Raw genomic sequence first — 144,179 nt, 5'->3', positions numbered from 1 at the left:
TGGAAAGTGTTGCCCCAAGGGATGGCTAACAGCCCTACACTGTGTCAAAAATTTGTGGCTCAAATTATAGACCCATTTAGACATAAATGGCCTTCTTTGTATATCATTCATTATATGGATGACATCCTCTTGGCTGGTCCGAAGGTAGTGAGTTATCTCAATTGATTGTTCACAGTCAATTACAGATTGAACTTCTAGTTCTACATCTCTCAACTCCTGGTAGTTGTTGACAATGTTTGGTGTCCTGGGTTTGAAGCTGGGTCACTCAGTCTTTATCCCTCTAGTCACTCTTCCTTGGGCCCTCTCAAGAATAGAAATCATATTGGATTTAGGACCTACCTATCTGTTTTGACCTCATCTCAATTATATCTGCAAATATCCTGTTTCTATTATAAGGTCACATTCTGAGTTGTAAGATGGACATGAATTCTGGGGGGACATTATTAACTGGTAATGGACCACTTTGTATTACCTTTTCTCCTTTTCCCTCCTTTCTCCTTAGCTTCTTTCTTTGTGCTACTTTATTTTTATGGAGAGAGAGAGAAAAAGAACGAACGAATGAATGAAAGAAAGAAAGAAACAAAGAAAGAAAGAAAGGAAAGAAGAAAGGAAGAAAGGAAGGAAGGGAGGGAGGAAGGAGAGAATTGGTGTGCCAGGGCCTCCAGCCACTTCAGTTGAACTCCAGATGCATGTCCTACCTACTGCACATGTGAGACCTTGCTGTTGCGTCACCTTGTGCATCTGGTTTACATGGGATCTGGAGTGTTGAACCTGGGTCCTTAGGCTTCACAGGCAAGCCTTAACTGCTAAGCCATCTCTCCAGCCCCCTTTGTGCAACTTTAATCCATTACAAGATAAGCAATGACCTGGTTGGGTTTTTACTTGCTCTCTGGAATCTTTTATAAATCATTCCATGTTACATTTGTCTCAAGATATATGAATTATAAGATATCAATAACACAAGAAAATGGATTTATTTTTAAGCATGCTTATTAGTAAAGCTTCATGTATTTTCTTGGCATTTTTGTCTTCTCTAATTAACCTGCACTTTTGGGGCTTGATTGATTTTCAAATGTCAGTAAATGCATCTCTCAAAACCTGAAATGTTTTTTCTTAAATTCAATTTTCAGCAATATTGAAGATGATAGTTTGAAAATATCACTGTCAAGTTATTCTTTTCTCATTTTAAAACAGATATTCTCTTTGCTTTATGTTTTGATGTAGACATTTGTGGTCACTGGACAGAGTTTTCACTCTGAACAATTATTAATATAGTCTTTAGCATCTGTATTCCTTCAGCATTTGGTTCTTGTTAGCGGTCACCAGATTCCCAAATCAAGCAGAGCTTATCCTAAGCATTCCCTAGCCTGTATTTCTAAATTCTTCCTTCAGACCAGTTCCAAGGGTTTAAGAACCACATGGTCAGGTTTAGGCTTATCAATGACATCATTTATTTTTTTCTTTGTTTGCTTTTTGTTGTTGTTTTTAGTTTTTTGAGGTAGGGCCTCACTCTAGCTCAGCCTGACCTGTGTAGTCTCAGGGTGGCCTTGAACTCAGTGCTCCTCTTATCTCTGCCTCCTGAGTGCTGAGATTAAAGGTGTGTGCCACCACACCTGGCTCTTTTCATTTCTTAATTGTTTATTGACAACTTCCATAATTATAGACAATAAACCATGGTAATTCCCTCCCTCTTCACTCTGTCCTTCATAACTCCACTTTCTGTCATATGCTCTCCCCCTCTCAATCAGTCTTTTATTTTGATGACATCTTTTACTCTTACCATGATAGTGTTGTGTAGGTAGTATCAGGCATTTTGAGTTCATGGATATCCAGGCTATTTTGTGTCTGGAAGAGTGCATTGTAATGAGTCTTATACTTCCTTTGGCTCTTACATTATTTCTGCCACCTCTTCCACAATGAACCCTCTTGGAAGGCGTGACAATGATGTTTCAGTGCTAAGCACTCCTTTGTCATGTCTTCTCACTACTATGGTACCAGTAGCCTGATTTCTGACACTCCTTTTCCTGTCAGATTTTGCATTGCTATGCCATCAAAATACATCATCTAGGGTCTGGAGGGATGGCACAGTGGTTTAAGGCACTTTCTTGAAACACCATCGAAAACAGAAGGGCAGAAGGACTTACTATCTTAGTGCAGGAGTGTTACAGTCTCTGCTGGACTAGGTGTTCCCAGGGTTTTGACATATTGTTCAAAGAACTGAACAAGTAAAGCAGCACAGTTTTCTTCTTCTTCTTCTTCTTTTTTTTTAAATAGGCTCTCATTCTAGCCCAGGCTGACCTGGAACTCATGCTGTAGTCCCAGGCTGGCCTCAAACACACAGTGATCTGTAAGGAAAATGTAAGAGAAAAGCAAAGCAAAAGAGAACACCAGACTTGATCTCTACAGACACACTGTTTATTGAGGCACAGCAAGGGGCAGCAGCCTTTTCATGGGATGGAGGCTGAAGCACTGAGCTAAGATGGGGTTCAAGCTTATAAGGAGGATCCTAAGAAAAACAAACTGTACCAGGTGAGTAGATAAGGAACATGTAGCTGTTTGTGTCCTTGTTCAGAATAGGCTTTTTCCGGCCAGGATTGTCTAAGGGAGGATACCCCAGGTGGTTTATGTACCTTCAAGGCCATCTGAGCTAAGGGGAGTATATCAGTCAGGGGAGGTCTGGGCTTGTCTGGGGCTGAATGCCTCTGCTGTTTCTTTATGGTCTTCCATTCTTAGGGATAGTTCTTAATTCTTTAGTTCCCTCTGATTCTCAGAGAAGGCTATTAACCCTTTATGATCCTCCTACCTCTGCTTCTCAAGTGCTGGGATTAAAGGTGTGTGCCACCATGCCCAGCACAGCACAAAGTTTCATTAGAAAATAAAGTGGAGAAAGTACAATTTAGATGTGTCACAAGAAGGGAGTCAACTCCAGGCTGGAGAGATGGTTCAGCAATTAAGAGTTCTACAAATATGCCTGGAGTTTGTTTGCATCTGCAAGAACAACCATTCTCTGTCTCTCATAAATACAAAAAAGAAAGAAAGAAAGAAAAAAAAAACAAAAAAAAACAGACAGTTCCCTGAATCCAAGTACCTTACAGCAGTGGGTTACTGATAAAGGCTTCCTTTTATGGGGTTCAGCAAGGAAGAGGGTTAGCAGAGGTGAGGTATGAGTGGTTCTTCTGTTTTAACAGGTTTAGGTTATGCAAGCCTTTGAGCACTGCTCATGATTTTTACCATGATGCATCTAATTTTAACCATATGCATTTCCAGTCATGAATAGGCACAAAATGGCAGATAGGGGATTTCCCCTAAAAGGTCACTCAGAGGACAGTTTGACTTATTGCGAATGACCTAAGACTAGTTCAGGGTGGATCAGCCCCACTGCCTCTAGGTTTCTATATGTCCCAGGACATGTTTGAATGGAAACTAACCATAAAAGAGGCACTACCAAGGGGTTGCTAAGGACGGGGGATCTATGGCATGACATTGTTTAAAACCAGGTGTATTTGCCACTCAATAGAGGTGGGAGACAGGGTGCTAGGTGCATTGTTAGGAAAGAGGTGTGTAGCTCAGGTGAAGTGGAGTCCTGGGTTGCCAGACTATCCATATGTTTGTCAGCCTTAGAGGCATGGGAGAAACACAAGCAGTTCACACCATGGTGGAAAGGAAGTGGAAGGAACCAGAGACAAGACATTCCTTCAGAACTGTGCCTCACCTGAGTTACTTCTACTCAGGCTCCATTTCCTAGACTCCATCACCTCTCAAATAGTGCCACCAGCTGGAGAGTAAACCTTTTACTACATGAGACTCTTGGTTCCACAGGCCACCCACAAGAAGGAGTTCCAAAGATTATCTACCCCCCAGCATCCACTCCATTTTCTCCTCCTCTCTTGGAGAGCAATAATGAAGGAGATGTAGAAAAATAGAAATGGCAGTGGAGAGATGGCAGAGTGGTTAAGGTGCTTGCCTGTGAAGCCTAAGGACCCAGGTTTGATTTCCCCAGGACCCACATAAGCCAGATGCACATGGTGGCACATATGTCTGGAGTTCGTCTGTAGTGCCTAGGGGGCCCTGGTGTACTTTTGTAAAACAATGCCATAAATAAATAAATTTAAAATTAAAAATGTTCCCAATATTTCTAACTGGAGACAGAGGAAGCACTTCTCACATTCACTCATCTGCATGGACTAAGATTTCTGTCTTCCAAATATCTATCTGTCTCTACCTGTTACTGAAGGAAAGACCAAAGCTTTCATCATTAGGACTGTTTACGTTCAGGCTTCAGTGGGTGAACACTCAGATCAGAGAATATATTAAGTCAATCATAGTCTCTGAGTCTGTTAACTTTTTATAGGACATAATGTTATTTTCATCTGGCACACTATCGTTTGGTGTATACGCCAATAGTTAGAACTTGGAGGAAAGAGGGTTAACTTTGAGCTCCATCCAGCAGATGTTTGAATCTGATCACAGTGAATGACTCCAGTGCGCCCTCTTCCTATCCTGTACAGTAATTCAGCATCATGTCAGATCTCAGATGTCATGGTCTTTGACAAACTTCCAATTCCCCTCTGCCCTATCAATAATGAACCAACTTGATAAATACATGTAGTTATCTACTGCTGTATAACAATCCTAAAAAGTAGACATTTTATTTCACTATTGTTTTCAAGGTAGGGTCTCACTCTAGCCCAGGTTGACCTGGAATCTACCATGTTGTCTTAGGCTGGTCTTGAACTCCTGGCAATCTTCCTCACTCTGCCTCCTGAGTGCTGAATTAAAGGCATACGCCACCATGCCCGGCTAATTTCACTGGTTTTGAGGGTCTAGATCCAGAAGCAGCTGAGCTGGCTGCTTTCATGAGGTTTCCATTAGGAAGGTAGGTTGGCTGTGTTCAGATCACCTGAAGGCTTGAGTCCATCTGGTATAATCATTTCCATGACGGGTGGTTTCAAGCTACGAGTACACCCTAAGTGTGCATGATGCAGTGTTTCCACCAAACACAGCGTTACCACTTTACAACTACAGACAACAGAAAACAACAGTAAGAGAACTAGGCAGACATGGGTTTTAGTATTAACTGTGTTTAATATAATTTAACTATAGGCATCTACTTTAAAACCGTGGCTATGTTTAACAATCATCTTGCCAAACTCCTTAAAATCTAACAATAAATTTATGCAGGCTGGTATGATTTTACCTCACATTCACCACTAATTCTGCCACATTTGTGTGTGTGTGAGTGTGTTCAGAGGACTGCCTCAGATGAGAGTCCTCACCTTTAACTTTGACACAGGGTCTCCTGATCATCCTGTTTCCCATCTCACAGCAGGGGCCCTGGTATTTCATCCATTAGTGTCCAGCTTTACACATGGGTTCTGAGAGTCTGCATTAAAGTACTCACACTTGAGCGGCAAGCACTTTTTTTTCCAGAGCTACCTCCCCAGCCCTGCCTCACTCTTTGACCTCAGGCTAGGCCATATGACTTACTTTGACTCATGAGGCATTGATAAGCATGACTTACGGGCTTGGAAAAATGCTCTAATACTATTCTTATTTATTTATTTATTGAGAATGGGTACACAAGGGCCTTTAGCCAGTGTGAATGAACTCTAGATATGTGTGCCCTCATGCCCATGTGTGACATCGCACACTTATGTCACTGTGCACCTGGCTTATGCGGGACTGGGAGATTTGAACATGAGTTCTTAGGCTTCACAGCCAAGCGCCTTAACTGCTAAGCCATCTCTCCAGCCCTCTAACAATATTCTTGATGTTTTTGCTCCTCTGCTTTGATAAATGAAACCATCTGTGGGTTGGCTCAATGAAGGGTGAAGCTGTGGAGGAGTGCTAAGTAGCCTGTTAGTGCATATCATTCTGGACAAGAGCAGCAGCTGACCCTAGACATGCCTGAGCCCAGCCAGGATCAGGGAACTGGAACCTGCAGCTGACTGTAACTTTTCTAAAGCAACTGTGCATAGCGAAGAAATGTGTCTGTGTGTATGTGGGGTGTCGAGAGCCCTTTTGGCTGGACTTATATCCATAGCTCTGGGCTTCTGGCAGCAAGACATTAGCAAAACTATAGCAGCCTTCCTGCAAGTAAGATTGTGTATCTTCAGTGTCAGGAAGCTGTCTGGCAGCAAGACATTAGCAAAACTATAGCAGCCTACCTGTAAGCAAGATTAGGTATCCTCAGCCATTTGGCTGGTCCTTTGTACTGAGAAATGATTGAAATACAAAAACTCTGTAACAGGAAGGTTTTTTGATAGAAACTTGTAAAGCTCATAAAATCTTTGTCCATAGAAAAACTGTAAAAAAGATATAAAAAGGAATGCTATGAAATAAACCATGTCTTCAGTCCTGGCTTAAGGCCTTGCTTCAGCCCTGGACTGGAGTCCATGCTTTCACTCTTTCTTCTGTCTTTCCTTAATCCTCACTCCCCATCAGGTTCGAACCCTTTCAGCTGGCAGGCTCCAGCAGTGGGGGTGGGGGGTGGGGGGGTGTGCTCTCTTTTTCTTCACCAGTTAGAATTAGTTCATTTTCTTATTCTAGCTTGTAGCTATCTTTAGTATCACTTGGGAACTTTAGAAGTGCCAATGCTAATTCCACCCAAAGTCCTCTCAACCTGAATGTCTGCAGACAGAGTGTAGCAACTTAGGGTTTTTAGTAGCCTCCTCTAGTGATAGGGATGCTGGCTAAAGCTCCAGAGTTGTTGGAGAGGATTCCTGACAGCAGGCCATTTGAACAGGATCTGGGGAAGGCAAAGGATTTAGTTTTACTTGAATTAATGCTTACCTGTAGAAGTGAAGTTCCCAGAAAAAAAAAAATCTGTTACAATTATATAAAACTGATTGATTAGAGTATCAGAGATTATGGGGAATTGGAATGGAGTACATCCACAGTCAAATTATCTTGGACTATCTTTAGCCTCCTTAATAGCCACTCATTACCTCCCTCCCAAGTCTGATTTAACATAAGAATATCACATGAAACCCCTTGGGAAATTTACACAACACCAGCTTCCACCAATGCAAAAGCTAAGACTGTCATCAGAAAGCATCTGAAACATGTTAACAGAGATTCCTCCACTCTGCTGTCATTCCTTACCTGATGTTTCCATCAATGTATTTGAAGGGTGTCTTGCATATGGACTTTCTTTCTTCTGTAACCATAAAAGCTGTTATAGTGGAATGTGGTATTTGGGGTGACTCGAATCTGTTCTGGGGTCATGGTCACTCATATTTTGTTCCAGAATAACTTTTTATTTTTTATTTAGAGAAAGAGGAAGAGAGAGAGAGAGAGACAGACAGACATAGAATGGTTGTGCCAGAGCCTCCAACCACAGTAAATGAACTCCAGATGCATGTGCCATTTTGTGCATCTAGCTTACACTGGGTACTGGGGACTCAAACCCGGGTCATTAGGCATTCAGGCAAGTACCTTAACAACTAAGCTATCTCTCCAGGCCCCAAATAACTTTCTTATTCCCTTTGAGGTGAGAGCTGTTTGTGTGCGTGCATGCGTGCGTGTGTGTGTCCCCACACAGCTTATGTGGCCATCTACTAATAGGCAAATTCAGATATTTAAAATAACATTTTATGAGCCTTAGTTTAGTCAACAGTTGAACCTCAACAACCAATAGTTAAAGAGCAAAATCATTATAAAAAATTTTTGCACTCATTTGGCTCTAGGGTTTATTCCCTAACTTATGAAAAGATGCCTAATTATATGAAGCAAAGCCAGTAAGGTCAGTCAAGTGAAACTTGGTGTGTGTTGCGCTCCCTGACCACTTAAATTCACCTCTGTACTGGGGAACTAAATGTTCTATTAGCATCTTTTGCATGTAAATTAGAACTAACTGACCTTGTTTCAAGACAAAAATTGTAGTGGAGCAGCAGGAAAAAAGGTGGTTTTTTGTTTTTTTTTTTTCCTCATGAGTTCCCAAAAGTAGTTGAGGAGTGAGGCCAGTTCTCCTTCCGTCTGTACTTGTTAAAACTCAAAGGTACAATCTGTAAGATGAATGTAAGTGAATATGCAAAACTAAGCGGTTTCATCGGAAAGGAAGATATATCAAAAATTTGGCCGTTAGGTACACTACCCTAGAAGCTACCTGTAAGCCTGTGATATTCTCACTGTCCAAGAGGGGTGATACAATGTGGCCCTTCCTAGGACGACTCCGACTTTTCAGAAACAAGAGAGGCGGGCAGGAGAGAGGTGGAGATGCCTGGGATAATTCTGGGGCTTTGCGGGTCCTCGGTCAGGTAGCTGGGTTGCGGGGTCTGGGCAAAGACCCTGAGGCTGTCTGAAACAGGAAGCACTAATGCTTCGGGCCGGTAGGCTGGAGCCATCGGAAATCCACGCCGCGGATCGCTGGGCGTGATTCCGCGTCCCGCCAAAGGCCGACTTCCGTGCGTCCCTAAAGCGAAGGGGCTGTCCCTCTCAGCGTAGGGGACCACCCACTGCTCCTCCGGCGACCAAGCCCCGAGCTGGGCCAGCACAGGGAATGATTCTGAGTCGCTACTCCCAGCATCTTCACGGGCGCATCAACGCAGCGTCTCCGGAAGTGCATCCCCCGGAAGTGCGTCACTCCGAAGAGGGTCCGCCGCGCGCAACAGACACCCCCGCAGGGCCAGGCCGGGCCTAAGCCCGAGCCCTCGAAAGTCAGGGGGTCGCTGGGCCTCGAGACGGGGCTAGCAAGCGCCCGGGGAGAGTGAACACTGAGGGGCTGAAGGCAGGGAGCCGGGGATGGAGGAAGGAACCTGCGGACGAATCCTTCGCGGCGGGATGTGACTGCAGATCAGCTGTGCCGTCACTTCCGCTCCCTCCGCGGGCAGGTGCTTAAAGGGAGCTCGGCCCAGCTGGCCGCTCGGTGTCTGTGGCTGGCTGGCTGCGTTTCCATGTTTATATTGCCAAGCTGTCTAGCATTTATTTATGAAGTGCGTTCTTTTTTTCTATTTTTTTCTATTTTTTTGAGGTAGGTTTTCTCACTCTAGCTCAGGCTGACCGAGAAGCCTATAGTCTCTGGCTGGCCTTGAACTCTTGGCGATCCTCCTATCTCAGCCTCCATAGTGCTGGGATTTAAAGGCGTGTATCGCCACGCCTGGCTGGAGTGCTCTAACTCTCCCCTCACCCCACACCATCTGTTTTGCCCTAGGCTCTTTTGTGCCTTCAGAAAGGCTGCCCCTGCTGTCACCCGGCCAGGAAGATGTCCCAGTGAATTGCCATCATTCACGGAGCGTCTCCTTTGTGGATTTTTATCACCCAATCTTCACGATTAGGTGAAATCATTGCTTCCCCCCCCCCTCTCTCATAGACAAAATGACAGCTCAGCAGGTACAAATGCTTTGAGGCTGCAAAGCTTGTGGGTCAAGGGAAGGATGCGTCTGAGTATCTTGTCATTCAAGATGAATTTACTCTTCTAGTGGTAGGCAGGGTCTTTAGGTAGGGAAAGACACGTTCAAATAGACGGTGTTTGCGTTTAGACTAGTGAAAGGAATGGTTCCCATTGAGTTCAAGGCAACAGCTGTGATTCAGTCACGAGACCTTCTCTGACCTCTTCCCCTTTCAACCAGTCTAGATTTTCTCTATTACTGTGATATTAGCTACATATAGAAATCTTTCTCTCCTTTCTTCTTCCTCTTTCTTCCATCCACCTCCTCCTTCATCTTTCCAGACCCCCTGATTTGCCATGCTGCTTTTCTCAGATGCCAGTATGAGTAAAGTTGATTCTCACTATCTATTCTGTACTGTGTGTCTATTTGCTTGTATTTCAGGGATGTCAAGTTAATTATAAGGCCTTATACAGTTCTTGTATTTTGTAGAACAGCTCCTCTTCTGTCTTGTGTGTTGCCTTCAGGATTATCTTGTCTATTCTTGGATCTCTGGTATTTTATAAAAAGTAATTATTTTTATTTATATACAAGCAGAGAGAGAGAGAACAAGCAGAGAGAGAGAGAGAGAAGAGAGAAAGATGGAATGGGCATGGCAGGACCTCCAGCCGCTGCAAATCAACTCCAGATGCATGTGCCACTTTGTGCATCTGGCTTTATATGGGTACTAGGGAATCAAACCTGGATCTTGTGACTTTGGAGGCCTGTGTCTTAACCACTAAGCCAGTTCTTCAGCCCCAATGTATTTTTTTTTTTTAAAATATATATACAGGGTCTTTCTGTGTAGCCATGACTGGCTTTGAACTCATGGTCCTCTTTCTTTTTTTATTTTTGTACTCAGTGTATACAGTCAACTTGGTACCATTGTTAGCCTACTCCCTGTCCTCCCTCCACACTGACCCTCCTTGTTGGGGTATATGCGTCATGCATTGTGGGGTTAGCCTTCAGTTTGGGGTAGGAGGAAATATCTCTGTGTATTATGACCCAATGTGTGGTTCTGACATTCTTTCTGCAAATTCTGCAAATTTCCCTGAGCCATGTTGGGGTCATTTTAGGATCTGTGTCTGTCTGAAAAAGGGAAGCAGATGCTCTGACGGAGAGTAAAGTTAGCACCAAATATATTGATCACCATTATTTTTTTTAGAGAGAGTTTAATAGATATAGGCCCACTTGTAGCCCATGATTGGTGGGTGCTTGATAATGGAGAGTGGGATCAATTTTGGATATGGTTATGACTTGTTTCCCAGCTCCAGCTATAGGTTGCATTCTGCTAAGCAGATCAGTTAGGTAAATCGAGAGCAGCTAGTTTCCTACCATGTCTGTGCCCCAGTATTGCACTTGTGTGAGCATCACTCCAAATTGTTTGCTGCTAAGTAGGTTAGACCATGTGTTGCTTGGAGAGATATTGGTCATTTTCTGCCAGTCGCTCATGTAGCACCTTCCAGCATTAGATGTGCTAACTGTCTGGGGACTGACTCTCATCTAGCTTCAAGCCATGTCACTCCATGTTACATGCCAACAGTATATGGTGTCTCTAGCAGTAGGATCTTACCACTAACCTCTGGTGGGTCATCGAGCACTCTGACAGAAATCTGTCTTCTTTTGGGAAACCTTGTAGGTCTTTCTCATCAAAAGCTCATTGTGGCCGGGCATGGTGGCACACACCTTTAATCCCAGCACCTGGGAGGCAGAGGTAGGAGGATCACCATGAGTTTGAGGCCACCCTGAGACGACAGAGTTAATTCCCGGTCAGCCTGGACCAGAGTGAGACCCTACCTCGAAAAACCAAAAAAAAAAAAAAAAAAAAAAGCTCATTGTGGATGATATCCACCTGCTGGTACCAGGAATTACAGGTTAGCACCCAGGAAGAGAAGGAAGAAAAAGATAAGTGATATAAAACAGACAGAGAGCGAAGGAAAGGCGGGGGGGGAGGGAGGGAGGGAGAAAGAGGAGCAGAAACAGGAGGAGATAAAGGTCAGTTTTCATCTCCAGGGCCTTGTGAATCAGGTGTTCCTTCTAAGGTCCTGGTGAAGGTTTAATCATTTTGATCTGTCTTAGGATATAGTTTTTGGTACCATTGCCATCTGGTTCAGTTTTGTGTGTCTCACCCCTCCCTTCCCTCCCCTCCTCTCCACCTTCCTTATTGTCCAGTCCTCGAGATGCTTGCTAGGTATGTCAGCAACTTGGGTAGATTCAGATTGGGAGCTGTAGATGAGCGAGACTATGCTGTGGTTATCTTTCTGTGATTGGGTGAGTTCACTGAGAATAACATGTTCCAGGTTCGACCATTTTTTTTTTCAAATTTCATTGTGTCATTTTTCCTTATTGCTATGTAGAATTCCATTGTGTCGATATACTACGTCTTAGTTATACATTTGTCTAATGATGGACATCTGGGTTGATTCCAGCTCTTAGCTATTATGAATTCATGGTCCTCTTTCATGTGCACTTTGAATCAGTATGTTGAACTGCTGTTAGCTCAATCATCTTACTATCCTGTCTTCTTGTCCTCTAAGATATTTTTGTTGACTTTGGGAGTTGAGATTTCACTGGGTAGTGTCTGGAGGAGTTTTTGTTCTGTTTCCGTTGTTTGATGCATTTGTGCTTTCTGAATCTGTTGAACCATGACTTTTGTTCTGAAAACTTCTAGCCATTATATCTTCAAATAGTCATTCTTTTTCTTTCTCTCAGTTTCTGTGTTGGCCCTCATATTAGCAGTACACCAGGACTTATTTTACAGCTTTGTATTTATTTTTTAATCTCTCCCATAATTACCAGGTCCTTTTTTTTTGGGGGGGGGGGAGTCACACTCTAGCTCAGGCTGACCTGGAATTTACTATGTAGTCTCTGGGTAGCCTTGAACTCACAGCGATCCTCCTACCTCTGCCTCCCAAGTGCTAGGATTAAAGGCGTGTGCTACCACATCTAATATCCTTGTCTCCTTCTACAGCATTTTTTTTTTTAGAGTGTGAGAGAGAATTGGCACGCTAAGGGCCTCAGCCATTGAAATTGAACCCCAGATGTTTGCGCCACTTAGTGCACATGTGTCACATTCCTCACCTTTGTGCATCTGGCTTATGTGGGATCTGGAAAGAGATCGAACATGGGTCTTTAGGCTTCACAGGCAAGTGCTTTAACCTCTAAGCCGTCACTCCAGTCCTCTTTCTGCTGCTTTTGAATAAATTTTTCTTTGAACCTTTTTCTATTTATTTTTCTGATTTTCTTTCCATTTTCTAAATTTTCTGTTTAAATTGCCCATTGGATACTTTATTTCAGGAGTTAGAGTATTTATAAAATATATTTAGTTATTTTAAAATAAGTAGCCATTTCAATAATCTTTTCTCTTTTTATCATTCGATTACATATGACTACTATACATACTAGGATGGGCTTTTCACGTCTGGTTATTTTATATTCTCTATTTGGACATTCTAAGTCCTTTGACGTCTGAGTCTATTGCTGACTGTTTCTGGTATCTCTCACAATGGCCTTGTTTCTTTGTGTATGACATGAGTTGATATATGAACAGCCTTCTATCCTAAGCATTCCACTGACATGGGGAGACACATGTGATAAGAGTCAACAGCCGTCACTAGTCTCCTGACTCTCATCACAGTTACTAAGTGTTAGGGCCAAGAATATTAAATTCAGCTTTGACTTCACAAGCTTTTTCTTTTGATTATACTACTTTAGCCATATGAATAGTACCTTCATAATTTTTTTTTTTTTTTTTTTTTTTGGTTTTTTGAGGTAGGGTCTCACTGATCCAGACTGACCTGGAATTAACTCTGTCGTCTCAGGGTGGCCTTGAACTTATGGTGATCCTCCTACCTCTGCCTCCCGAGTGCTGGGATTAAAGGCGTGAGCCACCACGCCCGGCTCCTTCATAATTTTTGATATACAAGAGCTTCATTAAAAATTAGCTAAATAAGGGGGCTGGGCAGATGTCTTAGCTGGCAAAGTACTTTCCACATGATCATCTGGACTTCAGTTTGGGTTCCCAGCATCTACATAAAGATTGGGTGCAGTAGTTTGTACCTGCACTTCCAGCACTGGGAAGGTGGAGACAGGGAATCCCTGGGACTTACTGATCAGCCTAGTCACTTTCGGTGAGAGGCTGTGTCTCAAAATAATAGGGAGTGATGGGCAAAGATACCATGTTGACCTCTTGCTTCCAGATTTGTGCACATGAACATACATGAACACAGACACACTGGCACACCCCCACATGCATACACACAAAAAGAGTAAAGGAGTATATTCTCTAATATAGTTAAAGCTTTAAAGCGTTGCTTAGGAAGTGCTAAATATTCAATAAATGTTATTAATTTTTTTCTTCAACTAAACTATCATTTTAAAACATATTCACACATTGTGTCTGTGCATGGGTGCACCAGGTCCTCTTGCCACTGTGTGTCTGGATTTACTTGGGTTGCTGGGGAATTGAACCTGGGCGAGCAGGCTTTGTAGTCAAGTGCATTTACCCACTGAGCCATCTTCCCCACCCAACTTTATCTTTTAAACTTATTTACCTACCGTACACTTACCTGAAGGAATACTGTTACACCACAGTCAGCTTGATATCTTTATTTTTTATTTTTATTTTTATTTTTTGCTTTTATCATCCATAATGGCATGTCAGTGGGACCAGTATGATTCAGGCCAAGTCAGGCACTGTGAGGTCATGAATGCAAGAGCTACCACATGTCCAGAATGTGTTACAAAACAATCCTCCCCATCCTTTGGTTTACATTCTTTCTGCCTCCTCTTTCCTGACCCTTGGTATTTAACTGTCACTTCTCAGCATTTTAATGAGCCTGAATCTCCCCAGTAGGCATTGCTGTCTATGAAGAGCAGCTTCTCTGATCACAAGTGAGAGCAGCTGGGCATGATGGCACACACCTTTAATCCCAGCACTCAGGAGGCAGAGATAGGAGAATTGCTGTGAGTTCGAGGCCATCCTGAGACTACATAGTGAATTCCAGGTCAGCCTGGGCCAGAGTGAGACCCTACCTCAAAGAAACAAAACAAAGCAAAAGTGATAGCAGCCCCACTTTATGAACATAAATGTGAGTATTTAAAAGGCAGTCTAGGTGGGTGTGGTGGCACACACCTTTAATCCCAGCACTCAGGAGGCAGAGGTAGGAGGATTGCTGTGAGTTCAAGGCCACCCTGAGACTACATGGTGAATTCCAGGTCAGCCTGCGCTAGAGAAGTCACTCTAAACATACTTATTTAGCCAAACAAGCTCCTACTGGAGCTACTCCTCCTCCCCATACCCTACGCTTAGAGCCTATGATCCTCTAAGCCATAGTCCTTTGACTAGGTTTTTGGTATCATTCCCTCCCACAGAGTGGACCTTAAATACAATCAAAGAGCAGTTGATTCATCTGATGGCTCATGGTAAAAACAAATAATTTAGGATGTTCTGCTACAACCTTGTCCCTATCAAAGGCAGTTATGTAAAAGATCACAAGAAAACAGCATTATACTAACAAAGTAATGATTCTGACACAAGTTATAATTTTTAGAAGGAAATAATTGAAAGATAATGTTCCATAGAGCATATCTATGAAATGTATTCTAGAATGCAGGTTTAATGAGTAAAAGTGAAGTCAGCCTCCCTTAGAGAATCAAGCTCTGGGATAGGGGCAAGGAGGAGAAGGATGCTTTTACAATCATGGGGACCAGCTAATTTGAAATTGTAGGGGAATCTGGTAGAATCAAAATACAGGCAGAATCTGATGGTGCACACCCGAGTCCAAAGACTGATATTTTTTATGTTGCAATTAGTGTTTTGTTTCCGCCTTTGAGACAGGGCCTTATGTGGCTTAGAGATGGCCTTGAACTGCTGATCCTATGTCTTCCTCCCAAGTGCTGTGATTAAAGGCATGCACCACCACACTTAGCAATACTGCTCTTTGAAGGTAGAATTCTTTCTTTGTGAAGCCTCAGTCTTTGTCCTGAAGTTTCTAGCTGACTGAATGAAACCTTGTTTAAGGAATGTAGTGTACTTATCTTGAAGTCACCTGACTGTAAAGGTTAAATCACATTTTAAAAATACAGATAAAACAACTTGTCACCATAATCTTGTCAGGTTGACTCAACCATGTAGAAATTTTGTCATATTAGAATAATATTTGAGCTGGGCGTGGTGGCGCATGCCTTTAATCCCAGCACTCGGGAGGCAGAGGTAGGAGGATCGCCATGAGTTCAAGGCCACCCTGAGACTACAGAGTTAATTCCAGGTCAGCCTGGACCAGAGTGAGACCCTACCTCGAAAACCAAAAAAAAAAAAAAAAAAAAGAATAATATTTGAAATTATTAGAAAAGGAGATGGCCTACAAAAAAAGTGAGGATTTATAAAAACTCACTTGAATGTCAGTTTTTATTTTACTCATTTTTAATCTGTATTTTAAAATTTATATTTACAAGGGGAAGGAGAGAATGAGAATCAGTGTACTGAGGCCTCTTTCCACTGCCAACAAACTCCATATGCATATGCCACTTGGCTTTACATGGGTACTGGGGGAATTTAACTTGGGACATCAAGCTTTGGAAGCAAGCTCCTTTAACTGCTGAGTCATCTCCCTAGTTCCTGACTCATTTTCTTTTAGAAAACTATGTCAGGAATATTTCAAGCTGGGACTTTCTTCAGAAATATATAACTAAACATTTCTCTGAAGAGTTAGCTATTATGAAGATATTGGAACATGGTAGAGCAATTATGATACAGGATGGTGTAACTATGAAATAAATGTTATCACTTGCTCATAGTTTTAAGAATCATTTCTCAGTGTTTGAGTCACTACAAATGATTCAAATTGTGAGTCAGGAAGCACAGTGTCCCTTGATGTTGAATTAAAAGACTTGTATCTGGTAACAGAAGTGGATAAAGAAAGTGTGTTACATATGTACACAGTGGAATTTTTTCAGCCATGCAGATCAAAGTTCTGTCATTTTTAGGAAAATGTGTGGAATTGGAGGTAATCATATCAAACAAATTACTCCAGTCTCAGAAAGACAAATATTGTATGTTTTCTCCCATTTGTGGTTCCTAGGTTTTATAGACATACATAAACTCATGTATGCATATATGACATGCATGTAGAAATGAAACTAGGGGAGCAAATGGGATTAATGACAGGAGTGAGAAAGGTGTGAGGAATATGTTCAACGTACAGTATTGACTTGTATGATATGATGGTTAATCTCCACTATCAATGCAATTGGATCAGGAATCCAAGACACATCCCTTAGGCAAGTCTGTGAGGATGCTTCCAGGATGGAGTAAATATGGGGGAAGACCATCCTCCAGAGTATGTAGACTTTTTAGCAGCAGCCTATATATAGAAGTCCCAGGAAAAAGCAGTACTTTTTGCCCAGCTGTCCTTTCTCATGAGTTCATCTACCCTGTTACTATCGTCTGCTGACATTGGAACCAAGCTGCTTCAGCCTTCCTATATGGACCAGAGGCCAGCAGCTCCTAGTAATCTTCCAGACCTTCAGTACTAGACTGAGACTGTTGAGGCATCCAGCCTTGTAGACTGGGCAGCTAATGTGTTCTCAGTCTCTTCTGTGTGCAGACAAAACTCTTACTGGACTACCTAGCCTGCAGTGTCTAAGCCACTCTGATAAATCTCCTTTGTAATGTATATTCATCCTATTGGTTCTGTTCCTCTTGAATCCTAATACATATTAATGTACCCTATGTAACAAAGTGCCATGTATAATGAATGCATATAATGAAACTTAAGAGTAATACAATCAGAGGCTGGAGAGATGGCTCAGTGGTTAAAGGCACTTGATTGCAAAGTCTGAAGGCCTAGCTTCAGTTCCCCACCATCCACATAAAGCCAGATGTACAAAGTGGCACATGCAGATGGTGTGTTCATTTGCAGTGGTAGGAGTCCCTGTTGTTCCCTTTTTCTCTTTCTCTCCTTCTTTCACTCTTCTTCCAAATAAATAAATAAATAAATAAAATAAAATAAAGCAATAAAACCAGTGAGAAAGGAAAAAAAATATGTGAGACTTACAAAGTATAGACACTTGGATCAAATAGCCCTGATGTAGTATTTTTTTGTGAGTATTTTTCTCACAGATATCCTTGGGAGAGAGTGGTCCTGCCTTATGGACTACTTGGTTGGCTATGGGCCCTGTTACTAAAGTAATGACCCCTTTTGATACTTTATCAGCAGGTTTGGGGCCCTGACTATATTCATTAATCTTATGGATTTCTTAGGACATCACTGTATTACAAGTGTGAGAAGAATTTCACAAGGGCCCAAAGAGCACAAGAATGATGCAGGTAAGACAGGGTCTTTAGCAAAGAAATCATAGCATCAAAGAATTCATCAATAGCCATGTACAGGTTTTCAAACACCATCCAGTGGGCATGGATGTTCACATCTGCCGTCCTAATGCCAAGGAGACCATTATAATTTGTGGTTTAAAATACTAATCATTAGCATATTTGAAAGGGCTCTTTCCCTTTCTTTTTTAAAAAATCATACTTATTTTCAAAGAAAGAGAAAGAGGGAGTGCCTCTTGCCACTGCAAATGAATTCCAGATGCATGCATGACTTTGTGCATCTGGGTTTATGTGGGTGCTGGGGAATTGAACCTGGGCCTTTAGGCTTTGCAAACAAGCACATAAAAAAAAAAATGTGGGAGTGGAAAGATGGATTAGCAGTTAAGGTGCTTGCCTGTAAAGCCTGTAGATCCATGTTCTACTCTCCAAATCCCATGTAAGTCAGACACAAAGGTGAGGCAAGCACAAGGTTGCACATGCCCACTAAGTGGCACAAGTGTCTGGAGTTCTATTGCAGTGGCTGTGGCCCTGGTGTGCCAGTTCTCTCTCTTATTTCTCTGTCTGCCTTTAAAATTTAAAAAAATTCTTTTTATTTTAATTTTAATATATTTGAGAGTGACAAGCAGACAGAGAGAGAGAGAGTACTCACAGTGTCCTACCTCTGCTTCCCAAGTGCTGGGATTAAAGGCATGCACCACTGTGGTGGTTTGATTCAAGTGTCCCCCATAAACTTAGGTGTGGTGTGCTGGATGCTAGGGTCCCCAGCTGATGGCAATTGGAAATTAACCCCTCCTGGAGGTGGTGTATTGTTGGAATGTTAAAGCTTGCTCCCCCTTGCTAATGTTTGGCACATTCTCCTGTTCCTGTTGTCCACCTTATGTGGACCAGGGGGTGATGTCCATCCTCTGCTCATGTCATTTTCACTGTCGTCATGGAGCTTACCTTTGAGTCTGTAAGCCAAAATAAACCATTTTTTTCCCCAAAGCTGCTCTTGGTTGGGTGATTTCTGCCAGCAATGTGAACCTGACTGCAACAGTAAAGTGGTACCAAGGAGTGGGATTGCTGCTAGACACCTGACTATGTGGTCTTTTGGAACTGATTTTCAAGAGGAATGTGGAAGGATTTGAAACTTTGGCCTAAGATGCCTTGGATTGCTGTAAGTACAGCTTGATGGACTATTCTAGTAATTGTTGAAAAGTCTGAATACAGTAAGAACTATGAACTGTGAAGTTTGGCTTATGAGGGTGAGAAAAAGCTTTGCTTGGACTGGGCTGGAAGCAGTTTCTGTGAGAGGCTTGCTATTATGGCTGTGTCCTAAGAAGTTGTGCAGGATTGCATTGCCTAGAAAAGGACTGGTGTGAGCAGAGAGATATGGCACAGAAAAAAATGAAACCTTTGGGCCTAAGCTGCTACCCACTCTCCTGCAAAGTGTTTGAGAGATTACAACCATTGAGATTGGGCCAGCTGACCTGCACTGTGGCAACAGGAAGAATTTAGACTGTTTTGAAGTGGCCTGAATGCTCAAGGAATGTCCTGTTCTTCAAAGTCTGCTTTATTTTCCCCCTGGATTAACAAATTGGCACCCTACCTGGTATTGTGGAGTATAATAAATGCAGGAAAGAGAGGGTCATTTAGTTTGCAACACAGTCTTGTGTTTTGGAAATGGCCATGGGCAGTGTGAAGCAGGTTTGCTGGATGCCTGCATGGAGACCCCATGGGGCTATGAGGATGAACCATGGATTGCAGTGGAGACCCAGTGGAAATGCTGGAACCATGAGATGGCTGTTAAGGAAAGCTGCTGGCCTTGATGAAGTTTTCTAGGACTGTGAGTAGCCTAACTGGAGGGGTGGAGTTGGAACTCCAGAGACTTGTTGCTGGTTAGAATTATCGGACTTGGAGATTTGTCACTGGCTAGAGTTGCTGGACTTGGAGCTACAGAGTTTGATGTTTGCCTTGTTTAAATCTTGTATATAGTAAATGTTTCTTTCCTATGCCCAGTGCCATCTTTTGCAGTATGAGTGTTTATTCTGTGCTATTATGGTTTTCTGGGGGATTTTTTGGTATTATGGCTCAGTTAAAGACCTTGGACTATGGAGGTGTGTGAACATCATTGGAATTGATAAAAATATGGGGACTTTTAAAGTTGGATGAATGCATTGCATTTTACATCATGTATGGTTATCAGTTTATGGGGCCAGGGTAGAATGTGGTGGTTTGATTCAGGTGTCCCCCTAAATTTAGGTTCTGAATGCTAAGTTCTGCAGCTAATGCCAAATGGAAATTAAAGCCTCCTGGAGGTGGTGTATTTTGGGGGGCAGGTTTATGGTTGTTAAAGCCAGCTCCCCCTTGCTAGTTTTGGGCACATTCTCCTGTTCCTGTTGCTCACCTTATGTTGGCCAGGGGGTGATGTCAACCCTCTGCTCATGTTGTCGTTTTCCCTGTCATCCTGGAGCTTACCCTTGAGTCTTCCCAAAAGCCGTGTTTGGTCGGGTGATTTCTGGCAGCAATGTGTTCCTGACTACAACAGGCAGCGTGCCTGTCCGTACCTAGTTCAAACCACTCAGTCATCGCTCCAGCTTGAGTTCTTTCACTTTCAAACCCTTATTTTATTCTGTCTTCCTTCAAATGTTGATGTTCTTATTCCATGCCTTGTCGTGCTCCTTCTCTGAACCCACTCCCTCAGGACTAGGGACTTAACATTCTCAAACCTTTTAGATCTTTCTTCCTGGATCTCTACTACTTGGCTATATCAAAATGAAAGGCTCTTAATATTTTTTTTAAAAAAAGTGGCTTAGGCTGAGGGATTTTTTGAGATAGGGTCTATCCCAGACTGACCTAGAAGTCATTCAGCCCCCCAAGCACAAATGCGTGCTTACTGATATGTGCCACCACATCTAGCTTCACTGAGCCTTTTCTCTTTACCTTAGCATCACTCTCTACTTTGAATCTCTCTTGGCTAATGCCGTTGCCCTTGTAGTGAAGTTAAACACAGCTGCTCAGCAAATCCCCAGATTTTCCTGGCTCAACACAGTGCACACTTCCTTCTTATTAATGTAATGTCCTCTCAGCGAGAAGGGGATGGAATCAGACTTCAGGTATCTAGGTTGACCGAGGCTGTCCTTCCCTCAGCTTGTGCACTGACATCTGGCAGACAGGGAAGAGTGCGGATGTCATATTGGGGGAAATTCTTATGGACCCAAGCTGGAAAGGGTGCTCCTGATTCTCAATGACTTTTCAGTCACATCATTTCTGTAACTCTTTCACATACATGCTTGACTCCCTTGACTTCTTGCTTCACTCCTTCTTCCTGAAAGAAATATATACCTACTTAACTTTTGACTCTATGCTTACTGCTTAACTGCCATTATACTGGAGGTAAACACACAGCCTTGACGAGAAAGCTCAATGCCTATGAACCTGCATCAGCCCTCTGCCTAGGGCTTCCTGGGTTTCACTGGTATACAGTCTCTAGCAGAAAACACTTCAAAAATTTCTCCTCACCCCTTACTCTGACATAATGTGCTTATATTCCAGTGCATTTTATAGAAAATTCAAATATTTTTGTTTCTGTTAGAAACAGTGAACTTCTGAATCATAATTTAGCTGAGGGGTAGGTGCTTAAGAAACTAGCAAAACAGGGTGTTCAAAACTCCAATGATGGAAATCAATCAGTGCTTGATGACTCCCAAGCTAGAGTTCATTGTTCAATGGCACATGTGTATGCTGTTTTTTTTTTTTTTCTCAAGGTAGGGTTTCACTGTAGCTTGGGCTGACCTGAAATTCACTATGTAGTCTCAGGCTGGCCTCGAACTCTTGGCAGTTCTCATACCTCTGCCTCCTAAATACTGGGATTAAAGGTGTGCACCACCATGCCCATTTTTTTTTTTTTTGGTCAGTCATTTGAATGTTTATCTTCCGTGTAGGAAAGAATATCCCAATATTCACATTCTCTGAAGGAAGAGACCGAATTTGTCATTTGAATGGATCCATATAAAAGGGGTAAGATGAATACACTGAGGAGAAAATAGATAATTGATGATGACATTTTTATCTGTGAAGGTGGGAGGGATTGGAGTTGAGGAACCATGGAAGTGATGGCTCTGGGTAAGCAGAGGAATACTTCCACTGAATCTAGAAGAATTAAGGGAAAGCTGCTGGAAGCAGTGGCTAAGTTTGTAATGGTAGCAATAAGAGAAGACTTGACAGGTGAGGCCTTCAGTGGCCCTTGAGAAGGTGTAAAGGATGAGAGTGAAGGTATCTGGGGTTTAAAGCACTACTAAGAATGAGAGTGTCACTGACTAAGGAACATGGTTAGGGGCTTCTTTGAGGTTGGTCATCATGAATTATCAGTAGACATTTCTCAAGTTATCTAGGTAATAGGAAATTAAAGTCTCTTTCCTTAAGCCAATAAGAATTACTGAGGGGAAAGTATTTAAGGGTGGAATTCTTCTTAGGTGGGAAAATATCCATGCCCCCACTATGAGTCAAGGTGTACGTGTGAAAAAAATGGTGGCTGGGGGAGATTAAAAATTTTTATTTATTTATTTATTTATTTATTTGAGAGCCACAGACAGATAGAGAATGGGCACACCAGGGCCTCTAGCCACTGCAAAGGACCTCCAGATGTGTGCACCCCTTGTGCATCTGGCTAATGTGGGTCCTGGGGAATTGAGCCTCGAACTGGGGTCCTTAGGCTTGACAGGCAAGTGCTTAACTGCTAAGCCATCTCTCCAGCCCTGGGGGAGTTTTTTGAGTGAAAACACTGGACGATTGCCTAATGCTGTGTTTTGTTTCTCCTTTGGGAATGAATGAGATTTCAGATGAGTCTTAAGGTTTTACTGAGAGACAAGGTCCTCTGGATGAGTGGGAGTCACCAGACCCAGCCATAGTTCCTTCTTTGTCATGACTAGGTTTCACTGTCTGGGTTTTGGTTTTCTCATCAAAAAGTTATGAACACATGCTTATTTTCCTTCTACTTCTAAAATCTCTGAATTTATGATGTGTCTCCATCTTGGCTTTTTATGTCATAGGCAGGGCTGTAAATCATGATGTACCCAACCTCTCTTTGGAATGGAATGTCTTCTTACAAATGTTATGTGACTGTGCTCTAGTTTCAGATTTGAGAGAGCTTGATGAATTTGACACATTTTGTTAGCCACAGCTTTGAAACCATTAGGAGACAACGCAAAGGAGTCAGGCAGATTCAAATGAAAACATTGTCTTTGTTACTGGTAGACCTGACAGTGGGAAAAGTAGCTTAGAACTGCAGATAAATGGGCTGCACAGTACTGAATTCCAGAATGAGACAGACTTACCAGTCACAGGCAATTGCAAGCTTCCTCACACGTTCCCCAGGAGCATTTTGTATAGGGAGGCAGAACAGAATACAAGCTTTGTATAGGCAGTCAGCTCCCCATAGGCAGGGGAAGAAGGAAGAATGCAAATGTCTATAATCATGTTCTCTTCCACAATTACCAGTCAGGGAGGTTACTCCTCCAACAGGGGAAACAGAAGAAAGGAATATAGAGAGAGGCCAGGGTATAAATGGCTTCAGTAACTGATTTTTCAGAGCCTTCCATGCTGGAGTCTCATCATCCTGATTTCTCAATATTGGAATGTTTCAAGGTTCCAGCCTGAGAATTCTTATCTGTCGTATTTTCTTCTTTGCTTTTCCTTGGCTACATGGTTCTACACACTGATGATCTCCATGTTCACATCTCCAGAAGGAAATGATTCTTTTACCTCTAAAACTTTACTTCCTTAGATCTTTGCTCACATGCCTTTTTCTCAGTAGCACTTTTTATGACTATCCTCCCGAAAATAGCAGAGCCCTCTGCCTCACCCTGTCTACTTCTCCACTGTATTTTTCTCCACAGTAAATCATCACCTTATATGAAAATAAATGTTTACTATTTTTGTTTTGTTTATTGTCCATAGATAGTGTTGGTATAACAAGGGTTCCATGAAGACAGGCCTAGGATTGCATGACATATGATAGCCACTCAATAATTACTGGTTGATTGAATAAAATATGCAATAAATGATTATTACAGTGCTTCTATTAGGAAGGAAACATCAAGAGTAGAGAAATATGTCATGTCATTAGTTCATGACAATGTGGGTAGAATTTCAGTTTCTTTTCCTGTATTGGACTGCAGTTCATTCAAAATTTCAAATCTTCGGACTATTTTCAGATGTGTGCTTTTTCAAGGACACACATATTTATGGACATTTGCCTGTTAAAGTTACCCTCCACATTTTACTTTTTTTTTTTTTTTTATTAAGGCAAGTCCAGTAGGCTGGCCTTTTTTATGAGAGAAGGAGAGAGAGAATTGGTGCGCAAGGTCCTCTAGCCTCTGAAGTTGAACTCCATGTTTGTGGGCCCGTGTGTGCATGTGCCTTATGTGCTTGGTTCACTGTCCATCTGCCTTATGCAGGGCCTGGAGAGTTGAACACGAGTCCTTAGACTTTGCAGGCAAGCACCTTAGCTGCTAAACCATGTCTCCAGCCACACATTTTACTTTTTGTCTTTGATTCACCAGTATCATACCCATAGGAGCCCATAGTTCAAGACAGTGACTTGGATCTAGTTTGAAGTGGATATTGGGCTGGAAACAGACTAGTCCTAAGGGGAAGAGATCTGGATGTCAAGTGTCCAAGATGAAATTGAAGCTGAGGATTAGATAATCCAAAAGGTGGTATTGCAGCAGGGACAGGGTACCAGGTAACAAAGCACTGGAGTTCCCTCAACTCATTCAAAGGGCTTTTGATGAGATACCATGTTTAGGCCTTCAATTTAATATTGATTAAGCTATCCCTTCCAACTGTGTCCCCTCTGTCTTTGGATGCACTTGGTTATTTCTATTTTATTATACTTATCATGCTAATATCATTATTTATTTAAATTTAAATTTTTATTTATTTATTTGAGAGTGACAGAGAGAGAAGGAGGGAGGGAGATAGATAGATAGATACATAGATAGGGAGAGAATGGGTGCACCAGGGCCTCCAGCCACTGCAAACAAACTCCAGATGCATATTCCACCTTGTGCATCTGGCTTATGTGGGTCCTGGGGAATCGAGCCTTGAACCAGGGTCCTTAGGCTTCATAGGCAAGGACTTAACCACTAACCCATCTCTTCAGCCCTCATTATTTATTTAATGTTGCTATGCACTGTTGTAGGGTAATTTTGAAGGTAGATACTAGCCTACTCACCTTAGTATTTCTAGGACCTGGTACAGAGAGTTCAGCAGTTCTTATTTAGATAATTAAATATGAGACTTGAATAATAAGAGGGGAAAGGAACTTAGTGATCAGGAGTTACTCAATTCCAGGGCTAAAGCCTCTGTGGGGAAATTACTAAGAGCATATTTGTTAGTTACTTTCCTTGTTGCTGTGACAAAATACCTGACAAAACAATGTAAGAGAGGAAAGGTTTATTCTGGCTTACAGTTTGAGGGCATATAAGCCATCATGGTGGGAAGGCATGGCAGCAGGGGCATGAAGCAGTGGGTCACATTCAACCTACCATCAAGAAGCAAAGAGAGAAGAAGGCATTCAGTTTCCTTTTACTTTTTATTCAGTACAGGACCCCAGTTGTAGTGGCTTGATTATAAATGTCCCCCATGGTTTAAGGTAGTTTTGATTAAAATTAAGCAAGCAGAACCCTGCTGGGGGAGGTGTGTCACTGGGAGTGGGTCTTGAGTCCAGCCCTAAGATGTTCAGAGTTAGCTTTTACTTGCTGGTGCTGGCTGGTTTCTCTTGCTGTGGATGTATGCTGAAATAAGCTAGTTTCTTCTGCCATGATGAAGCTTTCCCTGGAATCAGTATGCCTGAAATAAACCCTTTCCTCCCGTAAGCTGCTTCTGGTTGGGTGTTTGTCCCAGCAACAAGAATATAAATATAACAACAACCTATGAAATTATATGAAATGGCTACTATATGTAGTTAGAGTGAATCTTCTTATCTCAGTTAATCTGATCTAGAAACTCACATATGCCCCAAGATTTGTCTTCCTAGGTGATTCTAGAGTCTATCAAGTTTACAATAAATACTAACCATCTTAACTTAATAACTTAATAGACTTTCTTTCAGTGACAATTCTTGCTTTAGGAATTAGTTAACTTGAGGAATGGGAATATTTAGGTGGATAGAACAGAGAAGTAAATCCCTATTTTAATCATGAAATTTTAAGTATTATTATTTTATCTCAATAGTAATTTTGTCAGTGAAACTTATTGATTGGGGTCCAGAATACTAAGCCACCATATATGATAGGAATTGGTTATCTAAAAAGTTCTGAGGGAAAAGAAGGAACTGATTTTATATATATATATATATATATATCATACATGTATATTATATATATGTATATCACATGTATATCATATCATATATACCATCATATCAAATTTATATATACATATGTACACATACATGGTTCAGTGCCCTGGAATTTGGAAGGGTAGAATGTATGCAGAGGTTCTAATTGTTAAGATACAGCCTCAACATAAATCTAAGTTTAATTTATTGGACTGGAAATCAGCACTTCCGATATTTGTTGAAGATAAAGATTTTAGTGGCATAAGCAAGATCAATAAATTGCTGTTTTTTTCGGTGACATCATAGGCCATTCTTGATAATTTAACTGTATATATGTATGTTACACTTCAATTTGGTGGACAATAAAATTAATTTAAAAATTAAATGTAAGATAGTATGGGTGATATTTCCATTTGCTTCTATTGGGCTGCTGTTCATTCAAACTCTCAAATCTTAGGACCAGTGTCAGATGTGTGCTTTTCCAAGGATAATTGCACATTCATTGGATGTTTTAATAATTGCTGTGACCAAACACCTAACAAGAATCAGCTTAAGGGGAGTTGGAGAGATTGCTTAGTGCTTAAGGCACTTGCCTAAGAAGCCTAAGGACTCAGGTTCAATTCCCTAGTACTTATATACGACAGATGCTCAAGGTGGTGCATGTGTCTGGAGTTCATTTGCAGTTGGCTGGAGGCCCTGGTGCATCCATATTCTATATCTGCCTCTTTTTCTCTCTTTTATAAATAATTAAATAAAATATTTAAAAATAATCAGCTTAAAGAAAGAAAGGATTTCTTCAGCTGATAGTTCTAGGGTTTATGGTCTGTCATGGTAGATGCACAAGGTGGTGCATGCACCTGGAGTTTGTCTGCAGTGGCTAGAAGCCCTGGCATGCCCATTTTCTTTCTCTCTAATAAATAAATTAATTAAAAATAAAAACACTGGGCTGGAGAGATGGGTTAGTGATTAAGGTGCTTGTCTGTGAATCCTAAGGACCTAGGGTTCAGCTCCCCAGAACCCATGTAAGCCAGATGCACAATGTGGCATGTATCTGGAGTTCATTTGCAGTAGCTGGAGGCCTTGACCTGCCCATTCTCTCTCTATATATATTAGCCCCTTCTCTCAAATAAATAAAATATTAAAAAAATAACAGTTAAAAAATAAGGTTGTGGAATCTTCAGGAGGTGGAGTTTTACTGGAGTAGTGGGTCATTGGAGGAGAGGCTTCAGGTTTATAGCCTGTCTCCTTTTCCTGTTTGCCCTCTGCTTCCTGATTGTGGCTGTAATATGACCTGCTGGCTTACATAGGTACTGGGGAATTGAACCTGGGTCCTTAGGCTTTGCAGGCAAGCACCTTAACTGCTAAGCCATCTCTCCAGTCCTCTACAACTTTCTTTTTAAAAAGCATTTTTATTTATTTATGGGGGGGTGGTGAAGAGGGACAGAGAGAGAGAGACAGATAGAGAGAGAGAGAGAGAGAGAGAGAGAGAGAGAGAGAGAGAGAGCAAGAGTGAGCAAATAGAATGGGCACGCCAATGCTTCCAGCCACTGCAAATGAACTCCAGATGTTTACCTGGGTCCTGGGTAATCAAACCAAGGCCCTTTGACTTTGTAGGCAAGCACCTTAAGCACTAAGCCATCTCTCCAGCACATCCAGAACTTTCTTAAACCTGTATTCTATCTGGGAACCATGTATTTAAACACATGGGGGATGTGTACATGTATCTACAGATGTGTGTCTATTTGAGTTAACTTCTTGTATTAGTTAGGATTCTCTAGAAGAGCATAACTAACGGGAACTATATATATTATAACAGGGGATTCACTAGAGTAGCTTACACAATAGACTGGGTAGGTACCCTGTAGGTAGCTGCTTGGGCCACAAAGTCAGATGCCTCAGCATTCCTGATACGGCAATGAAGTTCTGAATGATTTTTAGAGAGTTGCTGGTTTTCAGTCCTCATTGGAATCAGGTAAAGCTGGAGTCTGATGTCAGTGAAGGATAGCAGCAGAGACAGACACACTAACTAGCAAGATGTTAATGCAGGCAGGCACGCAGAACTGCTTTTTCCTCAGTTGACTTTATATCTGAGCCAACCTTGGAAACACTGTGCTGGAAGGTCTCCGTTTCAGCTAACCCTTCCTGGAGGTGCCCTCACAGACCCAGCCAGAGCCAGTTGATCTCAGATCCAATAAAGTTGACAATCCAGAATAACTATCACATCTGTACACATTTTTTTTTGGCCTGTATTTCTTTAGTTTTAAGCCTATATAAACCTAAAACTCATTCCTATAAAGTTAGAAGCAATCCATGCATTGTTTTATTCTGTTATGTGACATTTAATCCTGTTCTGTCTTGTAATTATCTATATGTGTACTCTCTTCTTTATTAATATGTAACCTTTTTGAGGAGAGGGATCCTATCATATTTTTATATCTCACAAAGCAATTAACCTTCAGCCTGGCATACTAAAGTTATTCATCAAAGATGTTTCAAATGAATATTTAATGAATAATATTAATTATTATTTATACATAGTATTGAAAGTGATTTCACATTTATCTTCAGTTCATTTCTGCAACTATGTACAGAGGAAAACATTGAAGAGATTTTCAGATTTCAACCTAGTCAAAAAACTTGATATGTAATAACAAAAGCTAATTATTATTTATGGAAAAACACTGCATTTGTCATTTGTTATATGACTTTTTGCCAGAGTTCCATGTGCTAGTATTTCTCCATTTCTAACATTTCAAAAACAGAGGCTGGGCTGGAGATATGGCTTAGTGCTTAAGGTGCTTACCTACAAACAACTTGGATTCAGTTCCTCAATGCCCATGCAAAGCCAGATGCACAAAGTGGTACATGTATCTGGAGTTCATTTGCAGCAGCTAGAAGTCCTGGTATGCCCATTCTTTCCCTCCCTTCCTCTCTCTCTCTCTCCCTGTGTATATGTTTGTGTGTTTCTGTGTGCATCTGCTCTCTATCTCTCTCTGCATGTAAATAAATAATTTTTTTAAAAGGCTAAGTAAGTAATATGCTGTGTTCTTATAGCTAAAAATTCAAAAACAGATCTCTTTTACTTCTATCCTATGTGACCTTCTTCTACTTGGTCATTTGAATTCAAACTTTATTTTATTAAAAAAAATTGTGTGTGTGTTTTCTATGCATGCCATGGCATATGTGTATAATCAAAGGACAACTTCCAGGTTGGTCCTCACCCTTGACCTTGTTTCAGGCAGTGTCTCTCTTTGTTATTCACCACTTGATTTGCATATGGGAGCTCCTGGGAAATTCTCCTGCCTCTGCTATCTCCTCTCTCACCCCAATGGCAATGAGATTTTGAAAGCCTCTCACATCTTCTGTTTTGGCTTGGGGCTGAGGATCCAAACTCAAGTACTCAGAGTTGTGAACCAAGTACTTTTTCCACTGAGTCATCTCTCCAACCGCCAACTTTTGTTACATATATCTACAATGTAATAAAATGGAAATAAGAATATTAGAATGATGGTCAAATGTATCTGTAAAGGTCACCTCATTGCTGGGACAAAACACCTGACCAGAAGCTGCTTGTAAAAGGAAAGAGTTTTATTTCATCTGACAGTCTTGAGAGGAAGTTTTATCATGGAGGGAAAAGCATGGTATGACTGGGCAGGAAGCCTGGGTCACATCTCCACATCAGCAGCAAGGAAGTAGTCTGAGCACTGGGCTTGGATCTGGCCTATATTACTCAAAGCCTGCCCCTGGTGACATACCTCTTCCAACAATGGTCCACTTCCCAAATGCCCCACAACTTTCTGAATTTGGCATCAGCTGGGAATTAAGTATTCAAAACACATTTACATTCAAACCATTGCAATATCTAAAAGTAGGGTGTAGTTCAGATTACAGATATTGCTTTTATGAAGTATAAAATCTCATGGTGAAAGTGATGAAATAATACATTTCTTTAGCAAAATAATTTAGAAAGATAATATGAATCTCTTCTTTAGTATGACATGTAAATGTTTATATGAACACCTTATCTTTGGATCATATTATAACTACTTAAGAGTAAACAAGTATTTCCACAATGTCTAGAGTGTTCTCAGAACCATGGTTTATGAAGAAGCAGGAGGAGGAGGAGGGAAAGGAAGGAAAAAGGAAGGAAGAAGAGGAGGGGATGAAGAAGAAGGAGGAAGAGAAATACCAAGGAAAGAGAAAATGGAGATGCGAGGAATGGCAAGTTCAGTTTTGAAAGCAGTAAGTAAGTCCATGATCCTATTCCACACCCCACCTAAAATGTACTTGGGTTTGGAATTGGGACTAATGTGGTTGTTTCACTATGCTGATAAAACAAGCATTCAAGTCTTGATTCCCAAATGCTTTGAAAATCTTAAGACTTTTGGGCACTGACATGGTGTTACAAGGGGAAAATTCCATTCCTGGTCTCACATGATTGATAACAGTCATTACGAAGGGGCACTAGAAACACATAAGATTATCTCGGGCTCTGTGTAGATGGATGATGTGAAACAATGAATTTTATGTTTTGGGTGAGATTACGTCCCTACAATAGCTAGCTAGTTTTATGAAAATATTCCCAAAACATGAAAACAAACCCTTGAAATCTAAAATGTTTATGGTCACAAGCATTTATGATGAGGGATATTCAAGATGTGTGTGTGTGTGTGTGTGTGTGTGTATGCAAAATAAAAATTGTATGTGGTACAGTTGATGCAATGTATTGACCAAGCCTCATTTCTTCTATACCCACTCAAAATTTTGGTGGATTCATTCAAATATTCATTTATTCAGTAAGCATTTAGATATTTTAACATGTGCTAAGAAAAGTAAGGATTGAAAAACTGAGTGACATCACAGTACTGAGAAGTCACCATTGAGTGCTTGGCACTAAATGAGACATGTCTGTCACACCCTCCAAGTGGCTCAGGAGCTGTAGTAGAAGAGGTGGTAGAAAGAACACAGGAGCCGAAGGATGGAGAGGAGTGCTTTGGAGTGAAACACAAAGTGTTCATTGTATTCATGGTCTCACAGTGGTTGTTGTTACCCACATTATATTGAGCCCATTAATAAAGTTATTGTAGGTGATGGCTAAAAAAGACATTAAAAGAGAAGAGGGAATAGTAGGAAAGAAGAGGGATTTCAGTAGAGGGTGATGAAGACAGAGGAGGGTGGTGGAAAGGGGCAATGCAAATTTTATATATTATATGTTTATTTTATGAAAGAAACAGGGAAGGAGTGAGAGAGGAGGGAGGGAGGGGGAGAGAGAGAGAGAATGAGTGTACCAGGTCCTCTAGCCACTGCAAATGAACTTCAGACACATGCACCATCTTGTGTATCTGGGTACTGGGGAATCAAACTGGGGTTCTTGGGGTTTGCAGGCAAGTGCCTTAGCCACTGAGCAATATCTCCAGCACATCATGTAAATTAAAAAATTATTTATTTGCAAACATAGATAGAAAGATACACACACACACACACAAACACACACACACAGAGTGTTGGCATGCTACGGTCTCAAGCCATTGCAAATGAATGCCAGATGCATGTGCCACTTTGTGCATCTGGCTTTATGTAGGGACTGGCAAGTGGAATCCAGCCTTTCTGGCATTGCTAGCAAGCTCCTTAACCACTGAGCAATCTCTTCAGACCCCTGTCATGTAAATTTTTAGTAAAGGTTATTCTAATCAAAAAGATCACAAAAAGTAAAGAAATAGAAAATGTGAGTAAGACATAGGAATTAAATTCTTGGTTCAGTGACAGAGGGCAGACTGAACAATCCAGTGCAGTTCTAACAATGATAGAGACAAGAATAGGGATTCCTGTGAGATAAGGGAGTGATTCCTAATGGCTGCATAATTCACAAAACCTTCTTGAAGCACACTTTGTTCTTGTCTGCAAGTGTCAGTGGGAATTAGCTGAGTGGAAAGGACGTGTGCATGAGGCCCTGTGGGTTCAAGGAAGATCATGTACATGAATGCCAGACTCAGAAGAACAGGTTGTTTGTGGGGAAGTTAGAAACAATTCAGTGTTGCAGGCATCTGGAGTACAAGGCAGGGAGTGGCAAGATATAAAGTTAGATAGTAGATAGGGACTAGATCATACTTGTAGAACAAAGTTCAAAAATTTGAACTTTTAAAAATAGACAGTGTGGAGCCGGGCGTGGTGGTGCACGCCTTTAATCTCAGCACTCGGGAGGCAGAGGTAGGAGGATCGCCAAGAGTTCGAGGCCACCCTGACACTACATAGAGAATTCCAGGTCAGCCTGAGCTAGAGTGAGACCCTACCACATAAAACAACAACAACAACAACAACAAAATAGACAGTGTGGTTTTATCTCACAATTACCTTTAACCCCTAAGGTATCCCTTAAGCCCAGTGTGGTATCATCAAAAGTTTACTATTTCTTTAAGGAGGATGACATTGATATCTAATTAGTGTTTCATTATCTAAGACAACTCTGGAAATTTTATGCTCTAATCAGATCTGCCACCTGTTGCCAATAAAATTTTATTGAAACACAGCCATGTTCATTCAGTCCTATATTGTCTATGACTGCTTTTGCATTTTGAAAGCACTTAAGTGTGAAAGAGACTATAACAGATGGATATGAATATTAACAAGCAAATGAGTATGAAAATATGACCCCTGGAAGTTGGTCACAATGAATTGTAACAGCCAAGGTAAGAGAATGAGGGTTTGGGGAAAGGTAGAGAGGAATGGCGAATAGTTGGCAGATTTAAGAAATGCTTAGAAAATAAAGAGCACTTGGCACAGACTAAAGAGACTGCCAGTTTGGGGAGTGCAGAATGCAAGAGAGCTTGGAAACAAGGGAACAACAGTAAATTGGCTCTGATTGTGGGGTGTTTTATTCTGATCCTAAGCCCACTATTAGGTGAGTCCCTTCCCTCCCACTGATGCTAGAGTTGCAGTCAGCCTCCCATTGCTGTCAGAAAGCACCTGACCAAGAGCAGCTTGTGGGAGGACAGGGTTTATTTTGGCTTACAGACTTGAGGGAAAGCTCCATGATGGCAGGAGGAAACGATGGCATGAACAGAGGGTGGATATCACTTCTTGGCTAATATGAGGTGGAGGACAGCAGCAGGAGAGTGTGCCAAACACTGACAAAGGGAAGCTGGCTATAACACCTATAAGCCTGCTCAACAATTGCTTGAGGAAGCTCCAGTTTCTACATTGCCACCAGCTGGCTGGGAATCTAGCATCTGGAGCATTTAAGTTTATGGGGGACACCTGAATCAAACCACCACAGCTAGTATTCTTCTTTAGCTCTGCTCTGGAGTTGGGGAGGTCCAGGAAGGTGACCCTCAAGGTTATATTCACATGTTATAGAAAACTAAGTCACACAGAGATGGCTCCAGAGATAGAGTGGAGAATCAGAAAATTTGTTCATGTCAGCATAGACTCGGGCATAACTTCCAAAGCCAGAGTACTGAGCTCTGATGGCTCAGAGTTGTTATAGACAGTATGGCAGGCAGTCTGACATCATCTTGAATTCTTTACACTATCTGTGGGTTACACATTTCTAAGGTTACATAATTCTGGGGTACAAGCAGAAAATTCCTTAGCAATTAGTCAGTGATAAGAACGTATAAATGTAGAACAGAAAGCTGTTCAGGTGTGTTTCTATCCTTGGTTTGGTCTTGTACAATATCTAATTGACCCAAAATGGGACTCAGTGAAGCAGTTGTGCCAGGTTATGATAAGAATAGGATAAGGTCGGGCTGGAGAGATGGCTTAGTGGTTAAGCACTTGCCTGTGAAGCCTAAGGGCCCCAGTTCGAGGCTCAATTCCCCAGGTCCCACGTTAGCCAGATGCACAAGGGGGCACACGCATCTGGAGTTCGTTTGCAGTGGCTGGAAGCCCTGGCGCGCCCATTCTCTCTCTCTCCCTCTATCTGTCTTTCTCTCTATGTCTGTCGCTCTCAAATAAATAAAAAATGAACAACAACAACAAAAAGAATAGAATAAGTTTGTTTACATTCTCTTTAGCTTGGAATCTGTCTGAAGTGTTTGCAAAACATTACTCAGCATAGAAAAGGGGAACTTCAGTTTGATTGAAATCTCTACCAGGCACACACAATTATGCCTGTAATAACAGCCAGGGGATTTTTCAGGAAGCAAGTCTTCCTAACTACATATAATCCTTGATTTCTCCAGTTTCTTTGGACTTGTAGTCATTTCTCCTCACAGGCTCCACTTCCCATTAGCTTGGCTCTAGAGGTGGGAAGGAGGCTCCCTCTTCAGAGGGCCACACTTCCTTCCAAGTCTTTAGTTTCACATCCACCTTCATTGCAAAAACATCTCATCAACCTAGAATAACTTTAAAAAAATTATCTGAGAGAGAAGGAAAGAGGAGGGGATAGAGGTAGGGAGAAAGGGAGAGAGTGAGAAAAAGACGGTGAGAGAGAGAATGAGCGTGGCAGGGCCTACTTCCACTGCAAATGAACTGAACTTTGTAGGTGAAGCTTTATGTGGGTACTGGGAAATTGAATCTAGGCTGGCAAGCTTTGTTAGCAAGTGCCTTTAACTGCTGAGCCATCTTTCCAGCTGCAACCCTTCATGATTCTTGAATAAATGAAGTTAAGGCTTACTCTCACAGTAAATTGCAACATTTTACTTTTATTTATTTACTCTTAAACCATTCATACTTACTAAACATAATAGTTTGGAAGCAATGGATAGGAAATGTAAAATTATTTAAAGATTCAGAGCATATTTTTAAAAAATATTTTATTTTCATTTATTTGACAGAAATGGAGAGAGCAAGCGAGAGAGAGAGAGCGAGAACAAGTGTGCCAGGGCTTCCAGCCACTGAAAACAAACTCCAGAGGTGTGCACCCCCTTGTGCATTGGCTAACATGGGTCCTGGGGAATACAATGTATGTCCTTTGGCTTTGCCGGCAAACACCTTAACCTCTAAGCCATCCCTCCAGCCCCTTAAGAACATATTTTTAAGTCTGAGGATATACTTCAAAGTGACAGAATATTTATCTAATATGCGCAAGGTATTTATTTAATCCTCAGCACCACAAAACAAAGAACACACATTATTTTATTTATTTATTTTTGGTTTTTCAAGGTAGAGTCTTGTTCTAGACCAGGCTGACTTGGAATTCACTATGTATTCTCAAGCTGGTCTTAAACTCACAGCAATCCTACTACCTCAGCCTTCTGAGTCTTGGGATTAAAGGCCTGTGCCACCAGACTGTTGCAAGTAAGTTCCAGATGCATGTGCATCTGGCTTTACATGAGTAGTGGGGAATCAAACTCAGGTCATTAGGTTTTGCAGGCAAGCACCTTACCCACTGAGCAATCTCTTCAATCCCCCAAATATATTTTTATATATTGGGAATAATTGAGAATTCTATATATTAAAATATACCAATTCTAGGAGAGTTTCATATTTCTATTTTTTAGAACTATTACTTGTTGTAGAATGATTTTTTTTTTTTTTTTGGTTTTTTGAGGTAGGGTCTCACTCTGGCCCAGGCTGACCTGGAATTCACTATGTAGTCTCAGGGTGACCTCAAACTCATGGCGATCCTCCTACCTCTGCCTCCTGAGTGCTGGGATTGAAGGCATGCACCACCATGCCCGGCTTTGTAGACTGATTTTTAAAATAAGTTTATAGCAGTGTATATTACATAAAGTAAAGTACATCCATTATGTGCATCTATGAATTTAACATATGTATACACACATATACCCACTACTACAGAGCTTTCCTATCATCCCTGAAAGTCTCCTTGTGCCTCTTTTCAATCAATCCTAATACACCTCCCCAAACCCCCAAGTCTTTATGCATTCTGTCGTCTAGAGCTTAGTTTAGCCTTTTCTAAGAAAAAGTTGAATCCTGTGATGTGTACTCTATTGTGCTTGTCTTCTTTTGTTCTGCATGCTTTTGAACAGGGCTGTGTTTCTGCATGTGCACACTGCAGTATGTAGAGCTATACACAAGTAGATCTTTATGTCATTTCCCTTTTGGACTGTGATGAATAAAGCAAAAGGCATTGTGTTTTCTGGAATATTCTTTACATATATTCCATCACAGGGAGGGCTGCCCACCCTTGGGGGAAGGTCTTCCTCCCTCCATCAAGCCTTCCTGGAAATGCCCTCATAAACCTGCACAAGAGGTTTTTCTGCTTCTTGGCTGAGAGAGTTGAGAACATCATGGAACCATCACATTCTCAAACTGTCAAACCTCCTGCCTCAGCCTTCCTAGTGGGTTTTGAGACTATAGGCCTGTACCTCCACCCCCAGGTTGAAAACTTAATTATTTTTTTTCAAAGTAGAGTTTCACTTTATCCCCGGCTGACCTAGAACTTACTCTGAAATTCCATACTGGCTTTGAACTCACAGCAATCCTCCCACCTGTCACTCCTAAGTACCGGGATTAAAGGCATTTGCCACCCTGCGTGGCTTAATTTCAATTTTGATGAAGTTCAACTGGTCAATTATTTTCTCTTGTGACTTGTGCTGTATGTCTCTTTTCTAAGAAACCCTTGCTTACTCTAAGGTTGCAGTGAGTTCCTGAGGTCACAAGCTATATTAGTTACATTTCTTGTTGCTATGATGACAAATATATAACAAGAAGTAACTTGAAGGGGCTGGAGAGATGGTTTAGCGGTTAAGCGCTTGCCTGTGAAGCCTGCGGACCCCGGTTCAAGGCTTGATTCCCCAGGACCCACGTTAGCCAGGTGCACAAAGGGGTGCGTGCTTCTGGAGTTCGTTTGCAGTGGCTGGAGGCCCTGGAGCACCCATTCTCTCTCTCCCTCTGCCTCTCTCTCTCTCTGTCACTCCCAAATAAATAAATAAAACTGAACAAAAAATTTTTAAAAAAAGAAGTAACTTGAAGGAGAAGGGAGGTAGAGGCTGCAGCAGCACAATCTGGGGACCAAGTGTTCAACACAGGGGTCTGTGGGGGATATTTCATATTCAAACCACAGCACAAGCTGATGGGTTTTTTGGACACATTATTTATTTGCAAGCAGAGAAAAATAGAGGGAAAGAATGAGAATGGGTATGCCAGGGCCTCGAGCCACTGAAAATGAACTCCAGATGTATGTGCCACTTCGTGCATCTGACTTTACATGGGTACTGAGCAATTGAACCTGGGCGGTCAGGCAAACTTTGCAGGCAAATACCTTAACTGCTGGGCCCTCTCTCCACCCCCAAGCTGATTTTTAAAAAAACAGTTAAAGAGCAATCAATGAGTTGCTACCTTTTCTAATTTTAAAATTCCTATGGAGTAACTATCTTTTTTTTGTTGTTTGTTTTTGCAAAACACCTCCAATTTTACTCATGTTACCAAAGTAGTTAAGTGACACATTACTACAGAAAAACACACACTTTAGCTTATAACTCACCCTTGAAAATCAGAGGTCACATGAAAGTCAGCACAGACTCTTATATTTACTACAGGGGTTGAAATCAGAGGTATACATGAGGAACTGAACCGTTGTTTTGCTTCTTTATTGAGATGTGACACACACATTTTTCTGTTGCTAACTGTCTGCCAAAGCTGACAGGTGACTGCAAAGCTGTGCACGGCGTGCCGGAGCTGAGTCTGTCGGAGGAGCCCTGTCTGGGCAGGGGAGAGTCTGGCAGGACGAAGAACGTGCAGAGCCCCGCCAAATCCCACAGAAAACCTAGCACACTGGTTTAATCAGGAAGGATTTTTAGCAGACATGCCGAGACACACTTAACATGCTATAACAAGATTTTGGTCTATTCCTAGCAATAAAGTCAGTTTTCACTGGTTCCTGGGAAGTGGGGAACACCAATGTAGAAAGCATTTTTTGCACTCACAGCACTAGCAAGTAATAAGCACACAGCATATAATCCTTTGATCTTTGAGTGGGTAATCACATCCACTAGGTTAGCCTGAGTTTCCACCTATAAAGATAGTGTTTTTTTTTTTTTTTTTTGAAAATAAAGCTTAGAAGAGACTTCTAGAAACAGTAGGGTCCACGAGGACCAGCAGAACACAGGGTTGGAAGGACTGCAAGTAGAACGCTGGGACGTTGCTTCCACAAGCAACTTTCAGGTGGCAGACGTCTCTCAGTTCATTCCTACAGGCAAGCCAAGCTGTGATCACAGGAGGTTCCCAAATCAGGACAGGAGGCTGGTTCTAGTAACATCCTAGATAAATACTTCCAAACAAAAACCGGATTGAGGCTGAGGCCTGAAACCAACCGACCCACGTGCAAAAGATCTGTGGTGCACAAAAAGCATTATACAAAAACTGCTGTGATAAAGGGCTCATGATGGTGAGTTGTCTGTGTTGACTTATCAGCATGTTCACTGGGGAAGGGCCCTTGGCTGAAATGGCCACCATGGGCCTGCTCCAAAGGAGTCTTACTCAAAAGCCCTGGGAGAGGAGCCTGCACTGGGAGTTAAGGTGACTGAATACAAGGTGTTTCAGGAGAAAAGGACTAGGAGGGTAGTCCTGGTGTTGGTGACCCATCCATACTTCAAGTGAGTAAAGGGCTGTGACACAGTTGTTCTTTCCAAAAAGATATCTTAAGCTGTCATGAACTCATGTCTCTCAGCCTGCTGGCTGGTGACACCAGAATGATCTTCTCTGTTGTCTGGAGGTGAAACCTAGTTCTGCGGGTTGTTTTGGGAAGCTGCTATTGAAGACTTGCACAGGGAAGTCACTACCAGGCCTCTGCTGAAATCTAGCCCACAGCTTTCCTTTTCTACTCTGTAGTCCAGAAACGTTTCCTTAAAAGCCAGAAAGTCCATGAATGTGAGTGTTAGGTTGGGATGGGCTCCCAAGATGGAGACACCAAGGACAGCAGAATGGTGGCAGAGACATAAGGAAGTGGATTATCCATGTTCCTCAAGAAACCACTCAGTCCTTACCCCCTCCATGCCTAACAATGCCCCAGGTCATGGATTTTCTGCCCCCTTATCTCGTTAGTCACTCTGGTTTTCAGCCTACCTATTATAATGTAATGATTTCCCCTAAAGGAACTTTTCTTTCCCTAACCCTAACCCTTCCCCTAACTGGAAAACCCTATAAAGTGCACTACCTGAAAACTCAAGTTGGCTGTGCTCCTCTCTTGTGAGTCAACCCTGGCAGTTCCAGCTTTTCCTGAATAAAAGCTTTCATCTTTGCCTCAGAGTGGTTGGCGTGGTCTTGGTCACTCCCAAACCTTACAGTGAGCAGCATGTCAAATGTGTCACCAGCCACTTCATCTTTATGGTGCTGCTGTGATGTGGTGAAGGCTGCCATGTTGAATCCAGTCATTGGCACCAGTAGCTGCTCCTCCATACACTTCTCTACCAGGGAAGTGTACTCACTAAAGATGGGTGTGTAGGTGAGTTTACTTTCTTCTGTGTCTTCAAACTGCTGCTATACTTGTCCATGAAGTTTCTCTACAGTAACTGGAAATCATCATCCATGGTGTCCTCTAAACATTCAACCACAGCATCAGATTCTGCATCAGAGGCAGAGGAGAAGGACAGAGAAGCTCTCTTCCTCTAGGGCATCCATGGCCTAGGCACTGCATGCACCTGCATCTGCAAGCCTCATACCTGCTGCCCCCCCCCGCCCCCCCTGACACCTGGTCCAAGCTTCTGCTCTGCTCCTTTGAGCCCCCAAATGAATTGAAGGCATAGGGAGGGAAGGAGGCCTCATCCATTCACAGCCCAGCTTGGTCAGCGCCAATGGCTCCCAGCTGGGGTCCAGTGCAGGCAGGGCCTCCTCCTGGAGTCAGGCCACCCTGCAAGCACCCACTGCCACCTGGAGTAACTTTTATTTCTGAACTGAGCCCTTGAATAAACACAAAGAGCTTTAAGCAGTTGCTTAAAAATTAGCATTTCCAAATTTTGTGTTGGACTGATTCTCAAACATGGACCCTAAGTGAGTAGGATGTGAGAAGGACATTCAGTTTCTCAGTCTGGAGATCTTGGTAACACTTGGAAAACACAGTTTGTGGCCAGGCTTGTAAGCAGACAATCATATTTGAAGCCCGCCTGGGATACATAGGAAGACCTTGTCTCTATAAAACCCAAGACAAATTAAAATCTCAAAAATGGGGACTAGGAAGATGGCTCAGCAGTTAAAGGTGCTTTCTTGCAAATCCTGCCAGCCCTGGTTCACGTAATTCAGACACAGAAAGTGGCACAGGTACCTGGTGTTTATTTGTGGCAGCAAGAGGCTCTTGTGTGTGCATGCACATGTACACATGTGTGAGTGTACAAACACACATGCACAGATACAAAATAAAATCTCAAAAAAGTTCCAAGAAAGTCAACGTTCCTCATTCTACCTTTTCCTCTTCACCTTTCATTTAAAAATATTTTTAGAGCTGGAGAGATGGCTTAGTGGTTAAGCGCTTGCCTGTGAAGCCTAAGGACCCCAGTTCGAGGCTCGGTTCCCCAGGTCCCACGTTAGCCAGATGCACAAGGGGGCGCATGCATCTGGAGTTCATTTGCAGAGGCTGGAAGCCCTGGCGCGCCCATTCTCTCTCTCTCCCTCTATCTGTCTTTCTCTCTGTGTCTGTCGTTCTCAAATAAATAAATAATTAATTAAAAAATATTTTTAGTTATCTCAATGTGTCATTTTTTTCCTTTTTCTGTTTTTGCCTTTTTCTTACTGCTTTTTTTATATTTTTTCAATCTTTTTCTCTGAGTGACCCCTCCTTTATCCCTTTTGAAATTGATATCTGTGGATCCAATATGTATGTTTTTGTTTTTGTTTTTTTTTTGAGGTAGGGTCTCACTCTAGCTCAGGCTGACCTGGAATTCACTATGTAGTTTTAGGTAGACCCTATATATATACACAGATTTATGCACTCAGAAGTTGATACATAAGGTTTGTGCTAAAGTTCAGTTGTGAAGACAGGCTGAGTGTTATGTGAGCAGTATTTCATGCTGCTCTTTGATTTGAATATTGTCCTTAACTGAAATCCCATCCCCAATATTCAGGAGACTTGACAATTTTATTTGGCAATTTGGATGTAGAGCTTTTGGCAGAGGGGGGAAAAAGAGATTTCAAATAAAGTTAATGGTTTTTGGAAAATTATTAATTTTCTGTCAATGTAATGTAAAACTTGAACTGGTCTGATGTGCTATTTCCAACATGGAAGTTGTGTAGTTGTTTTGTACTCAGAAAATATAGCTGTTTCATGTTCCTGACAGCATCCTGCAGGACTCATAAACTGCTTCATAAATGCAAACCCATAGAGACGCTGCTCTCTGTTCTTCAAGCCTGCAAGACTCTTTCTTATTTCTCATTTTAACAATGTATAGTCATTGTTTTCCTTTTTCCTTTATTCCACTTGCTCATCCCAATTTCTTCTTTGCATGTATTTTTTAACCTCATTTTATATCTTTACAAATTGAGATAGTATGATAATAGTTTTCAATGCCTTCTTCAACTAGTTTTGATTATTTTTTTATTGAGGCGGGGTTTTATTCTAGCCCAGGCTGACCTGGAATTCACTATGTACTCTCAGGGTGGTTTCGAACTCATAGCACTCCTCCTACCCTTGCCTCCTGAGTGCTAGGATTAAAGAAGTGCACCACTGTAGCAGACAGATTCAGGTTCGCTGAGATGAACTTCCAGACCAGGCACAGTTATGGAGGAAGGGATATTTATTGAAGCTTACAGATCCAGGGGAAGTTCCATAATGGCAGAAGAAGCTGGCCTGCCTTCACAGGCCCAAGCAGAGAGAGAGAGAGAAGCACAAGCCTAAATGTCAAAAGCCACAGCACACTTCAGGAACTCCAGCTAGGCACATTTTGCATATCTTTAGGTTGAAATTGGAAACCCACCCACCACACCTTAAGATCACCCAGTAACATTGCCTCAAGCCAGGTAGCCAGCAGATGCAAACTACAAACAATAAAGAACTGAATATACTGGGGGCCATCTGTTCAAACCACCACAACTACTATCTCCAGCTATCGACTTTTTACTTATTTATTTATTTTGAGGCAAGCCCAACAGACTGCCCTTTCATTAATGAGAGAGAGAGAGAGAGAGAGAGAGAGAGAGAATTGGCATGCCAGGGCCTCCAGTCACTGTATTGAACGCCAGACATGTAGGCCACCTTGTGCGCATGTGTGATCTTGCATGCTTTCATCATCTTTTGTGTCTGGCTTATGTGGTACCTGAAGAGTTGAACATGGTCCTTAGGCTGCACAGGTAAGTCCCTTAATCGCTAAGCCATCTCTCCAGCCCCTCCTTTTTTTTAATAACCAGAAATTTGAATATTTCTTTTTTTTTTTCAAGGTAGGGTCTCACTCTAGCTCAGGCCAACCTGGAATTCACTATCTAGTCTCAGAGTGGTCTTGAACTCACAGTGATCCTCCTACCTCTGCTTCCTGAGTGATTAAAGGTGTGCACCACCACGCTTGGTGAGAATTTTGAATATTTTCTTTTTTTTAATAAGTTTTTTCCTTTTTTTCTTGTCTCAGTTTTTGAATATTTTCATTTTATTTATATACAAGGTGAGAGAGGAGAAAGAGAAAGAGAAAGAGAGAGAGAGAGAGAGAGAGAGAGAGAGAGAGAGAGAGAGAGAGAAAATTTGAATATGAATGGGCATACCATAGCAGGACCTAGCACTACTGCAAAGGAACTCCAGAAACGTGGGTCATTGGGTGTATGTGGGTACTGGGGAAATGAACCTGGGACATCAGAGTTTGTAAGCAAGCACTTTTAGTTGCTGAGCCATCTCTACAGTGCCTTAGTTTTCTTTTAAATTTATTTATTTATTTATTTATTTTTGTTTATTAGAGAGAGAGAGAATGGACATGCCAGGACTTCTAGCCACTGCAGATGAACTCCAGACACATGCATTACCTTCTGCATCTGGCTTACATGGGTACTGGAGAATCAAACCTGTGTCCTTAGGCTTTGCAGGCAATTGCCTTAACAGATAAGCCATCTCTCCAGCCCTCCAAATAGCTTTCAAAATAACCACACATATTTTATTTATTTTCGGGGGGGGGGGGTAAGGAATGGGTATGGTATGCGAGGCCCTCTAGCTACTGCAAACAAACTACAGATGCATGCATCACTTTGTGCATCTATCTGGCTTTACGTGGGCACTGGAGAATCAAATCCTGGTCATTAGGCATTGCAGGCAAGCAACTTAATGACTGAACCATCTCTCCGTCCCTTAAGCAGTTTTTAAAAGTGGAAGAATTTGGGCTGGAGAAATGGCTCAGCAGTTAAAGGTGCTTAAGAAGCCCGATGGTCCCAGTTCATTGATACTCACATAAAGCCAGTTGCACAAAGTGGCACATACGTCTGGAGTTCTTTTACAGCAACTGTAGGTCCTGGAGTAGCCCCGACTCCCCCTCCCCCTTTTCTGGTAAAGAAATAAAAAATATAAGTTTTTGAAAAAGTGGAAGTATTGATTTTTCAGTATTTTATCTCTGTAATCATTCAAACCTATATGACCAGACATTTTGGATAGAATTTTAGTTTAATTCTTCATAATAAAGTGCTACTTTTAAATTCATTTCAGCTTCCCAGTGTGCTAAGATTATTTTAAAGTGGCGTTGATTAGATAATGTTCCAACAATGAGTGTGGAATGGGAAGAACTAGAGTATGTCTGGACCATGATACTCTGAAAATTATTGGGTCGGTGGAGATGTTTCAGAATCAACTTACAATTGGTTTCATTGCTAAAACTCTTAGAGACTAAACTCAAACCAAATGATTGGTACCAGGCATGATATAAATCTGAGATAATCTTGTTGAATGTGAAAATTACAGGTAAAATAACTAAAAGCTGAAGCATGTCATTAAAGTATATTTGTTTTACGAGGAAGAAATTTAAGTTTTTAAAAAGTATTTATTTATTTATTTATTAGAGAGAGAGACTGTCAGGATTGACCCAAGTCTTCCAGGTCAGCTTACAGCAAGGTCCCCAAGGGGTTTATGTGTACATTCATATCTGGGAAGTACTGATCTAATTTTCCATTTTCTTTCTGTGGTGGTTTGAATGTAAACTGTCCCCCAGAACCCTCGTGTGTTCTGAATACTTGGTCCCCAGCCAGTGACAATTTGTAAAGTTGTGGAACTTCTGGGAGGAAGAATCTTGATGGAGGAGGTGTGTTATTGGGGGCAGATCATAAGGTTTATGAGTCTGGCCCACTGGATTTTTAGAGCTAGCCCACTTAAAAAAAATGATTTGTTTATCTGCAAGCAGAGAGAGATAGAAGAGAGACATACAGGAAGAATGGGTGCACCAGAGCCTCCAACTGATGTAAATGACTACAGATGCATGTGCCACTTTGTGAATCTGTCTTTACATGGGCATTGGGGAATTGAACCCATGTCCTTAGGCTTTGCATGCATGCACCTTAACTGCTGAGTCATCTCTCCAGCCCCTGAGCTAGCCCACTGTTGCTGCTCCATCACACCTGCTGTGACAAGGTGTGTTATCCAAGTTGCTCTGCCATGTTTTCCCTGCTGCGATGAAGCTTCCCTTGGAATCTGTAAGCCAAAACAAACCCTTTCATCCCATAAAATGCTTCTTGTTGGATATTTTGTTTCAGCAATGAGAGAGTGATGGTGAAACTTTCCCATAGGGTGTCACTCCCAGTATATCATTGATTTCTGAGAATGAACTTACTCAAGGCCATGATTTTCCTTAAATACTCTGAAGTGCATATTTCAGCTGGTCCTCATAATAGATGTTCCAGACAGGTAGGTCCAGATGAGACAATAGGTCAAGCACGTTATGCAAGGTTATGCAGTGACTATATGGCAAAGATCTCAGATTTAGTTTTGGGTCTGTTTGACCCTTATCTTCTTACCTACACTATGTTGCTTTATTTTTAAATGTAACTGTGGGTCATTGTTTAGGCATGAAGAGAGTAAAGCCCATTTAATAAATGAAGTGTGGTAAAAGACTTAAAGTGGGGTGCTGGACAGATAGCTTAGTAGTTAAGATACTTGCTTGCTAAGCCTAAGGACCCAGCTTCTAGTCTCCAGTACCTACGTAAGCTAGACCTACAAGGTGGCACATGCATCTGGAGTTCATTTGCAGTGGCTGGAGGCCCTGGCACACCCATTCTATCCCTGTCCATCTGCTTCTTCCTCTCTCCCCCTCTCAAATAAATAAATAAATAGATAAATAAAATTAAAAAGAAGACTTAAAGTGTTCCTTCATTCAAAAATTATTTCAAGTAATGCTTCACCCCTCTCATGGTGGGGAAACAAAGAAGGGCTCTGTGGAGCAGGCTTGGTCCCTCGGTTTTGGTGTAACTGGGGGATGTGAGAGGACTCCGTCTTTCATACACACCCTTCCTGCTGCCGGTCAGCTGACTTCGTGCTTGTTGCCCAGCCGGTCCCATCTGCTCCTGCCTGGCTTGTCCCAGGTGCTGAGAGCAGTTCTAATTGTGTAATGTTGAGGCTTCCCATATGCCTCCACACAAACTGTACTTCATGAGCTATCAAACGATTTGCATTTCCAATCTATCAGATGGCTTTAAAGAAGCCCAGTGCCAAACAGGCTCTTTGAATGCTCATATTTGCCAAATCAATGTAGCATTTATGGCTTCCAACCAAATTAATACTGTATTTTCACGAGCCTTCCCCCCCCCCCCCCCGCCCCAGGGAAAGGTAAAAGTGAAGGAACCCCAGACGCTGGTGGTGACTGATCACTTTTGTTCCTGGAAAAGCCTATTTGATTAAAAAAAAAAAAAAAAGGATAAAATCCAAAGCCAGTAACATCTTGGACGGGAGGATTCTCTGTGTCCAACTTTGGGGTTGTATCTTACATGGATTTGTTGTAAGCTGGGTGACATTTAATGTAGGCTGCACACACTGCCCCAGCATTAATTGGAGAGTGGACATCTTCAAGTGACCAATGATTAGAGCGTTAAATGAGCATCTGGCTGTTCTACCCTAGAGAAACTACTCAGTTTCAACCAGGTGCGAGACAGGGCTGCAAAAACTGTTTTTGATGGGTCTCAGATATGTGATCATACTTGTAGTGGACTCTGATGGTTTATCCTATAGAGGTGAGACCTGTTTCACCTGGGATTCTTTCTTTTGCCCCTGCCTCTAAAGGGGGTGACCTTGAGGCCCGTCAAGCTTAGGAGTCAGCAGAGTTGTCGCCAGAGAACAGAGCCTGTTAGCACTCCGCACTCACCACGCACTCCGTGGTCATTATCTTGTCGTTCTCACTTCCTCTTCCTGGACCTTAGCGAAAGACTGCGACTCAGCAAGCGAAGTCAAGGACCCAAGGACCATTCGTTTGGCGTCTCCTTCCCTCCGTGCAGAGCTAGCTTAACTCTTTTCAAAACTCAGAGTTAGCCTTAGGGCGGCGGGTGGGGGGGAGGACAGTACCAACTCATCTTGAATGTCAGTCCAGCCTCCACCGGCGCGAGTGACAGAGGGTCATTAGAAGCGATTTAGCCGTCCCTCCCGCTGCAGTGACCATCCTCTGGCTTCCCTCTGCATCCTTCCTGCTACGGTTGGGAGCGCTCTGATCCGCTGGCGGAGCGGCGGAGCGCTGAGCTGGGCTGGGCTGGCGTGGGGATGAGGGATGAGGGCTGAGCTGAGCGGGACTCGGTCTCCTCCTCCCGCAGGCGGGCGGGCGGGCCCGGTGGCCAGAAGCGCAGCGGTGCATTGTGGAGGCAGCGCGCGCCGCGGAGGCTGAACCCCGGCCCGGACCGCGCGCGCGCGACGGAGCTGTCCGAGGTGCTGACCGTCCCGCCCGCGCCCCGCGCACCCACCTGCGCCCCGGCCCGCCCAGCCCTGGCCTTCCTCCCGCCCACCGTCTGCCAGTCGCTCTTAAACCAGGGGCTGAAGGGAACCATGGTGTTTGCTCCAGGTACTCTCTCACCTTGCTTTTTCTTTCTTTTCCAACCGCCCCCTTCCCCCCCCCCCCCCGCAGATGTCTAGGTGGGGAGCGAGGCAGGCAGGAGAGAGGATGAGGATGGAGAGGCCTTGACCCCGAACCCATCAGCGGGGCTTGGGCGCGAGGGTAGGCTGGAGAGCGCATCGCTGGGTGCCCCTCTCCCAGTCCCGCCCCATCTGTTCACGGGCTCCTCCAGCCGGTCCCTCGTCATCCTCCTGCTGGGTCCTCGCACACCCCCGTGAGGCAGCAGCACGCGACCCACCTGGGCAGGAGGGAGCAGAGGTAGGGGCGAAGGGCACTGGGTTTCCAGGCTCCTTTGGTGGGAATCTCTGTCGGGACTTCTTCCCCTGCGCAGAAATAGCAAAGTGATCCGCTTCTTCCTCCCGAGGAGGAGGAGGAGAAGCGGGGGGGAAAACAGGGGAGCGCGACTCATTCAGGAATTAAACCTGAAACTCCTGCGGGCTGGCCGGACTGCAGCAGGGAGAGAGGCCGCTACTGCGGCGGCGCCAGCGCCGCGGGCCTTGGCAGTGTCTTGGGGCAGATAGAAGGATCTTGTCCCTTTTGCAGCTGCCGGTGGCTACAAGTTGGCAAAGAGTCAGATTGGTCTGAGCTTGACGTGTGTGTGTGTGTGTGTGTGTGTGTGTGTGTGTGTGTGTGTGTGTGTGTGTTTGGGGTCAGGATCTGGGAGTGTGTGTATAGGTGGAGTGACCCACTGAGAAATCATGGTTCAGGGCAAGGTAAACACAGGATACTGGGTCCCTAGATTTAAAGTTCTTTCTCTCTTTTCCTCTCTCTCTCTTTCTCCCTCTCCTCTCTCCTTTTCTTTGTCTCTCCTCTCTTTTCTTTCTTTCCTCCTTCTTTCTCTGTCTCTTTCTGTTTCCTCTTCTCTCTTCTCTTCATTTCTCTTCTCTCTCTCTCCCCTCTCATTTTGTATCTGTTTTCACTAACAGCCCTGGTAACAATAGGCAGTGGGAAGACTATAGGGGCTAGTACTCACTGGCTTTGTTACAAACTTGAAAGGTTGTTTGAATTTGCCCTGGTCATGGGCCACAGACACTGGGGAGAAAAAAGTATGATACATGATTTAAAAGGAAAATTTTGAGTCTGGATTTAAAAAAAAGTCACTTAGCAAAACTTAAGATGTCAGCTCTCCCTCTCCCCACTCCAACAAGTAGGCTAGCTGAGGAGGCAGGATGGAGGTCTATCAACTCAGATTTATCACAGGTAGTGACTTTTAAGAGGAATGCCTTAGAGGAATGCCCCTGGAGCCCTCCCCCTGCCCAAAGCAGACATGCTATTGTCTCATTTGAACTTCACATTACTGAGGAGGGAATCTCATCTCTATTAACTCCCAGGGAGGCTGATTCCAGATAGTCTTGCCATGCTGAGCTGGAGTTGTCTGTCTTTCCAATTCCTCAGAACCTTTCATCCTGCCAAGTGTTGCCCAGCTTCTTTGGCCCTTCTGTTTAACACGAGCTGTTGCAAGACACAAATGACACCCTTCTTCTCCAAGGTGGGAGGTGGTACCATATCCTTTGTGAGAGTCATTGGGTGACATTATCTAGGTACTTTCTGTATGCTTGACCAGCACTGAAGCACAGTATAACCATTGGTGGACATTTCTAGAGGGGATGACTAGGTTTAAGCAGCTCACGTTGGACTGGGATTTACTTTCTCATTTATTTTATTTCTGGGGAGGGAAGTAGAAATAATTTATAACTGGCAAAACTGCTAGAAATTCACCTGGATGGGACAGGTACAGAAACATGTGAAACATTTTTTTTTTTTAAGTCAATTCTACATCTTTCTTCTCTCTTCCATCATTAATAGGCATTATAGCTTAGGGAGATATGAATTTTGGGAACACTGATTTTTAAAGTGTTTAAGAAAGCCATGACTTCTAAATTTTTTTTTAAGGATTTAGATGCTGTCTATAGTAGCTGTACAAAATTAACAGTTAAATGAACAACAATGCATGTTTATTTCTCCACCAAGGCCATGTACCCAGAGGTTAGGATAAGTTAGGGTACACAGTTAGAGCAAAGACTCTTGCTCTCATTTCCTCAGTCTCTTCTTCATCTTCTTGCCATCTCCACAAGTGGAAGGTGAAACAATGTCTAAAGCCATGCGAAAAGATTTACAGGTGTAAAACTCCAGCACCAAAGGAAGACGGCTGGTAAAGATGGGGAAATACTTTAGTCCCCATTTGTATTACTAAACTGATGCAGGTTGTTTAATCTGTGACAAAAGCTTCCAATTAGGAGAAGAGTATGTGCTGTGAGGAGATGCTGGATTTCCTATGTGGTGCTGGTGGTGTTGGGGGCAGGGACATGAAGGCAATCTCATGTATTTGTAGACAAAGGAAAAGTGGAAGAAGAGGGCTGGAGAGATGGCTTAGCAGTTTAAGGTGTTTGTCTGTGAAACCTAATGATCCAGGGTTGGATTCCCCAGTACCCATGTAAAGCCAGATTCACAAGGTGGCACATGCATCTGGAATTCATTTGCAGGGGTTAGAGAAACTGGTACATCCATTCTTTCTATCTCTATATGCCTTTCCCTCTCTGAAATAAATAAACAATTAATTTTAAAAAGTGGGAGAAGATCACTGTTCATCATTATTAAAGTTGGCAAGATACAGAAGAGAATGTCAATGTATTTCTTGACCTAATTCCAGGAGAGAAAAGAAGACAGACTCACAAACTCAAAAGTCTTTTCACTGTCATTACTTCAAGTAAATACATTCACAAATATGAGCCCTCAAATTAACTCCCTCTTCTTTGGAAAAGGACCAATAAGGAACAGAGAATAAGATGGAAAGTGGGGGTAGAAGTTACCTTGTCCCTGGGCCAAATGTGCTCTCCATGCTTAGCATGCAATTCAGAGATTAATTCACCTCTCTTGTGCATGGGATTGACTTGTTTACATTTGCTTCAGCCAAATCCTGTGTCAACAAAAAGTTCTGCTCTTCTCTTGAACAGAAATTAAACAAGGTTTATGGTAAGAACTTTACAAGGACAGAAAAATGGAATACTTATGAGCAATCAGATAGGAAGAGCCTGATGTGTAAGCTTACTCTAGCGCCTTTTCTAGATAAAGCTATCAAAGATATTTGGGAAAGCACTGATTGTAGACTGTCTTCAGCTTCTATTCATTTATATAGACCTCCTCCCAGTTCCAGAAAGGTCAATGAATAAATTATATAGCAGACTGTCTTTATCAGGTTTATAATCTGCCACCTCAACAATTCGCATATAGCCTTTTAAAAACTTGTGTTCCTTTCAACATTTAAAGCCACTAAATGCTTGGTGTATAGTTCTACAAGATTTTAAAAACTGAATAGGTTTATGTAATGACCACAAAACAGCTTCTTTACACATTTTTTTGCCTGCATATGTGTGTGGTGTGTGCACATCTGTACATAAGCATTTTTGTATGCATATGGGATCCTATACATGTGCAGGTGTGTGTGTGTGTGCCCATGTGTCTGTGTGAATGTGGAGGACAAACATAGACATCAGGTGTCTTCCTCACTTGTTCTCCACCTTGTTTCCTAAGACAGAGCTTCTCACTGAATCTAGAGTTCTCACTGACTTGCCTGATTAGCCAGCAAGACCCAGTCACCTTCTGTCTCTTCCTCCTCAGTAATGGAATTACAGGCATGTACCACCACACTTAGCATTTACTTGGGTACTTGGGATCAGAACTCAGGTCTTCAGGCTTGTGTTAGAAACACTTTATAGACTGAGCCATCTCCCCAAAGGCACTTGCTTGTGAAGCCTGATGAACTGGGTTTGAATCCCTGGTATCCATGTAAAGCCACATGCGCAAAGTGGCGCATTTGTCTGGAGTTTGTTTGCAGTGGCAGGTGGCCTTGGCGTGCCCATGCTCATTTACTCTCCCTCTCTCTCTCTCCGTCCATCTTTCTCTTTCTCTCTCTGTTAAATAAATAAGTAACATATTAAAAGGGAATGACATTGATATTTTTATAGAAATTGCATAGAATCTGCTTATCACTTTGGGTTGTGTGGACATACTAACAATATGAATCTATGAAAATTGAAAGTCTTCCATATTATATATCATCTTCAATTTCTCTTACCAGTATTTTATTATATTGTTCAATTTTTTGGTTAAATTTACTTATCGGTCTTTTTGTAGATGTTAGGAATGAGAAAGCTTCCTTGATTTCATGCTCAACACCATGAATTATTGAGGAGTGTGTGGTTTAATTTCCAGTTGTTGGGAAGTTCTCACTGTTTGCCTGCTATTCCTAGTTTACGCCCATTGTCACCAGAGAATAAATTTTTTATAATTTAAACTTTGATAAACTTGATAAAATATGTTTGCAGTCTACAATGTGGTCTATCTTGGTGAACATTTCATACGCACAATGGCTTCTCTACTCTTTGTGGGTGACTTGCTATACAAATGTCATTTTGATGCAGTGGGTATTCATTTCTTCTAGATCTACCTAGTCAGGCTACTTAGTTTACTGATTCCTGAGATGCGTAATGGGTTAGCCTTTAGCCAAAAACGTGAGTTTTTCCATTTCTCTTTTCTCGATCATGTTTTACTTCATACATCTAATACCTCTTATTAGGCACCTATACATTTAAAGTTGTATCTTTCTGGTAACTGGGCTCTTTTATCATCAGATGGCACCTCTCTTTAGTCCTAGTGAACTTATTCTAAGATCTGTTTTGACCCAGGTTTCTTTGGATTAGTGGTTGGGTGATATAGCAGACTTTTTGTACTCGTGGGCTCCATATCTGTGAATTTTCTCATACTGGCATTTCTTTTCAGTCCCCAGAGTAAGGCTTGTCACTCAAGCACATGCAGACGGGTGCTAAACATTTGAGTCAGGGTAACGTGTATTCTCAGCTCCCTTCACGTTTCAGCCCGTTCTTCACACAAGAGTGTTTCTCATGCTCTATCTGTGCCATGGTTTTCACCTTTTATGTATTTTGTAAGTGATCTCAGTCTTTTACAATGATTTTCCAGCACGGTTACCTGCTGTCTAGTGTTTCTAAGTGCTAGATGATTATGTTGTGTTTGATAGAGAAAATAGACGTCTTACAGAAGCTCAATTTAGGCATAATGCTATTGGCTGTGAGCACAATGTGAATGAGTAAGTCAAGGATATACGTTGATCAGTTGACAAGAATAGGGTTTCAGAGCATCAGAAGATGTAACTGTGTTTCCCTGAAGAGCAGTGGTCCAATACTTGCTAATATTTGTAACAATTCTTTAGAATATAACTGCTGTGAGTAATGAAAATCAACTATATGTAATTTTTCCATCCGTGTACATTTTTGTTTTGTTTTCTGAGATAGGGTCTAGATGTGTAATCCAGACTGGCTTCAAGCTAATGGATGTTCTTGCCCCAGTCTCCTTTCTGAGTGCTGAGATTATAGGTGAGCACTGCCATGCCTGAGTTTCTTTCACTGTTAAATTACTTTTATCATTATAATTCATTATGAGTTTCTTATAGACAAGTAATTTATGGGGATTGCCTTTTAATCAAATGTGGAATTTTAAGGGTGGCTTAATTTAGTTACTAACTGACCAGATGTTTTACTTCTATAATTTTTACATTTTCTACATATGTATCATCTCTTCTCTAATTATTACCTTTCTACATTCTCATTATTTCTTTTTTATTTTATTATTTGTTTATTTATTTTGAGAAAAGGAAAGAAGCAGAGTGAGAGCAAGAGAGAGAGAGAGAATGGGCGCACCAGGGCTTCCAGTCACTGCAAACAAACTCCAGGTGCATGTGCCCCCTGTGCATCTGGCTTATGTGGGTACTGGAGAATCGAACCAAGGTCCTTTGGCTTTGCAGGCAAGCACCTTAACCACTAAGCAACCTCTCCAGCCCTCATTATTGCTTAAAGTATGTTTTATTTAAAAATTTATGTTCCCATTATTTTAGAAAGTTTAAAAGTTAGAGCTAATCAAAAAGAAGAAAATGAAAAACCACACCATAATCAAGTAGTGTCAATATTTAATATGTAACTTCCCAGCCTTTATCTTTATGAATATATTTCTTCCCCTTTAAAGCAGAGCATCAAAGTGACACACATATTATTTTGGCATGATTATTTATGCAGTGTACGGCTGTCTCCTTTTCATGCCATTCAGTTGTTTTCTACATATTATTAATTTAAAAGCCAGCAAAAAGTGTCATTATTTTCAAAATGATAAAAGCAAGGCTCAGAAGCATGTGCAATTTTAGGTAATAGAACCAAGACTTGAAGCTGGGTCAACTTTCTAATGTAACATAATTGTGAACTAAACAAGACACGGTAGCCAGACTGTACAAAGCAATTTAGGTGCAGATAAAAATATGCAAGCTTGGTCTAGAGAGATGGCTCCGAGGTGAAAGGTGCTTGCTTGCAAACAAAGCCTGGTGGTCTTGGTTTGATTCCCCAGTGCCCACATAAATCCATATGCACAAAGTGATGCATGCATTTAGAATTTGTTAGCAGTGACAAAAGGCCCTGACATACCAATTCTCATTCTCTCTTTCTCTCTCTCTCTCTCTCTCTCTCTCTCACACACACACACACACACATGCACATACACTTCTTTTTACTGTTTTTGTTTTCATTTATTTGACAGCAGCAGACAGATAAAGAGGCAGATAGAGAGAGAAATAGAGAGAATGGGCATGCCAGGGCCTACAGCCACTGCAAATGAACTCCAGATGTGTGCGCCCCCTTGTGCATCTGGCTAACATGGGTCCTGAGGAAATGAGCCTCGAACCTGGGTCCTTAGGCTTCACAGGCAAGCACGTAACTGCTAAGCCATCTCTCCAGCCCACACACATACACTTCTTGCAAACAAATAAAAATATTAAAAAATGTACATGCTTGATAAAACCGATTTTCTTTAGGGAGATTCTTCTGTATATCAAACACTACTTCCACATTAAACTAGACAGGTACTCACTCTTCTTATAGAGATGTAGACTCTTTTTGTGTTTTTTTTTTCCTAAACTTTCTGGATCCTTCCTATCCAAGCTGCTGCTGCCAGTGATAGAACAAGAATGGGTAGCCAAGACTGCTAGAAGTTGTTTGGGAGAGTAAAGAAGACTCAGTCCTCATACACAGTGTATTCACACTAAATGCCATACAGTGTATTCACACTAAATGTCACACAAAGTTTCACACAACCTTGATATGTGGCTAACACCTCAGTTTGGGCTGAGGGTGAATGTCAGAGGCCTAAAAGTGGTCATTCTTCCTTATTACATGGTATGAAGATATTTTAGTGATGCTATGGCAGTCCCAGCATGAAGCAACCATGCTTGATGCAGAAGTTTCAGTTTGAGAAGAGATAGGACTGGCTTTCAGTAGTACACTTCTGTCCTCTCTCTTATATAGTGCCACTGAGTCAATCATTCAGCTTAGTTTTGTTGATTTGTAAAATATGTTTATTTTTCTAGAGTAGTAATGAAGATCAAATTGTGCACTTACTATTTATATTAAAGAAGATATAGAATCAACCTCAGTGCTTATCAATGGATGAATGAAGAAAATGCAGCCCATACACACAGTGGAAGACTATTCAGCCATACGTAGTGGAATTTTGTCATTTCCAGAAACATGGTGGACATTACAGATACTTTGTATCCGTGCCATATACAGAAGCTGAACAATGCCATTCTGAGTGTGGATCCATGATGACTAGCCAGAGACTGATGGTGGGAAGAGAGATGGATAAAAGGAGAGGAGAAAACACAAGGAATGCATCCTGATGCTCCACAGCACTGAGGAATGACTACAATTCACAGTCATCAAATTTGTATTTTATGAGGATCTAGAGGAAAGAATTCAAAAGTTCCAAACACAAAGAATTAGTAAGGAGAGGGAAAGGCTAGCTGCCCTGGCTTGATCACTGTATGAGGTATCAGTGGGCCAAAATATCGCCCCAAACCTTATTAAATATATACAATAGATACATATTAATGAAACTGAAATTATTTCATTTGAGGCTGGAGTGATGGCTCAGAGGTTAAAGGAATTTGCTTGCAAAATCTGCCAGTCCTGGTTCAGATCCCCGGCCAGCCATGTAAAGTCAAGCAGCCATTTGTTTGCAGTGGGAAGACACCTTGTGGTGCCTACATTATTTATTTTTACATTGCAAATGAACAAATATTTTTGTCGTTATTTATTTGTGAGAGGGAGGGGCATGGGCATGCCAGAGCCTCCTGTTTCTACAAATGAACTTCATACTCATGCCCCACTTTGTGGATCTGGCTTTCTGTGGGTACTAGAGAGTTGAACCTAGAGGCTAACAGGATTTGCAAACAAGAGCCTTTAACCACTGAGCCAGTTCCTCAACCCCAAATGCATAAATTTGTTAAAAAAAAAAAGTTAACTAAAGATAAAATTGAGGGACTAAAAGATGAAATGCCTGTCCTAAAGTATACTAAATAGTAGCTATGACTGATGACTTTGTTGTGTTCATGAGGGAATGTCTAATAATGTGTATTTTACATATAACACAAACAAAGCAAACTGGCTTCCTGGATCACTGCATTACCTGGGCTGAGGTTATGAAACTTTAGAGCAAAGTGCTGTGGCAAGCTGAATTGATGATTAGGCAGATGTCTGAGTGCACACTGGGATGAATAAGTTATGAATCACGAGAAGATGCTGTTTAAAGGCTAGCAGCTGCATGCTTGAAAGCAGATGGCCGTCTTGCTGATCTGAATAATTCCCATCGTGTCCAGATTTAAAAGCTGAATATGTCTAGGCACAAGCATGAGCGCGTAAGAACACGCAGCCTTACTGGGTGTCTCGTACTTTTTTCAATATCAAGTGAAGGTAATTTATAGTTTGAGGTATCATTTCACGTTCCTTATCTGTTTGTTTGAGGACTGACGTTCCAGTCTGTGACCTCGTGTCTGAGCCACTCTCACGTTATTAGATACGATTTGATTCCTTGAATATCACCTTGGGCTCATTGGGAAGGCTCTTAGGAATAAAGCCATGCTATTTACTTGTGAACTACTGTCACTAGTTTGGGATTAGAAGAGGGTGTGAAGGATCCCTCCCCCCCCCCCCCCCCCCCGCCAAACACCAAATTGCCATGTGCCTGTGAGTTTCCCTCTTACTGGGTCATGTTTGAGACAATCATTTGTGGCATTCTTAGAGATTTTGCATCTTTGTAATTAATAGAGCTTTGTCATGGAAACAAATGCAAGAGGAAAATGCATATAAGGCCAGGAACCTTGCATTTACTCACTACTGGGCTTGGTGAAATTGCTCAGTGATTAAGGTGCTTGCCTGCAAAGCCTATTGACATGGGTTTGATTCCTCAGTCCCCACGTAAAGCCGGGTGACACATGTATCTGGAGTTTGCTGGCAGTAGCTAGAGGCCCTGGCACACCTATTCTACCTCTCTCTTCTTGCAAATAAATAAATAAAAAAATTTTGTTTTAAAAAAAGACTCACTGTGTACCAAATGTGTCACATGGATGGTTTTCCATTAAGAACAACTTTATCAAAATAAATAAATAAATAAATAAATAAATAAATAAATAAAATAAATTGTAGCCAAGCTACAATTTTCAATAATTGTGGCTAGGATACAATCCTTTATTCCTAGTAGTCACATCTAATCTGTTTGCAGAAATAAGAAGACAAGAGTCAATTATTCCTTTTATTCATATATTTTCATTTCAAATTTAGAGCAGCAGTCCTTATGATATTCAGGCAATGCACTCAAATTATCAGCATCATATCTCTTCCTGGGGAGGCATGATGTCTCTGTTTGGTACTTGGGTAGGCTGCTTCTATGCAATCCACATCTTGTGTTGGATGAGAAAAATGTTAATTTTTATCTCTGTGGAATTTATTTCTAACATTCTTGTACACTTATTTCTGCCTTTCTGTTTGGACTGCACATATTTGTTGGAAAAAGAAATAAAAATATGTGCTCATTGCTGTGCCATTGATGAGATTTTAATCACTCTATACCCAGGGAGTTTAGGCTGAAATTCCCTATAGCCTTAATTGTGATCTGACTCATGCCTCAGAATATATTATTTCACCACATGATCAGGTCATGCTATGCAAGTCAATAAATAACAGTTATTTTACTCCAAAAATAACTTATGTCAAGAAGAATAATAATCGTTAAAGCTTCACTTGCCACATTTTTTTGTGCCTACAGCCCGATGTTAGTTGTATGGGAATCACTGGGATAGAATCCCATTAGAATGGAAATGAGGGGAAAGACTATGCACTGTGACCACTAGTCTATCCACCGTAGACGGCAGCAGGGCTTTCAACCATGGTCATGTACATCTAGCCTGGGAAACGATCATTGGGTTGATGGCCGGATACCAAGAGAGGCCAAAACAGGTGGACAGCATGGGAGATGCATCCTTTAGAGACTTTCATTATTTATTCAGCAAACACATGTTTACATGTTCTCTGCATCTTGTGCTCTGATAGAGTATATTAGGATTTTAATATAAAATACGTTCAGGGTTAGAGTTCTGCAACTGAAGGTCCAAGGGTAAGATGAAAAGGAGGTATGGGTTAATTCTAGTGGGGAATCAAATGGCCCTGGGTTTGGTTTCTTTAGGAAAGCTAGTGATGGAGGAATAGATAAAGATTTGTTCCTACAGATAAATCATCACCTCCGGGCCCTTAGTGGGAGAGAACACCATGAGTGCTAGAGTGTGGGATGAGGAGACATGCACTGTTGTGGAAAAACTTGTTCTTCTAGTTGTTTTTTTTTTAATTTAAAATATTTTATTTATCTATTTGGGAGAATACACACACACACACACACACACACACACACATATATATATATACATACATATATATATAATATATTATGTACATATATTGAGAGGGAAAGAGAGAGAGAGAGAGAGAGAAGGAGGGAGAGAGAGAGAGAGAATGGACATGGACATGTCAGGGTCTCCTAGACTGCAAACGAACTCCAGAAGTATGTGCCACCTTGTGCATCTGGCTTACGTGGGTCTTGGGGAACCGAACCGAGGTCTTTTTGCTTTGCTGGCAAAACGCCTTAACCATTAAACTCTCTCTCCAACCCCTAGTTTTTTTTTTATGTGTATGTATGTATGTATGTATATATATATATATGTATATATATGTGTATATATATATATATATATATATACACATATATATATATGGGCTATAATTATAGGCTTCACAGGCAAGCGCTTAACCACGAAGCCATCTCTCCAGCCCGAGGTCATCTTTTTAATGACATTTTCCACCACTAGCAGAGGACAAGGATGTACTAGGCTCTCCTTTATGAATTGCTTCACACATGGCTAGACAGAGCTTTTCCTTAGCTTCCCTAAGTGCAGCTGCGGAAGACTTTCATTACAAACTAGGAGAAAGCTCAAGAAAATTAGCATACAAATACCTTCAAATATCAGGAGTGTGGGGCTGGAGAGATGGGTTAGCTGTTAAGGCGTTTGCCTGCAAAACCAAAGGATCCTGGTTTGATTCTCCAGGACCCACATAAGCCAGATACACAAAGGGGTGCATGCATCTGGAGTTCATTTGTAGTGGCTGGATGCCCTGGTGGACCCATTCTCTCTCTCTTTCTCTCTCTCTACCCCCTCAAATAAATAAAATATATTTTAAAAAAGAGCAGGAGTTTGATCTTATCATGGCTATTTTACCCATGAGTCTCTATTCCAGATCACCCCAGTACTGACAGTGCATTAAAATTACCTACGGTGGGGGGAGGGGAAGCTGGAGAAATGCCTCAGTGGTTAAAGACACTTGCTTGCAAAGCCTGCAATCCTGGTTCAGTTCCCCAGCACCAATGTGTAAAAGCCAGATACATAATGTGGCACATGCATCTGAAGTTTGTTTGCAAGGTAAGAGATCCTGACATGCCCAAACTTTGCCTCTCTCTCTCTTTCAAATAAATTAAAAAAATATTGTCTGGCTCCCACATGGGCTAGGAAAACAGAAATACTTAAGGTTTGCCCTAACTATGTTTGTTAAAAGGTATTCAGGAAATTGTTGTGTGCAGTTGAGAAATACTAGCCTGACTTTAAAGGGCCAGTGAAGTGGGCAGGCATCTTGAGGCTCTCATAATTCCACCCTGTATGTCTCCTTTTGATCTTTACACACACTTGGCACCTGATGTATGGATGAATGAACAGATTGACGAATGCTCAGGTTTCTTTTATCTCTTAGTAGTCCCATTCAAGTAATAGCTGAGAAATGACGCTTGCCCTGTTAGCTACATGTCTTCACACTAACCCCTGAACTGGTTAGAGAAAAACACAGCTCTGAAGGAAGGTCACATGTTACATACCAGAAGTGGTCTTGTCCGTCTAATTTGTGATGAGATGCCTATCCTTTAGTGACTGTGCCAGTCATACAATCAGAATCACACACATAAATTAACAGAAGAGAGGGCATACCCTTTTGTAGATGTGTCCTTCTTGGGTAAGGCTATCAGAAAAAACTTGAGTTAGGATGGTCTCCTGAGCTGGAGAAATGGCTCAGTGATTAAAGGTAGCTTGCTTATAAAGCCTGATGTCCTGGGTTTGATTATCCAGCACCTGCATAAAGCCAGATGCACAAAGTGGTGCGTGCAGCTGGAGTTTGTTTGCAGTTGTGAGTGGCCCTGGAGTGCCCATTCTTTCTCTCTCTGCTTGCAGATAAATCAATAAATAAACAAACAAATAAATAAAATATTTAAATACAAAACAGAAGGCAGGAAATAGGAGCAGAGAGCCACATGGAGGGAAAACAGTTATGGATTTTTATTGAGGGTTTTAGGACAGTCTCCTGCTTAACTGTTTGTTTGTAGACTTGACTCTACATGGACAGAATAGCTTATAAAGGGGGGAGGTAGAGAGATTGCAGCAAATGATTAAGTTGCTTGCTTGCAATTGCTGGTGGCCTGGGTTCAACTCCTTATTAGACACATAAAGCCAGATGCACAAAGTGGCATATGCTTCTGGAGTTCTTTTGTGGTGGCAAGAGGCCCTGGCACACCCATTCTCTCTCCCATACATACATACATACATACACCCTCTCTCTTTCCTCACAAATCAATAAACATAAATGTTTAAAAAAGCTGCCAAAAGAATAGGCAGAACTCATGCCTTATGTGCTTGGGGTTTGTGGTAGTTTGAGTGTAACGTGTCCTTCATAGCGTGCTGTGCTTGTGATTGTCTCATACTCCACCCCAGCTAGTAGGGACTTTTGGAGGTGGAGCCTTGCTGGAAGAGGCGTGTCACTGGGGGTGGGCCTTGAGGTTCATTAGCTCAGTTCCAAGCCACAGTACTTAGACTACATCCACCCAGGTGTGTGACAAGATGTGAGACAGCTTCCTGCTCATGCCATACTTTCCCTGCCATGATGAAGCTTCCCCTTGAAACTATAAACCTGAAATGAGCTGCTTCCAGTGGGGCGTTTTGTCCCAGCAATGGGAAGGCGACTGTAGCAGTGTTCCCAGGAGCATTCTAAGTGTGTCTGGTATTCCTTTAGACAATAATCTGGATCAACTGGAGAAAGAGGAACAGTAGCTTTGGTTCTACATATCAAAAGTGCATATTATTGCAGATTTTGAATAAGGTCTAAACAGTTGAGATAAGTATATTATTGAATCATTTTTTGTTCCTACCCTCCAGGCTTCTATTGTTATATATGACTTAACTTAGAAGCAATTTATATATGGTGAGATAAAAGGGGTGTGTTTATTATTTATAGAGTAAATAATGCATCAGTCCTGAAATAAATATTTAATGTTATTTAATACGCTAAGTGGCTCATTTTGTTTTGAGTGGCACAGAGGTTTTCATACTGCTGTAAAAGATGGTGTGGGGGTTTGATTCAGGTGTCCCCCATAAAGTTAGGTATGCTGAATGCTAGTCTCCTTAGCTGATGGCAATTGGAAACTAAAGCCTCTGGTACAGGTTGTATTGTTGGGGGCAGGCTTGTGGGTGTTATAGCCAGTTTCCCCTTGCCAGTGTTTGGCACACTGTCCTGTTGCTTTTGTCCACCTTAAGTTGGCCAGGGGATGATATTCATCCTCTGCTCATGCCATCATTTTCCCTTTCATCATGGAGGTTCCCCTCAAGTCTATAAACCCAAATTAACCTATTTTTCCCCACAAGCTGCTCTTGATTGGGTGATTTCTGCCAGCAATGTGAACCTGACTGCAAAAGTAAGTTAGTATTGAGGGGTGGTGTCATCTGCTGCTTGACAGCTGACTGTGTGGCTTTGGCCTTTTAGAGCTTATTTTCAAGAGGAATGTGGAAGGATTTAAAACCTTGGCCTGAGAGATGCCTTAAAGTGTTGTAAGTACAACATGATGGACTATTCTGGTCAGAGTTGAAAGATCTGAATGCAGTAAGAACTAAGGACTGTGAAGTCTGGTTTATGAGGGTGAGAAAGAGCTTTGCCTGGACTGGGCTAGAAGAAGCAGTTGATGTGAGAGACTTGCTTTTATGCCCATGTTCTGAGAACTTGTGCAGGGTTGCAGTGTGTAGAAATGGACTGGTGTATGCAGAGGGATATGGCACAGAAAGAAATCTTTGGGTCCAAAGTGCTGCCCACTCAGCTGCAATTATATTAGAGACAGATTACAACCATTGAGATTGGGCCAGCTGACCTGCATTGGGGCAACAGGAAGAATGTAGACTCTTTTGAAGCACTTTGAGTGCTCAAAGAGTGTCCTGTTCTCCAAAGTCTGCTTTAATCCCCCCCAGGATTAACAAAGTGGCATGGTACCTGGTATTGTGGAGTATAAGAAATGCAGGAAAGAGAGGGTCATTGAATTTGCAACATGGTCTTGTGTTTTGGAAACGACCATGGGCAGTTGCTGGATGCCTGCATAGAGACCCAATGGAGCTGTGAGGATGGACCGTGGGTTGCAGTGGAGACCCAGTAGAGATGCCAGGACCATGAAGTAGCTACTAAGGAAAGCTACCAGCCCTGATGAAGTTTTCCAGGACTCTTAGTAGCCTGGCTGGAGGGGTGGAATTGGAACTCCAGAACCTTGTTGCTGGATAGAATTATCAGACCTGGATATTTGTCACTGATTAGAGTTGTGGGACTTGGAACTATAGAGTTTGATGTTTGCACTATTTAAATCTTGTATTGGTTGAATATTCCTTTGCTATGCCCAATGCCAGGGATGGAATGTCATGGTTTGATTCAAGTGTCTTCCATAAACTTAAGTGTTCTGAATGTTACTCTCTCTAGCTGATGGAAATTGGAAATTAAAGCCTCCTGGAGGGGTTGTATTGTTGGGGGTGGGCTTATGGGTGTTATAGCCAGTTTCCCCTTGCCAGTCTTTGGCACACTCTTCTGTTGCAGTTCCACACCTTATGTTGGCCAGGGGGTGATGTTCACCCTCTGCTCATGCCATCATTTCCCCCTGCCACCATGGAGCTTTCCCTCGAGTCTATAAGCCAAAATAATATTTTTTTTTTCCCACAAGCTGCTCTTGGTTGGGTAATTTCTGCCAGCAATGTGAACCTGACTGCAACAGATGGTTTATATGTGAAGAGAGAGAGAATGAAAGTTATACAAGAATATAAGCTATATAATGTTTTCATATCTTATAAAAATATGTTTCAAAACTATGGCTTTGAATCAGAAACTTGAATTCAGTATATGTTTTTTTCTACTTGCTCCTTGTTTGAGTTGAGGACAGTTATTTAGCCTTTCTAAACTTCAATTTGCCTAACTATAGAAGAGTAATAATCTCTCCTTCTTATGATACAGACTTGCAATCTTGATTCAAGAGGGTGACATAAAATGTGCTCAATGAACTACATATCATACAAATATGAGTTATAATTTGTATTTAAGTTATTTTTTTACTCTTATTTTTAAAATATTTTTTATTCATTTTTATTTATTTGAGAGTGACAGAGAGAAAGAGGGAGGGGGAGAGAGAGAGAGAGAATGGGTGCACCAGGGCCTCCAGCCACTGAAAACGAACTCCAGACGTGTGTGCCCCCCTTGTGCATCTGGCTAACGTGGGTCCTGGGGAATTGAGCCTTGAACTGGGGTCCTTAGGCTTCACAGGCAAGTGCTTAACTGCTAAGCCATCTCTCCAGCCCTCAATGTTACTCTTCTTAAAAGGAGTTTCCCCCATGAATCAGAATGTGGTCTTGGTCTTATCTCAAGGGCTACTCCCCTCATCACTTTTTTAAAAAATTTAATTTATTAGTTTTCTTTTCAGCAAATGCAGGCCGTTTGGTACCATTGTTTAGGCTCATCCATGACCTACCCCCTCCCAATGGCCCCTTCTTGTTGATGTAAATGGGTCATGCACTATGGAGTTAGTCCACAGTTATTGGTACGATAAATGTCTCTGCCTATCATGACCCAACATGTGACTCTGACATTCTTTCCTCCCCCTCTTCCGCAAAATTTCCCTGAGCCATGTTGGGCTCATTTTTGGTCTGCTTCAGTGCTGAGGTCCTGGGGGCCTCTGAGGCTCTGGCTCTCTGATTTGGTAGTAGTTGATTTTTCTCTGTGTTGAGTCTCCTTCCCCTTTGTGCTGGTATCCGGTTCATCAGGAAAATAGCACCCTTGCTTGTTTCGCCAATTTTCCTTAGTTTCAGTCAGGCCCCTTTTGAGGTATGATCGGGCAGCTCTCTCCTTAGAATCTGCATTTATCTGAAAAAGAGAAGCAGATTCTCCAACGGAGAGTAAGTTAGCACCTGGAAAATTGAGATAGCACTTACTTTTTTGATAGAGAGTTTAATAGGTGCAGGCCCTCTTGTACCCCATGATTGATGGTATTGGATGATATTGGAGAGTGGGCTTATGTTTGGATATGGTTCTGACTTGTTTCCCAGCTCCAGCTATGGGTCCCGTACCACTGAGGGGATCAGTTAGCCAAATCTAGAGCAGTTGGTTCCACACCATGGTTGTGTGCCACTATTGCACTTGTATGGGCATCACACCAGGTTATTTGTTGCTAAGTAGGTTAGACCATGAGTTGCTTGGACATATATTGGTCATTTCCCCCAGTTGCCCATGTAGCACCTTCTGGCACTAGACATGCTGACTGTCTGGGGACTGACTCTCTCCTGGCTTCCAGCCATGCCGTTCCATTTTACGTGTCAGCTGTGTATGGAGCCTTCAGCAATAGGGTCTTACCACTGACCTTTGGTGGGTCATCAAGTACTCTGACAGAAGTCTGTCATTGTTTTAGGAAACCTTGTAGGTTTCTCTGATCCAAAGCTCATTGTGGATGATAGCCCCATGCTGGTAGTGGGGGTTACAGGTCAGTGCCCGCTAAGAAAATGAGGAAAAAGATAACTAATATACAAGAGTTAGAGAGGAGGGGGGGAGGGGGTAGGGAGGGAGGGAAGATGTAGAAGATTTAGGTTAGACTTGATCCTACCCTCTCCAGTGTCTTGTGGTTCAGGTGTTTCCTGTAAGGTTCTAGTGAAGGTTCAGCCATTTGATCTGTCTTTTAGGAAGGAGAATTTATGGTACCATTGCCATTTGGGTCCAGATTAGTGTTTCCCACCCCTTTGATGCTCTCCCCTCCCTCCCCATCCATCCTAGTGTCTAATCCATGAGGTGCTTGCTGGGTATGTAAGGTATCTTGGGTGGATTCAGGTTAGGTGTTGTAGATGAGTGAGACTATGTGTCGATTTTTTTTCTGTGATTGGGTAAGTTCACTGAGAATGATCTGTTCCAGGTTCAACCATTTTTCCTCAAATTTCTTGAATCAGGGGCTCCACCTGCATAAGCCCATCAGAAAAAACACACAATATTCATAGGCATTTAAAAATATTTTATTATTTATTTATTTAAGAGAGAGTGTGTGCACTAGGGCCTCTAGTCATAGAAAACAAACTCCAGAAAAATGCACCACCATGTGCATCTGGCTTATGTGGGTACTGGGGAATTGAATCTGGGTCCTTAGGCTTCACAGACAAGCACCTTAACCACTAAGCAATCTCTCCAGTCCTTCATAGGCATTTTAATTTTATTTATTTATTTATTAGAAAGAGAGGTGAGAGAGAGAGAGAGAGAGAGAGAGAGAGAGAGAGAGAGAGAGAGAGAGAGGGAGAATGGGTGTGCCAGTGCCTCTGGCCACTGCAAACAAACTCCAGATCCATACACCACCATGTGCATCTGGATTATGTGGGTACTGGGGAATTGCACCTGGGTCTGTATGCTTTTCAGGCAAGTGCCTTAACTACTAAGCCATCTCTCCAGTCCTTTATAGGCATTTTTCTCAAGGCAAGGGAAGCATGGCATGGATAGCATTAGTCTATGTATTGGGCTTGGAAGTGGCCTATATTGCGCCATAGCGTAACCTTAACAACACACGTTTCCAGCAACGCTCTACCTCCCAAAAGCTCCACAACTTTCCCAAAACGCCAATTGAGGACTAGGTATTCAAAACACATCAGCCTATGGGAGGGGGCATTTCATTCAGACCACCACAGTGAGCAGTACTCGTTTCAAAGGTAAATGTAAACTCATGGTGAATGAACAAAATTACGCAGGTCGAGTTTGACAGCTTGCACGTGAATGCCCACGCCCCGCTGAAATGGCGGGAAGCAGCACAAGCTCGCTGAACGGTGTTCGTCTGCTTCACTTCTTGACTTGCATATGTTCTGCCAACAGTCTGAGGCTTCAACTTTCTCCTGAGTCAGGAAGGACTGACAGGTAAAGGGGCTGCCTGTGACCCTCTTTCTTCACCATTTCTTCTACGTTTGCTGCCAGTATAAGCAGTTGGCAAATACAGAGAGGCAACATGACCAGGAATGATTATTGAAGAGTCTGTTGGTCTTACGTGTTTCTCAGAATGTTATTCTCTCTTTCTCCCTCCCTCCCTCCTGCTTGTGCATAGTGTGTGTAGGGTGATGCATACCTCTGTGTACACTGATGGACACCTTTCCTCTTTGTAAGCACAGGCTCAACTGACAATACATGAGTTCAAAGAGAAGGTAACTATGACTCTCAGGTGGCAATAGAAAAGTATTCAGCCAACTATAGAGCTCTTCTGAGCTTGGGGCACATTGGGACTATGCCTGTTACCTGCTTGTGGAACTGGCCCTTGTTACTGTCTCCTGGTGGATAGGCTGCATACCCTCCTGTGGTACACGGGACAGCACCTTCCTGAACACCAAAGATACAGCTGCGAAGGTTAGTGTTCAGACAGCGCAGGGCATCTGAGCCCGAACACAGGCCTGTGCTTCCTCTGCAGAGCTGTTCTTGTGGCAGAGTCAGTTATATTCCTGAAGGTCACTGACACTCCATCTGAAGCAGTTGATTCTAGGTCTTGGAAGAAGTGTTTACTCTGCCGTAGCCAGACTTCCCTTCCCCCAGCGCTTCTCCCTGAGGTGGCACATTTGCTTACTGCCCTTTGCTGTCTGTTTGCTAAGGTGTGAGAAGATGGTCCAGCTCTCTAAGGTGGACCATGACTATTCTTGGCTCTGGGTCCCCATAGGCAATATCTCTTCAAAGACCCTCCTTATGAGCACTGTCTCTCCATAGGACGGGCATTGTGAGAGGAAGCCTCAGGAGCTTCCCCTTCTCTGGAGTTCTTCAGTCCAGGTGGGATCATCTTCAACATCAGACAGCCTGGCATGGCTGTGACTCCCCTACAAGTTTAAAAGATGCTTACGGGGAAAATTGGCTTAGGGATGGAAAACGTAGGGCAGGGAGCAAAGAGCTTTGTGGAATAGACAGAGAGGGCCACAGGGTCAAGCTCTTGAAGCCTTTTCTCTGCCTGTCATTGTCCAGTGCCAGAAAAAAGTATTGGGGACATGTGAGCAATGATGTCAAATGGCCCAGAGTAAGTTCCCTGCTCCTATTTTTGTCTATAATTCCATCTTTGGGTCAGTAACCACACACAGCAGATGGTTGAGGGGAGATTCTGCCAAATAGGGCCCACGTCAGACAAGCACACAATACCGCTGCTGACCACAAGCAGTGCAGACAAGTGGTCAGTGAGCTCCCACCCTTTGCGAGAGTTAGAGATTTTACTTTGAGCCTTGTCTCTCAATTCCCAGCATCTGAAACACAGGTTGGTTCACATGAGTTGATGAGTTACTAGGCCAGCATTTTCGTGCCAGACCTGGGCTACTCAACAGACAGGATCACTGCCCTGAAGGGCTTCGTGTGCACAGGCAAAAAGCCAAGCCAAACAGTCCCTCAACCAGCTGCCTTGACAACGTACTCTCCTCCAAAGGAAAAGGCATCATTCTGTCCCAACTAGAATCTCACAAAGTGCAACCTCTTCCTTCTGCTTTGGCTCCTGATAGAGTTGTCAGCTGCCCCCTTTGTTAGGGTTTCAAGTCATTGCTGGATGGACGTGGGGAAAGTGTCAATGACCCAAACCAGTGATTTGGGGAAATAAAAAAACCAGAAAAAGTATACACATATACTTGAAAAGCTACAAAATGTAACTAGACATAAAAAAATAAAACCAATAATGTAAAACCAACAATGGTCCAGGATTTGGTATTTTAAAAGTTTTAATTCTAGCCGGGCGTGGTGGCGCACGCCTTTAATCCCAGCACTTGGGAGGCAGAGGTAGGAGGATCGCCGTGAGTTCGAGGCCATCCTGAGACTCCATAGTGAATTCCAGGTCAGCCTGGGCTAGAGTGAAACCTTATCTCAAAAAACAAAACAAAACAAAAAAAAAAGTTTTAATTCTAACAAAACCCTTTTCAGCTTTATGTACATATAGACCCAAGGAAATGCACATGTGTTGTGCTCACTCATTAGGATCAATGGAAGCAAGTTCTCTCCTGAGATGCAGTCAGAGCAGTGTTGTGGGTAAACTAGTAACCAGAGTGGCTTATTAAACCCTTCATTTTGCAGATTATATCAACAGATAGGGCTTCAATGATTAAATAACTTTAACCAGTTGTGAACTCTTTCTCACATTTTATAACTCAATGTTTAAAAAGACTTTTTTTAAACCAAACTATTTTTTCTTTCTTCAAGTATCTAATTATGCTGTAAACTTTAAACTTTTAAAAAAGTGTAGTTTAGCTAATGTCCCCATTTTCTTTCATTTTTCAGTCTTCATATGTTCCTCAAAGAGGGTTTTATAAATGTATTACAAAAGAATTGAGTCAGGTTTCTTAGAAATTGCTATTCCCAGCAGTAAAAGTTCAATTTTTGATATTCTTGGTATGTATAAGTGGAAAAAACAACCCAGTAAATTCTTTTCTGATGCTGGAGTTCATTTTTTTCTTTCTCTGAAAATGTTATTAACCATTTAGTCTTTAGTAGAATAAATTATTTTGGAGAAAATACATGATTATACAAAATTCTATGTAAAATATATGCTAATTAACATGGTTAGGTAAGATGTGCTATAAAACATCACAGCCTTTCATTGAGGACTAATAATTTTTCAGCAATTAGTTGTTGAATGAAAGTGTAACATAGGCTGCAGAAATGTCTCAGCAGTTAAGGTGCTTTCCAGCAAAGCCTAACCACCTGAGTTCAATTCCCCAGTACCCAAGTAAAGCCAGATGCACAAGGTGGCACATGCATCTGGAGTTCCTTTGCAGTGGCTGGAGGCCCTGCAACACCCATTCTCTGTCTGTCTCTTGTCTATCTCTCTCGCTCTTGCTCTCTCTAATTGCAAACAAATAAACAAAAATATTTAAGTAAAGGAAATGTAACACCGTGCTTAAGGGTCAAGTCGGTAGACTCCCTTTGCCTCTGTTTCCTCATGGATTAAATGAGGATGAAATGCTACCAGTCTTGTTCTAGTCATTTGTTATGTATAACAAACGACCATGAAACTTCGTGGCTTCACAATCTTGGTCATGTATCTTTGATTTGGATGGTGAGCTTTTCGGGACAACCCAGCTTAGCCAGGATGACTTCAGGGTTGGGGCTTGGATCAGATATTCATTTGCTTCCATGACTGTAGCTGTTGTTGTCTGTCAGCTAAGATCCTGAACAGCTGGTGTGACCTTTGCATGTGGCTTGGATCTCATTATAGCACAGTGGCTGCATCCCAAGGGGGAAACGACTGGGTATCACCTTTATAGAGCTCATCCTTAGAAATCCCTTCATGTTCCTTCTTTTTGCTTCATGGAACTTTTATCGTGGGGAGATGTGAACACACATCTATTCAACCCAGATAGGGCACAAAAAAACACACCAAAGCATGATTACACCAAAACAAGTTCACGTTCACATTTCTGGCAGAAATCACCTGGCCAAGAGGGGCTTGTGGCTTACAGACTTGAGGGAAAGCTTCATTATGGCAGCAAAATAGGGTGGCATGAACAGAGAGTGGACATCAACCTCCTGGCAAACAACACATGGAACAAACAGTGGCAAGGGGACACTGGCTACAATAAGCCCGCCCCCAGCAATGCACTGCCTACAGGAGGCGTTAATTCCCAATCTCCATCACCTGGGAACCTAGAATTCAGAACACCTGTGTTTATGGGGAACACCTCAACCAAACCACCAAGCACTCTTATAACCTTGGAGAGCAGTCCGTGATCTTTTAAGTTTCTGCTCTCCCAAACTCAACTTGAGTCTTCTGAACCTACTCCCCTCTTTTAGGGGGGAACATTTCAATTTGGAAGAATTTGCCATATAACAATATTCTATGAATTTAGGTAAGTTCAAGGAGGCAGCACAGAGATTCTGTCTCTCATTAAATAGCTGAAGGGTTCTTAAAAACATGGGGCAGATAAAGATATTGCCATGATCATTGTTTACAAAATGTGATCTTCCACTTACTTAATGTAGTTTTCATGAGAATTAGATGAGCCAGTATGTACATAGAATGAGCAGAGTAAATATAAATGTGCTGGTGCTGAGCATGCAAGATGTGCTCAAGTACTACGCAAAGTTCTTGGATTAGCAGAGACTCAGAATTTCAGGTTGTCAATCCAGACCTCATCATTTAAACATGATGAAATTGAAGTCTGGGGCTTAACTTGCTCAGCCATCCAGTCAAAAAAAAAAAAAAAGAGAAAGAGAAAGAAAGAAAAGTAGAGCCAAGAGACCAAAGTTTATCACAGGTCAGTCTCTGGAACATTAGGCTGAGCAGAGTTGGCAATCACAGAAATAGACTTCTAAATATTGAATGAAGGCCAGTAATAAATGCCCTGTCTCCAGAGAGCCTGGAAACTGTCTTGGAGTAGTCCAGAGTATACAAGAATTTTTTTTTTCATTTGTAATATATTTGTGTTCAATTGCAAAGCTTTTGATTTATTTATTATGGGAGTGAGGAGAGATAGAGAATGGGCACACTGGGGCCTGTAGCCACTGCAAACAAGCCCCAGATGCATGCATCACTTTATGTATCTGGTTTATGTGGCTACTGGGGAATCAAATCTGGGTCCTTAGACTTCACAGGCAAGAACTTTATCCACTAAGCCATCTCTCCAGCCTGCAAAGTTTTTAAAAAGAACTTCTTATTGACAACTACAAAGCATTTTTTTTTTTTTGGCCTTTACTTGGTAAACTTATCTGATGAATGAATTTTTGTAAATATTGACAGTAACATATAATGCATAATAGGTAATATTATGTTAAAAATATGAATGTATTAGAATATTCCAAATATGTGACTTAGTAATATAAAAACATTTAAATCTTACAGACAAGTAAAATTACAACCAATATGCAATTTCAAGTGGTTATAGATGTTAGAGCTTGAGGCCAGCACATGTCTGAAAGACTGCAAGTAAAGAATGATAGTAATCTGGCATGGGGGTTTGAATATGAGATGTTCTTCATAGCCTCAGTGGTTATAATGATAGGTTGTTGGTATAAACAGGTTTTCATGAGACAGGGCTCATTTCTTTCCTAGAGAATGACAAATGTAATTTATTATAAAGCTCCATAATTTTATTCAGAAATATGTTAATTGGAAAAAAAGAGCTTTTCTTGCCTTTGGTTTATCAGGCTTTTCTAAAATAATCCAGATTAACTCAGAGAGGCCTCAGAGGGGATTGAGGTGTCTAATTGAATTGGCAGTGACAGCATGCATGATGGTGGTTAGTAGTAATGCCATAGATCTGCTCTGCCCCACAGGCCTTGGGTAGACCAGGAGGTTACCACACTGGAGCCTTGATTCCTAGGAATGAGCTGTGTGGAACTCCTTGGGGGAAAAGGCATTGTATGACAAGTAACGTCTGTCATCATCTCAGACAGAGGGGATGGTTCCACATATGTGCTGGGTATTTCTGTCCTTGGGAATGTTTTGCACCCTTCTTGTCATAGTTGTATATGTCAACTTGGCTAGGCATGACACTATTAGTTTGATAAACATCATACTAGATGTTGTTGGGGGTGAGGTGGTTTATAGATGTGATTAACATTAGAATCATTATGTTTGAGTAAAGTAGATCACTCTCGTGAATGTGGCTGTATCTCATAAAGGCCTTGAAAGCAAAGGCTGAGGTTTCATGAAGGTGAAAGAACTCTTCTCAAGACTGCACATAGAAATGATGTCAATTTTCCAACATGCTGCCCTAACGAACTTGAACATTAGGTGGTAACTTCAACTCCGACCTGAGTCACCAACTCTATGCTAACATGCAGACTTCAGACCCTCATCCTCTACCATTCATTCCTTAAAACAAATGTCTCTGTCCATGGACACACTGTTAGTTCTGTGGTGAAACCTGACAAATCTACCTCCTTTAGACTTCTGATGTCGTTCCCTCCTCCCCTTCCTCATGTGAGGAGACAAGTGCCTATGTGTAATCCATGTCATTCAAGTGCAAACTTCCAGGTGGCGTAGGTCTGGTGACAGGATCCATAGGGAAGGGTTCACACAAATGAACTGGTCAGAGGCTTAGCTATGGTTTGTCTTTTGAATGTCTCCTAGAGGCTCATGTGTTAAAGGCTTTGTACCCAGAATGGAAGTATGTAGAAGTGGTGGAATCTTTCAGAGGTGGGGCTCATAGGAGTTCTTTGTTCACCAAAGGTGTTCCTGTAGAGGGAATTTCAGGGCTCTGTCTCCTTTCTTCTTGCTCTGTTACTGGCATAAGTGGTCCTACTTTGCCACACACTCTCACCATGATATGATACTTTGTAATAATAGGTCCACAAGCAATGGGGCCGAATGATCATGAACTGAAATCTCCAAAACCAGGAGCCAAAGTATAACCTTTTCTCTTTAGTCTATGAGTCAAAATAGAAACCTTCTCTCTTTGTAAGTTGAATACTTCAGGAATTTTGTTGTAGTGGTGGAAAGCTAACATGTTTCAAGATAAAGTAGCATCTTGAACAGTATAAAATCTGGCAACTTCAGCCAATGCAGGGCTGAGGAAGTATCGGAATGAGTTTTTCCCACTTGCGTGGCTTTGATGAGTTGTGGCTTTCTTTGTCTGTAAAGCAGATCTGTAATACTCATCTTTGGACAGGTGGTATCAGTTCTGAATCATTGATGACCCCCTTGGCTGTTTTGGAAATTAAGAAAGGCAGAATTAATGCAACAGCAAAATGATGAAGTGACTATGTGCTTCTTCCTTCTGTGCTTCCCTTCCTCTTTCCCTCCTTCCTTCCTTCTTTCCTTCCTTCCTTCCTTCCTTCCTTCCTTCCTTCCTTCCTTCCTTCCTTCCTTCCTTCCTTCCTTCTTTCTCTCCTTCCTTCCTTCCTTCCTTCCTTCCTTCCTTCCTTCCTTCCTTCCTTCCTTCCTTCCTTCCTTCCTTCCCCTTTCCTTCTTTCCTCCCTCCATCTTTCTCCCTCCCTGTCTCTGGTGGTTTGAATGTAAAATCCCCCATAACCTCCTGTGTTTTGAACACTTGGTCTCCCAAGTAGTGGCAATTCAGGAAAGGTGTGGAGACTTTGGGAGATGAAGCCTTGCTGGAGGAGGTGTGTTACTGGGAGGTAGATCTCTAGGTTTATTAGTCCAATCTTACTGGTTGTTCACTAGTTCACTATTGCTGCTGCTTCCCAGCTGATATACGACAAGATGTGATGCCCAGCCTCTGCTCATGTCACACTTTCCCTGCCATCATAAAACGTCCCCTCAGAACTGTGATCCAAGAGCTGGAAAGATGGCCAAGTGGTGCAGCCCTTGCCTGAAAAGTTTATCAACCCAAGTTCAACTTCTCAGTACCCACATAAAGCCAGATGCACAAGGTGGTGCATGCACCTAGAGTTCCTTGGCAGTGACTCGAGGCCCTGATATGCCCATTAACTCTCTCCCTGTCTATCTCTCTGCTTGCAAATACATAAATAAAGTATTGAAAAAAAATCCGTGTTAAGAGCTGGGCGTGGTGGTGCACGCCTTTAATCCCAGCACTCGGGAGGCAGAGGTACGAGGATCGCCATGAGTTCAAGGCCACCCTGAGATGACAGAGTTAATTCCAGGTCGGCCTGGACCAGAGTGAGACCCTACCTCACAAAACAAAAAAAAAAAAGAAATAAATAAAAAGAAAGAAAAACAAACAAACATAAAAACCCCTGTAAGCTGAAATAAACCCTTTCTTCCCATATGCTGCTTTTGGTCAGGTGTTTTGTCCCAGTAACAAGAAGGTAACTGCAATACTTCCTATGTAGGCCATGCTAGCTCAAACTCACTATGTAGCCTAGGGATGGCTTTGAACACCCCACCCTCTTGCCTCAGTCTTTCCTGTGCTGACATTAGACATTACTCTGGCAGGCTTTTCTACGGTTCTTTATTGCTTCCCTTTGCTCTGCTCATGAGGTCTCTCAAGTTATCCTCCTCTCTTTACATTGCCCTTTCCTATTCACATAGAAATCTGTGATATATAAAAGCAAACCCTCTTCCCTCTTTTTGCTAATGAGGCTTAAATAAAATCCTGCTAGTATCCAGTACACAGGGAAAGGTACATTCTGATTTGGGGACAAGGAAGAGAAAAGATGGCTTTCTTTGCGGTCAGCCTCTGCGTGTAGTTCTCCCTTGGCTAGAATGTCAGGAAAACAGCTTTCATCCATAATATATTTCAAAGGAATAAACAAGACCATTCCTGAGCAGCTTACCTGTGCTGAGTACATAACAACTGTTCAGTACAGGTCACTAAGAAGCAGTAGCCGTATCAGCAGCCTTAGCTGCAGGAGTCTTTCTGCAAGGACTCAATCCAAAGCATGAAAAAAAAAAAAAATGGATGGGAAAATAGTCATGATGTATATGCTAGTATCAACTACACTGTGGAATGCCTGAACTGGTTACAACATTTAAGGCATCACTAGGATGCTATGATAGGATTTGTTATTAGCATTACTATTTGGTAACAGTTGAGGATCTGCCCCATATTACATGGCCTTTGCCAGGTTTTCTGAGATCTGGAGGGATGAGAGTGCCTGGTATTTGTGCACAGTTGGCAACAGGGCAGATGCTGGTGTTGGCTCATGCTGCAGAGTGGAGGTTTTGATTCTGATATTGTTCTGCTATCTAGCCTTTACCTGTGTGACTCTGATGTCCTGCGGCCCCAGCTTGGGGTGTCTTCAGCAATAGGGCCTTACCTCTTAGATCTAGTGGGTAACTAAGTGCTTTGGCAATGATACTTCTGCCAAATCTATCCCCTGCACTTTATAAAGAGAGTTTTTAATTTTCATTTAGCCAACCAAGAAGAAGCTTTCTATGTTACTGATGCATACCATCATTAGTTTGTTGTATCTCCCTTGCCCTCCCTCCATTATCCCAGTCTCCTTAGACCCTTCCACCCTCTGTATTCTCTTCCCTCACTTTGCCTGTCAAGTATCCCTGCTCTGATCCCTCCCTTCTTCCCCTCTCTCCAAGCTTCATTCTAGCAGCCTTACCAATGCTACTGACACTTACTGCAACTTATAAGCACATCAAACTATTCCATGTTGGGATCCACATATGAGAAAGGACATGTGGCACTGGTCATTCTGAGCCTGTATGACCTTGTTTAGTATGACTTTTTATAGGTACATCCCTTTTCCTGCAAATTTTATGATTTCATGTTTTTCTCACTGCTGAATAGTATTTCATTGTGTATATGTTCCATATCTTTATTATCTGTTCATCAGTTGATAGACATCTAGGCTGATAACTTTTTAAATGTTTTAATGTTTGCAGTTCTTTATGTATTCTAGATGTTACTATCATGTCTAATGTATAATTGACAAATTTTTCTCCAATTACATAGACTATCTCTTTATTCTTTTGATTATTTTCTCTACTGAGCAGAAGTTAAATTTTAAATTCTTATTATCTCATTTGTCAGTTTTGGGGATTATTTCCTGTGCTATAGGAGTCCTTTCCTATGTTTGTACCTTGAAGTATGTTACCTATCCTTTCTTCTAGAAGTTTCAGAGTATAGAGTCTTCTATTAAGCTCTTTGATTAACTAAAACTAAGGGCATATGAAAAAGCCGTATGGAAACCTACTACTTTGTAAGCTAATGAAAAATAAATATTTTTAGAATGAGTTTGAATGAAGGTACCCTGCATGGGTAGATTAAGTTGCTCCCAGAAGTCATTTTAAACTGATTTTTTTGTGCAGGGTGAGAAATTGATATAGTTTCGTTGTTCTACACATGGATATTGTTTCCACAGCATAACTCATTGAAATAGATGTCTTTTCCTTCAACTTATGTTCTTGGCACATTTTCCAAAATTAGGTGTCTCTGACTATATGGGTTTATTTCTGGGCCCTCTATCCCATTCTATTTGTTTTGTTGTATTATATGTGTCTGGTTTGGGCACATACTGTACAGTTTTGGTTAATATGCTATCATCAGATATTGTGATACTCCTGCCATTCCTATTACTGCTAAGAATGGTTTTGGCTATTCAAGGATGATTGTGGTTGCATATACATTTTAAGATTGTTTCCTCTAGTTCTGTGAAGAATGCCATTGGACTTTTGATGAGGATCATGTCAAATCTGTAGATAGCTTTTGGTCAGTATTATAACAGTATCTTTATGAAGAGATTTCTGGATACTTTCTTGAAGCTATTGTGAGATTCCTTCTCCCACTATTTTTTTTTTTTAGCAAGTTAATTATTTGGATATAGAAAATATAGTGTTTTATGTGTTGATTTTGTAACGTGCTATTTTGGTGCAAATGTTTTTCAGGTCTAAGAGTTTTCTGGAGGAGTCTTCAGGGTCCTTTAATCTTTGGGTCATGTCACTGATGAGTAAGAATAATTTAACTTCTTCCTTTTCTTTTGATGCCCGCTTTTTTTCTTCCTCTTGTCATTTCACCTCATTTAGTATAGCATTGACTATGGGTTTGTCATATATAGCCTTTGTTATATTGAGGTATGCTCCCACTCCTAGTTTTTTTTTTTGTTTTTTTTTTTTAGGGCTTTTATCATGAAGGGACATGTAAGTTTCTCCAAGGCATTTTCTGAATCAGTTAAGATTTTCATGTGATTTCTTATATCTATTTATGTGTTGAATTATACTTGTTAATTTGCATATGTTGAACCAACTTTGAATCTCTAAAATGAAACAAATTTGGCCATGGCAAGTGGCTTTTTTTGTTGCATTTTTGTTTTTATGTGGGTACTGGGGAATTTAACTTGGGTTGATAGGCATTGCAGGCAAGCACCTTAACTGCTGAGCCATCACTCCAGCCCAAAAATGGTGTTTTTAAGATGTTTATTTATTTATTTTTCAAGCAGAGAGGGACAGAGAAGAGAGACAGAGAGAGAATGAGCGAGCCAGAGCCTCCAGCCACTGCAAATGAACTCCAGATACATGTGCCACATTGTGCATTTGGCTTTATGTGGGTACTGGGGAATAGAACCAGGGTTGTTAACCTTTGCAGGAAAGTGCCTTAACCACTGAGTCATCTCTCTGGTCTGCAAATGATCTTTTAAATGTGTTCTTGAATTTGGTTTGCAAGGATTTTATTGGGAATATTTTGCATTTATATTTATCAGGGAAACTGGTCTATAATTTTCTTTTCAATTGGCTTATGATTTTAAAAAACTGTGGTTGGAGAGATGGCTCATTGGTTAAAGGCCTTTGCCAAACCTGATGGTTTGAGGTTGATTCCCCAGTACCCATGAAAAGCCAGATGCACAAAGTGGCACATACATCTGGCGTGCGTTTGTAGCAGCAGGAGGCCCTGTGTGGCTGTACTCACGTTCTCTCTCTCAAATAAATAAATATTTTAACAAATTTTTGTTGTTGGTGCACTTTTTCTCTTCTTCTCTTTCTCTCTCTGTCTCTATTCTCTCTCTGCTTGCAAATAAATAAATAAATAAATATTAAAACTTTGCAGTTGCTTGATATTAAAAAATGCTGTTGTGTCCTTATTCAGTGCTGGTATCGAGAGGTATTGCTGGCTTCATAGGATGAATTCATTAAGGTTTCTTTGCTTCCAGGTTTTTTTTTGTTTGTTTGTTTTTGTTTTTTGAGGTAGGGTCTCACTCTGGTCCAGGCTGACCTGGAATTCACTATGTAGTCTCAGGGTGGCCTTGAACTCATGGTGATCCTCCTACCTATGCCTCCCGAGTGCTGGGATTAAAGGTGTGCACCACCACACCTGGCTTAAGGTTTCTTTTCTTTCTACCTTATGAAATACTTGAGGAGCATTGGGATTATTTCTTATTGAAAGGTTTGGTAGACTTCTGTTTGAACCGGGCCCTGTGCTGCCTATATTCTTTGGTTGGTCAGTGTCTGGCCTTTATGTTTTCCACACTTGTCATCCAGGGCTATCTCTTACCCCAGAGCTGTGGCAGGTTGAAAAAAAGAAATCAAACCTTATGACTTTTTTTCCCCATAGTCTCAGTAAGACCCCTCTAAGGATCACACCCAAAGATTGCGCTCTGAGTCACACAGAATAACAACATGGGACACTGGATAGGAAGCTTGTGAACCATGTAGAACTATCCAGCGGGCACAACTGCCAGTCTCTTCTCCCCAGGGCCACTTCTCTTAGGCACTGAGTGTGGCTTCTGCTTGTTTTCTACTCCATTTGGCTTGACTTCTCCTTAGTGAGCTACCATCTTTCTGTCTGTACTGTGTAGCTGTTCTCATTCATGTTCTCGTTCATACATGTCCAATGCTCTTCCCGCTTTTCTCGTTGGAGCAGAGCCTACTTGTTCTTATTGGTCTTCTTCTCCTTAACTGTGTCACCTGGAGGCGGCTTCTAGTAAGCATCTTACCTGGAAGGCTTTCCCTGCATTATTTGCTGCCCCAATTTATTTTTATGTTAATATGTGGATGTTGTGAATGTTACACACACACAAAGGTCCCTTTGTAGAGAGAATGGTATAAATGTACCACACATTACTTGTAAGGCAGGTGTCATAAATCTTTTCAACTGTTGTGCTAAAATTTGATAAGTTGTATCCATTCAACCACGATGATTGGGAAACACACTGAGGACAGCTTAAGTAAATGAGAGACACTGTTTTCAGACTTCTGGCTTGTTCTGGTATAGTCATGCCCTTGTCCTCCCCCCCCCCCACCCCGAGGTAATGTCCTGCTACTAGCTCAGACTGACCTGGAATTCATGTTGTAGTCTCAGGGTGGCCTCAAACTCACAGTGATCCTCCTACCTCTGCCTCTGAGTGCTGGGATTATAGGCGTGCGCCACCACACCTGGCTGCCCTTGTCCTTCTTAGCTATGTGGAACACAGCTGAGTTAATTGGGTTAGACATAATGAAGTAGAAATTTAAATAACACATTTACATTTGCTTTTCCAGAACCTTTTTTTTTAATGAAAGAAAAAGTCTACTCTACAATGCAAAATTACTATCTATTTGCAATCTAACTGTGGCTCTAAATTGTGTTAGCCTTACCTAAAATTATAGGATGCTAAATGCTTAATCCTCTACTTAATTGAATTCTGGCCTATTAATACAAAAGGGCTTTTTAATAACTACAGACACTATTAAGCCTATTTATCATCCTATATCATTTTGCTATGAAATGATTTATTTAAACTCTTGGCATTGCATGATTTTACATAAATTCATGTCTAAGGGCATTTTATATTCTAATTTGAGGGTTTTTTTCTCACCACACTTTTTTAAAAATCCTGTTCCAGAATTTTTGGACATGGCTTAAAATTATGTTCCCAAAGAAACTGCATCACTTCCCTGTCACGTGTATCAAATACGCATGTTTTTCTTGCTCATCTGATAGAAAGACACCTTCCTCACAATTTTCTACAATGGCATATTTTGTTATATTGATGACTTTTAAAAGTAAGCTGTCCAGTACATTGTGTGATTCCCACCAGCCTACCAGATGGACTCAAGAGACATTGAGTCATTGTTCAGCCTTTTGAACACACACATTAATAACATGATCTGTCTGGCATTTCCTTTCTATCGTTTGCAAATGTTCTGTGTTGATTCACCTGTCAATGCTGCATAATTTGGAAGAGTGTCTTCTCATTTTCTTACTTCTTAAAAGCTATTTCAATCCATTGCTATTATCCCTAATCAAGTATAAAAAAGGAATTGCTTGAAGGCTGCCCATAAGACAGCATGTCTTTGACATACAAAGAATTCAAAGCACATATATGGGAACTATATTTATATTTCTATATTTAAGAACTTCAATTTGAGGGCATTTCTGATCATTTGGTTTCACAACAAAGTATAATTTGAATATTTTCCATTTGATTTATTTCTATTTGCCAGTGATTGACAAATTATTATGGTAGTGATATTTCTTCTCATAAAAGTCGCTTCTTATGTTATCCATGTACCTGGGTGCTTTGACAAATATAACTGAATAAAAGGAGAAACTCTGGGGCTAGAGAGATGGCCCAGTGGTTAAGGTACTTGCGTGCAAAGCCTAAGGATCCTAGTTCAATTCCCCAGAACTCACATAAAGCCAGATTCACAAGGTGGCACATGCATCTGGAGTTCATTTGCAGTTGCTGGAGGCCCTGGCCTCTCTCTCTCTTTCTTTCTCTCTCATAAATAGATAAGTAAAAAATTTAAAAAAGGGCAAACCTGGAAATGTTGCAATTTTTTATACTTTTGGTTTGAGACTCTGGAAAGTTTGCAGATGAAGTCATCAGAATTTTTTTTTAAATCTTTCTTTATTTATTTGAGAGCGACAGACACAGAGAGAAAGACAGATAGAGGGAGAGAGAGAGAATGGGCGTGCCAGGGCTTCCAGCCTCTGCAAATGAACTCCAGATGCGTGTGCCCCCTTGGGCATCTGGCTAACGTGGGACCTGGGGAATTGAGCCTTGAACCGGGGTCCTTAGGCTTCACAGGCAAGCGCTTAACTGCTAAGCCATCTCTCCAGCCCAAGTCATCAGAATTTTGAAGTTAATGGTTTTATACCTTGGCAGAGGTTAATTTTTGATTACTGTTTCCCAAGAACAGTATAGCTCTGGCAATTCTCTGCTTAAGTAAGTCAAAAGGCAAACCTTGCACTTTGGGGCTTGAATTATCTGCTTGGTTTGTTACCACTAATTAAATAAACTATAAAGTGGTCATGTAGCTACTGCATTTTCTCCTACTTCATGACTATAGACTAAAATTGAGCACTAAATAACAAGGAATCTCCTCTGAACTTGAACTACAGAGTTTCCATGCAGTCAGGGCAAAGAATGTAAATCCTCAGTCTCTGTCTCAGGATATTGAATCAGAACCTGTATGTGGCCCCTGAGAGCCACCATTATAGCTAGCTCCAAGGGGTCCTTATTGACACCCCACACTCCACACACAGCCTGCCCGAGGCTGCCCTTAGCCTTGACTCCTCCTTCCCCTGGTCATCTCCTCAGCACTTAACCTTCTTGTTGCTGACACAAAATACCTGACCAGAAGCAGTACCTGGAAAGAAAGCGTTTATTTTGGCTTCCAGTTTTGAAGAGAGGTTTCATCATGGTGGAAAAATCATGGCAAGTACAGACTGTAGGGCATCACATCTTGTCACATTAGCACAGAAAATTGAGATCAAATCGTCAAATAAACAGTTTTCCAAATGGACATTTGCCTCAATGACAAAAAAAAAAAAAAAACAAACAAAAAAACAAAGCAAAACAAAAAAAAAACTAACTCAAAACAAAAGAAAGCAGACTCCGTGCCATAGGAGTCACCAGTCAGTTCTTCTCAGTATTCACAAGACAAGTAAGGTCAAGTTCTTGCTTCTACAGAGAAACAATAGAGATGTCCATGACCACATCACACTGCACATACCCAACCTCGTCTGATCTTGGAAGTTAAGTGGGGTAGGGCCTGGTTAGTACTTGGATGGGAGAAAAGTAATAGAGAACATTAAGAAGTCCACTTAAGAGCCGGGCGTGGTGGCACATGCCTTTAACCCCAGCACTCGGGAGGCAGAGGTAGGAGGATCACTGAGAGTTCGAGGCCACCCTGAGACTACATAGTAAAATTCCAGGTCAGCCTGAGCCAGAGTGAGACCCTACCTTGAAAAACCAAAAAAAAAAAAAAAGAAAAGAAAAAAGAAGTCCACTTAAAAACTTAAAAACTGGCAAAGATCAAATAAGAAAGGCAATTACAGGCCAAACTCAGTCAGATATACAGGTGAACATTTCCCACCTAAATATTAGCAGACAAATCCAGCAATGCATTAGAATGTAAGAAATTTCTAGCGACTAGGTTTATACAAAGAATGAAAGATTGGTTTCCATTTGAAAACTAGCCATTACTTTGTAATGCTAATAAATTCAGTAATGTTGAATAACATTTATGCCAATGGATGTGGGAACAGATTTGACAGACTTTGATAGATAATTCTTATAAAATGTCTTAGTCAGTGAGAAATAAAAGGGGAATTCTTTACCCGGATCAACAGATATCGTCATTAGTGGTGGGATAGCAATCATCTTTCCTTTTAGACTGAGAGCAGTGCCAGAGTCATTGTTTTCATTGAACTTACCAGAGCTTCTAACCAGTGCAGATAAATGAAGGAGTAAATAAGTAAAGTTAAAAGGATTTGAAAGAGCACAGGATAAACTGCTGAGTTTTATGAATTTAAAATCAATAATTAACATTAAGAAATACGTTCCATTTCTACACACCAATAACAGACACTTAGAAAATAAATTTAAGGTTAAAATTCTATTTGTCATGATGTGAAATATCTTGGAATAAATTTAATCAAATTGGTACAATACTTTTCAAAACTCTTAATAATGTAAAATAAATGGAGGTACAGTGATGGGTGGATGAAAAACAAAAGGAAAATCATGCATGCAGGGAGTGAAGAAGGAAGAGCAAGAATTGTGTATTGGGTGTACACATGAGCATGTGCAGTTTCGTGGGGAAAGCTTAAAGATCAGATTGTAAGAAAAGTAAATAGAAGCTATGCTTTGAAGACTTCTGTAACAAGTAATTCATCAGCTTGTAAGACACAAACCTGAATTGTGCAGTTACTTGAACAAGTGGGTCAGGACCCTGTCATGAGCCAGGTGGAAAGAAAAAAAGAATCAAGTCATAATATTTTCTTGAGTAACAAGCTAATGTGTTGACCAGGGGACAGTGAAGTAGATCAAATGGGTGATATCAATCAAAGACACCATGGCACAGAACATCAGTGTCCTAGCCAGGCCTCAGAGCATATATGAGAGCATATATGTGAGAAAGAGCAAAGTAGACTATGGTGCAAATGTGAATAAAAATAATATGAGGAGAAAAATTAATGTGAGAAGGGGCTAAGGAGATGCCTTAGTGGTTCAAGGTGCTTGCTGGCAAAGGTTGCTGGCCAGTGTTCAATTCCTCAGCCAGCCATGTCAAGGTATCTGTTGACTGGTGTTCATTTGTAGTAGCAAGAGACACTGGCACATTTGCATACAAACACTTACAAATAAATAAATACATAAGATTTTGTGATTCAACCATAATCACAGCTGATAACATTGCATTGCTGAGCAATCATACAAAAGAAAATGCATAGAGCAGTTGACTCCTGATATGTTTGGTACAGTCTCTTTCCCAAATCATGTATAGTTTATACCTTCTAAAGATAATTATTAAAAAGCTCCTTCATGTAAAAGATATATAAAGACTAAATTTCCTCAAGTGAGTCAGTTTCAACTAAAATCTCAATAGGCGTTTTTTTTCTTTTTAAAATGTGATAGGTAGATTGTCACATTGACATAGAACTTGAAAGGGTCAAAACTAGGTATCACTTATAAAAATAGTAAGAAGGGTAGATGAGACATGGTGTTTCATACCTGTAATCCTAGTGCTAAGGAGATTGAGGTAGAAGGATCACAAGATTGAGTCCAGCCTGACTACTTAGCAAGAACTTGTCTTAAAAAAAAGTAAAACCAGAGGCTAGGGAGATGGCTCAGAGGTTAAAGGGGCTTGCTTGCAAAGCTTGCTGGCCTGGGTTCAATTTCCCAGTACCCAGATAAAACCAGGCACATAAAGTGGTATATACATCAGAATTCCCTGGCACAATCATTCTCATTCTTTTCTCTCTCTGCTTGCAAATAAATAAATAATTAAGTGAAATATTCCAAACATGAAAACAAAACACACCAAATCAATAAGCAGAGGCTTGCTATTCCAGATCCTAGACTTATAAAGCAATTAAAAGTGATATTATAAAAGTGTAAAAAAAAAAAAGAGAAATGGGTGAAATTCAAATACCCCAAATAGATGAGAATAAATAGATAATAGGCCCACAGATAGGATCAGTTGATGATGATAAAGATGATATGGAAAGGATAGACTTTTCTAAACATAATTCTGTGACAAGCCACATGAAAGAACACTTCCTTACTTCACATTTTGCACAATGTCCTAAATGTGAAAAGGAAATAAATTATATATATAATAAATTATATAGGTTTCCTTATATATATAATAAATTATATAGGTTTCCTTACAGCTAGGTAGAATTCCATTGTGTATAGTTCTCAAATAACAACAGAGAGAATAAAAACATTCTGTAGGTCAAGATACAAAGCTCAAGATGACAACATGTCATTAACCAAAAATGAAAATAAAATATGAATAAGCTTCAGTGTATAAAACAACTTTTGATCTGGGCAGGGTGGCACACGCCTTTAATCTCAGCACTTGGGAGACAGAGGTAGGAGGGTTGCCGTGAGTTCAAGGCCACCCTGAGACGATACAGTGAATTTCAGGTCAACCGGGGCTAGAGCAAGACCCTACCTCAAAAAACAACACCAACAAAAAGAAACTTGTGCTCACTAAGAGCACCAGAATATTTTTTAAAAACCCACAAAGAAGCCCACAAAGATATTTGCTGCATCTATAACTGTCAAAAAGATTCTTTTCATAATTTACACAAAAAGTAAGAAGTATTGGGAAGTAGATCAATCAGTAAAGAGCTTTCCATGAAGGAATGAAGAGCTGAGTTTGTCAGAGACAGGAAGATTGTTAGAGTACAGTGGCTAGCTAGTCTAGCTGAGTCATTGAGTGCCAGGTTCAGCTAGAGACCCTGTCTCAAAAAAAAAAAAAAAAAAAAAAAAAAAAACAAGGTGGAGCTGTATAATAGGAGGGGAAAATGAAGACATCAAAATAAATAGAAGAAGGATAGTTTGAAAGAAGGGATTCAGTTAAAAAATAAGGTGGCGAGCAATTGAAGAAGACACTCAGTGTTGATCTTTGGATTACACACATGTGTTTATGCCCACCTCCCCACACATGTGTGTTCACAATGCAATCATGCATACCAAATACCTAGACATACATGCACATGCCATAGACGTACACATGCAAAAATCAAAAAAGAAGTAGGAATACAAATTGATAGAAAAATAGCCAAGTAATATAATAGGTTCCTCACAAAAGGAGAAATAATAATAAACAAATCTCTCTAAACATGTTCAACCTCATTAGTTATATGAGAAATATAAATTAACCATATGAGATATAACCATATGTTTACTGGGCTGGAAGTATGAATATGTTATTCATACTTGGCACTGACTAAGATTTTGAGAAATAGATATACTCCTTTGCTAAGTGTGCAAATTTGGTCAAATACTTTGGATAGCAAATTGTCAATACTTAGCAATTTTTGGGATTTGGGACTCTTTTTCTTTTTTTAGTATTTTATTTATTTATTTAAGACAGGGAAGGAGGCAGAGCGAGAGTGAGCAAGCGAGCAAGCGAGAGAGACAGAGAGAATGGGTGTGCCAGGGCCTCCAGCCACTGCAAATGAACTCCAGCCACATGCGCCACCTTGTGCATCTGGCTTATGTGGGTCCTGGGGAATTGAACTGAGGTCCTTTGGCTTTGCAGGCAAGCGCCTTGGCTGCTAAGCCATCTCTCTAGTCCCTGGGATTCTTTTTATATCCACTGCTGTAGTCTACTTCAACTTCTAGATCATGAAAACTCCTGCACATATGTGGGAAAAAATCAAGCATGTTTGCAACCGAACTAGTCTAAGTAGCTGAACCTACAATCAATCAATCAAGCCATATTCTATTAGGAGTGGAATAGATTACATATTCTGATATACTCATTGAATGTGACACTACACGACACTGGAAATGTTCGAACTGCTGCTCTAAGCAACAGTATAAATTTGTGACAGCCTACTAAAGAAAAGCAAAGATTTGCTTCTGAGAAATTTCAGATTGTTTACCCAGCAGGAGAAGATGCACTGGGGCACTCAATGTGGCTTCTAAGATCTGGTCCCTCTCTAGTTTGTGGTGGTTTCTATTGATCGCCTATCCGTAGGATTTAGAATCACCTCGGAAGGATTATGTAAATTAGATTAGCCTCTGGGCAAGCCTGTGAGGAATTATCTGTATTAGGTTAATTGAAGAGGGAAAACCAACCTTAACTGTGAGTGGGGTCCTGGATTGTATCAATAGAAGAGAACTGGCTGAGTGTTAGTATTCATTGCTCTCTGCCTCCTGACTGAGGCCATGAGGTGACCAGCTCTTTTCATCTCTTGTCACCACGCCTTCCCTGCCCTGATGGACTGTAACCCAGAACTGCAAACTGAAATAAGTTGACTTTTGTCTATTTTGTTCCAACAATGACAAAGTAACAAGACAAGTTCTTACGTTGAGTGGTGGTTCATGGCATCAACCAACTAACATATCTGGTTAAAAAAATTGTGGGTGGATAAAATAAGTAAATAAAAAGCATTGTGGCTGGGGCTGGAGCTGGGGGGGGGGAGTGGCTCAGCACTTAAAAGCACTTGCTTGCAAAATATATTAGCCCTAGTTCAATGCCCCAGCACCCATATAAAGCCAGATGCAGAACTGGAACATGCTTCTTTCTTGTTTTCAGCAGCACAAGACCCTAGTATGTCCACCCCTCCACACACACACACACACACACACACATATAAATTAATAAAAAATTGTGGCCATCCCTTGGTTAGAGAAGCTTCTCTTTTCAAATGGTAGTGACTACTGACAAGACTTAAAACACATTAAAGCACTGGAGAGATGGTTTAACAGTTAAGGCACTTGCCTGTGAAGCCTAAGGACCCAGGTTCAATTCTCTAGGTCCCACGTAAGCCAAGAGCACATGGTGGCACATGCATCTGGAGTTTGTTTGCAATGGCTAGAGGCCCTGGTGTGCCCATTCTCTCTCTTTCTCTTCCCATCTCTCTGTGTCTAATAAACAAATAAAAAATTAAAATGTCTTTAAAAAACCACACTAAAGTGCTGAGAAGAAGTGGCAGGTGAATGACTGTTCAGCACAAATGAGATGTCTCTGTCCCACCTTCCTGGGCTCAGGGACCATTGCAGAACAGGTGGTGGAAAGAATGTAGGAGTCAAAGGATAGAGAGGGATTATTTGGAATACTGTCTTCCAGATATAAAGTGGTGCTTACATCTGTGACCTCACAGTGGTTGCTGTGCCCTGCACAAGACCTGCATAACATTGGGCTTAATAACATGTTGTCATGGATGACGGAGGAGGGAAATAAAAGGATATCAAAATAGAAGAGAAACTAGTTGGAAAGAAGAGGAGTTCCATGGGAAGGAGATAGGGGAGGGGAGAGAAGGAGGGTGGTGAGGGGGCAGTATGATTAAAATTGTATACAATTGTGAAGGTTGTTAATGAATCTTAAAAATTAAAAGAAAGAGAATTTGTGACTGAGAATCTTCATGCTTCATAAAAATGATAGAAGGAAAGTGCAAGCGCTGTAGATTACTTTCACAGGAATAAACAGAAATGAAACTCTTACATAGGGCTGCCATTGTAAAGCTTGCATCGCCACCTACTTATCATTTCTCCTGCAGTTAAGTTTTGTTTCCATTGTTTGCGTGCTAGGACTTTCAAGGCACTACCTGCCATTGCAATGAGATGCAGGCAATGTAATTTTATTTCAGGGTAACTAGGCATACTTAGAGCTATTAATTCTCTTTGTCTTTCCCCCCTTTATTTTCTGTCCCTTCTTCCCTCCCTTCTTCCTTCCCTTCTTCTTCTTCTTCTTCTTTTTTTTTTCCATCTCTGATTCTCAGATCCAACTCTCAAGGCATTTAACCTGGAGTTTTCATTTCTGGCAGCCATGACTCCCAGAAACACAGGGTGCAGCCCATGGCATTGGCCCCTGTCACATTGCTGTAACCAGCACATCTAGAGTCTGCGTTTATCTTGCTTCAGCTGTGTTTCCCTTCTGAAATATCACTGGTGGGGTGGGGTAGGGACACAAAACATCTGATCTCCATCTCCACATCCCTTTCTATTTCCAGCCACCTGCTCTCTTTTTCTAATTAACCTCAACCCAGCAAAAAGAGCCAAGATTCTCATGGTTAGAGAGAAAAATGGTACAAGAAACAACAAGCCAGAGATTCACCCATGGGACCCTCATTCATGGGGCAGGATTTTTGTCTGTGTCCCCTTTGTAGACCTATCAGTGACAACTTGTCTTCTTATTCCTTTGCTTCAAACATTGATCAAAGGCTGGAGAGATGGCTCAGTGGTTAGGTGCACTTCCTGCCCAGGCATGAGTGCCCCGGGGTGGGATGCTGAGACTGCCAGAGCTTCAATCCCCAGATACCATGTAAACGGCTGGGTGTGGCCACACACATCTGTACCCTCAGACCTGCCGGGGAGCAGAGATCCGAGAACCATCAGAGCCCTGAAAGCTTTGGAATCAGCCAAGAGACTCTGGCTCAAAACAATCCAGGCAGAAGAGCAATGGAGAGGGATGAGCCAGATGTTTTGCTCCAGCCACTGTAGACAAGTGCCTCTATTGCAGACAAGCATATGGGGCACCAGAACATACACACCACACCACACCATCCACATCGCAGCATGCCATGTGTGCATGCATGCACATGTGCACATGCACGCACACACACGCCATCCATATCACAGCATAACACATACACACACACACACAGTGTAGCAGACAGCTTCAGGTTTTCTGAGATGAACTTCCAGACCAGGCACGGTTATGGAGGAAGGGATATTTATTGAAGTTTACAGATCCAGGGGAAGCTCCATAATGGCAGAAGAAGCTGGTCTGCCTTCACAGGTCCAAGCACACACACACACACACACACACACACACACACACACACACACACACAGAGAGAGAGAGAGAGAGAGAGAGAGAGAACAAACTACAAGCCAAAAGCAAAAGCCACACAGTTCAGTACACTTGGAGAACTCCAGCTAGGCACACTTTGCATATCTTTGGATTGGAATCTCAAACCTACCACCACACCTTAAAGTCTGCTCAGTGACACCTCCTTCAGCCAGGTGGTTGCAGATCCAAACTACAAACTAATAAAACACAGAATATATGGGGGACCATCTATTCAAACACACATCATCCATATAGCAGCATACCATGCGCACACACACACACACACACACACACACACACACACCTCACACACACACACACACACACACACACACACACACACACACACCATCCATACCAACAAGATCAAAGCCACCCCATTGCTCACCGGACCCCACTGAAGGAAGTGAGTGTGTTCTCAGCTGCCCTGTTCTGAAAAGCACTTTACATGATGGAGGTGTTGAGAACAGGCATCCTCGGCTCCTTAGTGAAACTTGGAGAGATACACAAAGGGAGGACGAGGATGGAGGACCCCAGAAGCTGCTGGATGAAAGAGATGAACCTAGTGTAACATCTCAAAACTGGTAATTGGCCCCATGATATGTGGCCTGGATTTTAAATTGGAACAGCCATTCTAATGGGCTCATTTCAGCTGCTTTCTACATTGCTTTCTTGCAGAGGGCATGAGCCCTTGTCAAAAGAGGGTGCTTCTTCCTGCCTCTTTCCTCATGTTCTGTAACTCACTGCAGTACTGAAGCAGAAGGGCAAAAGAGGCCATGGACAAAGAATTAATGGGAACCAAGAAAGGGGGAGAAGAGAGGAGAGAGGGCAGACTAGCAATGGAAAGCTACTGTGACCATCATCCGTTGAGCAATCCTTATTAAGTGTGGAATAGGAACATGAGGTATTGGGGACAGAGATGAGCAAGACAGGGCAGGAATGTCTCCTCTGGAGTAGATGGAACACACTGCCCATTACAACCTTATGTGGGCATGCCATTATTGTGCCAGAGGAGGAAACAGGCTTGCTCAAGGTCTCGCAGTAGGTGATCCCAGCCTAGTTAGACCCATAACCTGGTCTTATGTATGCTAAATTGAAAGCCAAGCCTCAGAGAAGACTACATCAGTGGAGTGTGTGCTGGGGCGACGGAGTGAGGTTGTTCAGGAACTGGCAGCTGGTCAGGCAAGCCCTTAAAACTGTGGCGAGGGGTTGAGTGTGCGTTCTGAGTAGAATGTCATGCTAAGTTCTGAGCAGGTGAATTACATACTTGACTTACATTTTCACAGGGCTGCTCTGGCTGCCGTTGGAGTCAAGGAGCTAATAGAAGGGCAGAGAGAAGGTGCAATAATAGGACCTGGGAAATAAACTCCATCAGGAAGTGAGTGGGAGGATATTTCAATGTGTTGTCCATTGTGTGTGCAAAAGGAGAGCTGTAGGCTCTATGACTAGTTGATGGCTCCCTGCCTTTCTTCCTTTTCATGGAAATCCAGCCAAAGCAGCAAGTCGCAGGTCTGGACTTGTGGTCCAAGTGTCTACCTCAAACGGTGACTCTAAATAATATTCTGTGGGTACTTGTATTGTATGGCTTTACAGTTTTTTAAAAAAATATTTTTATTTCTTTGAGAGAGATAGAAAGAGGCATACATATACATATATATATATACATATGTGTATGTATGTGTGTATATATATATATATATATATATATATATATATATATATATGTATATATGGAGAGAGAGAGAGAGAGAGAGAGAGAAAGAGAGAGAGAGAATGGGTGTTCCAGGGCCTCCAGCCTCTGCAAAAAAAAAAAAAAAATTAGATGCATGTACTGCCTTGTGCATCTGGCTTACATGGGTCTTGGGGAACCGAACCTGGGTCTTGCAGGCAAACACCTTAACTACTAAGCCATCTCTCCAGTACTGGCTTCACAGAGTTTTAATGAAACTTTTGAAGGATTTGTGATTGCTAACTCTTTTCTGACTATTCCATAGAACTGAAAGGAAAGAAAGCCTGATGACTTCATTCTATCCAGCTCAAACCAGTCAAAAACCCATCAACAACTAAACTGGACCAATATGAACACAGATGCAAAATTCTCAACAAAATTCTAGCAAGTCAAATCCTATGATAGATCAAACATATTAGTCTCCAAGGTCAAGTCCCTTTCATCCCAGGGATGCAAGGATGTGCCAACATACACAAATCAACAATTATCATATCAGCAGAATGAAGGATAAAAATCACCCGATTATTTAAATAGATGCAGGAAGAGCACTGGATAAAATCCAACATCTTGTTCATGGGAAAAGCCATTAAAATCTGTAACCTGAACATAACAAAGGCATATGAGGAACCACAGCCAACATCACATGGAATGGAAAAACGTTGATAGCATTTTCTCTAAGAGCAGGAACAAGACAAGGGTGTCCATACTCGCTGCTCTCAATTCAGCATTATACTAAACATTTCACCCAGCAGTTAGGCAAGAGACAGAAAGTTGAAACTGGGGAGAATTGATTCTTTATCTCCATTAATCCATTCAAGTCCTAAAATAGTTCGCAATACTTAAAAAATGCAAGAAACCTTAGCCATTCCATTATTTCTTCCACAAGCCTGGCAGAGTTGGGCATTTAATTAATGTGTCATGACTAGGAGAGGCCAGGAATGAAGGATATCTGGTAGAAACCTATGATCTCACACTATGCCTTGCACATCGTCCCCATTATGACTTTACAAAGTCATCATTAGTAATTAGTTCTCATCTGTCTCCTTTATATGGGTGCTTTATTTTCTTAAATATTTATTTGTTTTCTTACTTGCAAGGAGAGAGAGACAGAGAGAGAGAAAGAGAGAGAGAGAGAGAGAAGGAGAATAGTTGTGCCAGGGTCTCTAGCTGCACCATTTTGTGCATCTGGCTTTAGGTGTGTACTGGGGAATAGAACTCTGGTCCTTAGGTTTTACAGGCAAGTGCTTTAAGTGCTGAGCCATCTCTCCAGTCTGTATGGCTGCTTTACTGCTTTAAATGCAATTGAGGTTCATGAAGATGTTTTGAAGACAAGGTGCCATATTCGTTTGTACCTTGTATCTTGTGCACTTGAAACTCAGTCACACACTACTCTTAAAAACTTTCACATGTGTATGGAGGCTATAGTGATGAATACTATCTTTTTTTTTTGCTAATAGAAAACAATTTTATTTGAATTACAAGGGATTTTGTTATTTTTATTTATTTAAAAATATTTTTTTCAAAAAAATTATTTATTTATTTGAGAGCAAGAGACAGAGAGAGAGAGGCAGAGAGGGAGGGAGGGAAGGAAAGAGAGAGAGAGAGAGAGAGAGAGAGAGAGAGAGAGAGAGAGAGAGAGATAGAGAGAGAGAGAGAGAGAGGGAGAGAATGGGCACGCCAGGGCCTCCAGCCACTGCAAACGAACTCCAGACGCATGCGCCCCCTTGTGCATCTGGCTAACATGGGTCCTGGGGAATTGAGCCTTGAACCAGGGTCCTTAGGCTTCACAGGCAAACACTTAGCCACTAAGCCATCTCTGCAGCCCATGAATTACAAGGGATTTTAAAATATGTTGTAGTGTTCTAATGCTTTATAAATCAGTGATTAAGATACCAGTAGTGACATTAATGAGGGCCAATTATTAAAGGAAAGCTTTGATGAAAGCTATCTTAATTCATCTAAGAGTATTGCTGTATTCATAGCATCTTTTCATCATTGAGGGAAGGTATGGAATATTTCAACATTGAAAAGGTTTTATTTATTTATTTAATTTGAGAGACAGAAGCAGATATCTGTCTACCTATCTAACTATCATCTACCTATCTATCATCTATCTAGAGAGAATGGTCGCGCCAGAACCTCTAGCACTGCAGACGAACTCCAGACGCATGCGCTACCTTGTCCATCTGGCTTACATGGGTACTGGGGAATCAAATTTGGGTTCTTAGGCTTTGCAGGGCAAGCACCTTAAACACTAAACAATCTTTCCAGTCCCTGAAAAGGGTTACTTTTGTTTAAAATGTTGGAGTTTTCTCATTTAAGAAGAGGAGAAAATATTTCGGTAAGAATATTCCCTCTACTTAGCCTTGTAAGATTCTTGAGATATACTCACTTCCTCCTGAGAATAAGATTGACTTCTGAGAGACGAATTAATTAAATCCTAAAATCTTACTGTCTGACAGTTTCCAACTTCTGGAAATTTGAGTCCTTTAGCAAAAAGTGGCCACTGTGGGGATTATGTAGGGAATTTTAGAGAGGATGGCATGATAGGGTAGTTTTGAAGGTTTCCATTTGTCTGGGAAGCCAAAGGTCCCAGGTTCAATTCCGCAGGATCCACGTAAGCTAGAGGCACAAGGTGGTGCATACATGTGAAATCTGTTTATAGTGGCTGAAGGCCCTGGCATGACCATTCTCTTGCTGTCTTTCAAATAAATAAGATAAAAACAAAACAAACATTTTAAAAAGTCACTCACATTACTAATATTGGTCTCCTTCTCCCCTCGGCAAGTGAGAAGGGCAGGGATGTGGCTAATTTTGTAGCTCAGAATCTTTTGTTAAATGTTAAAGAGAACTCTGAGGCTGGGAGATGTCTTGGTGGTTAAAGGCACTTGCTTGCAAACACTGCCAGCTCGGGCTCCATTCCCCAGTCCCCACGTCGGATGCCCTGAAGCCCCCAATCTCTCCTCTTTCTCTCTGCCTCGGTCTCTTCCTCTTTCTCTTTCTCAAATAAGTAATTACTTAAAATGTGTTTGAAAATAAAACCACACCCTTGTCTCACCCTTCAAGAATTTACTTCTGTTTCGCTTTGCAATGATGTCTTCCCGACACAAAGTGGCCTTGGCATTTTTAAAAAATTTATCTATTTATTTGAGGGCGACACACACACACACACACACACACACACACGCAGAAAGAGAGAGAGAGAGAGAGAGAGAGAGAGAGAGAGAGAAACAGATAGATAGAGAATGGGCGTGCCAGGGCCTCCAGCCACTGCAAAGGAACTCCAGATGCATGTGCCCCTTTGTGCATCTGGCTTACGTGGGTCCTGGAAAATCGAGCCTCGAACCGGGATCCTTTGGTTTCACAGGCAAGGGCTTAACCGCTAAACCATCCCTTCAGCCCCGGCCGTGTTATTTAGACACGGACACCATAGTGGCTGATACTACCTACATCAGACCTGAATAATAGGAGGGGGAAATGAACTCATCAAAAGAGAAAGGGAGCTCATTGGAAAGAAGCGACTCAGAGGAGGAGGAATAGGAGAGAGGAAGTGGAAAAGGGAAGGAGGTGGGAGGGGATTATGATCACAACATATTTTCTATATGTATAAAGGCTGTCAACAAAAAGTTTATTATTATTATTATTATTATTATTATTATTATTATTATTATTATTATTGCTCCTCTTATAGCAGTCCCACAATTGACCGTGCTCCAGGGCCGGTCCTGAGGCTGCGGCAACGCCAGGAGAGGCCACCAGGGGGCAGCAGAGCCTGCGGGAGATGCTTGGCTGGCGCGGAGATTCAGGCGCTGTGGGCAGAGAGGGTGAAGCGAGGGACTCAAAATCCACCCAGCTTTCTCTTCTTGGTTTTCCTTTACTCTGACTTGCCATTGCTAAACCCTTCTCAGGAATATTCTAGAGCTCCTCCTGCAATAAAATATGAACTCCATGTGATGGTATGAAGGGGAAACATAAATTCCTGTTAAATTTCAGCAAGCTCACCAGAAGGGACTTTTTGCTGCATCCTGGATTTTCATCTCCGTTTGGGATGCTTTGCCTGTTATCCAAGTGCTTAGAAAATGAAATACTTAAACATTTCCATCCTATCTGTTTAAAAAGCATTTCCTTTCCTCAACTTTCTCAAATAAAAAGCTGTGTGTGTGTGTGCGCGCGCGCGCGCCTGCGCGCGCATGTGTGCATGCGTGTATTTTTGAAGGCCCAAAACATTTAGTTACTTTTTAAATAATTGGAAAGTTGTATGGACACATCGTAGGTTAGTACCATCCTTTCCCTCCTCCCAGGGGCCCTCCTCAGTGGGGCTGCTAGTTTTCCTTAATGAGTTGTGAGAGCCTTAGTCAGATATAGGGGGATGGGGCAATGCCTCGGGACATCCCCTCTCACGGCTCCTACACTCTTTCTGTCCCCTCTTCTGCAAAACTCCCTGTGCCATGGTGGGCGTGTTTTTAAGTCTACCTTACTGTTGAGCTCTCAAGCAGCTTCTGGCTTTCTGCTTTGGTGAATTTTGACTATCCTCAGTGTCTGTCTCCATCACCCTTCTTGCGGCTGACAAGCTCGCCATGCACGCTGCATGCTTGCTCATCTTGCCAATGCCTCCGCGGCCCTGGCTGAGCTGCGAGGGCCACACCGTTTAGTTTTAATTAATTGTTTTTGTACCCCACTTAAGAAATCTTTGCCTACTTCGAGGCCACAATAATATTCTTTCATATCCGACCCCCTTCAAGAGCCCCATAGTCTTCAAAAAGAATGTTTTATGTATTTGTTTATTTATATTTGATACCAAGAGGGAGGGAGGGAGGGAGGGAGGGAGGGAGGGAGAGAGAGAGAGAGAGAGAGAGAGAGAGAGAGAGAGAGAGAGAGAGAGAGAGAGAGAGAGAGAATGGGCGCCTCTAGCCACTGCAAATGAACTCCAGATGCATGCACCACCATGTGCATCTGGTTTACACTGGACATGGAGAACCAAACCTGGGTCCTTAGGCTTCACAGGCAAGTGCTTTAACCTTTAAGCCATCTCACCAGCCCTATTTGAGTAATTTTAGATCCACAGTAACATTAACAGATAGATACAACCATGTCCCATATGCCTTCTGTCCCGTTCGCAATCACCCCATAATCAACATGCCCCACCCACAGCCCTTCATTAGCCAATGGGCTACAAAGGCGCACCACTAGTCCAAAGTCCGTAGCTGGTAGGTAGTAGGGTCCCCCTTTTCCCCTCCCTCCCTTCCTCTCTCTCTCTCTCTCTCTCTTTCTTCCTTTCTTCTTTCTTTTTTGACGCAAGCCCAACAGACTGACCTTCGTTTTTTATGTGAGAGAGCGAGAGCAAGAGAGAGAGAGAGAGAGAGAGAGAGAGAGAGAGAGAGAGAGAGAGAGAGAGAGAGAACTGGTGCCAGGGCCTCCAGGCAGTGTAACGTAGCTCCAGACGCTTGCGCCACCTTGTGTACACGCGCCACCTTCTGAGCCTTTGTCACCTTGTGCATCTGGCTTACATGAAATCTGGGGAGTCGAACATGGGTCCTTAGGCTTCGCAGGCAAGCGCCTTAACCACGAGGAAATCTCTCTAGCCCCCTTTCTTTCTTTCTTTCTTTTTTTTAATTTTTATTAACATTTTCCATGATTATAAAATATATCCCATGGTAATTCCCTCCCTCCTCACCCCCACACTTTCCCATTTGAAATTCCATTCTCCATCATATTACCTCCCCATTACAATCATTGTACTTACATATATACAATATCAACCTATTAAGTATCCTCCTCCCTTCCTTTCTCCACCCTTTATGTCTCCTTTTCAACTTACTGGCCTCTGCTACTAAGTATTTTCATTCTCACACAGAAGCCCAGTCATCTGTAGCTAGGATCCACATATGAGAGAGAACATGTGGCGCTTGGCTTTCTGGGCCTGGGTTACCTGACTTAGTATAATACTTTCCAGGTCCATCCATTTTTTCTGCAAATTTCATAACTTCATTTTTCTTTACCGCTGAGTAGAACTCCATTGTATAAATGTACCACATCTTCATTATCCACTCATCTGTTGAGGGACATCTAGGCTGGTTCCATTTCCCAGCTATTATAAATTGAGCAGCAATAAACATGGTTGAGCATGTACTTCTACCCCTTTCTTTTTTAAAAAAATATTTTATTTATTTATTTTGGGGGGAAGAGGGAGAGAAAGAATGCGTACACCAGCTCCAGCCACTGCAATTGAACTTCAGATGCATGCACCTCCTTGTGTCTCTTGATTTATGTGGGTCCTGGGCAATCCAACCTGGGTCCTTTGGCTTTTCAGGCAAATGCCTTAACCACTAAGCCATTTCTCCAGCCTTAAGGCCCTTCTTTGTGGTATGTTTTTTTATGGCTTTGGGCAAATGTGCAATTACATGTCCTATTATGGCGACACTGTCCAAAATAATTTCACTACTATAAACCTCCTCTGTCTTCCAAATTGTTTTATTTTTATAATATAGATATACAACCTACCTGGAATTAAATTTCTTAAAAATATTTTCATTTATTTATTTATTTATTTTCAAGCAGAGAGAGACTGAGAGGAGAGAGATAGAATGGGTTTGCCAGGGCCTCTAGCCGCTGCCAATGAACTCCAGATGCATGTATCACTTTGTGCATATGGCTGTATGTGGATACTGGGGAATTGAACCCAGATTGTTAGGTTTTGCAGGCAGGTGCCTTAACTACGGAGCCATGGCTCCAGCCCGTGGAACTAATTTTTTAATGCATAGTGGTTGTTGCAAAATTGTCAACAATCTGTTTTGCTCATACCTATGAGCTGAAAATGTGTTTTTTCCCTACTACAAAGAAAGGTCGTTTCTCATAAATGGGTATTTACATATTTGTGGGAATAGTTTTCTATTTTATTTGTCATTTTTTTTCTATACCTACTAAACACACAATATCTTAATCACTACAACTTTATAACTGGTATTGGTAGCTCCCAAATTAGATCCCCCTCATTCGTTGCTATTTTTCAATTATCTTTGCTTTTCTAGGCCAAAATAATCAAATTTAATTCCTAGATTCAACTCATCTTTTCCTTTTTAGACCTTATTGGCACTGTTTCGTATGGCTTCCCTAAGGTATAACAACCAAGTAATATTATTGGCTAAAATAATTCAGTAGCTATAATAAGATAAAAGACTTCTGTGCCTCTGGTAGTAAGCCCCATGTCTGTCCTGCCCTCAGAGGCCTGCAAGAGAATTGGTTTTCTTTTCTACTTGGCTCTTCCCCACTCCATCTATCTTTCAAGGCCTGGTTCAGATCCTGTGTATTCTCACTACATAATGTAACATCCTCATATTTCTCCAGCTATGGTGCATGCCACAGATTTGATGATCCACATGGATTTGCATCAGAAGATCTCCCAAAGGGCTCTCAAGCTCTCCATGCCCTGGACCTGTGCTGTCCTTCTATCGTTAGTGAGACTCTGTGTCCTCCCCTCCCTCTCATGGGAACCTAGGCATTCAGGGTTCCTGGCATCATGGGGGCTCTATGCCACATGCCAGGGACTTTCTACTGTTAGGCTTTCCCACATTGCCTGTTCTTGCTTCTGTTGCAGTCAGGTTCGCAAGGCAGCTTGTGGGAAAAAGAGGTTTATTTTGGCTTATAGGCTCGAGGGGAAGCTCCATGATGGCAGGGGAAAACGATGGCATGAGCAGAGGGTGGACATCACCTTCTGGCCCACATAAGGTGGGCAACAGGAACAGGAGAGTGTGCCAGACACTAGCAAGGGGGAGCTGGCTATAACACCCAACATTACACTGCCTCTAGGAGGCATTAATTTCTAATTGCCATCAGCTGGGGAGCCTAGCATCCAAAACACCTAAGTTTATGGGGGACACCTGAGTCAAACCACCACACTTTCCTTCTCCCCTCACCGTCCTCTCATCAGTTAATGTCTCGTTAACCCTCAAATTTTCTGTCTGGGCAACTGTCCCTGACCCTCCTACACGAATCCTCTCTGTGGACATTTCCTGAATCACTGTCACGGTGTGCTCAAACTTGTAAACCTGTTCACTTATTTGGTTAAGATCTGGTTCTTTCATTAGGTCGCATATGCAGACAGGACAGGGCCCATGGCTGCTCTGTTCAGCAGTTTAATCTCCTACGCTTAAGCCAGTGTTCATGGTACTCGTGGTGGTTTGAATGAGATATCCCTCAATTGGCTCATGAGTTTTGAATACTTGGTCTCTGGCTGTTGGCAATTTGAGAAAGTTGTGGGGTCTTTGGGAGGTGTGGGCTTGCTGGAGAGGGGGTGTCACTGGGGGTGGGGCTTGGGATTTTATAATCACTTGCCAATACCAGTTAATACCTCAAACATCCCCTTGAAACTGTACAAGCAAATAAATCCTTTCCTCTCAGAAGCTTCTTCTGGTTGGGTGTTTTGTCTCACTGATGAGAAGGAAATTGCTACAATGATACTCTGTCATTAAAAAAGACATATGCACAAATGAAAACGAACACTGACCTGGAGAGCCCTGCTCCACTCTGTAGTAAAATGCAGCGCTATTCCACACATTTATTTCTGATTCATTCACCTTGTGCCATAGGAAATTTAAGTAAAGGCCTGCATATAGTTTATGAGAATAGTTTGCCACATAATAAAATACTATGCCTGGTAACTGCAGGCACAGTCAAGGGCAATTCTTAGTATCCTGCACCTGTCTTGATAGGGGTGTGGTTTGTTATCATAGGACATCACTCAAATGTGGCATAGAAATGCCCTGCATTGCTTTCTATGGGCCAGAACTGTGTCTTGAAATGTCTAAAAAGCTCCTTCTGATTTGGTTATGTGCATGTGCATGTGGGTGCACACACATGCGCACATGCGTGAACGGCATGGCTCAGTGGGGTCAGCAGCAAGCTGGAAGCTCATGTCTGTAACTTTAGCGTTTTGTACTTTTAACATGGACAGTCAGGGCAGCTTCATTAGCAACCGGCACAGATACTGAGATCTAACATCTGGTCCTTCCTGGAAAGTTCCTATACTTACAGAGCTTGGAAAAGAGTATCATTCCATTATTAAAAGGACCAGAATTAGTTCTTGTTCTCCGTGTCCCATGTGCTGGTCATTGATGGATGAGGACACTGTCCTGACAGTCTCAAGCAACTGAAGGGATGTATAACGGATAAGTTGCCTGGTTGTCATAGGTGTCTGGGTGTGTTAGAGAGCATGTGTGGGTTGAGGTGGACAGGTCCTCTCCTGACCTTGTGGGGACTTTTCTCATTGGCATATTTAATGACTCAGTGGGTAGTAAAGTGAGATGGAGGTGTTGCTTTTGACATATCTTTTTTATTTTTTGAAGTAGGGTCTCACTGTAGCCAAGGCTGACCTGGAATTTACTATTTAAGTCTCAGGGTGTCCTTGAACTCATGGCAATCCACCTACCTCTGTCTCCCTAGTGCTGGGACCAAAGGTGTATGTCACTATGCCTGGCTAGCTTTTGACATATCTTCCACTCTTCTCATAATCTGGGTAAAATCACTACCCCTAGTCTGGAGAGATGGGTCAATGATTAAAGGCACTTGCTTGCAAAGCTTGCTGGCCGGGATCCAATTGTCCAGACACCCTCATGACGCTGGGTGGCTTTCTGGCAGAGGCACGAAACAGTGGCACACACACACTCATAGACACATGCACACAATAAATAGAACATAAAATATTTACTCCACAGATTCAGCCTCAAAATGACAACACGGACTTCCCAACCCATTATAGACAAATATAATAGGGTTCACATAATAGTAGTAAATGACATGCTAAGTCTTTTGGGGGGGGCAATTGATGCAATTTAGTATATTTTTAAATATTTTATTATTTATTTATTTATTTATTTATTTGACAGAGAAGCAGAGAGAGAGAAAAAGAGAGAGAAAGAATGGGCGTGCCAGGGCCTCCAGCCATTGCAAATGAACTCCAGACGCATGTGCCCCCTTGTGCATCTGGTTATCTTGGATCCTGTGGAATCAAACCTGGGTCCTTTGGCTTTGCAGGCAAATGCTTTAACCACTAAGCCATCCCTCCAGCCTCAAATTAGTATATTTCTATAGTTGTCAGAAGCATTATTATTTTGTAAGTATTTTATGTATTTGAGATAAGGAGGGAGAGAGAGAGAGAGAGAGAGAGAGAGAGAGAGAGAGAGAGGAGAGAAGGAGAGGGAGGGACAGAGAGAGAGTGGGTACAGCAGAGCCTCCAGCCACAATAAGCAAATACCAGACACATGCGTCACTTTGTGCATCTGCCTTATGGGCATACTGGGGAATAGAACCTGGGTCCTTGCGCTTTGCAGGCAAGTGCCTTAACTGCTAAGCCATTTCTCCAGTCCAGATGGATTATTTTAATGACTACTCACAAAGAATTAAGACTGATCATTAACTATATTGCAATTGATTTTCTGGGACAAATTCTTCTGGGGTGGGTGAGAATGGGAACAGGAACAGGAAGCTCTGATGGGGGGGTAGTAGAGCTCTGGGTGTTCTGGAAAGGTCTGGATTTCTATAAGGTAGCCTGGGTGGTTACTGGGAAGTGAGGTATTCTGGGAGTCTGAACAGAGAGAGTGGGCTCACAGTTCTCATTGGACAGACCATGAAGACAATTTAGTTACATCGCATTCTATACTTCAAGGCATTCATATTAGGCTTTCAGCATTTAAAGCTAATTAAATCGATTTGTCATTTTTTGTGAAATAGGAAAATGGTGTTGCAAATGCTAATTGGGCTAGAAGACATTTGCATCCTTTTTAAAGTGGGGAGGAGCCCACCACAATGTGCAGGTGATTCATTACAACGCAGCAAGTTAAATGTCTGTATGTAAATAGCCAGGCTCCAAGCATGTCTGTGGCTGGCTCTGCCTTCTGGGATGTAGTACACTTCTCCAGCTGTACTTATGGGAAGGGTTGGGTTTTCCCAGAGTTTGCTGAAACACCATCTCCTTGTAAGTGGATGCTTGGATCACCAGTCCATGTTGTGCTGGGCAAAGATGAACTTGTGGGCATTTTCTCTACCCTCCGTGCTCGGTGCTTGGGGGCTCTTACTAAGAGATTCCTTCTCACCTCTGACCTGATTCTTGAGCCATAGATGAAGGGCCAGAATGAGCCCAAGGTGCTGAGTTATAGCTGACCTAAGACATGGCTGAAATGAGTGGGTACTGGGGAATCGAACCCAGCTTGTTAGGCTTTGCAGGCAGTACCTTAACCACCGAGTCATCTCTCTAGCCCTTTAAATTTTTTTTTTTTAAATAGCCGGGTGTGATGGCACATGCCTTTAATCCCAGCACTCAGGAGGCTGAGGTAGGAGGATTGCTGTGAGTTCGAGGCCACCCTGAGACTCCATAGTGAATTCCAGGTCAGCTAGAGTGAGACCCTACCTTGAAAACCAAAAAAAAAAAAAATTAAAAAAATATTTTTGTTTATTGTAGGAAGAGATAGAAAGAGGGGGAGAGAGAAAGAGAGTGAGAAAGAGGCAGACAGAAAGAGAGGGAGCACAGGTGTGCCAGGACTTCCTGCCACTGGAAATGAACTCCAGATGCATGTGCTACTTTGTGCATCTGGCTTTACATGGGTGCTGAGGAATTGAACCTGTGTTATGAGGCTTTGCAAGTGAGTTCCTTTAACCACAGAACCATTTCTCCAGCCCCACCTATTCTTTTTTAAAATCTCTTTCTAGAAGCTTCACTAAACTTCCACTTCATTGGTCAGAATGATTTAGCCACACCTAGTTACATGTTTCTGGGCTTGTTTTTAACTCAAAAATAAAAAGGATACTTGGGCAGTGTTGTGTAAGCTTCTTTGTCCTTTGATTAGAAAATTGCTACCCTTCTAGAGCACCCACTGACACACAGTGGCTAATGGACCAAATATGACTGTATCCTGTTTTATAAATAGATTTTTTAGCATGTGTGTGTCGAGAAAGAGAGATAGAGGGAGGGAGGAAGGGAGGAAGGGAGGGAGGGAGGGAGGGAGGGAGAGAGAGAGAGAGAGAGGGAGAGGGAGGGAGGGAGGGAGAGGGAGAGAGAGAGGGAGAGAGAGAGGGGTGCATGTTTAGGCACATGTGTGCTTGCATGCATGTGGAGGCCAGAGGCTGATATTGGGTGTCTTCTTCAGTGACTATCCATCTTATTTTTGAGACAGAGTCTCTTGCTGAGTCTAGAGTTAATAAATTCAGCTAGACCAGCTAGTCACTGAGCCCCAAGGACTCCTCGTCTCTGCCTCCCCAGCTCTGGGTATACAGATGAACACCACCACACCCACTATTTTAGGTGGATGTTTGGAATCTGAACACAGCTCTTCATACCTGCATGACAAGCACTTTCCAATGAGCCTTCTCAACTCGTTGGAATTTTTTTTTTTTCTTGCAATAAAGCTGTATGCAGGTCTAACTTAGCCGCTCTTTATTCCTTTACAGATGTTTGCCAGCACTGTTGTCAATGATAGGCAATGACTTTTGGTGAATGGTCCCAGTCATTGCAATGACATTAATGACAGTGAGCTTGGTATGGATTGGATGACCATTTGCTGTTCTTCAGCCTTACATAACATGTTAGGCTATGGGTAACATAAAACCTTACAAGCGGTGGCTTAAACAAAACGGGGTTCGTTTTTTATCACATACGTGGCCCGTGGCCGGGCAGTTGCTCACTGATGCTTTTGACCCTGAGCTCTTTTGTTTCCTGCAGCCACACTCACAACGTGGGGCATTCATTTCCATGTTCACTGAGTGACGGCTGAGCAAGCTGTGTGTTCTGTACAGGAAGGAGGAGGTGCAGACAGCCAAGGGGACAGGAGCCTTTCACTGCCTGAACAATTTCCCGGAGGTGGCCAGCACTCTCTTATGATCACCTCTAGCAGCTGAGGATACTGGGGGTTGTCAGAATGTGAACCTAAGTGCATTGTAGGGTGGGCACAATGGAGAGTGTACTGGAAACAAGAAGCAAGAGAGCAGCTGACACCTTCTCATTGCTGGGACAGAGCACCAAGCCTACACGCAGCATGTGAGGAAAGCTTTTATTTCAGCTTATAGTCTTGTAAAGTTCCACCACGACAGGGAAAGCATGGCAGAGCAGAAGTTGAACATCACATCTTGTCACACCCACTGGGAGGCAGCAGCAAGAGTGAGTGAGCTGTGAACAGCCAGTAGTGTGAGGCTTCACCACAAACACAGGAGACCATGGGGGAGGAGGGACAGTTCACATTCAGACTGTCAACAGCAGCACTGTGTGCTCCACACGCCTCCTTCCGGCAGCACCTCTTAACTTGCTCTCCTACCACTCCAGGTCACAGTTTCTGACAGTAATCTCTCTCCTCCTCTCCACCCTCTCCTGTGTTTGGCTAGGTGAGAAGCCTGGAGAAGAGCCCGAAGAGGCAAAGCTGCAGAAGACCAGCAAACAGATTGTGCAGAATGCCATCCTGCAAGCTGTGCGACAAGTCTCCCAGGAGAGCCTGCGGAGGCAAGGCGAGCCCAGCAACATCCGGGGTCAGGGACAGCTGGGTGGAAGAGAGTTAACCAAGAAGCACGAAAAGAAGTAACGGGGCAGGGGATTTGGCTCTTGTCATATGCTTGGTTTCTAGCCTTCCTGTTAGTATAGGACATGTCTGTCGCCCAGATGTTGCCAAGAAGCAAACCAAAGTGTCCTGGACGCCTAGCAGTTGGAAGAGTTCACATTGTCCCATGCTGGGGAGCACTATTTGGGAAAAGTGCATTAGAGGAATCTTCTCATATGGATGTGGGGTCTCTGGAAATAAGGGGTCCAAACTTGTCATTGCAAAAGTAGGTGTTTTTTTTTTTTTTTGAGACTAGCCCAAGAGAGAGAGAGAGAGAGAGAGAGAGAGGGAGGGAGAGAGGCGGGGGGGGAGGGAGGATTGGCACTCAAGGGCCTCCAGCCATTGCATTCAAACTCCAGACATACGTACACCCTTGTGCTCATGTGCAACCTTGTGCACTTGCATCTGGCTTACGTGGGACCTGAAGAGTCAAACATGAGTCCTTAGGCTTCACAGGCAAGCGCCTTAACCCCTAAGCCATCTCTCTAGTCTTGCAAAAGTAGTTTTTCAGCACAATTTAAAAAAAGCAACAAATAAAAACCTTTCTGTCTTGTTGATTTACCCCTGCCTCTTACTCATTCTTTCTGTGAATTTGACCAATAGCCTTCTTTCCTCATCTGAAATACTGAGTATAGTTCCATGTTTCCTGAATATCTAAAGGAGACATGTTAGAAAGATGGAACAATGGAGTGTTTAATTCCCTTTCCAGAACAGTATGACAGGCTATCAGTGATCTAGATTCAGGACCAAGATCAAAGTAAGCAGAGGTATATTCTAAAACTGAGGCCCTCAGCATCTTACTAGTGTATGTTTTCACATTACTTTAAGAAGAGTGTTGATGCCTTTTAGAGCTCAGTCTTTTAGTCTCAGTTTTCTGAGCAGTTGGAGAGTTGGTGTTTACCATATGTGCAGAAATCCACTGTTTTTTTTTTTTTTTCTGTCTTGAGAGTAAATAAGACCAGTGAATGATTTGCTGAGTACTCAATTCTACAGCAGTCCGACAGAGAACAGCCCGAACTGTGAATTCTTCAAATGCTGCCCGTCCTGGCTGTGTTTACTGTTGTGACTGGCTAGAGAGGGCAGCGTCCTGTCTGTCCTTGGCAGGAACTCTGGGGCCTTATAAATGTCATGTCAGCATCAAGCTATGTATTTGCACTAGAACCTTACTGATAGGAACTCTCTTTTTTTGGTCCAAACATTAGAGTTATGCTCTCTCTCTCTCTTTTATATTATGAAAGTCATACAGGAATGAAACACACTGAAATTGGAAACACCATTTAAAAAAAATTCTCTGAAGAGTGGGTCACATGAAGGTATAGTGTTGTGAAGGTATTTACAGAGATGTGTGTTGGCAACAGCCGTCCCTATGCAATAGGATGGCTTCCTGCACGCCTCTGCCCCACCCCGTGCGGACAGCGCCCGTCTGAGTCTCATTTACTGTGCTTCAGGGGAGCTGCTGAGTCGGTGCTACTGGGAACAGAGGAAGAATTTCATGCTGGGTAAAAACCTTCAGGCTACAGAGTATCAGTGTCTGCATTTGATATGTCTTTTGTTTCAAAGCAAAGTATTACCTCATAAAATTGGACTGATACTAAAATACACATCTTAACTATCAATATGCTTTGCTGTCTAAGAATGGACACTATGGATAACAATAGATGGATAAGACTGATCTCTCTCCAACCACAGTAGAGAATCTTTGGCCATGCACAAATAAGTTCATTCAGAGAGATCATGGGGATGAAGCCAAAGGGGTTAAAGTTTAATTATTGAATTTTCATTAGTAGTTTAGTAGAACGCATGATTCTTGGAAACTGAATTTAAGTTGACCTAAAGCTATGTATGGGCTATAAGTGCACAACATAGTGTAAATGAAAGTATTCAGGGAAATTATTCAGGTGTGCCCACATGCAGGAAACCAACCAAATGCTTGTAGTTTGCCAGTAAACTGGTACTATATCTGCTAAGTTGTTTTACTCTAATCAGCCTTTTTATTCTGTCAAATGGAAGAAACATATAAACATGCTATCTTTCTTCTCTGATATGTATGTACTAATAAATTAGAAATGTTTGGGAGCATCTTATTAATTTCTGTAACCAGATGTTATTTATAAATAAAATCGATCCAGCTTTGAAATACATTACCATGGTAAGCAAGGCTTCTTACGTGTTCTTGTTTTCACACGTTCTATGTGGATCTCACCTACGTACGGCACCGCAAGGCTTTTTCCACAAATTCACATCAAGGCCAGAGGTTTCATGGCTGAGGACAGCCACGGATGAGTTTTACTGAGGTTTCAATGGAAAAAAAAAAAAAAAAAAAAAAGTGTGCCAAGGAGCAGGGACTGAACATTAGGAGACCCAAAAGATCAAGTGTCTGTTTTGATCTCCCCAAGATGGAAAATCTGAAGCAAGGAGTAGGGAGACTCAGTTTTGAGAGCACAGAGGAAAGTCAAGAAGTGTCAGCTTTTCAAAGGCACTTCATTGACAGGGCCTTAAGAAAGCCCAGGTGCCAGTCGATGCAGCTACCGAATTCCTAATGTTTTGTAGCACAAAGATGACATTATTGAGTTTCACCAGGGGCCTACAGACTTTTGTTCCACAGAGAATCATGGTGGGTGGAGGGTTTTCTCTTGCTTATGATCATAAGCTGGTACATGGCTTATAGTTTTCAGAATTAGTGGGGGCATTTATTTAATACCCTTTATCTCTGTGATTTATTGCAAGGTAAAGTGAACATGAACTTTGTATCTCTCTGTGTGTCCATTTTTGTTTGCTTTCCTGCCCATAGGGTAGAACTACAGAAAGAGATCCTTGCATGTTACCTGCTTTTTCTATAATCATCTATCCTATGCAAACAGCTTGGCAAACAGACCTTGAACAATGTACTGTTTCATTTGCTTCACATCCCTCTTATTCCCTTCTTATCCTTAAAAAGTTTGGCTCCTTAATCTTTTAATTAAATTAAATTAATTAATTAATGAATTTATGTGTGTGTGTGCGTGTGTGTGCAAGTGTGCTCATACACGTGTATGTGTGTAAAATGCCAGGGTTTTTGATGCTGTAAATGAACTCCAGATACATGCACTCCTTTTGGCATCTGGCTTTACATGCGTACTGTGGAATCACTTCTGGGCCAGCAGGTTTTGAAAGCAACTTTAACTGCTGAGCCATCTCCCCAGCCTTTGGTTTCAGGTTGCTAATAAAGGAACCAAATATTTTTAAATGATCATTGAATTTGCACCATTCTGGACTGGGTACTTGGTTATTTTCAAGGCTGTGGTAAAATCTCCATGAATAAGCCACACACACACACACACACACACACACACACGCATGCATGCACACACACTAACACATCATAAAGGACTTTTGCTTTATGCATTGTGATGGCTATTCCAGTAAAATATGGTAAAGCATGAAATCTCTGACAACATGTACCTCATTTAACACTTAATTGTCACCACACACCCGATAGTTGAGACAATTCTTCATGTAAAAGAAAAAGTGGTGAAAGTGAGGATGCCTTCTCTCTTGGGTGTGGCAGTGTTATCTGCATGATATTAATGTGTGTTACCTCATTTATCTCATTGCCACAATTTCATAATAAGGTGTGTACAGAGAAGATGCTACTGAAGGTCACACTGGGTCTCTGGGAGGATGAATATGACCTAAGTGGAGAAAAATGAGTATTTCTGCTGGGCACAAGCATGGGTCACTGAACTCACACTGTGAATGCATGAATCAGTTAAATTGCTGAGCAATGTCCATTTCAGAAATATGTATTTTAAGACAGAAGAACAAGATTGCTTTCCAGAATACTTTTCTGAATAAAGAAACTTAACCAAAATAGCAAAGGGCCAGAAACACTGTTCATTAATTGAACAATCTCAATGCTGTTAACCTCAAAGAGTGGCAGCTGTGTTAGTCATGAAACACCTGAGATCATTCACTTGTAAGAACAAAAGCCTTATTTTAGCTCATAGTTCTAGAAGCTTTGATCCAAGACTGGGTAGACCCATGGCTTTGGGTCCCTGCTGATGATGGTACATCATGGCAAAGGCATGAGGTGATGTAGATGGCTTACATTGTGATCCAGGGGATAGATGCACACCGAGGGACTGGCTTCCACATTTCCTTTCAAGGAAATGCTCTGAAGACTCACACAGCTCCACGTCTTAAAGGTCCCACCACTTCCCAACACACCATCTCAAGGACCAAGCCTTCAATAGCCAAGTCTTCATGGACATTCACTGGGACCATAAAAAGTCTAGGAGACAGAGTGGAACATTACCCCAGTATACAAGAGGAAGTTCATTCACCTTTCAGCCACTTGTTATAAGCCATATTGGCAAGTGTAGAATATGTTGAGCCAGATTGTTAAGACAGTTGAGTGACTTTTTCCTTTGTCATCCATGTATGCGTATGGTGTAGTAGACAAAGGTCTCAAGAATAGGTGATCCAGGAAAAAAGACTCCTTTCAGACAAAAATGGTCACCTTATCTTAACAGAGACGGAAAAATGAAAGAAAATAAGAAAGAAGAAAGGAAGATATAGATACATATACATATGTATATATACATATTTATTTCTAAGAAAAGGCATGCAAAATTCTCAATGGCAATACTTTTAGTATTAAAGAAAAGTTCTTGAAACTTCTGGGTTGAGAGCAAGCCATTTACAAAGACAGATTTCCAGGCTGGCATTAGATCTCCTCAGATGAATGTTGAACGCCCTGGCACAAGAGAAAAAGTCTGTCAAAGAGACATGAAGGAAGTGAGAAATGGCCTATCATTCTCTGTACAATAAAAGCAAGTCTAAAAATGTCTTAGGGGCTACCTGTGCACAAGATCCTCTTAAAAAAATTCTTACTGTGAACTTGAGTCAATAAAAGATGAATTAAGGAATGGAGAGGTTATGGCAAAAAACCAATGTTTTCACTTAAATATAAAGTGAACATGGGCTGGAGAGATGGCTTAGCGGTTAAGCACTTGCCTGTGAAGCCTAAGGACCCAGGTTCGAGGCTCCATTCCCCAGGTCCCACGTTAGCCAGATGCACAAGCGGGCGTACGTGTCTGGAGTTCGTTTGCAGTGGCTGGAAGCCCTGGCGCGCCCATTCTCTCTCTCTCCCTCTATCTGTCTTTCTCTCTGTGTCTGTCGCTCTCAAATAAATAAATAAAAATTGAACAACAACAAAAAAAATTTTAAAGTGAACATAACAGAATTGTGAGAATTATGGGCCAAAGGAAGAACGTGAATCGGTGTGCCCTGACATCATGGAAAGTACAGCTGACAGAAGCGTGGGCCTGGCGAGGGGAGGTGACGTCACAGGAGTGACCGCATCTGTCCAAGGACGGAGAGTTTATATGATATCAAACTGAATGAGGTAATTAATAAATTCCAAGGGTACCAAACTCTTGTTAAATTTGATAATTAGTTTTTTAACCTTAGAACAATATATTAGAAAATAATATGATGACAGAGAGTTATGTTAGTTGAAGCAATTTCTTAAGCTTCCCCTTCTTTTTTCATTCAATTAAATCCGGAAGAAATTGAGCATAATATATGTAGAGGTCCCAATGGTTGATTAATGGTTTTGCTTCAGGAGCAACTGGGGTTATATTCAGAAAGTTGTTGCCTATGCCAATATTGAAGAGTTTCCCTACAATTTTCTCTAGTGGTCTCAGAGTATCAGGTCTGATATTAACATCTTTGATTCATTTGGACTTGATTCTTGTGTATGGAGAGAGATAAAGGAACATTTGTTATATAGGTTGCCTTTTGTCCAATGAATATTTTTGGCTTTTTTTTTTTTTTTGTCAAAACCAGATGGCTGTGGTTGCCTGGATTTACATCTGGGTCTATTCTGTTCCACTGATGGATCTGTGAAGGGGAAAGTGAGGGAGGGGAAGGAATTATACTGGTTTATGGTCCATAATTGTAAAAGTTGCCAAAAAAGTCTTTGTTTTAAAAAAAAAGAAATAGGGGGCTGGAGGGATGGTTTAGCAGTTAAAGCATTTGCCTGCAAAGCCAAAGGACCCAGGTTTGATTCGCCAGGACCCACTGTAGCTAGATGCACAAGGGGGCACACGCGCCTGGAGTTTGTTTGCAGTGGCTGGAGGTCTGGTGCGCCCATTCTATCTCTCTCTCTCTCTTTCTCTGTCAAATAAATAAATAATATTTGAAAAAGAAAAGAAATAGGGAGTTAGAGAGAGTATGAACACATTTAGGGCTTCCTGTTGCTGCAAGCAAACTCCAGATGCATGTGCCACTATCTACATCTGGATTACATAGGTCCTGGGGAATGAACCAGAGCCATCTGACTTGCAAGCAAGTGCTTTTAACCATTGAGCAATCTTCTAAGCCCCATACTTGTCATTTTTTTCTTTTCAATTTTTTTCAATTAACAACTTCCATGATTATAAAAATTATCCCATGGTAACACCCTCCCTTCCCCCACTTTCCTCTTTGAAATATCCATTCTTCATCATATCCTCTCCCCATCTCAATCAGTCTCTCTTTTATTTTGATGTCATGATCTTTTCCTCCTATTATGATGGTCTTGTGTAGGCAGAGGCAGGCACTGTGAGGTCATGGATATCCAGGTAATTTTGTGTCTAGGGGGAGCACGTTGTAAGGAGTCCTCCCCTTCCTTTGGCTCTTACATTCTTTCCACCACCTCTTCCACATTAGACCCTGAGCCTTGGAAGGTGTGATAGAGATATTGCAGTGCTGAGCACTCCTGTCACTTCTTTCCAGCGCCATGGTGCCTTCTGAGTCATCCCAAGGTCACCGCCATCTGAAAAGAGAAGATTCTCTACCAAAAGTGAGAGTAGCATTAATGTAAGAGTATGGACATTAAGAGAAGTGCTTACTGGGCAGTTTGATAAGCACCTCATATACATTTAACCAGACCCATGCTTGTCAATTTTTAAGGCAAATTTCTTGTGTGCAGTAAACCTTTCAGATCATTTTTACTTACTCGAGTGAGGCTTGTCAACACACGCCTGGCACGCGTTGACACGTGTGTGAGGATCGGCACTCTTGAACACAGATGCTGGGGGAATTGAGTTACCTGTGCGCCGCCTCTCGTGTCATGCAGCATATGTCCTCAAATTTGCCATTTCACTGGGCACAGATGGTTTGTTTCTGAAAAGACTTATCAATTTTGCCTGGTTTTTTTTTTTTTTTTGCCAATTTTGCCAATTTTGCTTCTTCTACCTATAGCTGTGGGCTCAGCCTGCATAAGGGGCCAGCTGGAAGTACAAGCTAGTAAGTCCGAGGAGAAGGGAACGGCGCATCACTACTCCAGCTCGCTCCACTCTCAAGCGGACCAGCTCAGAACCACGTCTCCCAGCCTTTTTGCTCCCCAGTCTCTGGACAGAGGCAGGGTGCACCCCGACCTCTATTTACCGCCTATTTCTCCAGTGTTTCGTTGGTGCTTGCTCCCATGAGCTCTTGAACCAGCGCCGAGCTAGTCTCAGGAGGTACATCAAAGACGGCCATGCTCAGACAGTGGTGGTGTTTCCTGTCAGAGAGAGGACATAAGTGATGATCAGTGTCTCTGGGCAGGGAAATTGGAGTCAGCCTTTCCATCTGTGTCTTTCAAAACAAACCCCAAAGCAATAGACTCTAAGTTGGTGAAGAAGTTAGATGCGTGGTGCATTTTCATTGTATTATATACAGATATCGTGCTTGTCTTGAGAACAATTTATCTTGGGTCTGTTTTCTAAGTGGACTAAGTTATAGCCATTGGATCCGCATCAAGCAGACAGGCACTGGGATTTTTTTTTTTTTTTTTTTTTTGAGAGAGAGTGATAGAAAAGAGAGAATGGTCACAACAGGGTCTTTTAGCCCCACTGAACGAACTCCAGATGCGTGCGCCACCTTGTGGGAATGCGTGGCATTGCATGCTTGAGTCACTGTTGCGTCTGGCTATTCCTGGGATTTAGAGGACCGGAACAGGAGTTCTCAGGCTTCGCAGACAAGCGCCTTGACTCCACCCCGATCATTTATATATATATATATATATAATTTTTATTTATTCATTTGAAACTGAAAGGAGAGAGGGAGAGAGAAAGAGACAAAGAGAAAGAGAAAGAAAGAGAGAGAAAGGGCATGCCTGGGCATCCAGTTACTGCAAACAAATCCCAGGCACATGCGCCACCTTATGCATCTGGCTTACGTGGGTCTGGTGAATGGAACCCAGGTCCTTTGGCTTCACAGGCAAGCGCCTTATCCACTAAACCATCTCCCCAGTGCCCCGAGGATTCTTTATATTGCCAGGCCACATCACCTACAGATCTAGAGAAATGAGAGTTCATGTGCATCAAACAAATTTCAGGGGCAATGATTTCATTACTGTCTTCCATACTGAAATACAGTATTTGGAGCAAACTTGGGAAAGAGTCATCTCTTTATTCACTATCTGGCTGATGCATGATAATTAGTGTCCTTCGAAATCTGGAGAAGTGGGCAGTCGAGATGGCTTTGCGGTTAAGGCACTTGTCCGCAAAGCCAAAGGACCCAGATTCAATTCCCCAGGGACCACATAAGCCAGATGCACAAGGTGGAGCATGCGTCTGGAGTTTGTTTGCTGTGACTAGAGACCCTGGCGTGCCCATTCTCTCTCTCTGTGCCTCTTTCACTCTCTCTGTCTTTCTCAAATAAATAGAAATAAAATATTTAAAAAATGAAATCTGGAGTAGTTCATAAGTTTATTGTTTGCTTCTAGATTTTTATATTTATTTATTGATTGATTTATTTGACAGAGAGGTAGAGAGACAGTACAGATTCACTAGGGGTTTCTGCCACACCACACTGGTCATCTAACATTACTTGGTTACTGAGAAATCGAGTCCTGGGCCTGAAGGCTTTGCAAACAAGTCCCTTTAATTGCTAACCCACCTCCCCAGCCTGTTTCTAAGTTTTTAAGATGTTCGCAGTTAATGAGGAAAGGTAGCAGGGTTGGATTTAAGAGCACCCTACTCTGAGAGCCAGTGATCTGGATTTCCTCTTCAAGCATAATTGATTAAGGAGGAACATCCTGGCTGGTTATTTATGTTTATCACAATGAGGTAATGATACCTGTACTTTTAAGATGATTTGTTTAATTTGTATTCTATATCTAAGCCACATGCTTCATGTAAGCAGATACTGTTGTGTTTAATAAGTGTTTAACTTGTATCCTAATACAGTTTCAGCAGAGCAAGTAGTAATTACTTGTTGGATAAATGCACCCATTATATATATGATATTTACAAACTTTCTAATTCTTTTGAATTTATTTTCCAAAGTTTATTTGATTTCAGAACAATCTTTTTATTCTCTCTTCTCTCTTTTTTTTAAGTTTTTTTTTAGTTTTTCAAGGTAGGGTCTCACTCTAGCTCAGGCTGACCTGGAATCCACTTGGTAGGCTCAGGGTGGCCTCAAACTCACAGTAATTGTCCTACCTCTGCCTTCCAAGTGCTGGGATGAAAGGCACGTGCCACCACACCTGGCTTCTTTAAAATTTCTTATGTTTTATTTACTTATTTGAAAGAGAGCAAGTAAGAGGGAGGGAGGAAGAGAACAGGCATGCCAGGGCCTCTAGCCACTGCAAATGAGCTCCAGATACATCTACTACCTAGTACATCTGGCTTTCACGGGTACTGGGGAAACAAACTCGGGTCCTTAGACTTTGTAGGCAAGTGCCTTAACTGCTGAGCAATCTTGCCAGACCCTTGAAAACATTTTTATTGACGATTCTCGTACTTGTACATAATGTGTTTTGGTCATAATCTGACCCCATTTACCCTCTTTGGTCCTCCCCCACTTCCCTTCCTTTGAGTCCCCTGTTCATTCCAATTAGTCCTGCGTCTGCTTTGATGTGTTTTCCTTCCTCCTCCATCATCTGCGATGGAAGCTTGATGGATCCAACCTAGGTCAAGTAACAACAGACAATGTGAGCTCACAAATGAAGTGTCCATTTCATGTCTAGAAGCATTCCAAAGCACTCCTCCCCGTTCTTTGGCTCTTATATTCATTCCACTACTTCTTCTCCAATGTTCCCCAAGCTTTGGAGAATGGATAGACCCAAATAGGGTTGTGGGGTGGTGGGGAGAGCATTGGGTTCAATATATTATAATGGTCTCATCACCATCATGATGCCATTGTCAAGGCCTTCCCTTTGAATACCAGCTTCATGTCATTGCCTCCACTGCACATGCTCTGGGGTCAGGATGACCCTGTGCTTTATCTCCCTCCCTGATTATCAGGATGCCTGTTGGACATATGTGGTCACTGGGAGGATGTTTGCCAGTGGGCATATAAGGTCACTGGGGAGGGAGTCCTGATGCTTTAATTCTTCTATGCCAGAAATAACCTAATGAGAGCTTTGAGGATGTTGAATCAAAATAGGATAGGCTTAAAATTTATTTTTAAAATTTAAACTAAAACCTTTATTAGAGAGCTTTACAGAACATATAATACCTTCCAGCTTCTCTTTTTCCTCCCACTCCCATCCCCCTGTAATGAGCCCCCTCTTCTTTACTGCTATTTCCTCTTTTACTTTTAATGTCTTGTCTTTTTCTTTTTCTCTCCTCCATCAGCTGCAACAATCTGGTGATGGTGCTGTATTATGTAGGTCTTGTGCAGGTAACAAGAGCTCCTGTGAGGTCATGAACACAACAACCAACAAAAGGGCGTTTTAATCACTGATATACCTGTGGCTTCCTTGGTTACCCCACAGCTATCTCCCTGCCTGCCCCGTTGGTCTGTACCTAACTACAAAAGGGGGTGATTATACATGAGACCCTCCTCCCTCCTGCTCAGGGCTGCTAACTACAGTACTCTGTGCAAATTTCGATTATTCCCCATCCTTCTGAAGGGGCTTTGCTTCTTGAGTATAAAGAAATTATGGAGCAGCTGGGGAGATGGCTCAGCAGTTAAAGGTACTTGCTTGCAAAGCCTCCTGGCCTGAGTTCAGTTCCCCAGTCACCTACTCAAAGGGACCCTGATGCCCTCTTTCCATACAAATAAATACATTTAAAAACGAGATTGTGAGCCATGTGAAGTGGTGCACCCAGCACTTGGGAGGCAGAGATAGAAGGATCACTGTGAGTTTGAGGCCAGCCTGGGACTACAGAATGAGATCCAGGTCAGCCTGGGCTATAGACAGACCCTACCTCAAACACCCCTATTCAAAAAAAGAAGAGAAATTATGAAAAAATTCACTTTTTCAAAGTGCCTGGTTCATTAGTTCACACACGCAGTGCCACAATTTGACAAAAGTCCTTTGTAGGAAAAATGACTTCAGTTTTGATGTTTCAGTTTCATTTTAAGTTCATGTGACTTTCCAAACACTTACTGGTTTCATCGTTTTCCAGTCTTTGTAGTGAGTCAGCCAGATACTGTTTCCTTTTTTTTTTATTTTCTTGTAAGAAATCAGTAGTGGTCATGCGCTGTGCAAGGAGCACGTGGGTCTGTATTCCAGTCCATCTAGCTCCTGTTACATACACATCACTCTACTTTAGTTAAAGTGTGCCTTTATCATTTATACAGGTTTTTTTTGAAGTTCATAGAGCAGGATTATAGTATACATCATTCTCAGAAGGATAGTCCTCTGATTTAATGAGTCAAGTGTTGGTACAGATCACATGACCTGGAAAACAATTTTTACTTTGACTTCATTTAGAATCATTACACTGGGGACAACCTTATTCTGATAGTGTTTCTCATAGAAAGTGTTCTTCAGTGAGGACAATGTGTAGGTTCAAAGTCAATTAAAATTACGATTGGTGTGGATGATAAGGACACCTGGAATTGTCACATAACAACTGTTTAGCCTTTTGTCTTTCCCATCTAACTTTTTTTTTTTTTTTTGAGATAGGGTCTTGCTCTAGCCCAGGCTGACCTGGAATTCACTACTTAGTCTCAGGGTGGCCTCGAACTCACGGGGATACTCCTACCTCTGCCTCCTGAGTGCTGGGATTAAAGGCATGTGCCACCATGTCTGGCTAAATTTGCTTTTTATTGACAACTTACATAATTATAGACAATAACTCATGATAATTCTCTCCCTCTCCCACTTTTCCCTTTGCAACTCAACTTTTATCATACCCCTTCCCTCTCTCCATCAGTCTCTCTTTTATTTTGATGTCATCATATTTTCCTTCTATTATGATGGTCTTGTAAAGGTAATGTCAGGCACTGTGTGGTCATGGATATCCAGGACATTTTGTGTCTGGAGGAGCGCGTTGTAAGGAGTCCTATCCTTCATTTGGCTCTTACATTCTTTCTGCCACCTCTTCTGCAATGGACCCTGAACCTTGGAAGGTGTCATAGAGATATTTCAATGCTGAGTAGTCCTCTGTCACTTCTCGGCGCTATGGTGCCTCCTGAATAATCCCAAGGTCACTGCCATCTGAAAAGAGATGATTCTCTAGCCAAAAGTGAGAGTGGCATTAATATATGAGTGTAAACATTAAGATATGTGCTTGCCGGGCAGTTTGGTGAGCATAGTATATACATTTAACCAGACACCAGCAGATGTTACATACCAAGGGCTCGTGACTAGCCCTGTTGTAGGTTTTCAGTATCAGGTATGTATTTCCTCCTGTGAAGTGAGCTTCCAGTCCAATTAGAGAGCAAATGGTTTCCCCCATAACACACATGCCACTATTGCACTTATTGACTCATTTAGCCTGGCTGGCCAAATTTAAGGCTTTCAATGTCCATGGTTGATATCTCCATTGGTTATTTCTCTCTCCCCCCTTGATCTGCATACAATGTAGCTTTTTCCAGCTTTCTGTCAGCTGGTTTACATGGAGGAGGTTTTCAGCTCAGCTCCAGCAGGATTTCTCAGTGACCTCGCAGCCCACGTGTGTGGAGTCTTCAGCAATAGAGTCTTACCATCTATTCTTGGTGGGAAGCCAACAGCCTCATCTAACTTTCTATAAATCATTCCCTGATCCCTCTTCAATAATCCTTTTCTTACCGCCACCAAACTTCTGCCCCATCACCAGCCCCAAAGTATTTGAAATACAATGCCAGAGCTGGGCATGGTGGTGCATGACTTTAATGCCAGTACTTGGGAGCCAGAGGTGGAAGGATCACCTTGAGTTTGAGAGCAGTCTGAGACTCATAATGAATTCCAGGTCAGCCTGAGCTTGAATGAGACCCTACCTCAAAACAAAACAAAACAAACAAACAAAAAATAATGCCAAAATGGAAACAGATAGAAGACAGAAGGTAAGAGTGGAACAGAAGGCTACGATGAGCCTGGGAAGAAATGAGTTTTATGTTTCACGTAACAATGTATATGTATGTGCATAGCCACACATGCACAGATTTATTTGTTTCCTAAGTGTTTAGGATGAAATTAATAAAATTTTCCAGTATTGGTTCTAAATAAAAAGGAGGCCTACTTTGTAACAATCATTCATATAAATATTAATAATTTATCGGGCTGGAGAGATGGCTTAGCGGTTAAGCGCTTGCCTATGAAGCCTAAGGACCCCGGTTCGAGGCTCGGTTCCCCAGGTCCCACGTTAGCCAGATGCACAAGGGGGCGCACGCGTCTGGAGTTCGTTTGCAGAGGCTGGAAGCCCTGGCGCACCCATTCTCTCTCTCTCCCTCTATCTGTCTTTCTCTCTGTGTCTGTCGCTCTCAAATAAATAAATAAATAATTAAAAAAAATAATTTATACCAAAGGGACTGACATCTTTTTTCAGAGATGGAGCTCCACAGCATCAGGATAATTAAAATGATTCTCTTTGGACATAAGACCTCTTTCCTTGTAATTTGCTGGTCAGATTTCTGAAGGGACGAATTCTTCCTCCACCTCCTCCCCCTTTCCCTTCCTCCACCTTCCCCTCCTGCTCTCACTTCACTGCTCCTTCTTTTTTCTTCCCCTACACTCCTCCCCTTCAGCCCTTGAGTATGCTAGGCAGGTGCTTGACCAACCCGTCACATCCCAGTCTGAGAATTCTTCTGAGTTGATTACAGTTTGATTACAGCTCTTGTTTTAGAAAACCAAACACAAAAACAACAAAAGAAATCCAAGTAACAGAAACATTCTCTATCATTTTTACAAGGTGATTCTCTGTTTTGTTTTTGCCTGTGCACATGTGTGTGATATGCTGTGTTCACGCATGTTCCCAAGTGTGGATGTGTGCGTACATGTGTGATATGCTGTGTTCATGCATCTTTCCATGTGTGGCATGTGTGTGATGTGCTGTGTTCATGTGTGTTCCTGTGTGTGTGTGTTTGGGTGCATGCACACACGTGTGCATATGAAAGCCAGAGATACCTTCCCTGATCACTGCTTACTGAGGCAGCATCTTTCACTTGAACCTGCAGCTCCTCGCTTTAGCCAGTCCAGCCAGCTTGCCCCGGGGAGCCCCTGAGCTCTGGGACTGAAGCCTGGCTTCTAAACCTGCTTGATACTAACATAGGTGCTGAACTCCTGTGCTCATGCCTGCATGGCAAATGCCTTATCCACAGAGGCCATTTCTCCAGGCTGCAGGCTTGTTTTTCTTTTTCTATTGGCTTGATATCCTGATTTTGATTTTTTGATTTGATTTTTTTTTTCAGAATTGAAGGTTTATTGAAAGCTAAAGTTCATGTTGAAATAATATGACTATGAAATTATTACGAGTGCCAATGCTGACATTTGTTCATGACTAATTAGATTTGTGACCTTAAGTAAATGACCATTTGTTTACCATCTTTGCTTCCAGAAGGTGGTCATTATACCAGTCCCATGTGTTGTTAGTCAGTTTGGCATGTGATTGGCATCAGAATATTGGTATCATTAAATTAGACCCTGCTGAGTCCTAAGACTAAATGAATGGGAAGTTGTTCTGGGCAAATTCATTATTTTATTTTATATTTATTTGAAGAGAGAGAGAGAGAGAGAGAGAGAGAGAGAGAGAGAGAGAGAGGCAGAGACAGAGAGAGCGACAGAGGGGGAAACTGGTACACCAGGGCCTCCAGCCACTGCAAACAAACTCCAGACACATGTGCCTCCTTGTGCTTCTGGCTTACGTGGATACTGGGCAATCAAACCTTGGTCCTTTTGCAAGCACCTTAACCACTAAGCCATATCTCTAGCCCTGATTTGTGCCTTTTTATTAACTTCCTTTCCTTCTTGCCTTCTGAAGACAGGGTAATCCCAGGCAAGGTCTTCCCCCATCATGTGCCAGAGAGGGTGGCAGTCCTTGAAAGTTGATCTCAAGCAAGAACTAGTACCAAGAGAACAAGCCAGTCTTTTCTGTATCTATTTGCAGTTCTTCACAGGAAAGCTACAACAATCTCTTAAAACCTCGGACTTAAAAAAAAATGTTTGCATGTGTATGCATGTGTCTATGTACACTAAGGTTGCTTGCAATTACACATGAATCCTTGTCCAGCTTTACATGGGTGGCTGAGGAATCAAACCCAGACATGCAGGCTTTGCAAGCAAGCATTTTTAACTGCTGAGCCTTTTCTCCAAAAGATAGAAAAATCTATCTTTTAAAAAATTAATTCAATTTAATTTGTTTTATTTATGTATTTGCAAAGAGGTAAGGAGGGAGGGAAGGAAGGAGGGAGGGAGGGAAGGAGAGAGGAAGAGAGAGAGAAAGAGAGAGAGAAAGAGAGAGAGAAGGGCTTCTTGCCACTGCAAATGAATCTGAAATGCATGTATCAGCTTACATCTGGCTTTATATAGGTACTGGGAAATTGAACCCAGGCCTTTTGAAAGCAACTGCCTTTAACAACTGAAACATCTGTCCAGCTCAGCTTCATCTTTGGATAAAGATCTAGTTTTAGATGTCTAAGGATTACCATTTGTCCTTGATCCATATAAAAGCTGTTAGAATGAGAGTGAGAGGAAGTGTGTCAAGTTCCCGCTTGGCGTAAAAGTGTGCCAGTCATGTTACTTTAGGGAATTTGTTCATGGAACTGTGTTAATGAACAGGCTCAGAAAAGTTCTAGGTACCACACAAAATTGTTCCCTTGAGGACTTATGCAGCTATGCAATGGTGTGAGAATCCTCATGCTTCGAGATAAATTTCTTTCCTGAGCTGTTATTTTTTTCCATTAAAAATATTTTGTTGGGCTGGACGTAAGGCACATGTCCCTAAAGCCTAGTGACCCAAGCTGGATTCCCCAGGACCCACGTAAAACCAGATGCACAAAGTGGCACGTGTGTCGGGAGTTTGTTTGCAGTGACTGGAGGACCTAGAGCACCCATTCTCTCTCTCCTTCTCTCTCTCTTTCTCTCCCTGTCTCTGCAGGCATGGTGGTGCTTATTTTAATACCAGCACTTGAGAGACAGAAGTAGGAGGATTGGTGTGAGCTTGAGGCCAACCTGGACTACATAGGGAATTCCAGGTCACCCTGGCGTAGAGTGAGACCCTACCTCTAAAAACCCACAGAAATTATTGTATCTATTTATGAGAGAGAGGGAGAGCGAGAGTGAGCGAGCCTGTGTGCACTAGGATCTCTGCCACAACAAGGAACTCCAAGTGCATGCTTCGCTTTGTGCATCTGGTCTTATGTGGTTACTGAGGAATCAAACTCAAGCCTGTAGGCTTTGCAAGCAAGCACCTTTAACAATTGAGGGATTTCTCCAGCTCTTATCTGAGATTTTAAGCAAAACCCTGGGCCATGGCAGTCCCAACAGGCTAGACTTGCCACTAGTCCCCACTATGCCTGTTAATAGGACATGTAATGGTTAAAATCTGATAGATTTATTCAGTTTGGCTATACTGGGAAGAGGTACAGATAATGAGAACCAGTGACCACCCACAAGTCGTTCTTCTGGGTATGGATGTGAGCTTTCAATCTCAGCAGAAGACAAGAAATAAGTACAATGAAGCTGTCCTAATCAACACATGGGCCCACCTGTTCTTGTCTTGGCTCTGAACTGTGCTGTGAGACGCTCTGACAAGTTCACTTGTGAATTGGTTCCTCGGTAAAGATGCAAACTAGACCCTCGTGGACCGTTGTCCTTAGGGAGGGTCTGTCCTGAAACATTTTGCTCCTCCTGGAATGCAAGGTGACTTAAGAGGACAGATTAAGTACAGTAACTGTCCCTTCAGTGAAAGTACAGGGAAGGCAGAGATGCCAAATGGTCATCATGCTTTTAGTTTCCTTGTAATGACAAGTTAAAAAAAATGTATCAAGAGCAGCTTCTAAATACCTGTTTCAGGTTTTAGGCATATGAAAGTGAAGACACAAAATGCTGTTTATGCAAATTCATTTGTTATATAGCAGAAACTTGCCCTGTTTTGGGGGCACAGTCCCGAATATGGGAGACTAAGTTCTGGAATCTTCCTATCCAGAAATGAGCAAACTGCTTCTAGGAGCAGCGCGTAAGAAATGGAAGAGATGACTCCTCGTATGCCCAGCCCAGCAGTAGCAGTAGCAGAAGCCAGGGGAAAAAGGAAACTGAAGTGAAGTGTAGTTTGAGCCACTGGTGAATCTGCTGTATCTCCTTCCTGCCACTTCCAGGTACCAGGTACTCACTGGCATTTTTATTGAACAGCCTAAAACCATTGCATGAGCAGAGGGTAAGGAGCTTTTGACTTTGGAGAATCCTTAAACATTTGTTAAAGGAAGAGATCTAGGGGTATGACCTGCTGGACTCCATTGATCCAGAGCACACATGCGCTCTGACCAAAGAGCAATCACACTAAACCCACCTGTTGCCTTCAATCGGTCAGTGAGCCCTTAGCTTCTGACCTTGTTCTCCCTAACACTGTGGTCAGGCACTTCTTAGGCATGTATGCTTGCTTTGAGTTGAAAGTTCAACCAGCTCACTGAGGAAATTGGGCAGAGAGCATGTCTTAAGGTCAGTCAGCACCTCCAAACATTGTCCATATTCACCATCCATGCTCTTCAAGGCAAAGGCACTCCCAGCCAGAGGAAACCTAGTCACTTTGCTTTAAGTGGATGGATTATATAGTTGTAAGATTAACTTCATGGCACGTTACATGTAAGGAATTTAGCATCTCACAGAAATAATCTCAGGAAAGTTATCTGTAAGGTCTTTAAGAAATATTCCCACAGTCCTTCCCCATATTTCATTCTTTTTTAAAAAAATTTTTTTATTTATTTGAGAGCAACAGACACAGAGACAAAGACAGATAGAGGAAGAGAGAGAGAATGGGAGCGCCAGGGCCTCCAGCCTCTGCAAACGAACTCCAGACGCGTGTGCCCCCTTGTGCATCTGGCTAACGTGGGACCTGGGGAACCGAGCCTCGAACCGGGATCCTTAGGCTTCACAGGCAAGCGGTTAACTGCTAAGCCATCTCTCCAGCCCCTATATTTCATTCTTATACTTCATCTCCACAGAAACTAACAGGTGTAATAAGTTACAAAATGGAAAAGGAGAACAGAGACAGTTAAATGGAGGGAAGTATATTATAAGGGGCTAATTAGGAACTAGAGAGGTAGAATAAAATATTCCGATAACACATCAGAACCCATGTAAAAATTCTGAGTATGGTGGTATATATTCATTATCCCAACTCTGGGGAGGAAGAGGCAGGAGGAAGCCTGTGGCTCCCTGGGCAGCCTGTCTAGACTAATTGGCAAAATCTGAGCCCATGAGAGAACTTGCCTCAAAGAGAGATGGATGACATTCCTGAAGAATGACTCCTGAGATTGTCCTCTAGCATCCACACGCTTGCACACACATGAACATGTACATGCACTGTAATTCTTCTACTGCAGGTGTCAGGCCTTATCCTTTCTCTCATGTGATAAACCACGGTGCCTTGAAGTGTGGAACTATGTGGTACTTTATATTCTCCAGGGAGCCGTGAGGCATAGATGAGAGTGGGGAGGGAGTGCCTCAGTCTGGCCTTAGAATATGAGAGAATTTAGTTACTTTGAATCACAAGGTAGCCACTAAGAACTGTATAAGGACTAAGCTGCACATTATCTTATGATCAGAATTTCTTTTCTTCAAAGGTATTCAAGGGCTTCAGAGATGGCTCAGCATCCAAGGTGCTTGGCTTGATAAGCCTAATGACCTAGGTTTGATTCCCTAATACCCATGTAAAGCCAGATGCACAAAGTGGCTCATGCATCTGGAGTTTGCTTGCAGTGGCTAGAGGCCCTGGCATGCCTATTCTCTATCTCTGTGTCTCACAAATGAATAAATAAATAAAAAAATAAACAAAATATAAAAGGTATATTTCTCAGCTCACAATGGGGATTTTATTCACAGATTTCTAGGATCAGTTTCCATGTCTTGAGATTCCACAGTTATGTCATCCTTTGGTCTATGGCCAGAAAACGGAAAAATAAATTTACCCTCAAATTTATAATATGGGGCATATTAATACATGAATTAAGATATATAACCCACTAATTTGAACTTATTTGAATCCTGTTTTGACATAAACATAATATTATTGCCTTCTTTTCTATCATTTCATGTTGTATAAATGCCCTTATTATTTGCTGATTGGAGATCACTTATGGTAAGCATTTATTGAATGCATATTGTGTCACCACGACTTGGCAAGGCCCTCCAAGGGCATAAAGGGGTTGGGTTAATTTGGTCATAGTTTTGTTTACATGATCTATAACAGAGCTTGGCATGTGATGACTGATTAATAACTACTTGTCAAGTGAATTAATAAAATAATGATTCAAACAGTAAAAAAAAAAGGTATTCAATAGTAGCCCAAGTCTCAAGTCACTAAATCAAAGAATTTCCTATGCAAAGTCAAATTTATGCCTCTTTTATAGAAAATGATCACTTTCATGTGTTTTTACAGTTGAGATGGATCCCACTCTGATCACTGTGAAGTCACATAGGCAGTTTTGAGGGATCCTTAGATCTGCCAAGGCTTCTGCTTCTCACCTCCAGTACTGCTAGCTTCCCTTAGGTTGCTCTCAAGGACCCTCACCCCTTTCTGCCAAAAACCACCCATTGAATGCACTGAAGACATCGTCCCATTAAAGAGAAAAGGAGCATGACTGCCAACCGGAAGATGTGGCAGAAAGAGCCCCAGTTGTGATTCCTAATAAGGTTCCTTAAGATTTATGCCAGCGGGAGGCTAAATGAAACTGTGTTTGTACATTCAAGATATAGCAGCACCTTTGTGGTTTCCAAGCATGTTTCAAACCTATGGATATACCTTGAGTCATGCACCGATCTAGTTTAGAATTCAAGATTGCAGTTCCAATCAAGTACTCTTCCAACGCACACGGCTTTGTAGAAGTTTTGCTCCTAGGAACTTGGTTTGAAATTTTGGAAGACAGACACACATACTATTATAAAAGCAGAATGAGAATAATTTATTGGATTTGTTATTATCATCTTTAAAAACATGATTTATTTATGAGAGAGAGAGAGAGAGAGGAAGAGAGAGAGAGAGAGAGAAAGAGGCAAATGGAGAAGGAGAGAGAGAGAGAATGAGTGTGCCCGGGCTTTTAGCCAAGGCAAATGAAGTCCAGATGCATGTGCCACGTTGTGCACCTGGCTTATGTGGGTCTTGGGGAATCAAACCTGGATCCTTAGGCTTCACAGCAAGTGCCTTAACCAATAAGCAATCTCTCCAGGCCTCAATTTTCTTTTTTATTAAAATATTATTTATTTGAACAAGATAGAGACAGATGGAGAATATTATCTTAAATACTTATATTAACCTAGATGTATTCCACCTGCCTGTCACAAGGTTCAACTCCTGCTTCTGGTTTATTAGTCTTCAGCTTTGTGGTTTTTCATCTGTTAAATGCTCACATAAATTGCCATAATAATTAGCATAATAAAATAACTAAAGAATCCATAGGGTCATGATCTTAACTAGAGCAGAGTGAGTGATCAATATATTATTAATAAAAAATTATTTTTAAAATATTTATTTATGTGTGTGTGTGAGAGAGAGCGAGAGCGAGTGAGTGAGCGAGCGAGAGAGAGAGAGAGAGAGGAAGGTGTGCCTCTGCAAAGTAACACCAGATGCTTGCACCATCTGCTTGCATCTGATTTAAGTGGGAAGCTTAGGAATTGAACCTGGACCAATAAGCTTTGCAAGCAAATGCCTTCAACCACCGAGCCATCTTCCCAACCCCAGGAAATGAGTTATTAATGGAGTTTTTAGCTCATTCATTCATATTTATTATATACCAATACCCACAGTTAATTTCTTTGCTGAACTAACCAATTAAATCCTTAGTTGTTTGTAAAATATATAACACTTTTGGAAACTTAAGGTTAAATAATGTGGCCCCAAATCATTCCTTTAATAGTGAGATTGGAACCTGAAAGAAAGCACTCTGTGTTTGTGTCTGGCCATCATGGCTTCATCGTTGGGCTGTACGAGGAAGAAGAAGCACTGTGGTCAGTAGAGGCAGAAAACAAAGGTCTGAATCTCCCTTTCCTGAGCACCTTACTTTGCTGAGACACAGGGTCCTCATTCTTCACTGTGGATGGCAATCACTTCCTCCCTACCTTTTATCTGGGTTCATTTGAGGACTAGATTTGAAAGACCAATGAAACATTTGAAGTATTACACGAAACCACAAGAAATAAATAAGACTAGATCTCCATGTCTGCAGATTCAATTAACCAGGCATCAAAAATATTCAGAAAATATTTTGCATTTGTGCTGAACTTACATAGGCTTTTTTTTTCATTGCTATAATTCCCTAACAATACAGTATAACAACTATTCACGTACCGTTTACATTGTGTTAGGGTACTAAAAATACATATGGTTTAAAATGTGAAGGAAGATAGGCAAGGGTTATGTGCAAATGTCATGCCATTTTATGTAAGGGCCTTGAGCATCTGTGAACTTGTCATAGATACTGAGGAAAGGCTATATTTATAGAAAGTTGAATGTGAAAATGTCTGGTAAAGAAACAAAAGGGTGGAGAGGTTATTGTCTCTGTATAGTTATCCAAGAAACCTGAGGGTTTGAACCCCAGATTACCTTGTACATCTTGGTTAGAGCCAAGAGTACTAGGAATAAGGTGTGGAAAACAGATGAGTTCTTAAAAAAAAAAAAAAAAAGGAAGGAAAAAAAAAAAAACCCGAACAAGAGGTTGTTTGTAGAATCTATACACAAAAGAGACTATAAATGCTAATTAGCTATAGGAACTCTTCACCAGTACTATAAAGATATTTGTTTAAAATTCAGAGTAGATATCAGTAATTTAAATGATTATTGGGGGATAGGTATGGTCATAGAATAACATTATCTTTTTTATAATATATATATTTAAATATTTTATTTATTTATTTGGCAGAAAGAGGCAGAGAGAAAGAGAGAGGAGAAGAGAATGGGCTTGCCAGGGCCTCCAGCCACTGCAAATGAACTCCAGACGCATGCACCACCTTGTGTATCTGGCTTATGTGGGTCCTGGGGAATAGAACCTGGGTCCTTTGGCTTTGCAGGCAAGTGCCCTAACTGCTAAGCCATCCCTCCAGCCCAAACATTTTCTTGTTTGCTATTCCTCTTGCGCTGTGTCTGGAACACATCTCAGTGCTCCTTTCAAACATGGGATAAAGTTAAAAGGTTTTTCTCCTTATCTAATTAAGGTTGCAAGATTAGCTAACTGAATTGTAAATGGTCTGATCTCTCCATTCCCAGCCTCCTGTCCTCCCTCCTGCTTTGTGTAAGTGAATTAACATGCATTTTAAATGGAATGAGTTATTGCCTGTCAGACTATATACTGTAATAGCCCCTGGAATCACAACTAATAGGAAAATAGGCTGAAACTCAGGTTGCCTCTAAATTGAGTTTTGGGACACTTAATATCTGAGCTCCACAGTTTAAAAAAATATGTATTCTTTTTTAGTTGTTTCTGTGTGCTTTCTGTGACAATGTGTCACAATGTTTCCAGGCTGTAGGCTTCAATTGCAGCAATAGTGGCAAATTCACTTTAATAGTTTGTGAGTGACTCTGTAATCATAAAATGTCACTCTGAGGGGTCTTTGTATACAGCCTGGCTCAGAATTCTGAAGTGTCCTAGAAAATGCTGCAGAAGTTGGAAATCTGTGGACCACTCTTAGAAATGGCCAGCATGCATGGTCATTGAGAAATGTTTAGTAGTACTAAAACACATCAATATTTGACTGTTTACCCCAGTGCATTTTACCACAGGACCTTCACATCCAAATAGTTATTAATGAGTTGAAGGGAAAATGTGTTTTAGACTATTTAGTACAAAGTCAAATCATCTGCAAATGGCCAGACAAACTCAGGGACCTTCATTCACAATCTGCAACCACTGGCTAAAGTCTTTATCGAATATTTCCATACATTATATATAATATTATATATATTACCCATTATGGTTTGAACGTGAAATGTCCCTCATAGGCTCATGTGTCTGAACACTTGGTCCCCAGCACCTGGTGCTGTTTGGGAAGGTTGTAGAACATTTAGGTGGTGGAGCCGTGCTGAAGGAAGTGGGTTACAGGGAATGAGCTTAGAGGTTTTGTAGAACAACCCACTTTCTTGATTCTGTAGTTTCAGGCTGGCCTCCAACTCATGTCATCCTCCTACCTCTGCCTCCCAAGTGCTGGGTTTAAAAGCATGTACCAACCCCTCCAGGCTCCAGCCCCATTTCCTGTTAACCTTTTGCTTCCTGACTCGCTGCAATGTGACCAGCCCAACTCCCAACCTGCTGTCACGACTTCTCTGTCATAATGGAATATCCGTATCTTTCTTCCTACCCAACTTGATGCCATTCCTTAATTTATTTTGTATAGCATCTCCTAGTTTTCTTATTTATTTGTACTTATACTTTTGCCGTTTTGTCTACAGATTCAATTGTGTTTTTATGGCAAATGTGACTCTGTGGCAGCTTGGAGGTGAGGGGCCCTCACAGTGGGAGTGAGGAATGTCTCTGAGCTTGTGGGGAGATCTCCTTCCCCTAAAGGGGTCCTTGCAACTTCCACTTTGTTAGCAACACAGGAGGAGAATCTCGTTTTCCATGCTCTCTTTCTTGAAAAGAAAATTGGGAGATGAGGTCATTCTCCTTCCTAAAATCCTGGCTGCACCATGACACTGAGATGGGCAAGCACTCTGCCCTCTTCCCTGTTCTTAAGCCCTGTAAGCTCTTTCACTATAAGCTCTGCAATAAAATCTGTCTAAACTTTGTACTCTGGTCTTTGGGTTTCATTCATAGAAATTCATAAGACAAGAACCAGGGAACCACGAATTCAGTGGAAGCTCTGTATGATAGCAAGGGTCCAGTACCCTCGCTCCTGAGTTTCTGCCCACCCAAGATCTGAGAAACGTTCCACCACACTCAATCCCTGTATCAATACATGCCTACAAAAAGTGGGAGAAAGCAATCACCTTTAATCCTATAATCCTACTGTTTACAGAGAAAGTGTGTTGCTCACCATGAACATATCAACTTCTGTTGTCCTGTGTAAACGTATATTCATTTCTACAACAGTTAAAGTAGGGGCTGGGGAGATGTCTCAGTGGTTAAAATTACTTTATTATAAAGCCTGACAACCCAGGTTTGAGTACACAGTACCCACCTAAAGTCAGATTACAAAATTATACGTGTATCTGGAGTTAGTTTGCAGTGGCATGAAGCCCTAGCATGCCAAGGCTCTCTCTTTCAAATAAATAAATAAGTAAATAAAATATATAAAAAAACAAATTAGAATCTTCTCTATATGACGTCTGTAGCTTATCCTCTCCCCCCCACCCCAACCAATCAGGTTATAAGCAATTCTTTCCTCTCTGTCAATAACCATTTGCATTTTCTACTGTAATGTAGGGTTTTGTCATGGACACTGTCTGAATAGGGTTAAGTTTCTCTAAGATTCTTGGTATTGACTGTGCTGATGTCTTGAGCAGTTCTGGTTATAACTTCCTTTCAATAGTAGCGTAGGTCAAATGACTTTATGCCTGAGAGCTAATGCACTTCTCTAGGTTGACACTAGATGGCGCTTCAGCTGTTGGAAAGAAATACCAGGTGCTCTTTCCGAATAGACATTGTTCAAAGCTGGTGTGCAGACTTTTCAGGGAAGATTGGCTATTATTTTCCTTCATTTTTGCTTTAGAGTTTTCTCTTATCTCACTATCTTCAGCTGGATTATTTTGTGTCTTCTTAAAATATCTCAAAATATTGATTTTCCTTTCTCTCTCAGTTTGAAGTAAAAATCAAAACCTAAAACTTCCCCTCGAGTCTGTAAGCCAAAATAAACCCTTTCCTCCTGCAAATTTCCTCTGGTCAAGTGTTCTCTGCCAGAAACATGAAACGGACGGCAACAGCAGGTCATACACCCCGCGGGGGGGGGGGGGAGGGCGGTGGGAAACCAATTACGGTTGTCTCCCTAAATGGTTATATTATGTTAACCAAACTGCCCTCTGAATATTTCTGCTTATGCCCACATATTAGTGCTGCTGTCAGATTTGAACAGAGAAAGCTCTGTTTTCAGAAAGTGGTGACTACTGGGGAGACTCAAGATGCATCACAGTGCACAGTAGAAGTGACAGTGGAGAGTTTTGCACTAAACGAGACGTATATCATCCCCTCGGAGGCTCAGGGGACATTGCTGAAGAGAAGGCAGGCAGAAGATTGCAGGAGCCAGATGGGGGGGGGGGGCTGCTTTGGAATGCTGCCTTCCGGACATGGGGTGACACAGAGGCTGTTATTAGCTGCACAGGACCTGCATACTTTGGGCCCATCAAAATTTTAACGTGGATGATGGAAAAAAAAAGACATCAGAGTCAATGAGGGAAAGAGGATCAAGTTGGAAAGAAGCCATTCCATGGAAGTGGGATAGGGAAAGGGGGATAAAGGAAGGTCATAGTAGGGGATTATGATCAAAATACATTATGTACATAAATAAAAGTTGTCAACAAAAATTTAATGCATGTGTGACATTGAACTCCATTGACTGCCATTGACTGCCACTAGTGACTAATTTCTTGAGTTATTGGGTAATTAAAAATGGTATTATATGTTTTATTTTCAAAACACAATGTTCTAGGCTGGGGATGTAGCTCAGTGATATAGCGTAAATGTACAAAACTCTGTGTTAGGTCCCAAAACATTAAAATAAATCGCAGTAGCAGATATATTCACACACACACACACACACACACACACACACACACGAACACACACACATTCGCACGCGCATGGACATAGATATGCACCTGAATGCAATGCACACACTAACATTAGGTTAAGTTTGACATTGATAAACAAACCAATTTCCCAAACAGCCTTCTTGCCTCTTTTGATAAGATAACTACATTAATTCCAAGTGCTTTGGGAAATGAATGTCTTTGCACCTAAGTTTTATTTTATTTCTTTGTTAAATCATTCTCTCCCAAGGATAAGACTCTAAAGATAGAATTATCCTGCCAAAAGAAATGCACATTTGGACACCTTCTCAACATGGGCCATCCATTGATTTTGAAGGAGCCACTTACTCTTAATGGGGAAGGGTCATAAATTTGTTCTAAGCTGATATATGCCTCCCTTAGTTGTGCTGTGGTCTGAATGAGGTGCTTTGAGGCATTTTCCTTCTGGAGACTTATAGCCTTTCTTCAGAGAAAATAAGACACCTTTCCTCTGTGGACTTTATTGCACTCAGTGTGATAGTTTGACATTACATAAGAGGCTTTGCTATGCTCACTCGTTGCTTCCCTTGTTTTTCTGAACTTTGTGCCAGATGGACCTGCTGACTTCCCAAACATCTATACAGGCTTGTCCCTACAAGCTTTTCTGGCTCTGCCTTCTGCAAGTTAGGACGCAGGATGCAGACTCCAAATATTAGTGGCAGACCAACCCTGTTTTTGTATGTGCATGAGTGTGCATGAAATGTGTGCACACACACATGTGTGGATACATGTGCATGTGTGTGTGTATGCCGGTGTTTGAAATCTTCCTCGATTGCTCTCCACTGTATTTGCTGAGGCAGGGTCTCTTACGTGAATCCAGAACTTACCAATTCAGCCAGTCTAGCAAGCTAACCTACCTCCAGGGGATCCCCCATTCCTGCCTGCAAAGTGCTAGGACTATGGGTAGGCCACCATGCCTACCTAGAATTTACGAGGGTGTTGGGGATCCGGACTTTGGTTCTCAAGTTTGAGTGAGAAGCTCTTTGTCCAGTTGGCCATCTCCACAGTCCCCAAACCAACTCTTAAAGACTCTTAACTCTTAAATTACTTTGTCCTGTTTTCTCACTGAATTTGCGGACGTCGAGTCTCAGATAGTCTTTATGGCTCTTTGACATTCTTCCTGGATGAACTTTGAGGTGAGCATGTATGACACCTGAAAACTAAAATTTATTTATTTATTTGTTTGTTTATTTATTTATTGGTAGAGTCTCACTCTAGCCAATGCTGACCTGGAGCTAACTCTGTAGCCCCAGGCTGGCCTCTAACTCGGTGATACTCCAATCTCTACTTCCCGAGTGCTGGGATTAAAGGCGTGTACCACCACATCTCACTACCATACCTCTGAACACAACTACAGACTTCGAATTCCAAACCGGGATTCTGAATGCGTGACTGTCTTCTATCTGGTGTGAGAAATCTGGTTTGTTGTATGACTTGGAGCCATGTGTAAAAGACACAGCAACAAGCTGCTCTCTGTTAGTGACAAGAAAAGACACAGCAGCCTCGTTAGAACACTCTTATAAGTCGGCACTACCTACAACTTGCCCAGTCTTTCCTGATAAACGCTTCAATTTTGAAGGTTGCGAGGAAGACAAAGCAGGAGTCCAGAAATACCAGTTTCTTCATGCAAATTTCATGCAAATGAAGTGAGCGTGTAGTCCGAACATAGAACACACTATTTGATCCAATTTACTAGAATATACCTGGGAGGCTGAGGTCACAGCTGCCCTTGACCCTAAGTCCTAGAGAGGCTTAGTGGACAGAGAAGGGCTCACAACTGCGTGCCCTTCTATCCAGGTCACAACCATGTCTCTGGAAGACCAAAATCCAAAGTTTATGGAAGAAATGTGAAAAGAAAACAACTTGCTCTTGCATGAGATCTCAGACGGTCCTTCCCAGAGAACACACGGGTGGGAATGCTCCAGAAACAGCAGACCAGGGGTCATTCACTCCTTCTGCCAAGCTGTAGGGATCTGATTAGGTAAATAATCTGGGTATTGGTGCACTGTTATCCTTTGGTGCCATCTTCTGTCTGGTGGTTGTTCATGGGCAGGAGAGGGTTTAGAAGTTGAGAGAGGGAGGTGTGTGTTTGGAGTAGAGGGAAATGAAGAAAGCAAAGAAAGAAAGGAGGGTGATATAAAGAAAAGAGAAAGAGATCTTGTACATTGTGGATGCAGATACTAGCCTGTGTTATACAGGCAGTGGCAATGTGGTCAAATGACACATTCAACAAGTTTTATCAATTTCATCTCAGATTTGAATTTTGATGGTGGGGGAGATGGTGGTGGAAAGACTTGAAACACATGGATTTTGTGTTGAAGTTCATTTTGTGATGATGGGCAAAGTGATTTGCAAAACCTGGACCTTCTCCAGCCTCGATGTTGAACACAAGTGGGCTATGCTTTGTGAAATTAATGCTTAGTAAGTCACAAGAGAAAGAGGGCTGGAGAGATGGCTTAGTAGTTAAGCGCTTGCCTGTGAAGCCTAAGGACCCCGGTTCGAGGCTCGGTTCCCCAGGTCCCACGTTAGCCAGATGCACAAGGGGGCGCACGCGTCTGGAGTTCGTTTGCAGAGGCTGGAAGCCCTGGCGCGCCCATTCTCTCTCTCTCCCTCTATCTGTCTTTCTCTCTGTGTCTGTCGCTCTCAAATAAATAAATAAAAAATTAAAAAAAAAAAGAAAAAAAAAAGAAAGAATGTGTCATCATTAATCAAAAGGCTCTTTTTCTGGGCCTCATGTGGCTATTTGTGTTGAAGCCTGTGAATATTTTTCTTTTCCCCAATGGATTAAACTTTAAAGCAAGGAATCAATGCTCAAGAGTGAGATTGTGGTTGCAATAAAACAGACAATTGTTAGCTGGGTATTTGTTTTAATACCTTACAGTACAAGGAAACCTCATTATAGGCTATCTCTGTGCAAGGAGGACTGGAGTAGTTGCCTTGGGCATTGATGTTTCAGAACAGTGAATAAGCACGTGGGAATGGCATGATATATAAAACAGTACTTAAGCTTATGGCCCACCCTCCACAGCTATTTCCCTCGGAATGCTTCCATGTGAACATTGTGTTTTGTTGGTCTGCAGTATACACCAGAAGGAAGTCCACACGGGGCTCCTCACGCATGACAATGACACACATGTAGAGGACCTTGCCAACAGGTCAATAACTACAGGGTTGTCCTGAAGACCCCTGTCTGGATAAGACTCACTGTTTTTCTCTAGAATTAAAAATAAAAAAAAAAACATGTGTGAGATGATATAAGCAAGTAAGGTCAAACACTCACACAAGTTGGCGCATGTACCTAGAGTTCGATTGTAGTGGCTGGAGGCCCTGGCATGCCAATTCTCTCTCGCTCTCTGATTATAAAAAAATGTGTGTGCACTTGTGTGTGTGTGTGTGTGCACGCGTGCACATGGGCACAGGTGTACACATCCCACTGTACCTAATTAACTGACATTTTTTGAGACAGGGACCCTTACTGGTTTGCAGTTCATCAATTAGGTTAGACTGGGCAAACTAGTGAGCCCCAGGGCTGCTCCTGTCTCTGCTTCCCCAGCTCTGGGATTATAGGTGGGAGCTACCTTGAATGGCATTTTCACGTGGGTTTTGGGGATCAAACTTAGGCCTTCATGCTGTTTCTGCTGAGTATAGAAGAAGCAGGTCTTCCTGCTTCTTATCAAATGTGTACCTTAATCTGGAAGCTGGTCTGATAAGGGTAACAGTGTGTCATCTTCTGTTGGAGACCCCATGTTTTCTTTTTATAAATTTTATTTGAGAAAGAGAGGGGGAGTGACAGCATTGGTGTGCCAGGGCCTCAGCTACTGCTATCAAACTCCAGATGCGTGGGCATGTGGGACCTTGCACTTTGCCTCACCTTTATGCATCTGGTTTACATAGGGGATCTGGAGAGGCAAACAGGGGTCCTTAGGCTTTGCAGGCAAGCGCCTCAACAGCTAAGCCATCTCTCCAGCTCTTTTTAAAAATTGTATTTATGTATTTGAGAAAGTGAGTGAAAAAGGCAGAGAGAGAGAGAGAGAGAGAGAGAGAGAGAGAGAGAGAGAGAGAGAGAGAGGAGCGGGGAGAGGAGAGGTAGAGAGACTGTTTTAAGGAGCTGGCAAATGTGAGTGTGAGGATGGCAAGTCCAAAATCTAAAGGGCAGGCCAGAAACTGATGAGAGATTTCATTGAAATTATAAAAGAATTGCGTGTGTGTGCGTGTGTGTGTGTGTGTGTGTGTATGGTGTGGAGTAAGTGGTGTGCTGTGTGTGGTGTATGTGACATGGCACAGGCACATGTGTGTGCCCCATGTGCATGCATGGAGCAAATTGGGGTATCCTTTTATGGCTCATGTGTGTGTTTCCTTGAGAAAGGGTCTCTCGCTCAACCCGGAGCTGCTGTCAGTCAGTGAGCCCCAGAGATTTTCAGGTCTCTCCCTCCTATGGAATAGGTTTACAGACGTGTGTGTCTATGACTAGCTTTTACTTCCCCTGCACATTCAGACAATGTTGCCAGTGTCCTGGAGTGACCCTCTTGTTCCCTTCCTCATCGGGATTATCATTATTTCTTTCTGTTCTTAATATCTATGGCGGGGGGGGAGAAGAGACAGACAGACAGACAGACAGACAGACAGACAGACAGACAGACAGAGGAGGGAGGGAGAAAATGGGTATGTCAGGACCTCCAGCCACTGCAAATGAATTCAGATACATGCTACCTGGTCTGGGGAGTAGAATCTTGGTCCTTTGGCTTTGCTGGCAAATGCCTTAACCACTAAGCCTTTTCTCCAGCCCTTTCTCTCTCTGTTCTCAAACTTCACAAAAATGAAATCACACAGGTTGTGGATGATACCTGCCCAGCTTTTTATGTGGGTTCTGAGGGGTGTTACATGGCATTTTACAGCCCAAGAGAACTTCATGCTTAAGCAATACGTGCTCTTAACAGCTAAACCATTTCCCCAGCCTCTGAGGCAAGATTTCTAAGTTACCTTCTGGAGGAAGACCTCCTTCTTCTGGAAACTTTAGTCTTTGCTCTTAAGCCTTCAACTGGATCAAGCCCACCCACCTGAACCTGGATGATCTCCTTTATTTAAACTCAGTTGCATATGTTGAGCAAAAATACACTATGTCCTCATGGCAATAGCCAGACATCTGGTTGGCTAAATATGTGGGGCACTGTGCTCTTGCCACCTTCACGTGTAAACAATTACAATGCTCTTCTGTACCTGTCCAAGAGGGTTGCTTCCTCCGGCCCTCCCTCATAAGCACAGGGGTTTTTGCCTTATTCAGAATCACTCTCAGTGTTCTATCAATCAGAACCTGGACCACTATGGGATTCTTTGTCTCAAACACATGTTTCTGCTCCAAGCCACTGATAGTCATCTAGGGAAAGAAGAAATACAAGGGCATATTAATGAGGAAATAATTTTTCATGAGGTGTTTAAAGAGGACAAACTTAAACCCAGAGGTTAAGGTAACACACACACACACACACACACACACACACACACACACACACACACACACACACCAGATTGCAGTGCATCTGGTGTATGCTAGGCAAGTGCTCTATCACTGAGCTATATCTGTAGCCCTTCTTTTTTTTAATGTAAGGGAGAGCAAACGCGCTAGCAAGTGGGAGAGAATTGGCACACCAGGGCCTCCAGCCACTGCAATCGCACTCCAGATGCAGATGGGTGATGTTGCATGCATCTCTTGGGCACTGGCTTATGTGGGACCTGGAGAGTGGAATGTGAGTCCTTAGGCTTCACAGGCAAGTGACTTAACTGCTAAGCCACCTCTCCATGCCCCTGCAGGCCTTCTTTTTGTCATTCATTCTTGTTTTGAGGTTAGCCTTGAACTCATGATTCTTCTGCCTCACCTACCCAAGTTCTGTGGTTATAGGAATGTACCACAGCACCTGGATGAAGGTTTATATTTATAAAATTTCAATTGCCAGTGGATTGAACTTTAAAGATAGATGGGATGTGTTTATTTTCTTTCATTTCTTTTTTAAAAAATATTTTATTTTTATTTACTTGACAGAGAAAGAGAGAGAGAGAGAGAGAGAATGGGTATGCCAGGGCCTCTAGCCACTGCAAATGAACTCCAGATGCATGCGCCCTCTTGTACATCTGGCTAACATGGGTCCTGGGGAATCACACCTGGGTCTTTTTGACTTAGCAGGCAAATGCTTTAAGCACTTAGCCACTCCTGTAGCCCCCCTTTTTGAGGTAGGGTCTTGCTGTAGCCCAGGCTGACCTAGGATTCACAATATAGTCTCAGTGTAGCCTCGAACTCATAGCAAGCCTCCTACTTCTGCCTCCCAGGTGCTGGGATTAAAAGTATGTGCCACCATGCCCAGCATAGTGTGCTTATTTTCATGTGTAGTGGTGATGTATCTAAGTGTTGCGTGCGTACATGTACTGGAGATGTGCACGTCTGTGTGTGTGTGAAGCGAGAGGCAGGGATCAGGTGCCTTTTCGCTATTGCTCATCTGCATATTTTTTTGAGATGAAGTCTGTCTCCGAAAGTAGAGCTGCGGCTTCAAAAATAAAACTCCAGTGATTTTCTCGTCTCGGCTCCAGACAGGACTGGGGTGACAGACATGTGGTGCCATGCCCAGCTGTTTATGTGGGTCCTGGGAAGTTGAATGCAGGTGATATCAGGCCCTCTAAGGCCAGCATGCTTGCAGCAAATGCTCTTACCTGCTGAGCCATCTCCTCAGGCCAAATAGCTGTAGCTAGTTTTTGAAACATGATTTTAAACAAATAATGGTGGCTAATAATCCAATGCTCAAGAGAACTTGTGACTCACAGTTTAGGTGAGATACTGTTTTCATAGTTCACTAGACTATGTTCACGAATGAGAAGCAAGTGCATTGCAAATGTTGATATTGGGAAACTCTAACGTCATTACTTCACAGACATATAGTCTGTTCCCCACTCTCTTGTGAACAGTATGGAGCAGAGGTGATGCCTCACTCATCATTTCCCTGGTACCCACTCAGTGCTTAGTATAATTGATAACTTAGTGAATTTAGTAGTTGCCATGCCAGGTTCTTGTGCCTTTCAGTTACCTTTCTTTTTTAAGATTTTTAAAATTTTTTTTTACTTATTTATGAGAGAGAGAGAGAGAGAGAGAGAGAGAGAGAGAGAGAGAGAGAGAGAAAGAGAGATATGGAAAGGATGACCATGCCAGGGCCTCTAGTGAGACTGTAAATGAACTCCAGATACATGGGCCATCTTGTTCAACTGTCTGGCTTTACTTGTGGGGAATTGAACCTGGGTCCTTAGGCTTTGCAGGCACGCCCCTTCAGCACTGAGTCATTTCTCCAGCCCTCACATCCCTTTCTTTTTCTTTCTCAATTTTTATTAACATTTTCCATGATTATAAAAGATATCCCATGGTAATATCCTCCCCCCCCACTTTCCCCTTTGAAATTCCATTCTCCATCATATCGTCTCTCTTTTATTTTGATGTCATGATCTTTTCCTCCTCTTATGCTGGTCTTGTGTAGGTAGTGTCAGGCACTGTGAGGTCATGGATGTTCAGGCCATTTTATGTCTGGAGGGAGCACTTTTTAAGGAGTTCTACCCTTCCTTTGGCTCTTGCATTCTTTCCGCCACCTCTTCCACATTAGACCCTGAGCCTTGGAAGGTGTGATCAAGATATTACTCAGTACTTCAGTCACTTCTCTCCAGCACTGTGATACCTTATGAGTCATCCCAAGGTCACTGCCATCTTAAAAGAGAAGACTCTCTACCCAAAGTGAGAGTAGCATTAATATAAGGGTATAAATATTAAGAGAAGTGCTTACTGGGCAGTTTGATAAGCATACTATATACATTTATCCAGACATCAGCAGATGTTACACCCCTAGGGCTCATGACTTCCCATTTTAAGTTTTTGCTTCCTTTTCTTAATCTGTCCCTGAAGACAGGACTAGAGATTGCCTTGATGGGAGGAGGAAGATTCACTTAAGACGTTGCTCATGGTGGAGGCCAGGATGTGACAGGTAATGTATCAGATCAACCAAGGAGGCAGGCATGGAGCCTCCAGGATCCACTGAGGCACTGAGGACCCTCACAGCCTAACGAACTAGCATGGTCACCCTCACCGCATGAATGAGCATGGAAACCTTTTTCAAACATAAAGTGCATTGAAGAGCCAACCCATAAGATGCTTTATCCAAGCCATCTTGGCACCTCTGTGTTTTCATTTAGAGTATGACCCAGGGGCACATGGATCTCAGCAAGACTTCAAATTACCCATGCTGCCCTTCAGATGGGACTTCAAATAAATTTCCCCTTTGGAAGCATGCCAAATTTCTGTCAGTTTAGAACACCGAATGCAGGGAGTTACACATCCATCCTTCATTTTACTGTCTTTCTTTTTTGCCTCTTGACTTCTTGTTCATTCTCTTGTCCTATAGCCTATAGTTTTCTATCCATTTAAACACAAACTTGTTCAAGATCAGGACTGAAATCTCTCTGCTTATTCGGAACCACTTCTAGGGAAACTTCCTTCATCAGTGCTAAATATAAGGATGGAAATAAGCCTTTAAGTAAAAGGACACCATGGGCAGGTGTTGACAAAAAATTGTGCTGTCTGCTTAAATCGTCACTCTCTCCCTTTCCTTCATGGCAGAGCCTCGGATGGGACAAGCTTGGGGAAGACAGGCCATTGGTAGGGGGCAGTGACTCCTTTCAACTACTACCGCAATCCTATTCCCGTTTGCTAGCGATTGGCTGATGGGTGACGAGTGACCCAGCTCTGGCCAGTGAAACTTCATGGCACCCCAGCTGGGATTTCTGGGAGGCCCTTCCTCTTTGAAAAGTGAAGCAGATGAAGGAGACCTCCTCTCTGCTCCGAGCAGCCTCCTGCGCACATGTGATGCTTAGTACTGCAGCAGTCATGTTGTGACCAGGAGAGGCACAGCATTAGAGTGCGGGGGTTACAGGTGTGCACCACCACGCCCTGGCAGCGCTCTTACCACCTCCAATGTTCCCTGAGCCCTGGCAAGTGTGGCAGACATGACTTGTCCAGCATAGAGCACTGGGATTTCTCATGTATTCCACTGAGTTTTAAGCTTTCTATGTTGTTGAAGGATTCATTTCTGTAATATCCTGCATCTCCGGCTGTTATAGGCATGATCTTCCCCGTGATCTTCATCCCGCCTCAAGCCAGTTCCAAAATGGATGAGAGTAGGCCACACAGACATTTAGGGGTACACACTCTAAGAGGGTTCATTTGTCTGGGAAGTAGTTCTGGTCATTTCCCTTGCAGGTAGAAATGAACAAACCACATGCTGTGGACTAAGAAGCAATGGTTTGCAAATTCTCTTCTGTTGCTGGAAAGAAGCTAACAGCGGGATTTCCAGCCACAAGCATGCTGATGTTAGAGATCTGACTGTTCATCGCCGAGTCACTGAATCCCGTGCCCCCGAAATCCAGTTGGAAGGCATGGAAAAGTGCCCAGGCAATACTTTCTTTCTCTGCCTCTGTAGCATCTTTGGTAAGAAATCAAGTGGATTATTTGCCATGGCCATAACTGAAGAAGACACTTAAGATATAAATATGTTGTGTGCATGTTTTACAACAAGATTTGTTGTAAGCACATGGTGCTAATTTTTCTACATGACGTTATGTCACCATGGCATAGCTGTCTCCTAAGCTCCTCTCCAGAACTCCCCCCGGCCCCACATACCTGCCTTGGAGCTGGCACTTCTCCATGCCATTTCCTTTGTGCCTTTGCTTCTGTTCCCCCCCCCCCGCCCATTCCTTATCATCATCCTGGGGCTCGTTCCGGAGCAATGGGGGAGTGTGCACATGACCACTTATAGGAACTTGACTACAGCTTGGAGCACAGTGATGCTCTTGGCCTGTGCTAAGTCTCTGGTGTTGAAAGGTTGGCTGTCAGAGAGTGGTGCTCTGAGGAGGTGGTGGAAACGTTCGGAGGAGAGTTCTATTGGTGGGAGGGCATACTGGAGTCCTGCTCTTACCTGCTTCCTGGCTGCCACAGTGAGGACGGCTTTGAGCTAGCACACGCTGCCGCTCCACAGGCTGAGAGACCTTGGACTGAACGCATAAGATGCCTTTTAAGTTTTTTAGCGTAGGTATTTTCATCGTAGTGATGAAAGTTAACTAACACACCTGGTCTCACTTTTATCACCACAAAGATGCAAGCTATTTTTGCATCTTCTCTTCACTGTGATGCTTTTTCTGAGAGGATTCATGGAATTATCAAAACTTTCTTCACTATATTTCTATCTTTCCTTCTTTTTTGATTTTTTAAATTTTATTTTATTTATTTATTTAAAAAATTTTTTGGCTTATTTTTATTTATTTGAGAGTGACAGACAAAGAGGCAGAGCAACAAAGAGAGAGAGAGAGAGAGCGAGAGCGAGAGAGAGAGAGAGAGAGAGAGAGAGAGAGAGAGAAGGAGAGAGAGAGAGAATGGGCACGCCAGGGCTTCCAGACACTGCAGATGAATTCCAGATGTGTGAGCCCTCTTGTGCATCTGGCTAACGTGGGTCCTGGGGAATGGAGCTTTGAACTGGGGGTCCTTAGGCTTCACAGGCAAGCACTTAACCACTAAGCCATCTCTCCAGCCCTATTTTATTTATTTATCTGAGAACTACAGACAGAGAGAGAAAGAGGCAGATAGAGAGAGAATGGGCGCGCCAGGGCCTCCAGCCACTGCAAATGAACTCCAGACGCGTGTGCCCCCTTATGCATCTGGCTTTTGTGGGTCCTGGGGAATGGAGCCTCAAACCAGAGTCCTTAGGCTTCACAGGTAAGGGCTTAGCCACTAAGCCATCTCTCCAGCCCTCCTACTTCTTTTAAAAAAATATTTATTTATTCATTTATTTGAGAGAGAGGGGGAGGGGGGTGGGGGAGAACTGGTATGCCAGGGCCTCTAGCCACTGCAAATGAACTCCAGACATGCACCACCTGTGTATCTGGCTTTACTTGGACACTGGGGAATCAAACCAGGGTCCTTTGGTTCTTTGGCTTTTCCAACAAGCACTTTAACAACTAAACCATTTCTCCATTCTTATTTCTAATGTAAGAGATTATATTTCTGTTAAAAATTACCCTCCCTAGAGAGCAATGATCTATATTTTTTTCTGTGTGCCTAAGGATATCAATGAAGAAAAAAATGGATGAAACATGTAATAACTTTTGGCCTATAGATTTATATGTTTTAATAGATGCAGTTATTATTGTATGTTGTACTCACTATTACCTGGTGCTGTAAAGATTTATTTTCATAAATAAAACCATCAGTCATTGCTTGTGTAAGCCAGCTTTTTTTTTTTTTTCTTTAATGCTTGGATTGTAGCCTAGGCTTTTGGAATCGGAAGAGCTCTGTATTTTATTTCTTGCCCTATCATTTATAAGCAGTGTGACCTTGGGTAAATGGTAACCACTTAGAGCCTCTCTAAAAAAATGAGGACATTATTGCTTTCGCTAGATGAAAACAATAAACAATAAAACAGAATGCAAAGGGCTTGGCATAAGCCCCACCTCATTTCCTGGGAGGTTATTGTGCCTTACAAATAATTTGAGTTTTATTTTTTTTGCCAGTCACTTGTGATGGTATTATTCATTAAATGGTAGGTTTCTACCCAGCCCTTAGGATAACCCAGGCAAGGGTACAAGAGATAGGAAGAGACATTTGTACATCTCCTGCTTCTGCTATGTAAGAATTCACATGTCAGCTATTGGAAAATCCTGACTTAGGAGCAGAAGAATAATTTGGAGAGGAGACTCCAAAGAAACACAGCAAGACTTACTCTTTCCATCCATCCCTTCCAGAACCAACCATCCCATCCCATCCTTGTCTCTTGGAGTGTCCCAGTATGTCAACCTCCTATTCCTTCTCAAATTATGGAAGTAAGATTCCTCTCACCAAAATAAGAGCACTTAGAATCAGAGTAGAGTCCTGTGGTGGTTTGAATTCGATGTCCTTCAGAGGCTCTTGTGTTTTGGATACTTGGTCTCCAGCTGGTGGCAATTTGGGAAAGTCGTGAAGCCTATGTGAGGTGAAGTCCTACTGGAGGAGGTGTGTCCTGGGAGTGAGCATTGGGTTGCTATAGCCCAGCTCCAAGCCCAGTACTTGGACTACTCTCCTATTGCTATGCAGATGTGATACAGGCTTCCTGCTTAAGCTTGTTATGGTATCCCAGCCAGATGAAGCTTCCCCTCCACACTGTAAGCTGAAATGAATCCTTTTCTCATAAAGCTGCTTCTAGTCGGATGATTTTCCCAGCAACAAGAAGGTAACTGCAATAGGGCATATTTCCAAAAAATAACCAAAACAAAACACCACATAGAAAGCCCTGGAATATCCCATAGGACCTTACCTCCCTGAGAACCAGCATGTCCGCAGGGAGGCAGAAAGCAACTTGACAGAATATGGGACCCAGGCTAGGGGAAGGGGCCTTTGCTAACATCAGAGTTACTGCTGTGTTTGAAGGAAAGTACTCTTCCCACATGGACCACATGAACTCAATGTGTAAGTTTAGAAGGTTCCAATGTAGAGCCTACAACTGATCAAAAAAAAGGGGTGTCTGGAGAGATGGTCTAGCAGTTAAGGCATTTGGATGCAAAGCCAAAGGACCTTGATTCAATTCCCCAGGACCCACATAAACCAGGTGCACAACGTGGCACATGCATCTGGAGTTCATTTGCAATAGCTGGAGGCCCTGGTATGTCCTTTCTCTCATTCTGTCTGCTTCTTTCTCTCTCACTCTCTCAAATAAATAAAAAATAAAAGAATCCTAAATCTCAGAAGGGAAATCTTTCTAACATCCTCAACAAATAGGAAGTCCCTTCTAGACTAAGGGACAAGCATTCAGTCTTGGGATCACGACTGTGCAGACATGGTTTCTCATCTGTGGTGGCTTGAATATAAATGTCCCCTTAGCCTCAGGTTTTGTGATTCATCTTCCTGCCTTGACCCCAGCTGGTGGAGCATTTGTGAGGTGGGATCTTGCTGTGGGAGAAGTTACTGCTGGGGGTAGACATTGGCGTTGGGTAGTTCAGTCCTAGTGTGTGTTTAGAGCCAGATCAAGCTTGCTGTTCTCTCTCTCTCTGCTGTGGATATGTGATCAAGTGAACCCACTTCCTCCACCATGATGAAACTTCCCTTTGAAACCATAAACCTGAAATAAACACTTTCCACCCATAACTTGCTTCTGGTCATGTGTTTGTCCCAGCAGTGAGAAGGTAACTGCTAAATCATCTGATGTTAATCTGTAATCCCTGAGCTTGATAATGTTGGATTAAAAAACTTTTTAACAGATGATTTTTACACATATGATAATATACTGTTAACAATCTATACAAGCAGGTGAGCCGAGGTTTATGTGATCCCAAACTGTGTGGGCTTGCCTGGGCCTGGGAAAGCAAGGCAGGGTTGAGGAGTGTGGCTTCATCTGGAAGTTCAAATGCTCCAGCAGGACTTTTTCTACTAAGCATCAGGAAGAGGCTAAGGGACCAGGCACTGGTGGGTTAGGGCACAGTCTGAGGAGAGGTCAGCAGGGAAGAGGAGCTCAGTCCTAGCATCAGTTAGAAGGGAGTGACCCCGCGCCTCCTGTAACAGAGGAGGACAGGTATGTGACAGTGACTGGGAGAGCTCATATGCCCTTGTCCATCTTTCCAGCAATGTTCATCAAACCCTGAGCCCAGCACCTGGAAATTGTCAAAGATAAATGGGCAACCATGGAGATTGCTCCCATATCCACTTCTTCAGGTGCAGCGTGAGACGTTGGTCTTGTCTGATGGACCTTTTGCTGTTCCTGGTCATAGGCATCTCTCATCGTCGTCAGTAACTGGGATGAACTTACATAGTTCTCAGGCTTCCTTTCTACTCCAAACCTTCACTGTCAATGGATGAGCTTGCTTCCAAGTTCATGGGAGACATGATCATGCATGACCCTCCTTGATCCTCGCTTCCCACTATGTGACAAATACACACACAAAAATATGTTGTTGGTAATTGAGGCCAATGGGATTGTACCTAGAAGAGCACAGAGCCAATAAACACAGCCAGTTAAAAAATGTCTCCAACTCAAAATACTTAGGATTTCTCGGGTTTGCAATCCTCTCCCCTTCTATCAACCATCCAGTACTTCTTTTTAAAAAATATTTTCTTAAATATTTTATTTTATTAAAATTTTTATTTGAGACAGAGAAAGAAAGAGAAGAGGAGAGAGAGAGAGAGAGAGAGAGAGAGAGAGAGAGAGAGAGAGAGAGAGAGAGAGAGAGAGGAGGGAAAGGAGAGATAGCGAATTGGTGCACCAGGGCCTCAGCCACTGCACTTGAACTCTAGACGCTTGTGCCCCCTAGTGGGCAGGTGCGACCTTGCACTTGCCTCACTTCTTGTGTAACTGGCTATGTTGGATCTGAAGAGTAGAAGATGGGTCCTTACGCTTGGAAGGTAAGTGCCTTAACTGCTAAGCCATCTCTATAGCCCAAAGAATTGTTTTCTACAGAATTCAAATCTACAACTGATTTGCTGTGAGCTGTCAGACA

At 42.2% G+C, this 144,179-nt stretch overlaps 1 protein-coding gene and 1 pseudogene across 2 annotated transcripts; one reads left to right on the top strand and one right to left on the bottom strand.

Moving 5' to 3' along the window:
- Positions 1-38,646: 38,646 nt before the first annotated feature.
- On the bottom strand, positions 38,647-39,544 carry LOC101595854 (annotated as a pseudogene).
- Positions 39,545-46,753: 7,209 nt separating this feature from the next.
- On the top strand, positions 46,754-103,796 carry Akain1 (A-kinase anchor inhibitor 1). 2 transcript variants are annotated; one of them, XM_045142532.1, is made up of 2 exons: positions 46,754-46,851; positions 103,349-103,796. In XM_045142532.1, the coding sequence occupies exons 1-2, from the start codon at positions 46,836-46,838 to the stop codon at positions 103,540-103,542; spliced, it is 210 nt and encodes a 69-aa protein (XP_044998467.1). In that variant the 5' UTR covers positions 46,754-46,835; the 3' UTR covers positions 103,543-103,796. The 2 variants fall into 2 exon arrangements, with proteins under 2 accessions (XP_044998467.1, XP_044998468.1); XM_045142533.1 differs by lacking the exon at positions 46,754-46,851 and adding an exon at positions 75,901-75,965.
- Positions 103,797-144,179: the final 40,383 nt, after the last annotated feature.

This window comes from Jaculus jaculus, chromosome 2 (assembly GCF_020740685.1).
Source record: "Jaculus jaculus isolate mJacJac1 chromosome 2, mJacJac1.mat.Y.cur, whole genome shotgun sequence".
Taxonomy (NCBI): domain Eukaryota; kingdom Metazoa; phylum Chordata; class Mammalia; order Rodentia; family Dipodidae; genus Jaculus; species Jaculus jaculus.
Note: the sequence above shows the minus strand (reverse complement) of the source record. Positions and strands in the feature narration are given on the sequence as shown.